Here is a 121,896-nt window from a genome sequence, read left to right as displayed (position 1 = left end):
TTTAAAAAAAAGAAATATTTTCTTCTCCCTCGAATAAATTGGAATTATCTCAAAAGTCTCCGAATTAAACATTGTCATAAGATTTTTTAATAAGACAAAAAAGCAAAGGTACAGCCGAAAGATTTTATCCCTGAACTCACTTTAAAAATATAAAGAAATCTGGTTAGTTGTTATGAAAAATGTTAAAAATTTTAATAAGTTTATTTTAAAAATAAAAGAAACACTTTAACCCCCTCCCAAAAAAAATCTTATTTTGTTTAAGAAAAATATAATTTAACAATAATTAAGCACAGAAATTTACTGTTAATTAAATCATAGCTGTATATATTATCTACTGTATGTAGAACATTTTCAAAGGCCTTTTCGTGTTAGTTTGTGCCTTTTTATGTCATTTATCTGGATTATTCGTTATTGCCATATCATCTAATTGTAATCTTAAGATTGCTGCATCAGTGTATAAAATGGGATTCACATAAAATGATTATACCATTTAAAATTTGCTTAGAATTAGACAAAAATATCATTTTATATTGAAAGTTAGTATTTAAAGGAAAAGGGCTATTAACTTTTAAAAAAAAATACATAATAAAAATTCTAAATGTTTTAACAGCATTCAATATAAAATATTATCATACATGATAATATTATAATTAACTTTAATATCACAATGATAAGGCCTAAAGGAATATTGTAAAACTCCAGTAAAGATTACATTCAAATAAGAGAAAATTATTTTTGAAGATTGTGAATCTATCAAAAATAATTTGGAGATAAGATTTTTTTAAACATACTTTCGTTAGAAGCAAAAAGATATCCATTAAAAATGATCGAAAATATCTGTGAAACAATGGAATGAACTGCATTCAATTGAAATAAAAAAAAAAAGTAATATTTCAAATAATATCACAGAATTATTTTTTTTAAATGTTTTAGAAAGATTAACAAAATAGGCGTCAATAAAAACATATTTATTTTTAGATCAGTATTCGGAAACTATAAAATATTTTGTCATGTATCGCAGAAGAAAAGCAAGAAATTTAAGAATATGATACTATAAAAAAGTTTAACTTTTTACAAGTGCGAAATTAATTTCATTTTTATTGCAAATAATATTTAAAAATTATTTCTAAAAATTAGGAAAAAATTTCAGGTCATTCAATTTTAGTTGCGTTGAAGAGATGGAATGTTCAAAATTTAAAATGAAGGAAAAATCATTTTTGTGCAATAATATGTTTTGAAGTAATTGGGAGAAAACATCAAAATTCATCTTAATTTCGAAAATCAAAATTCAATCACAATTTGAAAAAAATCAAAATTTGCAGTTTGAATTTTATTGCAAATAATATTTAAAAATTATTTTTTTAAATGTGAAAAATTTTCAGGTTATTAAATTTCAGTCCATTGAAAATAAAGAATGTTTAAAGTTTAAAATGAAGAAAAAGTATTTTTTTGAGCGAAATACTTTTAGGTAAAAAACACCAAAATTTGCCTCAATTTGTAAAATCAAAATTCAATCACAATTCGAAAAAATTGAATAATTAGTTTAAATTTTATTAAAAATAATATTTAAAAATTATTTCTAAAAATTTAAAAAATTTTCAGGTCATTAAATTTTTGTCGCATTGAAATGGAAGAATGTTAAAAATTTAAAATGAAGGAAAAAAAATTTTTGAATAATATTTTTTTTTGAAGTAATTGGGTGAAAACACCAAAATTTGCCTTAATTTAGAAAAATAAAAATTCATTCACATTTTTTAAAAATTCAAAAATTATGTTTAGAAAAAAATATTAAGCTATTTAATACTTTTCAGATAAGATAATTTAAAATTTAATAGCTCTTTCCTGATTGTTTACATCAGCGGTTCTTAACCTATGGGTCGCGACCCAAAATTGGGTCGCGAAGCATATTTCTTGGGTCGCGCTGAGTCGAACCAAAAAAGTTAGTAATACACCAAATTTCAGACATTTTAGAAATGACGACTTGAATAAATATCAACAATTGAAAATGAATGCGATTAACAACCGAAAAGCCAATAATTGTTAAAGAAGCCCTAAAAGTATTATTGCCCTTTGCAACAACTTATATGTGTGAGGTTGGTTTTTCGGCTCTGTGTGTAATCAAAAACACTTATTGGAACAAGTTAAATCCTGAAATAGATATAAGGTGCTCCTTGACAACCATTCAACCGAGGTTTTGAAGATCTTTCAAAATGTATTCAAGCACAAGGTTCTCATTAAAACTGTATGACTTGCATTTAAAATTTAAAAGACTTAAAGACTTAGATTGATTTTTTTTAGAAATAAGTTAAAATGTCAATTATTTTCAAAAAGTTATAAATATATTTTAATTTGGTCAATAAAAATTATTAAAAACACTTGATTATTAATTAAATTTTCCTTGGATCGAAAAGTACTTTTGTTTATCTTTATTATTAAAAAAATAAATAAAAAATTTGTAAGTTGAAAAAAATCATTATCGTAGGATTGAAGATTTTTTAAAAATACGATCTAAAATAAAGCAATGAAAAAATTTTGACTTTTTCTCAAATATTTCTCAAATTTGGGTCGCGGCTTAAAAAGGTTAAGAACCACTGGTTTACATTATAAAGTCATGAAATCGATATTTATACACATATATCAAGTTTTAGTATTAATAGATATTGCTTGTACATTATTTTGCACATTTTCCACCAAAATAGAGTAGGTAAATACTGTTCCAATAGTTGCCAACAAGAAACTTCGTTTTAAAGGAACTATTTTCCACACGGTTAAACATAACTCTTTCTCTACCATTCTTAAAAATTGTTCCTGGGCCTCTGTGTACTTCCTTCCATTAGTAATTTGCATATGAGCTTTATGCGATAAGCTTGAGTTTACTTCATAAACTAAAGATGCTGACAATGTCATACTAATAAATGCGACTGAACTTGTCACAAATAGGAATAGCACTGCGCACATGCTATATATAGAATGTTCCTCGGGGTGTAGCCACACAGCTACGCCCAAATACATTGTTGAGGCATTATAAAGTGAAGAAGTGAACATTAAAATTGATGTCTTTGAATCAGTTATCTCCACCAGCTGTCTGATGAGCAAGTATTGACTTAGCACAAGTTCTGCCTCATGCTTTAGTCCACTTTGGATGGATGCTGAAAAGCTGTCCATGATGCACTTCAGATTCAAGCAAAGACACACGTAGAATATCGCAAAGATATTCATAGGCAACAGAAGAAGCAATAAAAACAGCAAATACAGTGATATTAAAAGGATTATAACAAATTGCTGCATGGGCTTCTTCCCAAATAGAATTAAACTAGCTTCGCTGTCCTCCATTGATAGTAGCGATAACACGAAAAAGGGTAGAAACATAGAAAAGCTCAATAATCCAGAAAAATGTGCCCATTTCATGTATCTGTCTAATCCGGAAGTATTTAGTGCCTCAGACTGTGCAATGACTTTTTTTGAAAGCAAGACAAGATCATTCAGGCTTGTGCAAAGAATTAAGCGATGAATCACTGGAACAAGTCTCACGAAGAAGTTAGCCGTACCAAGAAACGCTTTTCCCTGGATCAGAATTGAAACGTTGAGAGACAAGTCACCAAAAATAATTATGAAATTAAGCAGCCAAAATACTACTTTTTTCCAATTGCGAAAATAGGCAAGCCTCCTCACAGGAAAAAGAGCACAAAGGCCAAACATCAAAAATATAGAATAATGGAAGCGATTTTTACTTGTTGACTTGTCCATTCTCACTAATCCAGTTTTGCACAGGTACATCTTTAAAAACTTCATATTTCAAAGCATAAAGTGAGAATGGACTAAAAGCTGATTTTTATTAAAAATATCTTAAATCGATTTAAGCAAACACACATTAGTTAAAAAATAATAGGACAATGTTTTTACCTTTATCTAATCAATTAATCATCCAACAGACTTGAAAGTTTGGAAAATATGTTGACAGCAATACAAAATTATACGTAAAAGATTACTTTTTTAAAATTGCATTAATAGATATTGTTTCACTAGAGAGAAAGATGACACAAACAAAATTTGAAAGATACAGAACATAGCAAATGCTTTTCCCATGTTTATCTGTCCAATCTTTCTAGTACCATTACGTTCATGCGCAGATTTTAAATCTTTATAATATATCAGATAAAATAACAAGATAATACTTTGCCAGAGATAATATACACTTTATTAAAGCCTTCTAATAAAAAATATTTCAAATCTATCAGAGTAAGCATAGATTTTGTTATGAGATGCAAGGATAAATATTAATAAGATCCATTATACAGTAAAATCGATTTACGTCGACAACATGCTGCATTCATTAAAAAGGAAATCATTTTAAAAGGTTGTCGTCGCTTAGAGTCAAAATATTGATCAGTAATTTCTTGAATGCCTTTATGATTTTTAATTTTTTTTTTCTTTTAGTTTATTTTAAAATAGTATTTATATCAATGACAAAGAGCAGAAAACGGTATTCAGTTAGGCCAATCAATCTATATAGTAATCTTTGATAAATTATTTCTATCATATCAAAAACAAAGTTTCATTTTAAACTATGCATGCACAATACTCACTGAAAAAATCGATATAGTGGTTATTGTTGAGGATCTCTGTTGCCATTTTTTCTTTTTGAAAATGTGTAGTGAAGTTGTGCTTTTAAAATTTCTCTTGAAAATGGAAAATGGTAAGGGTGGGCAGACGATTATTGATTCCATATCTAAAGATCAAGAGCTTTCAAATAAATTTAAAAAATTACAAATCGGTAATGGCTGTAGCTGGACAAATTACCCTTTGGGTTTTTTTTTTTCTTATTATTATTTTCAAATACATAGATTGTATCTGAGTGAATCAACTTGTATTTAATATTTGCACTTTTATTTAAGAAAAGGTACTTTCTTACAGATAGTTTTGGAATGTATATATAGATATATATGAGAAATAAAATATAACATGGCAAAAGAGTATTATATATATATATATTCTAACATATTTTTTACTGTATAAATATGATATATAAATAAACAATTACATTTCTGTACAAGTAATATGAGAAAATAAAGCTTTTAAAAATATATAGTAATTTTTTTCGTGAATTTTTCAATAACGATGTCTGAGACTAATTCGTTTTATATAAAAAAGAAAACATCCTTTAGCTGGAAATGGAAATGATTTTTCGGGAAAAGCATGCTTGATTTAATCAGTTGTTTCGTTTATCTTGTCTTTCTTTAATTTATCTTGTCTTGCATTATCATTCTTTTGGTTGAATGAATCCTTATTACATGTAATACTGATTAATCATTTGTTTATCAGTGTTTCTTATTTATTCTGTAAGCATGAAAGAATCCTAATTTCAAGGTGCTCGGCTGCCAATTTAAGCTTCAAAAATCGGACACGTAAATTCAATGAAAATACCTAACTCACGTCTTATTTAATAAAACAGAAATTCAATTGAACTTCAAATGGTTATGAGACGAAGTAATGGTATCATTTTTCTGATACACAAACAAATTACAGTTGCATTTGGAAGTGATACTTATTTGCATTTTAAAATGTGGTTCTTGATAATTTCTGTTGCATTTTAGTCCTACTCATTTAACTTTCTAAAATATCACTTTTTTTCTAATAACAATATGTTAAAAAAATTTTGGGAATAAGATTGATTTAAGAAAAGAAGTTTATTTGTACTATTAGATGTAATTCATTTAATTAATCACTTTTTAATCATTTATTCACTCCAAGACATTTCGTTATGATTTAATAAAGATAAGTTTTTTTTATTATTATTTTTTTCATCAAACAATTTATTGTTATGCCAGTCTTTTCACCATGGGACTTTAACCATTTCTAGGGCCGTGAGAAGTATGCTTCCCACCAAATTTATCAATCTTTGTATGAATTTATGTAGGTTGGCATCAGTTCTGACAAATTTTTTTAGAAAGACAGAAACTTAGATGCTTCAGTTCTTTATCTCAGACAAAATAATGTGTCTTGATTTGTTACTTAATTATTACTTAACCAAATTAATTAATTAATCAAATTAAATTTATCTAATAAGCTAAATGAATCCCTTTTCTTATTCTAATTTCAAGCCTAAAAATATTTCAACATAATATGACTAGAAAAAAATGGCCCTTTAAAGGGTTAATACATTTTGCATCTAAATAAAGTTTAGTTGATACTTTGGATTTTAAAGCCGAATATGTAATCAAAGTGTTTATTAACAAAATTTTGTTTCTGAAGTTGTGAATATACAATACCTCTAATAACCATGGATATTAAAAAAAGAGCGAAGAGTTTCATCACTTTTATGGAATCAGAAAGTGAAAAACAAACAATATTAATCCTTATTAAGGGCTAAGCGAAATCTCAAATAACCTCTTAAAATGAGGATACTGACTTTTAATTAGAAAAACCCCCCTCCCAACTTTTCATGCAATTAAAAAATATTATACATTATTAGATTCAGCTGACACCACGGTTTTTATTTTATTCCCTGTTGAAGATTCAAACATTTCAAATGAATTTTGTTTATATTTTTGAAATCATTACCAAAGTAATAAGTTATTAACTATATCAAGCAGAAAATTTTCTAATTTTGATTTGATCTCAAAAAGTATAAATATTGTTACCAATGCAAAACTCTTCACTGTTTGTTTGAAACAAGTGACAACGTTGAAGAGTCGATTTTTTTTTTTTGAGAAATTATGCATCTTTTTTATTTAATAGTCTTTATGTTTGAACAGAGTTCTTCATAAAACAGTTGGAATTTTATTTCTAAGGCTATTTTTTGGAGAAGTTTGACTGCTTTTTATATTTGCATTTACATGAGTTTTAATGCTATTTGTACCCTTAGATGCTATTTTCTCAAATTCTAATCTGTGTTACAATTTTCTGACGATAAACCTCATAAATTAAATTCTAATGCATATTTTTTTTTCAAATTTCGTATAATAATTTCCCAATATGTTGTGCAATTCCTGAACTTGAAAATAAGTGATCCATTTATTTCGAAATATTTTACGGTTGTTTTAGTCCTTCGTAATGTGAAAGAAATTGAAACTTTCATGTTATTTATCAATAGAACCCCAATATTTAAAGAATGGATAAAAAAACAGATTACTTTTTACTTCAAGGACTAGATAATATAATTTTTAAGCTATCTGTAATATTTTAAGCAAATGATTCGATAAATTTCTAAATTATAAGATTTTTGCTTTATACCTCTTTTGAGCTAAAGAAAATAGCTTTTTTTACCAATTTTTGAAAGGCATTTGCCACGTAACTGGTATATTTTTATTTCATAGATGTTTTTTTCAATCTTTTTGCGCAAATATTCAAAAATATAACTAGTTCCAAATTTTTTTCGAACAATTCATCCCGAATGTAATCACATACATTATATCTTTTTCTAATGTTTAATCTTCCTGAATACCCAATCAAAATAATCACTACGAAACGTGCAATGGTCCCAGAAATCCAAAAACAGACTCCCAGTAGAAAAATAATTTTAAATCTGGAAGCAACAATCTAATAATAATGAGATGTACGTTTTAACGTTTAATGTATTTTATTTTTAATAGAAATATAAAGAAAATCATTAAAGCTAATATTTGTTTGCCAATATCGTAGTGGACTTATTAAGTATTTTAGATGACTAATGGCTGGCAATGACCCCTTAAATGCAACTGATTCTCAGAAAAGTGAGATGCTATTGTTTATACCAAGCACTAAATATAATTACCCAATAATAAATTTTACTTCGTTTCAAAAGTTGAAAAAGTATATTTTTCATGATATTAATTTAATAGTGCAAAATTTCTCTTGAATTTTGATAATTTTTTAAAACCTTTTTTTTTATCTGATTTCTAACAATAGGTTAGATTGTTCCCTTGAATTTTCAACCGTTTTTCTTATTGCACCAAATATCTAATTGTAGAGTTTTCTTTTATTGAAAGCTAAGGATGAAGGATTCTTTTTAATATCTGTGTGAGTTCACAAGACAGATAAAAATGAGAAATTACAACAGCACGAAATTTAGATGAACTAGATAAGTTTTAATAGTCCTATGATGTAATGGTATTGCCTCCGTTAGAAAGGTTCATATACAAAATAAATAGAACTAAAGTAAGACATTTAAAATAATAAGACTTTGCCTGACAATGTGACGAAGGAATCATGAAGTTATATCTAAATGATTTAAATTAAATATAGCCAATATCCCCAGCGAAATAACATAAACTGAAATGAAATATAATCAATATAACCAGCAGGTTACAAAAGGCAATTAGTTTTGAATATATGTAAAACTCTGTAGGTGCAATTTTATGTTTTTATTGTGCATTTATGTCATGTAATGGTGTCTAATGAATTGCAAAATTATCTTCTGTATTTCATATTTTATTACCTTAAAATAAATACGCTTACATATAATTCTGAGTCTCTTCAATCATTTCTAAACGTTAATGTATCATCAAGAGGAATGTCTTGTTAAAGCCTTCGCATACAATGACGAATTTGACTTAGAGAACAAATTATTAAATTTTCAATTTTAAAACTTAAAGTGAAAAATATTAAGCAATTTAAAATGCAAAAATCACTCAAAATGCATCATTCTTAAAATGCCCTTGTATTGTTACAGGATAATAATTGCCACCTACAGGATATACCATCTAATTCGGAAGTTAAGTAAATTCATATTTCAAGAGGTTAAAGAACTTTTATTACTTAAGGGAGGTTAATAGTTATGTTTAAGTAACTTAACTATTTGGTGGTAACTTTAATATTTAATATATTTGAAATTCAATAACTAAGCAATAATCACCTAATCATACATAAACGAATAAATGGAATACAGCCAATTCAAAGACTTTGTATTGGAAGAAGGGAAATCAGAATTTAAAAATATTTAAGAACGAAAATTTTGAAATACTAGAAAAATTATTATTATAACTTAAATTTATATTCGATATAAAAAGTTATAATGATTAAAAAACCAATAAAAATATTAATAATTAAATTTTGGACATAGTTTGTAAATTTTAGATTTAAAGAAAATGAGATGAAGGCTTGATATCCACCAAGTCCCATGGACTCAAATACACTTTCTAAGAGACTTTAAAAAGTCTGTTAAGTTAATAACTTAAGACTTGGGGTTGGAAAATGGAAATGCTTTAGAAAAGATATCCATTTATTTTGTAGCAGCGATCAGAATTATTAGAGCGTTATACATTCTTCAGATTTCATAAGCTAGGAGATCTCTCGGAGAGGTTCATATTTGAAGATGTATTGCTTACAAATAAATATTCTACTAAGCCAATTCTTCATTTTAAGCTTTAATATATTTTCTTTTTGTAACTTATAATGCTTATACGTGAAACTTTCACACAGCAAAATACAATACACATTCATAAAAAGTCGTTTCATGCATTGCATATGATGAGTATGATTACATAAATAATGAGATGAAAACATATAGAGAATCCATTACTCAAAATGCTGGGACTGTGCAGGGGATTCGTTCTTTCTATTCGTTCTTTCATTTTGAGACAGAATCATTAATTTCTGCGTTCTGTTTGCTTCTTTTGTAATCCTTTGTCATAAAATCTGAAAAATACAAAGAAAAAAATATTAATGCTTCGCATAAGCTAAAGAAAATCACATTAGCAAAATATTAATGATAAATGCATATATTCTGCATTAACTTTATTTTATAATAAAGATAATGCAGCTGATAAGGCTAATTATCATCCAGCCGATTCCCATAAGTGAGGGAAGTAAGAATAAATAGAAAGTATTTCTTCTTCAAATAGAAAGTATTTTCTTCTATCACGTGACATTTTCCGAACAATCAGAGTGCATCTGCCAGAATGGACTGCAAGCCGGTAACGTGAGCAGCCATAATTGAAACTGAAATCAAAAACGAAATCTGAAACTTTAATTGCTAACTTTCATTTTTTTTTCCACCCTCCGATTTTCAATGATATGTACAGCCAAAATGTATGTCATTAGTTTCTAACATAATTTTTAATTCAAATGAGAAGCTTTATCGTTCTTTTAGTGGAATCATTATTATGACATTAATTTATTGAAATTAACCTTATAATAAAGCGAAGGTCTTGCTCTACGGAAAGACAAAATGTAGATCTATTTTGATATTTCCATTACTTGAATAAAATGCCCCCCCCCCAAAAAAACCAATCTAAATTCTTAACAATATCAGTTACTTTCGTAGATGCTTCCAAATGTGGCCGAGATACACAGGTGGGCACATGACGCCACAAAACATCAGATATGATTGCTGACTTTCTGGGTTAGTTTAGTTATATTAACGTCCCGTTTGAAGCAACACTAGGGCTATTTTGGGACGGACTTCGTCATTTTGAACCGCGATCAGATGACGAGGACGATACCTGAGATGGCACCCCCCTCTCCAGACCACACCACACCAGCGGGAGGACGTTTGGTCAGGACGGATTTAACGTGCAACAGACCCCCTTACACGACGGTTCTTCGGTGGAATAGGGTCTCGAACCGTAAATCCTCCTGTTCCGAGACCTTACCACCAGGCCACCGCAACCCCGCTGACATTCTGGGAGTTAGTGCGGTAATTATTGGAAGGTTGTTGATTTGAGTATCTAAAAATGTTTCAACGACTGGAAGTTGAGACTTCGGATTAATTATGAAAGAGATTCGAACCAAACATATGTTCAACCGGTATTCAGAATTGATAATTTCTATGTTTCAAATGCCTGATAAACTCATACTTGAGAACCCTCTAATTTTATGATAAAAAATATTTATTCTAGATTCAATATCTGAGATGTTCAATAACTTTCAGGTTACATCAGTACAATACAGTAACATTGGCTGGTCTAGGTACAGTCAGCATCTAACTCTCCGACCCGCCACAAAGGCACACGGATTTAAACCATAAAAACTGAATAACCAGACCGCCGCAACAGCAACATTGGCGTGAGCTGTGGTTTAGTCCTAAGGGCCATCACCGGCCACGGTACATCCCTCCCCGAAGGAAGTACGTCCCGTCATCGATGGGAGGAGTCAGATCCCCCACCTATTAGTGTACCCTCCAGGGTGGCGAGATCCAACCACCATGCCGGAAGCATCTCATCCTCAATTCGAGGTGCCCCCCTCCCGGGTCTAGGTATATGTAAAAGTCTAAATTTAAAAAAAGGAAGTTTTTTTTTTAATTCAAAAATTCGAAACATGATATTAACATGATTTAACTATTATCAATGCTTACAAGAAATCATCAGCTAAAACCCGCTAATTTTTAAAAATACATAAACGACTAACCAATACTTGGACTATAGTGGATGTTACGCCATAACCTCCCTATTCTTATTTCACGACCAAAATAAAAAATAAGTGAAGTGAAGAGACAAGAACAATTGCATAGGAGACGAGTGAAAAAAACTGGTGAAAGCATGTCTTTTTAAGAGCTCCAAAGGAAGCTTCGAAATATAGGTTTTAAATTTATATCCTAATTGTACATATATAAATAGACATTATATATTTCCTAAAATACAATAAAAATTTGCCAAGTAAATCATAACAAAAATTGTGGTCGCTGTTTTATCAAATAAAATTGTTCCACATAATAACTTTAGAAACATTAATTTAAATCAGTTAATCCATAAATAAGTTGAAATAAGTAGGTTAAATATACCATTACAGTATGAATATAGAGAATGAAATATGAGTATAGAAAAATGTAGCATTATAGTATCAATAAAGACTTATCTTACTTGCTAACACGCAGCACAAAAACAGTATTACTGTGAGTGCAGCATTTGATGAAAGAGGGCCTTCGCTCTCAAGAATATGGGACAGCATTTCAGTTAAAATAAGGCCAAAAAACTGAAAATAAAAAAAAAATTACGATGGAATTTGAAATTTTGATATCAAATATGATAAATTTTTTGGAGAGATGTTATTTGATTCAACATTAGAAAAATGTATATAATGTTTCAACATATAATAAGAAAAACATTGAATACCATGAAATTAATTATATTTTATCTAATACTAGCTAATATATTGTTTTTCTCGGAGCAAAATTATTTTATTTTTTTGTGCAACAAAACACTAATTATTTATTTATCGGTAAAACTTTCTTTTTTCCTTATGTGTGAGTGAAATTTCAAGAACGAATAACTTAACAAATAATTATAAATATTAATATAATTATTATTCATTATATTAATAAAAGTAGATCAGTTGTTGAAACTACATAATGTAAACATCACACCAGAAAAAGAAAAGTATATTAAATATTAGCTCTCGTCGGATTACTAAAGTCCCAGTAAAATAAATACTTTATAAATGAATATAACATTTTTAAGTGCAAAAAATTCTTTTATACAAAATCTTATGAAGATTCTTTATTTTTAAATTAAATGACTTGTACTAAATTAAATATATTGCACTGAAGAAATGGACTGTTAACTGTCCCAAATGATTTTTAAATGCCGAATAAAACTTTTTGAATAAATTACTAACAGTTTTTGAAAAAGGATGCAAAAGTTAATTGTACATCTTAATTGGCATCTTGAATACATGTTTATAACTTGGAATATGACGGTAACCAGTTATTTTCAATCTCCATTGACCATTAAACCATTTGAATCAATTTTTGAAACAGAAAAAGCTCGAATCAATTTTCAAGTTAGAAGTAATTTTTAATAAGAGAAAGTTTCAAAACTCTTTTTTAAATATTTCTTATTCCCATGTATTTGCTATTTTAAATTCAATTATTAAATGAATCTTGGGCATTGCCATGTTGTTTGTTTGGGAAACACTAAATCTGTATCAAAATTATATCCATCTAAATATTAACATTTTGTAGGCGCCATGTTCTGTACTCAGAGGTCAGACAGACAGAATTCCTCTAGATCGATATCATTCGACATTATTACAATACTTTTACAGTTCGACATTATTACAGCAATTACAGTACTTTTTATATATAATTACAGTATTTTTTTTCATATTATCTATTATATTGTCAGGAAAAATTAAGCTGTTGCAGTAAAAGATTACAAAATTCAGCAATCTGTATAGTTTTTCGATCCTGTTGGCCATATTTTATTAAATAATCATGACACTCTAAAATTTTAAGCAAAAACTAATTCTTTGTGAAACTTTGAATATTTCTATTTCAGACCAATCAAAAGAAGCCTCAAAAAATTGAAGTTCGTTAATTGTTGGATACTCTTTGAGAAAGATATAGAAATGGTCTAAAATATTACATATTTTTAAAATTTTAGTTAATTATTAAACTTATTTACACTAAATATTACTGAATGTTAACATTAAAAAATTCTGATGTCAATTAGAAAAAAATAACGAGTGAAATAATTCAATTCGAAATTTCACCTTTTTCTTTCCAGTAGTTCCAAAATATGCAACTAAATAGTAAAGCTCATCGGGGCCGCAGTAGTAAGGTTTAGGCTTCGGAACCGGAGGGTTTTAGGTTCGTGACCCGATTCAACCGAAGAACCGTCATGTAAGCGCGTTTGGTGCACGTTAAATTCGCCCGGGCTAATTATCCTTCCACTGGTGTGGTGTGGAGAGAGGGGTGCCAGCTCAGGTGTCGTCCGCGTCATCTGCCCGCGGTTCAAAATTACGATTTCCGTCCCTAATTAGCTCTAGTGTTGCTTTAAAACGGGACGTTAATATAACTAAACTAAACAAACTAAACTAAAGCTCATCGAATCCCGGTATTTTAAAAAAAAAAGTGGATACACATGATAGTAATTTTATCTAAAATGCAAGAGAAAATAAAAGCAAATATTTAAATATTTCTCTAGAGTAATATTTTAATATTGATATAATATATTTTTTTTATTTTGGAAACAATTGCAATGAAACAAGCAGAAAAAAAGCAAATAATCAATTCAGCAATTAAATTCGATCAGAAACGAAAATGTTTTTATGCGCGTTCAATCAACTGGGATTGCAAAAATTCTAGAAAATCCTTGATTTATAAAAAGATGATGAAAAAAAAATTCTTTGAAAAATTGTTAATGAAGTAAGATTCGATACAGTTATAAAAGTATGAGTATGAAAAAAAATATGAATTAAATAAAATTCAGATTCGAATGGTTCTAATATAAGAAATCGAATCTACTACTAATAAAAATGAATCTGCATATGTGTTCTTCTTCTACGGAATATATTATTTGTCCTAAAGCAATCACACTTGGCACATGACTATTTTTCTGAATAAAACTGTGCAATTAACTAAGCCTATTTTAAATTTAATTAAAATTTTAACTATTTAAAAATTAAACAAAATTTTAAATTTTTTTTAATGAATAACACCAGAAAATATTTTAGAGATCTCATGATTAAAAACATTTTTTTTTAATTATATCATTTTTGGCCATACAACTATTTTTCTACTTTTAATTAATTTTTAAAAAATATTTAAATATATTTTATAATATACTTCATTGCTGTAGTGAAATACAAATCGTTTTCACAGATGTTACTAATATTTCATCCCAGCATTTTCCCCCTTATTGATGAGAGGAATATGAATAAGTGGTTTATTTTTCCATGATGAATGAGACATGCTTTAAAAAATTTTTTTAATTTTGTCGGACTTACAATTAAGGATTAACTTCATAGTAGAGGGTGATGAAAAATCCATCTTTAAACACAATTTATTTCTCTCGTAATATAATTGAATGCATAACCACACTGGCTACTCCATCAGTCATATTTAATTAAAAGCATTCAAATTAAATATGACTGATCAGTCTGCCTTGGTAGCATTGGTAAGGACGAAAGTTGAGTCCTAAGGACCATCACCGGCCACAAAGCAACCCTTCCCGTGGGAAGCACGTCCCGTCATCGATAGGAGGTAGCCGACCCGTAATATTTATATACCCACCAGGGTGGAGAGAACCAACCAACATGCAGGAAGCTTCTCATCCTCATTTCTGTGGTGCCCCCTGGTGTAATAGAATGTTTAAAGATACCGGCAGAAAATTAAGGAAATAATAGCACAGTGTACAAAATGATGTAAAGCTTCTAAAATAGCTGAGTTATATGTCTACTGAAATTTGAAGTTGAAAATTTTGCTGATAAAGCTATTATAAACAAATTACACAAAATTTTTTATTGATATTTTTAGCAATCATCAATCCAATGAAGCAACTGAACAAATATGATTTATATGTTACTGATGTCAAAATGATTTACATAATTTTAAGGAGACACATTTAATACATCAACTAATATGTTTTGATTTAAATTATTATACACTGCGAGCAAATAAGAAGTAATCGTGTAATTTTTTGATAGACTGTTACGAATTAGTATCTATTAAGTGCTAGTACATTTAGTTTTCCATGAAATATGATATGAATTTGGTGTCATTTGATTTACAAGATGTGCAAATAGATAACTAAATTTGTAATTAAAATAGTTTCGTGAAAAATATTCAATATAAAAAAAAAAGAAACACAATATAAAGCAAAAACACAATCTGATATTTACCATTGTTGATGCATTGAGCAAGCATGCACAGATCGCTTCAGACTGTGGATAAGTCACCTCGATACCATATTCGAAACCGATGGGTAGAAAACTTGTTAAGAAAAACCTGAGAAAAAGTATGGAAAATATTAAAAATATTCAGAAGCGATTGTTTAGAATGACCATTTCATGCTTAACTAGAAAGAGAATATTAATAGTGATAACATTTTGATACGTCAATTCTTAATTTGAACCTTTACTATTTAATATATGAGAAATTATCAGCAAAGTTACAGTAAAGGATAGAAAAATTTATAAAATTTCTTCCAGAGCAAAATCGATTAGAGTGAACATTTACTTGATGTTATTAGAATTTTTCTAAATTAAAACAATTTATATTTTTTAAAACAAAAAATGATCTTAGCATACGGCTCGGCTTACATCATGATTTCTTCTTGAAATTCAACAAGAAATAAAAAGGATTGAATATTCTAAAAAAACACCAGAAAACGAAAGATTTAAAATTATTCAGAAATACTTCTGCATCAAAATTAGTAAATTTATCTTTACTTCAATTTGCTCACTGAAAAATAAAATTCAATATGCAGATCATGAACTGGGTAGCAATATATATTCTTTCTAAAAAATGTATTGTAATGTTTAAAAGTTTAGGAACTCTGGTCTATTCGATTATTTAGGTGGTCTTCTAGCGAATGTCGCTTAACTTGGCAATCTGAAAATTACAGCAACCCCTTTACCCTCCCTTCCGGTCTAGTCTTTCAGGGGTTCATTAGAACGTTGACCCGCATCGGGTTCCCAGCCCCCGCAGAAGCTGCAAACAACTTCAGTTTGTAAGATTTAACAAAGCCATCCGCAATCAGCCATGTATTATATAAACTACTCGCCGCAAAAGCAGTGTATATAGTGTAAATAAAGAAGTTTAAGCATAAGTACAGTCCACTGCTCACTTCACTTCAAATCACCGGATGGCGTCAACGTACTCGTATTTATTCATTGGCGGATTCTGAATCCTTGCTATATTTGATTAGTTAGGTAATTTCAAACTTACTCGAATTTATTCAGTGGTGAATTTTTGAATATACAAACTATGTACCTGCCTAAGGTGGTTGGTCTGAGGGTGGTTAGGCAAGTTGATTAAAAATGTTATAAGCCTTCTTTAACATTTTTGTTATTAAAATATTTATCACTTGTTATATTTTCACTTTGTTATTAAAATATTTATTAACGCCAAGATTTGCTTAAACAAAATTTGATACAAGCTAAAATGCAGAATAATGATAGTAAGTCATATCAAGGACTCTCCGACCCGCCCGAGGGCACACGGATAAATAATACTGAATGACCGGACAGCCGCAACAGCAACACTAGCGGGAACTGTGGTTGTCCTAAGGGCCATCACCGGCCACGGTACAAGCCTTCCCGAAGGAAGTACGTCCCGTCATCGATGGGAGGAGCTAGATCCCCCACCTTTTTGTGTCCCTCCAGGGTGGCGAGATTCAACCACCATACCGGAAGCATCTCATACTCTTTCCGAGGTGCCCCCCGGGGATTGAATAATGATAGTAAATGAATCATAATAAATAAATATTTAATAACACATATATTTTCATAATACTTAAAACATTATATAAAAATAATATGGAGTTTGTTTGCAAATGTATTGAAATGGGAAAATAAATTGACTGTTTTATTAAGAGATTAGTCTTATGATGCATACTTCCCAAGGCAATAAAATGTCTGAATCCACCTTAGTTATTTACAACAATTTCGTTATTTCTTCGCGCCTTGCTTTCAATTTAGTGTTTCTCCTCACACTGAAAGCGCACTCGACTGTCTGAGATCAAAAATTAGACATCTTCTTGCGAGAACAGGAGATTAACCTATTCAAAACAAAAACTCTTAATAAAATTTAAAAAAAATTGTGGAGGGGCGAGACTCTTTATAACTTCTTTATGAAACAGATGAAAATAATAGACGAGTTTCAGTTAGTCCCACAATTCCCAAGACAAAACAAAAACGAACACAAAAGTGCACGACACTCACTTAGAATGCGATCTAATAATGTCTCTCAAGAAGGATCATGGGAAATATACCTTAATGTTAATAAAGTAGCGTCATCTGTTGTATCAAAATTGAGAGTAGTAGAATTAGGTGACCTCTACAAGATATAATTAATATTCTTCGTTGTAAAACAAAAAAAATGAATATATCTGATCATCAGTCTGTTACAAGAATCCTTCTGAAACAGTCCATTAAATGTCCTTCTAGGCCCATTCCTACCCCAACTGTGCTACTTTAAACTTTTCTAAAATAATTATTTCGAAAGATATTTAATTAAGAAAGGGAAAGGGTTCAGACCATTTCTTTAGCACAAAATGTTTATCTTAAGCTAACTCAAAAAAAGTATACTGTTCGTCAACGGATTCTGAAACGACCACATTTCGACGACTCCATCTCATTAAGGGGTGAGACGGGGAAGGATGAGAGCATTTCCGGTATTCCCTTTGACCTTGGATTTCCCCTATTAGATACTAGTAAATGTAAACACCTCCTTTCATCTTTCCTTTCACCCCTATTTTGACGGATTAAACAAACCCTAACGCATGCGCAAAAGCGCGGAGGGTTTTGCAATCCGTTGCAGAACAGACCACATATTTGAATTTAAAACGTCTTTTCATGTTCTTTTTGCCGGGTATTACAAGCCGTGACAGGATGTAATACAGAAAATATTTATGTTTCCGGTGTCTTCCGTTGTATCCGTGTATTTGTATTTCCGGTTGGACGTCGAAACATCAGACAATAAGGAGATATACAGTGGCTCAAAAAATTGAGAGTACACTTTATTTTTACTTGATAAATCCGACTTTCGATATAAATAACACATTACGGGGAAGTGCAAACATGGTTTTATTCTTACCCATAACAAATGGTTTAATTTACAGTAAAAATTTAAAAAAAAAATCAACGAAAAACTTCTAAATTGAAAAGTTTCAGAAGCATTTCAAATAAACATACGCAGAATTTTGCCTCAAAAAATTGAGAATACACCAATGAAATTTTTTGTAATATCACGCATAGAAACAAAGTGTCACTATTAAGTTGCATGACTTTTGGCTCTTCTAATGGCCTCTAAACGTCATGGTACCGATTCGATCCATTTTTGGTGGTATCTTAAGATATTTTACCCCATTTTTCTTGCACCGCTTGTTTTAAATGGGTTTTGTTTTCTATTTTTGTGTTTTTGGACCACTGCTTTGAATGTTGCCCACATATATTCAATGGCATTGATGTCGGGGTACTGTGGTGGTGTGTGTAACAGCTGTTTACAATGAAAAAGACACCATATTTTGACGTTACGTGCATTCTGTTTGGAGTCGTTGTCCTGCTGTAAAATGGAATTTCCATTTAAACCCAAATTTTCAGCACTTTCCTTTAGATGCTGCGAAATATATCCAAGTAAACCAAATCGTTTATAATGCCATCTATAAAATTTAAATTTCCTACCCCGGATGAAGCCATGCAACCTCAAATCATGACGGAGTCACCATCATGTTTAACTGCAGGACGTACATTTTTTGGATCCAAAGCAGTATTAGGCTTACTCCATGCAATACGATGGTTGTCACTGCCAAAAATGTTGAGTTTTTTTCCATTACTAAATATAGCTTCTTCCAAAGGTTATTGGTCTTTAATTGATGGGTTTTTGCAAACTTCAAATGCTTTTTCTGAATTTGCAAGCTGATGAACGATTTCACTCTAACAGTGCGACTTTTATATCCAGCTTGCTTAATGGCAATTCGCACAGTTTCAGCACTTACACTTCTACCTATGATTTGAAAAGTTTCTGCAACAAGTTGGATGAACTATATGGTCACAGCAATCTAAAGAAAAGTGTTAAAAATTTGGGTTTAGAAGGAAATTCTATTTTCCAGCAGGACAACGACCCCAAACAGAATGCACGTAACGTCAAAATATTGTGTCTTTTTCATTTTAAACAGCAGTTGCACACACCACCATAGTACCCCGACATAAATACCATTGAATATTCGTGGGCCACACTCGAAATAGTGGTTCAAAAACACAAAATTGAAACAAAACCCATTTAAAACAAGTGTTGCAAGAAGAATGGTGTAAAATATCTTCAGATACCACCAAAAAGTGGTCGAATCGGTACCATGATGTTTAGAGGCCATTATAAGAGCCAAAAAATATGCAATTTAATAGTAACACTTTGTTTCTATGCGTGATATTACAAAAATTTCATTGGTGTATTCTCAATTTTTTGAGGCAAAATTCTGCGTATGTTTATTTAAAATACTTCTGAAACTTTTCAATTTAGAAATTTTACGTTGATTTTTTCTTTATTTTTACTCTAAATTAAACCATCTGTTATGTGTAAAAATAAAAACATGTTTGCACTTCCCGGTAATGTGTTAATTATACTGAAAGTCGGATTTATCAAGTAAAAGTAAGGTGTACTCTCAATTTTTTGAGCCACTGTACGTATTGCGGAATACGATAATAACGATGTCGTGTCCGCATTACAATAGAAAGAGGCATGCAGTAGCTTCTGAGGGCAAAGATCCCCGAGCACCCCAGGGCAGAAGTCTGACTTCTAGCTCATATGAAGACGACACTCACTTGCACAGCTCTTTCACACACCTCACAGATTGAGTACAGCATAGAGAACAACCTCACCCTAACCACAACTCGAACCCGCGACGTCCAGATCACGAGGAAGACTCGCTACTCCTAGGCCATGAACCCGTCGGAACAAGATAATGAAACAAAGATTTGAGAAATTTCAGAATATATGAATATAAAGAAGATGTGGTCTTCGATAAATTATTCATTAGAATAATAAAGATTAGGATTATGGTTTTCATACTAATATATCAGCATAGAATTCCGTATCAAAGAGCATAAATTAGATTTAAGTAATTGTAGACAAAACAGAATCTGGGACCTTTTGGGTATAGAAAAAAACTAGAATCTAAAAATGCTTATATAAAGAATAAATAATTTTGTAATGATTATAGAATGAACTAATAATATTCATTCAGTGAAATATCATAATATTCAATTTAAAAAATGACACATTAAATATACTAGGATTTTAAATAATTTTCTAATGCTCTAAAAATATTTGTTTTAGCGTTCAGATTAATTACAGCACAACACGTCATAAAGCAAAAAAAAAGTAGTTATGAAGACAAAATTCTGCAAAAGAAAAAAAAAATTGTAATTATGGGATTAAGAAAATTAATTATAGGAAAAGAAGAAAAATTTGAACTAAGCATAATAAAGGCTAGTACTACCATAAAGTAATATTTATATCACTTTTACCGTAAAAAATGTTGGTAGTTTTCTTTAATCATAGGATTAAGAAAATTAATTACAAAAAAGGAAGAATAATTTTAAATCTCACCAGACTAAGCCTAATAAAAGAAAAGATAGTAATACCATAAAATAATATCTATAGCAAAAATGCAAGTAGAATATATTTAAGTTGTTTTAAAAAATTCAGAGACAGCGCAAACCTTTCATTTAATTTGTAAAATTTCATAAGCCTTTTTATCACACACACACCCTAAAAAAACTCGATATCAACTTAACTATATTGTTATAGTGAAAACATTTTAAATAAAAATAAGGACAAAAACTCAATGCTTTAATATGAATAATAAAGGCAGAGTAAAGGAGAAAATATGTTAATTCTTTAAGAAAGTAAAAGTTTTTTTTGTATTAATTTATAAACAAAAATTGTCAAAAAAATCCGAGTCTTTTATTCAAATATAAAAAATACAAAAAAAAAGTCGATAAAAGTTGAATTTTTTTGACAAAATACAATAAAACTGCAGAAGTTGAAGAATGTTTTTACTGGTTTATGCTTCATCATAATACAGGCTTTACCACAGCATTACAGAAGTCACAATAAATAAATAGATAAAAATGGATGCCATATTAAAAATCAAATCTTACCCAAAAACGCCAATGGTGATAAATTGTATCCAAATTTGGTTCGCGTACAGGCATCCACTAAACACTATGAATGTAATTAAGCTGGCGAAGCATATACCGAAAGTTGTTTCCCTGCGAAAATAATAACAGACAATAAATGAAAATAATAACAGAAAATAAATGGAAGTAATAACAGAAAATAAATGAACAATTAAAGGCCAATTCAAATTTCTTGCTCTTATATGCTTTCATGACCTTTCTGTGAAATAGCCTTTCAAGTATTTTAAGTTTTAAAATTTTTATTTCCTCACATATAAGATATAAAAGCATAATAACATTGAAGTTTTTTAACGCCCGACCTCCACATTTCTTTATTAACCTTGATAATAAAGCATGTTTGAAACTATATATGTTTATTCTATTTACATTTAGAAAAGACTACCAAAATTAAAAAAAGAAACCAGCTAGACAAATGTTCTTCGAATAACTTTTAAATAAAATTTGTAGAATTTTAACAATTGTGAACAGAATTTGCCGATGAAGTATCTATCTTACTTCCGATAATACTGGGGCGAATTGGAGGTGCGAGGATAGAACCTAAGATCTTGCGGTTCGCAGGCCAGTAACATGACCACAACACGAAAGCAATTGCTCGTGTAGTGTAGCTGTTAACTGGCTTGTAAGCTTTCACCATAGACTCTCCCTCCAGCGAGTCGGAGGTGAGACGAACGATATGGCTGTTGAGTGGTGATGTATTAGTTGTTGATTCTAATGCGCCTGTACCCATTTGAGTAGCGCCAAGCGTTATGACGAGCGTGTTTGGGTGAGTTGTTGCTGCGTCAAGAGAGTCTGACGACTTTGGATTGCTGCGGCCTTTTTGTGTTGCCGCGTCAAGTGAATCTAACAAGTTTGTGTTGCTGCGTCAAGTGAATCTGGCGACTTTGTGTTGCTGCGTCAAGTGAATCTGGCGACTTTGTGTTGCTGCGTCAAGTGAATCTGGCGACTTTGTGTTGCTGCATCAAGTGAGTCTGACGACTTTGGTTGTGGGTAGATGACGCCATAACAGCTGTACGAAAGTTGGAAGCTCATCGTCCGAGGTCACCAATGTAGCGAATTATTAAGAGTGAGGATTGGATACAAAACGCGATAATACAAAAACACAATAATCTAGATGGTTGAAATTCAGTAACTAATCACCAGGTCAAAACCCTATTTCTGTGTCAAATTTTCAATCAAATCCAAAAAACGTGTTAGCATGCATAACCGTGTTTTGAGAACCCAATAACTCATAACTGAAAAAATTAAATGACTGAACATCGGATGTGATATTGATATCTGAGTAGTAGAAAGCTGTCTTTCTCATTATATATCTGTTTGTGAATAAGATTTAAGATAAACCATTACTATAACCAGTTATTCCGACCCACGCGAAGGCTCGCAGAAAAATCTGAATGACCTTACTGCCGCGACAACAACACCTAAGGGCCACTTGAGTCCTAAGGGCCAACACCGGCAACGGCATAATCCTTCCCGTGGGAAGTACGTTCCATCAACGATAGGAAGTACCACCCTCGGTCACTTCTGTGCCACCAGGGTAGCAAGAACCAATCACCATACCGACAGCTTCTCTTCCTCATTCCTGAGGTGTCGCCCGCCCCCGGTGGAAGAAACTATAAGATAAAATCAGAATAAGCTAAACAAATAAAATTTTATTTGCAGCCTTTAAATCTAAATTGCTAATTTCATTTAAATTTTTAGTAAAATTTGTCAATTGGAAACGCATATGTCTATCCGTCCATGCATACAGAAAAAACGCAATAACTTAGATGGATGATACTCATTAAAATATCCTCAAACAAAGAAAATGTAGCACCGTCAGATTTCGAAGATGAGAATATCTATCTCTGTAACACTTATTATTATACCATACCTCCGTTTCTAGAGCTCAAATGGCCTCTTTCCGATTTGGAATAGATGTAAGTGGATTTTATTTTTAAAAAAAATTACACAATGCAATAAATTGGAAAGAAACATAAAAATGACAAATAACGAAAATATATATAGTAAAAAAATGGTCAAAACTAAAATGAAAAATATCTACAGTATAATAAAGTTGGATAAATCAACATGATGGTGCACAGAATGAGTGAAAAAAATAAATCAATTATATAAAAAATATGGTACTAAAGGATGTAATGTAAATAGGATAATAATTCGTAATCGCAAAAACTAGATAATTGAAATTTGGTGTATGGTATTGACATCAGAATAGTAAAATTATATTAAAACGCCAAACCCAACCAGTCATAAGTAAAAGATTCAAAATTCATGCTCAATTATTTTCACTGTCCTGTGAAGATTATCTTAGAAAACATTATACAATGTAAGTTCACTAAAAATAAAATGAGAGAATGCTGGCGCTTTATTATACGTTGAGAGAATTTTTCATTTTAATTAAGGTTTAAGGAAGAGCGTTATAGAAAGTTATAAATGGATTACGAGAAAAAATAATAACGAGCGAAGGGTTCACTAGAAACTTTCTTGCATGCTTTTTAATAGAAATATTATCCTCCCTCCCCCACACACAAAAATTGTGGACTGAGAAACACCATGAATGCCACAAGTGTAAAATTTTTTATTTTTATAGTCCCACTCCCACACATGAACATATTGAGCATCGTAGTATTGTGTAGAAAACCTAGGATCGATTTTTAATTTTTATTTTGGACTCTCTGAAACGTCAGTTGACAAACAGCTACAATTTCAATTATCAGATCGCATACCAAATTCATGTTGTTTTTGAGTGATGGCGTTTACATGCATGCAAATGTGCGGACCGAGAAACGATCGATTCCTTGTTTGAAAATTCGACATAGATCCATAATTAAGATGATAAAATCTTCTGGTAAATTTCATTTATCTAGTTCTTCTTTTGTAATTATCGATTTTGTAGCGAATTGAGATGCGCGAGGATAGAACCTGGGACCTTATGGTTCGCACTTCAATAACATGACCACGATACAAAAGAAATTTCTCGGGTAGCGTAGCTGTTAACTGGCTTATAAGCTATTTACTATAGACTCTCCCTCCAGTGAGTCGGAGGTGAGACGAACGATACGGCCGTTGAGTGGTGATGTATTTAGCTGTTGATTCTAATGTGCCTGTACCCATTTGAGTAGCGTCAAGCGTTATGTCGAGTGCGTGAATTATTGATGTTGCTACGTCAAGAGAGTCTGACGACTTTGGGTTGCTGCGACCTTTATGTATTGCTGCGTCAAGTGAATCTGGTGACTTTGGGTTGCTGCATCAAGTGACGACTTTGGTTGCGGGTAGATGGCGCCACAACAGCTGTACGAAGGTTGAAGGTTCATCGCCTGAGATCACCAATGCAGCGAATTGATATGAGCGGGGATAGAACCTGGGACCTTATGGTTCGCAGTCCAGTAACATGGCCACGATACAAAAGCAATTTCTCGGGTAGCGTAGCTGTTAATTGGCTTATAAGCTATTCACTACAAGTTAATTCGGACTAGGACATAAATGTAGGCAAACTCCTTGGGACTTGATTTCGTTCAAAATGTAACATAAATCTACACATTCGGTGCAGAGGTCACATACCAGATTTCACCCTTCTAGCTCAAAACGTGGTTCATAGAGCGATATACAGATATAACTCCAAAAATGTGTTTTTCGGATGCAGCAGTATGCGAAATGAAGACATTCGTCAATCTCTCCTTTTCAAATGTTTTGACGATCAAAATATTTTCCTTTTATATATATTCCGTATGTAAGAAAGTAAAAAGAAACCACAGGGGCAGAAGGCATGGGAAGAGATATATTGAAAAATATAGTCTTTATTTTTCCTTACTTGAACTTGTGGGTGCGATCCAAAATGTAACCAGCGAACAATGATCCGACCAGACCACACACGATGAAAAGTAATCCCATCCATCCAATTGCAACTTCTTGATGCTGAAATCACACATAACAAAATATTAATTCACATTTGAATGCTTTGTTTACTTTTTTTTGTTACTTTACAGCTTATAACTGATTATTTAAAATTTTCTTTAGAATTCTTCAGAAGCGAACTCAATGAATATATTGAACAGATTAGTATATTTTGAATGCTTTCTTGGAGCCATTGTGGGGATATATTTTTATGAGTGAATAGTTTAAGCATATATTTTGCCGTTTTGTAGGAAATATATAAATTTCAAAATGTTTGAACAACTCGGACAATAATTCGGGGGGGGGTCATATATTTTCTTTCCAGCTGAAATTAAGGTTGAAAAAAATTCAATTTACCTAATTAAGTGAAATATTACACTTGGATTAAACTACTTTTTAGGTTAGAATACAAACCAAAATTATATAAAATCATTAAGGAGATATTTACTTTTTCTGAGTATTATTAAAAAAAATTCTGATTAAACTATTCGACTTGATTAAACTTGTTAAATGTGTGCATCTGAGCACCATTTACTAGGCAAAATCTTCCTTTTATTTTATTTCTAGATAGAAGAATGGAAGTTCTTGCTTAAAAGGAGGAAGTAACAGCTATACAATGACACTTTTTAATCTTATAACTAGTAAAAACTGTCTCAGAGAATAAAATCTGAAAGTAAAATTTCCTTTTATGATATCATATTTCATCCATAAAAAAAGGGTATTTGCTGTATGTTATTTTAATTTTCTCGATTATGTGACTGCAAAAAGTTTTTGAGAGATTATAAAAATATATCTCATTCATATCATATTGTTACAAAATTTTTCTCTACAAATACCGCCAATCAATCGTAATAACGCAGCGCATTTTACAGCTTGTTCAACAGCTTGCTTGATGTCTAATCCTCTCGTTCTGTTACCTGTCGGCGACTCCGACTACAATCCCACACGACTTCCCTGCAGCTTGAGAGTGCCTGTCTTTTATAGTACCGGGAGGCAGGGCTAGAATCTTCCAGACCAATCAAGGCGTATCTGGGTGTATCTCGGTTCCTACAGGAAGGATCGTGAAAATTCTCGAACTTTCCAGTTTTATCCATTTTGTCGCCAAATTCATCGCCAAGTCGCCAAATGGTCACCAAGCTCTGAGGTTATTGACGCGGCACCTGATCAGCAAGCACAGGACAGATCGTACAACGGTTTTTTTCCCCTCGATGACACTATTCGTGCCGGGAAGCAAAATCACAGGTTTGTAACAATATATTTTTCATATTTTGATACAATTACGAATTTATAATATTGCTTCCCTGTTCAATTAGTTTCTTGATAAGTAAGATAGTTTTACAGATACCTTATAGCCATTGACTGGATACCAGTTCAATGACCCCCTGGTCTTAGTGGTGACTTTGGATATAGAAATGAAGAAGCCAGACAATTCAAAAATAGCAGTAACAGCTCCATTGCGACTCAAGTTCAGATGTTATTTTTAGAAAATTTGATATTTTGTCAAGGAACTATAAAAAATGGAGGCGACTCAAGTCAGAAATAGTTATGTTGAACTCAAGCAAGTAATTAAATGAATCTTTTTTTTTTTTTTTTTTTTTTTTTTTTGAGAATCTCCAATGATTTCTCTCTAAGAAATTTGTGCTATCACTGTTATTAAATTATGAGTTGCTATTCATATAATGCTAATTTCTTCAAATGGTCTTCCTATGGACACTTCGTCTGTACTTTGCTACTATGTATTCTTGTTTTCTTGTAGAACAAAGCGTCCTTATCCGTTATTGAACTTGTTGGATTTTCCAACGCACACTCACATGACAGATATTTTTCGTAACAATATCAATTATCAAATCTATTTGTACAAAGCAGACTATCTGTTTTTGTAAATGCATGTGCGTTATTTATACAAAATAAAATTCTTAGCGAGATTTTAAACACATAATTTTTAAATCAAGAAGAAAATTCTCTGTTAATTAATTTTAAAAAAATAGAATTTATTTTAGTTCTAAAGGTTTATTTTTATCTTTACATATACCATTCTATTAATTTTACAGAATGTTCTACGTGAGAGAGATGAATATGCAATTCTTTAATCAGAAAACATGTTTTGTTACTGTGTCTGGAAGAAAATGCAAATTTTCCGTTCACAACTTATTTAATTACACTTATAATGAGGGTAAAAAAAAAGAAAATCATAGTAATAGACCAGTTTCTGTATACATTTTTACATGATCAAAATAAACATTTAATTATATGTTAAGAATAGATTACAGAAATAAAATATTTTTTGTGTTAAGTGAATTTATCTTACTGGAAAAAATTCAAGAATAAGTTCGTTTAACGTTGAACCAAGAGCAAAAAAGGATCCAACCATGAGACCTGAAAAAGAAAGGAAAAATATTTAAATAATATATATATATATATATATATAGAGAGAGAGAGAGAGAGCGATTAAAGATTAAATAGTAAAGTGATTAAATTAATTACAGATTATTTAAATGTAAGAGCAAAAGTAAATCCAAGTATCAATTCAGAAAGTCTGTGTTTATTGCGGAAATATAATTTAAAACAGGACATCTATTATATGTAATAATATATAGCTCATCAAAGTTGGTTGTCATTATTACATTAATGCTACTAATGTCTTGAGAAAAAAGCTGGTCGCCGAAGTCGGCAAATTATTGTTTAAATATTTTCATCAAAACTCTAAAAAAGGGGAAAATTCTTGAATAAGGCTAATTACTTTTTGGAAATTATTAAATAAAAAATATTAATAAAAATTTCGTTGTAGAGAAATTCAGTAAGTCTTTTAAAACTGAGAAATACTTACCATATATTATGAATATGAGGATGAAATCCGTGTTCTTCATCATACTGAGTACAATTTCCTTGTAAGAAACATTGGGATCCTTCTTTTTCTGGGCTTCGCCGACACTTGGAGGGAGTTTGGGGGCATTCTGAAAAGCTAAATTATTGATAAAACAATGAAATATGTCATGCATAAAAACTACAATTTTTTGAAATTTGAATAAAATTACTCATATGTGCTATTTAAAACAAGAAAAAATTCATTGAAAACTATTAAAAATCCAAAATAAATTAATCAAAAATTATACAAGTTTTTTTAACTGTTTCTTCCAAAAATGTTAACTCATAAAATAGATTTTTAAAATGTTTGTTAAATTGTTATTAGAAATTTTTATTTTTTTTTGTTAAAATTCCAAAAATTGCATTTTTTATAAATATTTTACATATTTTTTTTTTCTTATTTTTAATAATTCCTTCAAATTTAATTGATGAAAGTAACTAATTTAATAAATTATTTCATGAAATTAATCGAATTGATAAAATTAATTAATTTAAATTTAATTGATGATGAATGAAATTTAATTTACAATACTTCTTGTATTATTATGGCGAGAAAATTTAATTTTTCAATTTAACTATTCGATCGTATACTTTTCCAGTATTAAATTCAAATTAGGAAATTGATTTTTTTTGGACATTAAAAACAATATAAAACCTTCATTTCTACTTTTTATTTAGTAGTATGTATGCTTTTCAAATTAAAAGCGCAATAATTTGTTATAGACTGATTTAATTTATTTCATATTTTTAAGTCTTATTAATTAACAGTGTGAAATTTTAAATAAATGAATTCCATATTAATTAACAGCTAAGAAGTCAATTTTTCAGGCAAACTAGTTCCAAATCATATATGTGTTAAGCTTAGTTGCTCTAAAATAAAATTTCTAGTCTATAAAGAGCCAACAGTGCACATATTCATATTAATTATACATAGAGATGCAGAAACTGTTTGAATATAATATTAAAATACAAAACATTATTTAATCGCCCAGGAACATTTTTTAAATGAAAATGAAAATATGAATAAACCTAGTCTATTTTTAAAAACAATTCCTAACTAATTTACCCCATATGTTATTAATACTCTTTATTACATAAATACTTCACACTTGTTCACGAATATTGAAATGTATGGAAGATTTTAGCGAACATTTTGAATCAAATAATTAAACAATGAGCAAAAAAATTAGAATTTACTCCGTTGCAGTTTTTTAGCACGGTTCTTCGTAAGCTAAAACCATTTCTGTCATTGAACGTTTGTTTCATTTGTTGGCTAAATTTTACTTTCTTTGCCTTGTATTGGATTTGGGTGAAGGCTTGCGTTTTCATTTAGACATTGTTAATCGCTATACCAAATTTTTCGTTTCTCAGTTTTACACTCTTTACAATTACAATATTATTAATTACGATGTTGAATCTGCTGATAACGATTGCAAAAGATTTTAGGGGTTGTAAATTTTTAATCTATTTTTTTAACTTAGAATTTTTTTTTAAACAAAAAAAATTGTCAAAAATATTTTTAAAAATGAAATAAAATACCAAAAATAAAAGCAGAATAATTTAAAATTTCGTCGTTGCCTAGCAATAAAGTATCTGAAAATATCTTTATTTCAAAATCGTCTGCACTCTGTGTTGTAAATGTATCGGCTGTATTCAGTTATTTAATAAATGTAGAAAGAGAAATTACACAGAAATGAAATTGGTATTATGTAAAAAGTAACATTTCGAATTTGAATTTAAGATTTGCTGCAAAAACAATTCTTGTAAAATAATTTTTTTTCGAAGTTACTGCTGAAATGTAGCAAAAATTCGATAAAATTCTTATTAATTGAATATTTAATTAACTTTTGCAATTAAAAAAATCACAACATTATTTCTCTTATCTTAAAAAAAATAACTATACAAAGTTCTTGATCGCCCCGGTTACTTTAGGTACATAGTTACTTACATATCCACAATGACTTCTATTTATACTAAGATTTTTGGATGAAATTTTTCTTTATTTAATATTTTAAGCAGTTTCTAAAACACATTTATCTTTATTTTAAGCAGACGCTCATTTTATCTGTTATAACCGTTACAATAAAAACAATTTAAAATAAATGATTCAATGTAGAAAAACATATTTTAGAGGCACACAATAACAGAATATCATTAGAAAAAGGAATAATCCTCTTAAAAATATCATTATACAACTTTCAAAAGAAAAGAGTTTAGATATGACTTCTAAATCAAAAATTGAATCTATTGAACTTCAATGTCTAGTCATAAATAATTTATTTCAAGTCTAATGCTTAGCCATATAACAATACTTCAGACGATACACATTAAGATTTTATAGGAGCAATTTATATTTAAAATTCAATGAACAATTTAAAGAAGATGAAATAGAAAGATCAGTAGCTTAGTTACCTCACGTCTTTCGCATTTTAAATGGTCTCATTTATACAAATGTCACGTATTTTATATAAAGGAAAAATATATTACTTATTCGATGTTGTATTGCAAATTATATTTCTTAGTTAGAAAGTTTTATATAGTTTATGATGTTCAAACTCGTTTCAACATTTTTTCCTGGAAAAAGGATTCAAAATGGCTTTGTTAATGCGTCATTATGTCTTATTATATGATCATTTATTTATAAGCAACTGACTGCATGACTTTTTAAAAATTTATCTCAACGATTAAAATATTTAAAGCGTTGAAAAACCTATATAAAAAGAGCTATGTCACCATGTTTTTATTTAACTTAGTTTCTTTACTTTTAAGACTTGCAATTTTGCAATCAATTTGTTCTCTTTCTTTTCTGATACTCAAGAGTTTCGAAATTTTCTTCAGTTGTTTTGTTCCTGATGACAATGCAATACTTTAATACAAATTTCGAATACTTTAATTGAACAAAATTTCGAAACTCTTGTGTATCAGAAAAGAAAGGGAACAAATTGATTACAAAATTGCAAATCTTAAAAGTAAAGAAACTAACAACCATCTGATAGTGTAAATTGATTATAAGATTTCACAATATTTAAAAATTACGAATATGACATAGATTAAATACTAAAAAGAAGGTAATCACAAAAAAATAGGCAAGCTTTTATGAATTTACTTGAACATAGAAAATATTTTTTTATTCTAAATTATAGGAATAAAAAAATCGTAAAATCACTGAGCAGATATGAGTATAGAAAAAAAGAAATTTATGGCACATTTTTAAAAATTAGTAATAAATCAATAATGCGATTTAAATGCCGATTAATTTATTCTATCAACACGTAATGCATTTAGATCTTTGTTTTGACCTTGATATATTTCATTAAAAAACTGTTTTCTCTTTTTTTGGTGCCTAATTAAAGCCTACTGTTTTTATTTTTCTTATTTGTTACTACACTTACTTTCAATTAGAGGAATTAATATTAAATATTGATAGGAACGGCTTTTCATCGCAATTAACTTAAATAATAAATCAGTGAATATAATTGTAATATTTACTATGTTTTATATTATTTATAATGATATTTCTTTAGACAATAATATTTTGGAAAAGTGTATAAATTCTAATTTTATGGCAGAATTTTATTATTTAAAAAAGGATGTCAAATCCTCTGCTCGGAAATATCATAGCCTGATAATATTTTAAGCTTGATTCATCTTTAATTGCCTCAGCTCTAGCATTTCATGCTAAACAATTTTTAATTACTAGATTTACAGAGATATTACAGCTATGAAATATTAACATGATAAAAAATATAGTATACACTGTTTAGAAATATATTTCAATATATCTTAGTAATATACAGAAAAATCTAATATTTATATATCGTTAGAAGCCATAGAAAATAGTGCTTAACTGATTTTTAGTAAAATTAAAGGAAAAATTGTACAGATATGAATTCGGTAACACTGAAAATCCATTTTTCTTTTCTTTTTAAATTTTTGGTCATGTATTTTGCACAACAATATGCTCCGAAATTATTTAGAAAAAATGCTGAAATTTTAATTAAATTTTAATGAATTCAAAAAATAAAATGAAATGTTGAAATTATCTTTCTTGATGAGAACGAACTACTTAAGAAGTAACTGTGTGAAAAATTTGATAGTTCAAGATAGAAGGATCTGTACTGTAAAGCACTTTAATTACGATTTTTGCCCCACACAATTTACAAATCTATACTACTATTATAAATGCGAAAGTGTGGATGGATGGGTGGATGTTTGTTAGTCAATCACGCCAGATGGGCTGAACAGAATTGGATGAAATTTAGCTGAGAAATAGATTATAGTCTGGAATAGTACATAGGCTACTATTTATTGCGTTTAATTGAGCGGTTAATTGTTTATTAATTAAAAGCTAACTTTCCCGCCAAAAAGCGCCAAATGAGTAAAGCTTCAGGGTTGTTTTTTTCCCACGCCAATGAGATTAGGCTTAACATGATTTTGACTATTATTTCAAACGATTCTGTTTATTTTCTTAGTGTTCGATACATTTAAAATTAAACATTGTTAATGAATCGATCTTTCGGATTCATTCTGAAATACTTTTGAACTAAAATAAAACAGAATAAAGAAAATTAAAAATTTATAATCCATATTGCCTTACCCCAACTGGCGTAGAAAATTCATACATTTGTGTTGCACCAATTGGCGTTGAAAATTCACGCATGCGCAGGAGTAACAAAAGATAAAGCCATTGATGCTATAAATTAAAATCTATTTTCACGCGTACGAAGTCACGGGTAAAAGCTAATTGTAAATAAAACCGTATAATAAACAGTTTCATATGTAAAAAAAAATAGCTGAATATTCATTCATAAAGCCAAAGATGAATTGATTAAAGCCATTGTTGAATTGAGCAATAATAAACCGTGTAATAATCAGGCAATGTATTACAGAAATAAACTAGCTGGGGTGGTTTAAAGTTACTTTATTACAAACTTCTTAATAAAGGTATTTACTTCCACCTTATCTCGCATAAAAATGATGAGCCTTCAGAAAAGCTCGGACCTCATATTTTTATTTTCAAACTAAAATGAATGATCACTCGTAGTACAGTAAAGAGAACCGAGTATGCTTTTGCACGTTTTTTACTGATCCATTGAAACCAAAATTTGTCATCTAATTATGATTTTAGTAACAAGGCCAAATTTCATTTATCTAGATCTTTGAGTTTTTTTCATTCAAAAGTATAAATATGAAAAGACCTAAAGACAATCAACTGGTTATTGGATTTGGTTCAAAATTTGATATGATCTACACTTTAAATTAAAGAATAGTGTAACAATTTTATCAACTTAGCTTTTTCATCTTGTGATTATCATGTTTGAGCAAACAGGCAGATAAATTTTCTTGAATAGAAAAGTTTAAAATTTTGAATTTTGTGATGACTGCAATACTTTCTCTGTATATACTTCGTTTATGAGAAGGGTTAAAATGAGATTTCTACATTTATTATTGTAAACTCCCAATTAATTAAAAATTATTCAATTATTTGAATGATAAAATTTGTTTCATTTTGTTTTTGAAAGATTAAAAAAAAAAAAGAATAATACTCTCTTTGTAAATCTCATTTCGCTTTTTTATTAGAAACTTCCTATTCTCTTGAGATGGAATACTTAATATTTAAAGCAAGTAATGAATTAGATCAACCCTGTTTAATCATATTTGGATCAATAAGTGAACATGATACTTACTGAAAGTAATTAAAATGAAGATAACGATGTTGACAGCTGTTAAAATGTAGGCAACATTTCGCTTGCCAATAGTTATCAGGTCCTTACGAGAACATTCATTGGACACTGCTAAAGGAGACAGTACAAATCCGATAGCAATTCCTAACTGTAAAGACAAAAAGAAACAGTTGAAACTCATTTAAATTTATATATTTACTTAGATTTTTTAGAAATATTAATTAAATATTTTAATTTTTCGTAATACTTCAATTAAGTACCGTTTGTATGCCATTATCTATGGACTAGCTTATAGCAACATAAAAATAAAAACACGTACATTCGAAATATTAATAATCAATTTTCAAATAACAAATTTGGAGCTACTATTGAGAAGAAATAATTTTACAGATTTTAAGAAGGGTGCTAGTATGTCAATGTACACTATTGAAAATTATAAATAAGTTTTTAAAATGAACTTTCATCAATGATTTGAGAAAAAATTATATTGCTGATAAGAGAAAAAAAAAAGATTAAAAAAATGAAGAAACTGAAACTGTCATTGTAACCGTAAATTCACACTAGTTGCGCAAAAATGTGCGCAAACCCTTGGCTTGCTGTTATTTACCTAGACATAAAAAGGATAAAGCTGGAAAAATGTTATTCTTACCAGGATGGCTTCGTGCTTTGTTTGTGAAGTTGTTTTATGAAAACAAAGGAATTGCCAGCAGCTGCTCTTCGAGCGTTTCGACCACTTGAGAATTTATGCAATGGACCAGGAGGTACCAAAACATGCTCAAAATTTTTGCTGTGCCCCCCAAATACAACAGCACCAATGTCTTAATTCAGTTACCTTTCTGCAAGATGAAGCGGTTCCACACCATTGGACTCTAAGTACAGCAGTTTCTTCGGCAACATTTTACTAATGATAGTCATGCGTTTCCGGCAACCTAACCATCGATAAGGTCCTTACGATTGAATCTTTGATACTTTTGCGGATTGATATGTGCGAAGATAGAACCTGGGACCTTGTGATTTGCAGTCCAGTAACATGACCACGATACAAAAGCAAGTGCTCGTGCAGCGTAGCTGTTAACTGGCTTATAAGCTTTCACTACAGACCCTCCCTCCAGTGAGTCGGAGGTGAGACGAACGATATGGCTGTTGAGTGGTGATGTATTAGCTGTTGATTCTAATGCGCCTGTACCCATTTGAGTAGCGCCAAGCGTTATGGCGAGCGCGTGTGGGTGAGTGGTTGCTGCGTCAAGTGAGGCTGACGACTTTGTGTTGCTGCGTCAAGTGAATCTGACGACTGGTTTATTGTGGGTAGATGGCGCCACAACAGCTGTACGAAGGTTGAAGGCTCATCGTCCGAGGTCACCAATGTAGCGAACTTGGATCTGCGAGGATAGAACCAGGGACCTTGTGGTTCGCAGCCCACTAACATGACCACGATACAAAAGCAATTGCTCTGGTAGCGTAGTTGTTAACTGGATTATAAGCTTTCACTACAATACGTTCGAATAAAATGTGTTACAAATGTGTAGTTTAAGTCTTTCCAGCATATTTTTATTGTATAGCGCCATCTATCGGTGTTGCTGGAACAAATTTTTTTTCGCGCAATCCATCTCCCCATGTCTTGAATAGTATGTTCAACAATTTTGGAGCCTTTACACTGAGTAGTTCGCTATATAGAGAGCTCAGAGTAGGGGCGTTTTAATTTTGATCACCTTGTGTATATCTTGTATGATTTATGTTCTTAGATATAAGAGTTCAATAAAAAAAATCTTTAATCGTTCCCTGATGAGGAGATTGTTTATGAGTGTGAATAAACTAGTTGAATTTCATAAAAAATATCAAAATGTGAAAATGTACAACAGCGATTTTATTGGTTTAAATTTTGGGGGTTGTTATTTTAAGTAAGATTTTAAGTTTGCATTTCCATATGCAACTAGATAAAGGGGTGTGTGCAAGTTCAATGCCAATTTTTCTCGTTTAAAACCGTGTAGTTAAAAATTAACATAAATACTTTTCTGTCACTCAAAATTCGCGTACACAAACAAAAAATAATCCTTTCTAAAAGCGTTATAGCACGATTTCAAATTGTATAATGATCAATTTTCTAAAATAAAGGGAGAAAAATGAAGGTTGAAGTAACCACTTGAAACTACTAATGAGACGGTTGCAAGAATAATGTGAACAAGTATATAAAGAAATTAAAGTAAGAATGACTTGTGCTAAATAACGCAACGATAGACACAGCATTATGCAGTGCGCATTATAAGGTCACTCTTTTAAAAGACGGATTTATTTCATTTCATTCAATTTGTAATGTAATAATGGTGTATTTTAGATTAATATTTTTTTATTAAATGTGTGAGTACAGTTTTTTTTTATCCCTTAGGATTTCAGACTGCTCGGAATCCACGTTTATACACAATATTATTGAGGCAGATCTTTCGCTTTAACAAACATTTTAATAATCAAGTGAATGTAAAGAAATATAGAGAAAACTGACAGAGAGTGTATTTATCCTGATAGTTTATTATTCATATAACTTGTGTGTTTTTAAGAGATCGGTTTTTGACCCCTTCTCACCTAGTGGTCCTAAGTAGCTGCCTGATGTACCTAGTTGAAATTCCGCCACTCGATAGACCATTAATTGCGACCACTCTTACGAATCATCAGCTGTTCTTTTGCTCGGAAAAAGGAGTCACTATTTGTGAGCCAACGAATGAATTGTGGCCACAATGACGTATGAAAAGGGTGGGAAACTTAGTGTACTCAAAAGTGGATATTTTCATTTGTATACATTGCTCTTGTCAGTAGTGTCATTTCACAAATTTTAAATAGTCTTTTGGGGATGTAGAATATTTTGTAATCTTTCTCCTTCAAATACTTAATGACGACTCATTGTTTTAATTGGAGCCAATTAATTACCAGCAGGGGTTTATACTGGTAGAATTGCCATTTCCAGTTACTTTAAGTAGCCGTCTGGGAATGCCGTATATTTTACGCCCTTTTCTTGAACTACTTAATGACGACTCATCATTTTACTTGGAATTTATTAATTACCAACAAGATTTATAAAAAAAGAGTTCAACACTCGTAAACTTTAAGAGCATTTTGGTAATCCCATACAACCAGCGTCCTTTTTCTTTTAAATGCTTAATTCCACCTCATTATTTTATAAGTAACCAGCAAGGATTTAGAGAAGAAAAGTTAAATGGCCATATGCTTTAAGTAGCCTTTTAGGGATACTATAATCCTGTATTTTTTTTCTATAAATACTTAATGACTGCACATTTTTTCACACGGAACCAATCAGTTACTAGTAACAGTTTATAGATGAAGAGTTTTCATCTCTGTAAACTTTTACTAGCCTTCAGGTGGTGTTAGATATCTTACATCTTTTTTTTTATTCAAATGTTTAATAACGACTCATTGTTTTACTTGAAATCCATCAGTCATCTGAAAGGGCTTATACAGGAAGAATAACTCATAAATATATAGAATTTAAACTACACATGTCAATTCATTAAAATATTAAACAAGTTTTTATGTTACTTTTTGTATAACCCTCAGAATGAAAAAGTGTATTTGTTTTTTATACTTTTTTTACCTTGTTGGTGATGTTGATTTTTTCATGTCGGTTTTTTTTTAATGTTTTAAAGGTGTTTTTAATCTTACATGAGAACCTATTAAAAAATAAGGTTAGAATTAGAAAATATGATTCAATTTTATTTAAAATAGGTAAATACTTTGAAAAAAAATCGATTTTTTGCAAAAAAAAAAAAATCAAATATTTTGTTTTTCAATTTGATATTCTTAATTTCCAAACAGCCTTCTTTTTTTAAAAAAAACCGTTTGATAATTTGTTTTTGAACTTATACTTTTGTAAATTACATTGCATTATTTTTATATTTCAATAATGCATGTTTTAATGCTATTTTCCATCATTAAAGGCACTTTTCTCATATGCTATATTTTTAAAAAAATTTCTTACGAAAACCCTCATAAGTTAAAATCTAAAGCATTTTTCTTTCAGATATTATAGAATTGTTTTTCAATATGTTTTTCCCTTCTTGATCAAGAGAATAAGCAATCAGTTCATTTATAAATATTCTGTAGTTATTTTAATGCTTCACAAAGCGAAGGAAATTGAAAATTTCATGGTTTTTATCTGTCGAAACCCAAAATTTAACGATTCGATGGAAAGAGAGCTTCTGTTTTAGTTTAGGAACTGCGAAATATATTTTGTACAATTCAATCGATAAATTTTTAAATGAGAAGATTTTTGCTTTATACTTCTATTTAGCCAAAAAAAAAAAAAAAAAAAAAAAAAACATGTATTTTTTTTAATTTTTAAAAACATTTTTGATATTTAATTGGTATATTTTGGCTTTGTTGACGTTTTTAATTAAATTTATATACAATTTTTTTTAAAAAAAATATCACGATTTTAGAGCGTTTTTTAAAAATTTCATTCCGAACGAAGTTATGTACTTTAAAACATAAGTACTATTTTTTCAAAAAGTACAATTCAGATTTTTTTTTATTATTATATAGGGCAGTCATATGATGTCAGTGACTAGAAAAATAAAATTGATTTTTGTTTTTATTCCATAAGGCAGTCATATAATGTCGGTGACTAGAAAAATAAAATTGTTTTTTGTTTTTATTCTATATGGCAATCATATAATGTTAGAGACAAGAAAAATAAAATTGATTTTCATTTTACCTGATTTCCAAACACTCCCACAGCGCATGCTCGGTTCAGTTCGTGGCTGGGAAACCATTTCGCAGCCAGAAAAGGAGGAATGGCCAGTATGAAAAGGTTGGACAACGAAGCAACAAATGCACTCAGCATGACATAAGGAAACCCGCTGGGTTGCGTAGTAGCAAATTGAAGACCGGTAGCTGTAGAAGGCAGTCGAAAAAATATTAGGACAGAAAAAGGGCATCAAAATTCTTTTAAATATACAAACATTAATAGAAGGATATGCAATAAACTATTTTTTTGTACTTTTGAGAAAAAATACATTTAATGCCAATTATACTTTTTCAGATTAGTATACTTAATCAAACTTTCGTTTAATTACAGCTAGGAGCGGGCATCCTGGTGGCATAGGGGTAGTGTATCTTCCCCGTGATCTCGGCGTCCCGATTTGGGCATGGTTGTTCTTCCGTTGTTCTATCTGTGAGATGTGTGAATGTGCCCTCCTGTAAAAAGGGGTTGTGCAAGCGAATGAGTGATGCGTGAGTACAAAGTCGTACTCTTCGCCCTAGTTGGCACTACTATAAAAACAAGAGACGTTCCCCCTCCGGCTTAAATCGCTGTCTTCGCAACAGCTGCATGTCAGTGGTTAGTGCCATAAGAAACAACAACAAAAAAAATTATTCTGCAGTCAGTTGCAAAGAAACAAATAAATGACAAAATACGAATACATATAACTTAAACAAAAAATGATAAAAACTAGAATGAAAAATATTGGGAATATAAAAAAATCTGGATGAATGAAAATGATAATGCACAGTATGTGAAAAATAAAGCGATCATGAACATGAGGTATTAGAGGAAGGAGTATTAATTATGAATTAAGGATATACTATGAATAAAATGCTGATTGCACCACGTAACGTAACACATAATTTTATTGTTTTAGACATTATGTTCTTAATTAGCAAAATATTTATTAGTCTTGATATAGGAGGTGAATATTTGTTTGTCTCATGGTGGCTTGTCCGTGGCAAGTGCCATAAGAAACAACAACACAGTTAGGACAATGAGAATTAGACTTACAGTTGATAAAAAAAACCCCCAAAAATGAAATAAAGTAATAAAATATAAAATTAAATCAAAATATTATTTAAAAAATTAAAAATTAAGGGTAGCTGAAACACATTGACAACTGCTACAACCCCTACAATTATCTTACTTTTTTCTTTTTTATTTGCGATATTTATTCGATTTTTTTCTGATATAGACTCTAGTGATCATTTGAAATTAAAAATGCTAAATTTTTCATAGTTCATAAGATCTTTAAAAATTAAATATCAGAGATTTTTTCGAAACATGCTGTTTCTACAGTGAAAGAATTTGAATAATTAGCCATGCAATATTTTATTGTAAACAAAGCTTTTATTTTTTTTAAGTAGATGGTCATGTAGTGTGTTCAATGTATTATGTTGATTAAGTAGCTCAACTATCAGATCAGTTCACAATATTAAGCAACATTTTAAAATTATTATTAATATATATGTTTTGATGATTTGGTTTCAGTGGTGGCAACGATGATGGTTAGTCGTGAAACATTTCAATTCAGTAAAATTCAATTCTATAACCTAAATAATTGGAACTTATAATACGTAAAATCGAAAGATCTGCCAGACTTTGCTTATGGGAAAGATCGATAATAGACTCGATTATCCCTAAATGTAGAATGTGGAAAAGCCATTGCACAGCCTGAGAAATATTCGCTGGGGCACCACCTTGCATGATTATAAACATAGCCCGATACAATTGCAATTCTTGTATAAAGTTACATAGCTCTGAATGGCACCAATGACTCAAACAGTTTTTGTGGTCTCCTTAGTAGAAAGAAAAATGAATCGCTTAGGCAGTCACCGATGAAACTACTCTACAGTGTGATTTTAGAGTGCTAAACAATGCAATTATAATTCTTGTAATCACTTTTTTAAACTTTATATTCACATGAGGAACGTACAGTCAATTTAGCTATTTAAATTGAAAAAAAAATAGTATAATAAATTCATCTAATATCGACCAGAAATCATCGGGTTTTTTAAGAAAATTTTAAATTAAATTTTAAATACTCCAAATTCTAAAGTGGTTGATAAAATACAATTTCTAGTAGGTCCTTTGTAAAATCAAATATCTTTGGTGTTGCCATTAATATATTGTCGTTTGTTCTTTCCACAAAGCCATAAGACATCTCGCAATGTCGATTGATATTTTGGATACTGTACAGTATCATGAAGATATCGTGATAATGTTGTTGATTGTTTTGTGCTTATAAGGTCTGAATCATTTGGTTTAGTTATATAAAATTTTAACGAAATATTTCATTTACTAGCTTTAGTCATAAGATTATGAAAAAATTATATCAATGCCCTATTAGCTCTGAAAAAGAGGCCAATATTACAGAGAAATATTGCATTTGGATATCCACACAATATTCAAGAGGAATTATAAAGTATTTGGTGAGTACCATCTCTGAATGGAAAAGAAGAAAGCAATTGGCATTGTTATGAAGATAATATCACTATACGAACTTGGTAAATTCTTAAGAAATAAAGCATCCGATTTTGGAAATTTAATTCCTCCTAATAATAATATTTTTCCAAATAACGAAAACGCTTCTTTGGATTATTTAAATAATTTAGATCAACAAAACTGTAGCTTTAGGCAAGTTTTAAAGATGAACTCTGTTGTCTGATAAAAACATTCAATGTGCTTGCTATATGACAGATAAATACTCAGGAATTCTCTCTACAGCATTCAGATATACCTGTAGATAGATTTGGATAATTAACGATATTTTGTACTGTACAGTACTGATATAAATAGTGACAATTTGATAGTCAGATATGAAATTGAAAATACAGTTAAATTTAATTAAGGTCGCTTAAAATTTTAATTTAAAGAAGAAAGGAGAAAAATTTAAAATTTCAATAAAAATTCAGAGTTTAGGATTTCATAGAGAAGGGTTGATTTAATAAACAACAACAAACAATATTCCAAGAATTCTGATTCTTTTAAATGTTTGGACTAAAGGTTACATTCCTAAGCCTTGTCAAGATTCAAAGCAACCGCATTTCGACCACGTCTGTATTCTAGATATCGGAATTAAGATTAACTTCCAATCGTTCTCAAGTAAGTAATCGCAACTTTTTATTAAATACTGATCATTAAATAATGTTCGATGTCTGCGCATCAAAGATTCTTCTGAGGGGAATTGAACGACCTACTTCATTATGTCACTAGCTGTTCATTCGCCAAATCTCATCAGTTCACCTACTTCTTCTTTCGCCACAGAATATCCCCGAGTCAGTTCACCTACTACAAACTCAGCAAGACCTTGAACTAATTTGAGGAACTCAGCGTGATGAAAAATGAAAGGCCCAAGACGGAAATAAATAATCTAGCGCTTTTCCTTTTGGATAATAAAGACCTACTTTATCCAAGTTCAAGGTCAAAATAATTTCTTTACTGTCACTAAAATTCGGTGTACCTATATCAGGGTTTCGTCAATATTCCCAAACAAACCTATTCCTTGGAAACCGCTTGCAAATCAAATAATCCCGCGATCGAATCTGGTGTTAGATGACAAAAACGAACACAGAAATTTTGTTAAAAAATTATCAAAAGATGCATTAAAGAAATGGAATGCTTATTTTTATACTCAAATAGATAATTCTAATTTATTTTAAGAATATCTATAGCATTATGAACTAATTTAGGGAATACCGGGAAAACTATATTATACAATATTGGAATCCAATATTGATCAAAATTACAAAAATCTTGAACTTCTCACTTTTCAATATTGTTTTCCCGATTTTTACAATATTATATAATATTGCGGGATCCAGATACAGAAAACAGTTCATTCCTTTGTATATCGATCTCTTTAGCATTTACATCGAATTTCCTTTTCTGATTACTTGCACTCTGTTTTGTATAACTATATTGTAATGTAGCTTTTAACATGCCTTTTTTTCAATAAGCTTTCTACGTATACCGTTTAATATGCAGGGAACCCTAGAAACTGAAATTAAAAGAAAAGAAAGAAAGCAACAGAGATCTCACCTACAACATTAAAAAAGGCTGCGCCCATAACCGTCCACCGTAGATTCAGGTAATTATTCATAAGGTATGACATAGGAAAACTGAAAAAGAAATAAACTACCATCCAGATCATAGCAGTCCAATTAACTGCTTCCATGCTCACGTCGTAGAAGCAGCTGTTGATGTTGGCCATGACTACATATTGTGGGAAGGTCATGGCACTCATCATAGACGATATACTGAACAGGCCGAGGGTCCATAATCTCCTCTTGTATACCTTGATCTTGGGGATCTTTTGTGGGGAATTTTCTGCGACGGCGATTGTAGTTTCCATTCTGTTTGACGTAAATGTTTCAGTTTGCTCACTTAATACACTTCAGTATAGTCCATGTTTCTGAAAACAAAATTTGGAAATTTAACATGAGAGTGAGTTTATCGATAAGAAGATGATTTTTTTTATAAAACATTAATTAATAAGAAGATTAATATGAGTCTGAAATTCTTAACCCTGCAATGCATCGTGTAACCATTTAGTTACGAGTCTTTATTTTCATTTATAAATTACGCATGATTGTTCCTAGTTTAGTTTAGTTATATTAACGTCCCGTTTGAAGCAACACTAGGGCTATTTTGGGACGTACCTCGTAATTTTGAACCGCGGTCAGATGACGAGGATGACACCTGATCTGGCACCCCCCTCTCCACACCACACCACACCAGCGGGAGGACGTTTGGTCCATGATTGTTCCAAAAAAGAAAGGTTGAGTGTTTGGAAATCCTTTTTTAAAAGCTTTTTGATAAACATTTGTAGAAAAGACCGATATATGACAGCGGCGCTATAGAATTGGATTTAAACAGAAAAATTGGGAAAATGCCAAGATGGCTGTTGTATGAATAATTTAACCATCGAAACTACTATCAATTTTTTTTTTTTTACATTGTAAAAAATAAATTAGTAAAAATTCACTTTTATTTTTATTTGGCCGATTTTGATTTTTTTTTACAGGTCACAAAAAAAAAATTGTATTCTTTTAATAATTTTCCAAAATTATATATTTCTATACAAAGCACATATATTTTTTATTAAAAAAATAAGAAATCATGCATTCTAGAGTTAATATGCTAAATTATTCTGCTTCTAGTGTCTGCTTCTAGATTACAGGATCATAATTTTGAGATTTCGCACCACTAAATATTCCTTACATATATGGTCCAGAAGCATGTTAAATACATTGGAATTAAACATGATTTAGCAAATGTATGTGAACATTTGCTGATAAAACTGCTGACGTAAGTGATATCTTTTTTAATCTAAAAGCGATTTGATCTTCCGATCTCTACTTATAGCACATCTTCCTTCGGACAGCTTCAAAATGGGGCATTAGCTATGTAAACTAAACTCTTGTTCGAAAAATATATCTGAATATTAGTATGAATCTTTGGTTAAGAGAAACATCAAAAGAATCATTACTTAAATTGATTTTTTTTAATATTTTGATTCTTCTAGTCAGATTATTATTGCTATTTTAATATATAGATTGATCAAGAAATAATAGGAGGTGTTTGGAGCCCTGTAGCGTGTCATGTGCAGGACGAAATAGAGCAAAATTTGGCCACCATACACAATAAAGTATGCGATTTCGATTTATCAAGAAAATAAATTAGTACCATAAAACGCCGATAGGGGAAATCCTGGCTCTGGGATCGAAAATTTTATTATGTAATTTGCTTATAGAGTACTTTGTAACATGACATCGAAGATAAAAGGAAGGGCTGTGGGAATGTATGTCATTATGCAAAAATTCGCACGTCCATTGCGTTACTCACCATATTATTCAGGTTTTTTTTATCAGCGGGATGAAAATGCCAGTGCTGCTCTTCGTGAATACCGGCTGTTCAAACAGTTACGTAGAGGACCGATGACCATAACTAACTTACGAAGAATGGTTGAAAGATTTGAAACAACGGGAATTCTCGGTGCGCAACCAGACCTAGGACGTAAAGTTATCAAGCAGGGACAAGTTGAAGAAGTTGCAACTGCCGTTATGGATCAGGCGATAGCTAATAAGCAGATTATCAGCAGTGCATGTTTAGTATCACGACAAACAGATCCCCCTTTCTCGATGATGTAGAAGATATTGAGCAAGATCCTGAAATTTTATCCGTATAAGACAACACCTATTAACTGATGACATTGATCTGAATCTTGGCAATTTCTGGTTGTGAGGCGGTTCTGATTCACCTGAAAAGTGTTGTGTATCAAGGATATGTTCCTGACATTCCTACTTTAAAAGATCAAATAGCGTTACATGTCAGACTGCTACAATGCCGATATGCTGCGAGCCACTATCGAAAACCTCGTGTACCGCATGCAATTATTGGAACATCAAGTTGGTGGTCACCTTGAGCCAAATTTGTAAGCTGCTATAACAAACTTTTTTCATTGGTATTTGGTGTGTTGCTATTTACTGTTTCCATTGGCAGTTATGTATTTTTTTTTACACATTATGATCTTGCAGCGCCAGAATTTCCCCTATCGGCGTTTTTTGGTACTAATTTTTTTTTTTTTTTGATAAATCAAAACCGCATACTTTAATGTGTGTGGTGGTCAAATTTTGTTATATTTCGTCCGGTATATAACACGCTACAGGGCTTTCGACCACCTCCTGTTATTTCTTGATCACCCTGTACTTAACTTTAAAATGCAAAATTATACTAATTGTAAATAAAGGCTATATTCCAATTTTTCTCAAGAATCCGTTTGGTAAGTATTCCAATGATTCGCTAGTTTGAAGAAAATGCAATTTCTTAAGTGGACGCTACCAGAGAAAAAACATTAGGAAAAGGCGTGATTAAAAATATCTTTAAATAATATTGGATTAGTTTTATTAAGAATCTAGAAATCGAAACAAAAATAAGCAAAGCGTGAAAATCGTATAAAATTAGTCGGGGGCGGGGTCATCAGTTTTATCATATTTCTATTTTAATGTGAAAAAAATATTTAAGAATTTTCTGTTTTATAATCGTGATTTAAATTCCAAATTATATTATTTCTAAAGCCTCGTAGATTTGCAATTTTTGGTTCGAATACGGATTTTCACATTAAAAATAATAACAATTTCTTAATGCTCTTTTAAAATTTTGTTTTTGAAAAAAAAATCATATTATAATCAATATTATTTAATTTTCAGTCTTTAATTTATTTCAGAATCCCTTATTCTAATTATCAGGGATTGTTCCAATAAACTTTTCTCAGATTATGTACTTAATAGCGCCATCATATGAAGTCCAAAATTAATTAAAGAGTTACCTTCTATAATATACAAGAAAGCCTGTTTCAGGAAATTATTTTCTACTTTATAATGTGTAATCCATTTCCTTATTCGTTATTATATTTATTACTAGCCGCCTTTGGCGACCAGCCGATTCGCCAATCTTAATGCTCGTTAAAATTTTAATAATTAACGATTTTTTGTAATTCCTTCTTTAATAGTTTCTTCATTAAAATATTTTAAAACTTCAAATTTCAATTCACTTGAATATTATAAAGGCCTTCAGTCATAACGTAATCTGTATCTCTCCAATTTTCTGTTAGCACCCGTAGAATTTATGCTTTAAATTAAAGTGGAAATGATTAATCTGCAATTAATATAATAATATTTTTTACTGAAACAAAGCATATTTTTGTAATATGATTACTGAAAACAGAGTTACTGAGCATTTAAACCTTATGGGCACTAAAGAATATCTTCCTTAATTTATGTAATATCTCAATTTGTCAACAAAATTTTTTCAGATTCATCTTGAGCAGGTACATTAATTAACAATGTTTAATTTTAAATGCATCAAACATTAAGAAAATAAACAGAATCGTTTAAAATAATAGGTCGAAAACAGGTTAAAAAAATTACTTAAAAAACGATGAACTTAAACTAACATAAATACAATTTAATTACAAAAGCATACAACTAACCTAAAAATAATTTAAATCGAGTCCGCTTCTGTTGAAATGTAAACAATCAGAATACAATGCGCATGCGTGAATTTTCAACGCCAGTTACGGTAACGCAAATGCGTGAATTTTTCTACGCCAGTTAGGGTAACGCTATGTAGATTAGAAATTTTTAATTTCCTTTAATCTGTTTTATTTTAATTCAAAAGTACTTCAGAATGAATCTGAAACATGGATTAATTAACAATGTTTAATTTTAAATGCATAAAACATTAAGAAAATAAACAGAATCGTTTGAAATAATCGGCCGAAAAATGTTAGCCCTAGCCTCATTGCTTTTGGGAAAAAAAACTGAAGCCTTACTCATTTGGCGGTGGGGAAAATGAAAGGATTTTTTTGGCGGGAAAGTTAGTTTTTAATTAATAATTAAAATTCTAATTAAAATTTCAAAAAAGGGACCCCAGGTGCACATTCTCGACCTCCAAGGTATACAAGTACCAAATTTTGTAGCTGTAGGTCAAATGGTCTTTTCTGTAGAGCACCAACACACACACACACACACATTGAGCTTTATATATAAGTATAGATATAGGTGTAAATAAGTTCTTTTCATATTCAGCACCAGATGGCGCAACTCACATAAAGGTGAAATTCAGTAAATTAATCGATAATCTGATAGTTAATTTGAGAAAATATTAAAGTGATGTGCTATCATGAAGTAAAGAAAGCATAAATGTACAAAATTTCAAAATAAAAAATAATGATTGAAAATTTAATTACGAAATTCTGTCTTCAGAAAGGTATAGAAGTTGAATTGTATAACAGCATATAAAAATACGGAATGAACATAGTATATTTTAGTATTCTCTACAGAAATTCAATTTCACAACAATTAATTTTTAAAACTGTTTCTGATATCAAAAAATGACATAGAAAATATAGATGAAAACTAACTAAGCTCTGTAACATAAAAATTTTGCCGGTGTCCTGGCATAGGGGTAGCGCGTCTTCCCCGTGATCTGGGCGTCCCGGGTTCGAGTCCCGGTTTGAGCATGGTTGTTCTTCTGTTGTTCTATCTGTGAGATGTGTGAATGTGCCCTCCTGTAAAAAGGGGTTGTGCAAGCGAATGAATGATGCGTGAGTGGCAAAGTCGTACTCTTGGCCCTAGTTGGCGCTGCTATAAAAAATAAGAGACGTCCCCCTCAGGCTTAAATCGCTGTCTTCGTAACAGCGGGCTTGTCAGTGGCAAGTGCCATAAGAAACAAACAAACAACATAAAAATTTTAAGTCTCCAATAAAATTATTTTTATTATAATTTTTTTAATACTTTTGAAATAAAGAAATACATCCACACTGAGAGAACAATGGCAGAAAAACTGAAATAGTGAAACGATAAAAGATAACCCATGCTTGAATATAAAATGAAACTTGCCTAGTGACATTTTTTTCAACTAAGATAAAATCTAAAGACGAGTGTCACTTTATTTGTGGATCTATTTATAAAAAAGATATGACAAGGATTTATGTAATTTAATTCTCTTTTCTGAATTCATGACAGTTTATAGTCATTTTTTTTGCATCTTGTGAAAGGCAAAACAATAAATAAACATTTTTTTGAGACCTAAAATTATTTTTCCGCATAAAGAATACTAAACTATAAACTACTGCCTATCTGCATACATAAAATAATTTGCATTAAACTGTATTTTATATCAGTGCGCAAAGATAATACAAGTAAAATTTAAAATTTTAATTCTCTATTCAAAATTATTTCGTAAACGATCTACTGTATCTTTTAGTGAAAAAAGTCCACGAATTGGTGATTATCTCAAATATTTCCACAAAATGACACATTTAATAAGGGATGTCTTAAAATTAGCGCAAGATTTCAATTCATCACCATTCGTGCAGTAAAGTATTGACAACCCTATTAAAACATTATTTGACAGCTGATAGTTTAAGATTAGTAAAAATGGAGCGGCTACAGAATAGAACAACGTGTTTTCTTTGTTGATAATCATAATTTATGAGTCTATTACTTAATCATAATTTATGAATAAGTAACAACAAACACAACAAAAGAAATATTGAAAATCTCTTTGATTCAGTGAGACCTAATAAAAGGAGTGCAATACATAATAATAAATTCCGTAACATACATTTTCCATAATTCATTTATTTAGCCCACGAAATGAGTCTCAAAAATTATTTTGGAATAATCCTATTAACAAATATTTAAGTAGTTAATAAAATGTTAAAAATTTGGTTGAATCTTGTTAACAAAAAAAATGTATTTCATTTCTGTAATATAAATACAATTATTTTTCCGTGATGAGAATTCGATAAAAGTATTTTAAGCAGAGATATTAAAATCTCTTCTTATATCTGTTTTCTATAAAGCAATATTCATATTTTCTTCTATTTTTAGTAATACTTGCAAAGAGGTAAGCGTATTAAATACAAACTTATTCATGTAAAATATTGTACAAATAAATATAAAAACGATATATGAATGTTTTTAGAGAAATTCGGATATAATTATTGCAAAATTAATTATTTTTGAGAACTGTTAAATTTACAAATTTCCAAAATATTTGTCATGTTAGGAAATAAAAAGTTTAAAATTAAAAATTAAACAAAAAAGAAAAATTTTTCATTAAATGCTTTTTTTCTATAGTTTTAATATTTTCTAATGTAATTTTCCCAAAAAATTCTCAAAAAATATTTAATAAAACTAAGATTCCGGTTTTGGAAATCTGCATTAGTTTCTGAGGAAAAAATAGTTACTCAAAAGTGTGTTTATTTTGAAAATGTTAAATATTTTCACTTCCTTTATTTTTTAAATTTTTTATTATTATATTAATATCAATTTCTTATTCTATTAAACCTTTCAGAAGCATTTGAATATATTTTATGAAATTATTTCAAAAGGTTTGACATCTGACATATGAAATAAGAAATGTATTGAAAACAAAAACAAAAAATATTATTCCAATAAGGATGTTGGAGTTCGGAGTTTTGCGTAACTAACGCCCTTGTTGAACGTGAAACTGTTTAATTTTTGTAAGTGTTACTTCTGTTACAAAGTAATCCATCCAGTGACCATCTTAATCGTACTGTTTTTAAAATAAAAAATTTATCAAAATCAAATGATTTTATATATAATTTCATTCAAACTATTTATTATTATTATATTCAGGATACTCTTAGGATATTTTAGAATTGACGAAAATGTCGCGATGTCACGAAATGTCATTTTTCCTTATGTTTAAGATTATTTGAAAAAGGCATAGAAAAAAACTTGCAGAAATATGACTATAGGGTAATATCTGATGGCAAACAAACAAGCATCAAGCATTTGCTATAAATTTCTTGTGAAAAAAAAAAAGTTCTTCCTTGTATTTTTTGTACAACGGAATGCTAAATACCTATAACTCAGGAAGACTGCTGAGTGCCTGTGGAACACATGGTTCAGGTAAGTAAACAATGCTGTAAACGGTACTGTTTCATAAAAGACTATTTATGATACCTTTGTTAAAGATCGAAAAAAAACCCATGATAGTGGCAGATTACATATGGGCTAAAACTGGACAATAAACAGTGATAAGCCTAAAAATAGATAAATGAATCTCTAAATTTAGTTCTTTAGCACTTGCATAGACGGCATGACGTACTACGTTCTAAACAACAAATAAGCCTTTATTTTCAGAAAGTTTAGCTAATATTTTCGGAAAGAAACTAACATTCCTGATAATATTACGCTCATTTATGCAAAAATACAGAACAAAATTCAAGTAATTTAAATAAATTGTGCTTAACATTTTATAGCAGATACAAATTTGAAAAAATCACTCAGAAATACTAATAAATCGGATTAAAATATCAAATATAAAACTATCAATAAAAAGTACCTATTTTTAGCTAGTCTTTTCACAATAGCAATTTAAGATATACAAATTGAGAAATAATAATTTATTAAATGTCAGAATTGTAAGAATTAGTAATAAAACTAATCATGTTTAACAATAGTAAAGAATATTTTTAAAGTATTAAGGAATTAATTCGTTAAATCTTTATAATTAAAATATTTAAGAACTTTTTCTTAATTGTATTCAATATATGGTTAATGTAAAAATAAGTTTTTAACATTTGAAAAAATATAAATAAAACTAATTATATCTAAATGCATAAAATAGATATTTTACGTCAGAATTCCGTAGTCCGTTTTCTAGACAGAATTATTCTTATTAGAAAAACATATTTAAAAATATTAGTGCAAAACTTTCAAATGCAAATTACTAATTTCAGTTTTCAAAGTTGCTCAATTCATACGAGTATATACTGATTATTATTTACAGTATCATTAATTTCAGTTTAAAATCTATTCTCTCTTAATTTTGATGAGAGATAAGACAATCATAAATCTGAAATCATTTCATTTGGAGCATTCTATATCTTCCACTTCTCAAAGAACATTATATTATTGATTTATATTTAGAAGATTACATTTAGAAATAAGACGATCATAAATCTGAGATCATTTCTTTTGGAGCATTCGATATCTTCCACTTCTTAAAGAATATTATATTATCCATTTATATTTAGAACATTACATTTAGAAATAAGACGATCATAAATCTGAAATCATTCCATTTGGAGCATTCGATATCTTCCACTTCTTAAAGAACATTATGTTATTCATTTATATTTAGAACATTACGTTTAGAAATAAGACGATCATATATGCGAAATCATTCCATTTGGAGCATTCGATATCTTCCACTTCTTAAAGAGCATTATAAAATAATACATCTTTCGGTTAATTCTGATATTTACAATTCTTCAAAAATTAATGTAAAAGCAAATTAGAAGAAATATAGGAAATATAAACAAACTTAGAAGAAATATTTTCAGGAGGATTCGAAATAGATGGAATTATATTAAATCAAAAACTTTAAATATATTAAAGGCAAGCAATAGTTTCCAGAAAAATATTTTGCTTTATTTAAATGTAAAAAATTAGATGGCATGGGAATTTAAATATAAAGTAAATAATGGAAAGAAGAGTAGCTCGATATATAGGTAATATCACTTCACATCTCGCTAAATATTTGTTTTATTAATATAAATTCAGAAAATTTAGCAGAATATTCCTGGATAATTTTGGACTCAAAATTAAAAATTCTTGCTCTCTCCAATTGTACGGAATCGAATCCCCTTAAAAGCGTATTTCAAACATTCATGCATTCATAACATATGATGCTTATATGCAAATCTTTGTATTCCAAATACATGCATATATATTTATAATTTTGTCAGAAATTATATAGGCTATATCTACCTCTGGAAATTATCATAAATATTGCTTGCATTTGCTTTGAGAAGCTTTGAAACATTGCAAAAGATGTTTTAATTTAGAAAAAAAAATATTGCATATAAGGCATAGATATAAAAATTTATAAGAGCTTAAAAACAAAAAGAAATAATTTATCTGCACTAGATGTTGGTTCTATAAAATTTACATTTGACTACAAGATTGGCACTCTTATGTTTCTGAAATTATATATTAATATATCATGAAAATGTGTGACATTTTGTTTTTTAGCCTACAAATTTTGAAATTAAAGAAGATGTGTTAAATTGATGGACATTTTAAAATGTTTTAGTTTTAATAATTAAAATCACTTTTAAAAATACAGTTTTCTACTTTTTTTTATGCAATAATAAATTTTCGTAATACAAAACAAAGATGGGAAGATTTAGTTTGGGACGAGTTCAGTTATATTAACGTCCCTTTTTTAAAGCAACACAAGAGCTATTTTGAGATGGGCGTCGTAATTTTGAACCGCGATCAGATGACGAAGATGATACCTGAGATGGCATCCTTTCTCCAAACTTTCACACCACCTAGCGGAATGACGTTTGCCCCAACGGATTTAACGCGTACAAGGCCTGCTTACACGATGGTTCTTCGGTGGGATCGGGTTTTGAGCGTGAAACCCACCGCTTTCGAAGCCGAGACCTTACCAACAAGCCACCGCAATCCAGTTTGGGACGAGAATTTGTTTTTGAAAAGAAAAAATTGTAGGGCGACAGACAGCTACTTAGTGATAGCAAACAGGAAACGTCTCCTCACTGGGGTAATCGGATTCCCGCGTGTATGAATGAAGAAAGAGAAATTGGGTCACTTTTTTCAGACACCTGTTGTGTGTAGGATATTTTTTTAAACGACAAACTGTCAGATAGATCTAAATTACAGAGAACCGATGCTCAGAAAAATAGCCGCTCAAAGCAGTAAGAGGTTGAGCTTCAATTTTCACATATATATGCATACAAAAATAGACATGGAATCAAGGTGCACATTTTTCATGATGTAACCATATGCTTAATAGCATTCATCAGAAATTAGCTAGTTTTTTTTTTCTTTTGGGAGGGGGGAGGGAGGGTTTCAGCATTCACAGGCACATAAAAAGACAGAGCTACAGACAGTTAATCTGCAAATATACCCGATTTGTCTAAATTTTGCTGATAAACCATAAACCAAATTCTAACTATATAGTTATAGTATTTATGAATTATAATATTTTCATGCATGTGAGCCGACAGATATCTTGTTGATGGATTCTCGATCACTTTCAAGATTTGAAACAAATCTAATTTTTGTTCAAAAAGAGCCATACACGTATTTTCACTTATCTAACTCATTCTGTTTTTCAATTACTGCGTTCACTGAAAAAATTCCGGTCTTGTATCTTTGATTTCTAATATGTTTCAAATATGGAGATGTATGAAATTTCGAGATAGAATTTTTTGACATTTATCTCATTTTTGCAATGCAAATATCGAATTCTAAAATTAGTAAATGGATAGATTTTTTTTTAGGACGATACATTACATTGTACGAAGACCGTTTTAGAAGAATCAGTTCACATTAAGTGTAATTATATGGCAAATATAATTATCAGGCGCATACCATTTTTTTTTCTGTTACAATGTTCGCAATAGATTCCTAAATTAAACTGGCGCTTATATATGACATGAAAAACTTGAACGTGAATTGACTTAATCCTCTCTCCCTTTATGGTTAAAATATGTTATATAAAAGTAGGAAAACATTTACAGATAAAGAAACTTTTAAATGCTTATATTTAAATATGAGAATTTGTTTGTATATCTATTATATAAAAATCCATCGCTTTCATTCGATTTTGATACAATTTGGCACACTTTCTTATTTAAGATGAAAATGAAATTACTGTCAATTTCTCAAAGTGCCATAATTAATTTTTAAAAACACTGAGCTAGTTTTGAATGTTCTTAAGTTAAATATTACAGAAATATAATATAATTAAATAATTTCTACACTGTATTAAATCTCAAATTATTTCAATCTGAATTTACCTTTTATTTAACTACTTTTGCTGTGAAATGGGAGAAAATATTTCGGATAATTTTCCTACTATTGATATAGTAAACTTCTAACATTAAATTGCTGTTGTTTCACCATACAGAAAAAAATCCAGTAAAAGTTAGCAAATATTATTAAATATCACTATGATACAAATGATACACCCAGTTTATTTCATTCGATGTCCAGCATCAAATTGAAAAAAATATATATAAAGTTAGTAACATTTCTATTTAACTCTTTGTTAAGTTCTAAATCGTTTTATCCCCACTATGAAATGTAAACATATTTTAGCAATTGCATGGTCGAATAGAAGAAACCTTTGGAATTTTAAAACTTTGATTCATTTCACCACGGGAAACAAATTTTACGTACAAAGAATAAATAAGAGATAAGAAATATACCAGTCTACATCGCGGCACAAGAGCAGGCGAGGTCAAAATTTTTCTCTTCAGTGGTTTACCATGGGATTTTGATAGAAATTTCTTTGACTGAATAGAGTATGATTTAGGAAAGGGAAATTTTGGTATCTTAAAAAAAATATCGTAAACGTTATATATATATACATACATATATACTAATAACTACTAACATACGTGGCATAGAAATTGCTCTTATTACTCAGTCAGAAGAAAGAAGATATAAAAGAAATTAAGATTATTAAAATAGTCTTTAAACAAAACTTATAGAACATGAAAACAAGTTTAATAGTCTCCAGATGGATAATCGTTATGACTTTACTGTGGAAGCCGGTGTTCATGTCTACCAAAAGTATTATTTCATAGAAACGGGTTTTACATAATATAAAAATTCAAAACATTATTTTTTACTGATAACCACATTTCCTTACAATTTTTCTTTATTTTTAATATTTTCATTTAAATTTACTTTGGTTTCAACCTAAAACAATATTATGATGAAATACAAATTATTCCATCAAAACACTCAATCGCATGCTATTGCCAGCTTTAAAATAGATTTAAAAAAATGATTGTCTTCCTTAGAAATAACCTATGAACTAGGATTTTCATTTTCGCTCTTATCCGTAGTATAAGCAATTCTTAATTCTCACCACAATATTTTATAGTAAATTGATTCAATTAAATTTATGTCTTATTAAATAGCACATTGAAACTTAAAAATGAATAAATAAGTTCTATATTAATCGTTTCATTGCATAAAAAGTGAATAATCTGAACTAACAAGCTGGTCGCCAAAGGAGTCTAGCATAAATTATTTTATTGAAGGGCACTGGAATAGATTGATTTATTTAAATTCACGTCTTTCGTTCTTAGTAAATAGCACGTTGGAATTTTTTTTAAAAATTCCACATTAATAAGTAAATAATAATTATTCTATAATAAGTAAATAATCTGAGATAACAAGCTGGTCACCAAAGGCGGCTAGTATACATTATTTTATTGATTTTCTTCCTTCATTCTTACTAAATAGCACATAATTAAAAAAATAAATTCCATGTTCATCGCTTCACTCCATAAAAAGTAAATAATCTGAGCTAACAAGCTGGTCACCAAAGGCGGCTAGTATAAATTATTTTGGATAACTATTTAAAACTATGAAAATACATATTGTATCAATGTATAAAAGTTTATCTACCTTAGAAACGGTGGTAAGCACAAACAGATCATTTCAAATGGTACTTACAATATTTCAAGAGTGTATCAATAACAACCAGCACGCTTTGTGCAACATGTTATGTGACAAATTCATAAGTGTGACCGTCTCTACGATCCTGAGTATCTTCTGCCATGTAACGGTTTCCTTTACAACTAATACTCAAAACAATGTGTGTGAAGAAAGGTATTTGATTTATTCGGCATTCATTTTACAGTCAGGCGGCACGACGATTCGATTTCTTTTTCCTCCAAGACAATGGAGAAAGAAGTATTAAACTTTCCCTCAACGCCTTTAAAATGCTTTGAGCAGCGTGGCATAACTCGTTACAGACGGCTTTGGAACAGGTGGTTTTGCAGTCACGTGGAAGAGAGTTATTCTTTTATTTACCACTTGATACAGATAATTAGCACATAGTGATGTGTCATCTTATTAAATTAATAAATAGTCATTTTATGTAACGAGACGGTGTTTTGTCCTTCTGAGGGAGTATAATTCTTTTATCATGTACATGAAAATAAAATGGAATGATATCATTTTAAGAGAGATGTTATGTAGATTGATCGACAAAAGATCCATGTTAGTCCAAAAATACTTTTTTATAAATTTATTTCTACCTGGTGATACAATATTTTTGAACCATAGCCAGTGATGTGACTCAGTATTCCATCTACATATATGATAAAACTATATGAAATAATGATATTTTATAATCAATTAAAATAATGATATTTTATAATCAATTAAAATAATGATATTTTATAATCAATTAAAATAATGATATTTTATAATCAATTAAAATAATGATATTTTATAATCAATTAAAATAATGATATTTTATAATCAATTAAAATAATGATATTTTATAATCAATTAATATAATGATATTTTATAATCAATTAAAATAATGATATTTTATAATCAATTAAAATAATGATATTTTATAATCAATTAATATAATGATATTTTATAATCAATTAAAATAATGATATTTTATAATCAATTAATATAATGATATTTTATAATCAATTAATATAATGATATTTTATAATCAATTAAAATAATGATATTTTATAATCAATTAAAATAATGATATTTTATAATCAATTAATATAATGATATTTTATAATCAATTAAAATAATGATATTTTATAATCAATTAATATAATGATATTTTATAATCAATTAAAATAATGATATTTTATAATCAATTAAAATAATGATATTTTATAATCAATTAAAATAATGATATTTTATAATCAATTAATATAATGATATTTTATAATCAATTAAAATAATGATATTTTATAATCAATTAATATAATGATATTTTATAATCAATTAATATAATGATATTTTATAATCAATTAATATAATGATATTTTATAATCAATTAATATAATGATATTTTATAATCAATTAAAATAATGATATTTTATAATCAATTAATATAATGATATTTTATAATCAATTAATATAATGATATTTTATAATCAATTAAAATAATGATATTTTATAATCAATTAATATAATGATATTTTATAATCAATTAAAATAATGATATTTTATAATCAATTAATATAATGATATTTTATAATCAATTAATATAATGATATTTTATAATCAATTAATATAATGATATTTTATAATCAATTAATATAATGATATTTTATAATCAATTAATATAATGATATTTTATAATCAATTAATATAATGATATTTTATAATCAATTAAAATAATGATATTTTATAATCAATTAATATAATGATATTTTATAATCAATTAAAATAATGATATTTTATAATCAATTAATATAATGATATTTTATAATCAATTAAAATAATGATATTTTATAATCAATTAATATAATGATATTTTATAATCAATTAAAATAATGATATTTTATAATCAATTAATATAATGATATTTTATAATCAATTAATATAATGATATTTTATAATCAATTAATATAATGATATTTTATAATCAATTAATATAATGATATTTTATAATCAATTAAAATAATGATATTTTATAATCAATTAATATAATGATATTTTATAATCAATTAATATAATGATATTTTATAATCAATTAATATAATGATATTTTATAATCAATTAATATAATGATATTTTATAATCAATTAATATAATGATATTTTATAATCAATTAAAATAATGATATTTTATAATCAATTAATATAATGATATTTTATAATCAATTAATATAATGATATTTTATAATCAATTAAAATAATGATATTTTATAATCAATTAATATAATGATATTTTATAATCAATTAATATAATGATATTTTATAATCAATTAAAATAATGATATTTTATAATCAATTAATATAATGATATTTTATAATCAATTAATATAATGATATTTTATAATCAATTAATATAATGATATTTTATAATCAATTAAAATAATGATATTTTATAATCAATTAAAATAATGATATTTTATAATCAATTAATATAATGATATTTTATAATCAATTAATATAATGATATTTTATAATCAATTAATATAATGATATTTTATAATCAATTAAAATAATGATATTTTATAATCAATTAATATAATGATATTTTATAATCAATTAATATAATGATATTTTATAATCAATTAATATAATGATATTTTATAATCAATTAAAATAATGATATTTTATAATCAATTAATATAATGATATTTTATAACCAATTAATATAATGATATTTTATAATCAATTAATATAATGATATTTTATAATCAATTAATATAATGATATTTTATAATCAATTAAAATAATGATATTTTATAATCAATTAAAATAATGATATTTTATAATCAATTAAAATAATGATATTTTATAATCATTTAAAATAATGATATTTTATAATCAATTAATATAATGATATTTTATAATCAATTAATATAATGATATTTTATAATCAATTAAAATAATGATATTTTATAATCAATTAATATAATGATATTTTATAATCAATTAAAATAATGATATTTTATAATCAATTAATATAATGATATTTTATAATCAATTAATATAATGATATTTTATAATCAATTAATATAATGATATTTTATAATCAATTAATATAATGATATATTATAATCAATTAAAATAATGATATTTTATAATCAATTAATATAATGATATTTTATAATCAATTAAAATAATGATATTTTATAATCAATTAATATAATGATATTTTATAATCAATTAATATAATGATATTTTATAATCAATTAATATAATGATATTTTATAATCAATTAAAATAATGATATTTTATAATCAATTAATATAATGATATTTTATAATCAATTAATATAATGATATTTTATAATCAATTAAAATAATGATATTTTATAATCAATTAATATAATGATATTTTATAATCAATTAATATAATGATATTTTATAATCAATTAAAATAATGATATTTTATAATCAATTAATATAATGATATTTTATAATCAATTAATATAATGATATTTTATAATCAATTAATATAATGATATTTTATAATCAATTAAAATAATGATATTTTATAATCAATTAAAATAATGATATTTTATAATCAATTAATATAATGATATTTTATAATCAATTAATATAATGATATTTTATAATCAATTAAAATAATGATATTTTATAATCAATTAATATAATGATATTTTATAATCAATTAATATAATGATATTTTATAATCAATTAATATAATGATATTTTATAATCAATTAAAATAATGATATTTTATAATCAATTAATATAATGATATTTTATAATCAATTAATATAATGATATTTTATAATCAATTAAAATAATGATATTTTATAATCAATTAAAATAATGATATTTTATAATCAATTAAAATAATGATATTTTATAATCAATTAAAATAATGATATTTTATAATCAATTAAAATAATGATATTTTATAATCAATTAAAATAATGATATTTTATAATCAATTAATATAATGATATTTTATAATCAATTAATATAATGATATTTTATAATCAATTAAAATAATGATATTTTATAATCAATTAATATAATGATATTTTATAATCAATTAATATAATGATATTTTATAATCAATTAAAATAATGATATTTTATAATCAATTAAAATAATGATATTTTATAATCAATTAAAATAATGATATTTTATAATCAATTAATATAATGATATTTTATAATCAATTAATATAATGATATTTTATAATCAATTAATATAATGATATTTTATAATCAATTAAAATAATGATATTTTATAATCAATTAAAATAATGATATTTTATAATCAATTATTTTAAATTAAAATTATAATGTTTTGTAATAATTTAATTTCAATTCAAATATTGATGCTTTGTAATCAATTAATTTCAATTAAAATAATGGCATTTTATAATCAATTAATTTCAATTAAAATATTGATATTTGTAATCAATTAATTTCAATTAAAATAATGGCATTTTATAATCAATTAATTTCAATTAAAATATTGATATTTGTAATCAATTAATTTCAATTAAAATAATGGCATTTTATAATCAATTAATTTCAATTAAAATATTGATATTTGTAATCAATTAATTTCAATTAAAATAATGGCATTTTATAATCAATTAATTTCAATTAAAATATTGATATTTGTAATCAATTAATTTCAATTAAAATAATGGCATTTTATAATCAATTAATTTCAATTAAAATATTGATATTTGTAATCAATTAATTTCAATTAAAATAATGGCATTTTATAATCAATTAATTTCAATTAAAATATTGATATTTGTAATCAATTAATTTCAATTAAAATAATGGCATTTTATAATCAATTAATTTCAATTAAAATATTGATATTTGTAATCAATTAATTTCAATTAAAATAATGGCATTTTATAATCAATTAATTTCAATTAAAATATTGATATTTGTAATCAATTAATTTCAATTAAAATAATGGCATTTTATAAGCAATTAATTTCAATTAAAATATTGATATTTGTAATCAATTAATTTCAATTAAAATAATGGCATTTTATAATCAATTAATTTCAATTAAAATATTGATATTTTGGAATTAATTAATTTCAATTAAAATTATAATGTTTTGTAATCAATTAATTTCAATTAAAATAATAATATTTTATACTTAATTAATTTCAATTAAAATAATAATATTTTGTAATCAATTAATTTCAATTAAAATAATAATATTTTATACTTAATTAATTTCAATTAAAATAATAATATTTTATAATCAACAAATTTCAATTAAAATATTGATGCTTTGTAATCAATTTCAATTAAAATAGTAATGCTTTGTAATGAATTAATTTCAGTTAAAATATTGATGCTTTGTAATCAATTAATTTCAATTAAAATATTGATGCTTTATAATCAATTAAATTCAATTAAAATTATAATGTTTTGTAATCAATTAATTTCAATTAAAATATTGATACTTTGTAATCAATTAGTTTCAATTAAAATAATGGCATTTTATAATCAATTAATTTCAATTAAAATTATAATGTTTTAATCAATTAATTTCAATTAAAATAATGATATTTTATAATGAATTAATTTCAATTAAAATTGAAAATAATTATGGAATAGATAATTATACCTATGATCGACACAGGACCACTAAATATGATCGACACAGGACCACTAAATTCCCAAATTGAGTCATAATTTATTTAAATGCAATTAAAACAAATGTATTTTTTAAATTCTAAAATTCGCATCAGCTGACGTTATATGAACCCTCATGGCATTTTATGTATTGCATCATCCGTCTTTTTTATCGACTCTTCCTTCTTTGTTTCCGTAAGTATGATGTAAGCTTCGGAAACAATGGAGAGTTGGAACTTAGGAAACAAAGCTTCGTCGAGTGAATCACGCAGACTTTGGTATCTTTTTATTGTCTTTTTCCCTGTTTCCACTTTTTGAGAATTCTTAGCGATCATAACTGTTTACTGAACCATTTGTATCGTTCAAAAATAAAGGTATTAAGTCCCCTTGAAGTAAGAAATCCAATTTAGGCAACTGTTTTAAGGTCCAATCTAGCCAACTTTTAATAAGAACCAAATTTCTCTTAACGTTATGTTTAAATTATTTTAATAACTTAGTTATAAACAATTATGACCATACGAGTTTTCTTTGTGAGCATTAAATAGCATGCTTTACTATTTATTTTTTTTTAAAAAAACCATAAAAACTATTAACATTTTCTTAAAATATTTCATTGATGCATAAATATTCATTAAGCATTTTCTTAAAGTATTTATTCTAAACATAAACACTTGTTCTCTAACTGCAACGGCGGCAATTTCTCTGGAAAATGATTGCAAAAACATCATTTACATCGCTGCACCAACAAATGTCTATTTTGTGCCAATATTTAATATATTTCTAACCGATGTGATGGTTCAAATTCAGCAATTCCCCCTTACATTATCATTTAAGGATAATGATTATTATTGGTGGCGGTGATAATAGTGACGAAATGAATAAATTGGGATTTTTAGCACCGAATGCTGCCATTCCCTAATGCCAGCTAATAAATATCAAAAAATTTCAATGGAAGAAAAAACATTTGTAGAAAGCGCTTATGAAAAATAGTTTAAGAGACGAAATTTCTTGATGAGTGAGCTAGCTCCAAAAGTTTATTATTTGAGTTGAATATTTCAAATAGTGCAGGAGAAAAACTTCAGTGTTCTTTTTTGTTGTTGTTACAGGAGACACAGTCGGTGTTATTAAAACATCCAAATTGATTCAGTAAATAGTAGATTAGATATCATCTAGGTGACAACATCCAGTACCTATTTATTTTTACACACACACCCAGATTGATTTACTTTGCCTGTCGCCAAATTTCATTACACATAAGATAAAGATATTTTGCTAAGATTATCGCATTGGCAAACTTACTTAGCGATTTTTAGATGATTCACTATGTTCCATTATACATAAGACGCCAGGATGGTTTCATTAACGGATTGACCTATAGATTTTCAGATTACGCCATAATCGTACAGATACTTACTTAGCGATTTTCACGTAATGTCTAGATCGCCAATACCAAGATGCCAATCGCCAAATTGGAGCGGGTTTACATTTTCTTGTCGATTTACCACGGATGAGTAGGAATAAACAATTATCCTCTAAATTTTACTACTGCATCAAAATCTCGTCTAATGAACCATAGCATCAGGGACTTATAGTAGAGTTCTAGTTTCGATACTAGGTAACATGAGTCCCTGTTTCACTTTAGATTTAGAGCGTATGGGAGCCTATCTTATAAAAATCTGTGAGAATCAAGCGCCAACTCGGTGCTGCGGAGGATTGGGAAAATGGCTGTCGCCTACGATACCATTTTACATTATTTGATCAAGATTCAGAAATTACGATATTCTCCCAAAGTAGTCATCCTGATAATGATACTTTAGTCTAATTAGATTAAACTCACAGGTTGTAAGCAACATTTCCATTAATGGAGTCTAAATAGTACAAAAGAATTGTAATTAATTAAACTGCAATGTGTCAATTGCAATTCAATTTAGAATTGTAAGGATTCATGTCTCGAATTTTGATTAACTTTTCCACTGATTAATCCATCTATAAAATAAATTTTATTTGAAAATTAAAATTACTATTTTTAAATGTCGAATCTCATCCCGAATGTTGTCAATGCAGTATTTCACGTAATAGAGTCAATCTATATTAATGGGCCGCATGCACCATGTTGACTGATTTAGGAATCAATTTATTGGTCATCACGTAGTAGGAAAAGATTGTGTTGTCACAGCATAGTAAAAAATGACTTGAATATGATGTATTATGATGTTCAATGCTTTGAAAAAAATTAGGTTTACCACTTGGGCAGTAATGTCATTTGAATAAATTCCATTGCTAGGTGAAGTCCAGTGCTAGTAAGATTTATCATGAAGTCATAGCACAGCATAAAACAACTGGCATTTAGATGCTAGAAGTGATATGGAGTCCAGTTGATCATGCTATCACGATATCACTTGAATTCTTTCAAATTATATTCATATGAAGTATGTCGAATGCGGCAAATCAATTAAATATTTGAATTTAAAATTCCTTTTTAAAAGATATACGGTATTATATGTTTTATTTGATCTGTCATTATATTGACTCTTTGCACTCGAAAAAGTAATTCGATGCATAATTATTTACCTAATTCAAAGACTTCTTTATTGCTTCGAAAAATAAATATATATATAATTGTTTTAAGTTGAATTCTCCCATTTAATTAATTTGTATCTTCTTACTACTCTTCAGGTAATTTTAACAATCGAAATTAAATAAATAAAAAGTCAAAATGATGCACCGTCTTGAATGGTGAATAAGAGTCACCATCCGAGTGTAAAGGGTTAAATGTGTGCATTTTATGCTAATTAAATTCATTGCCGTTTTAAATTTAAGTTTCAACATAAGTTTGTCACCCATTGTAAATTTCAGCATAGTAAATGCACGCTTTGAACTCTGATGTGCTTCCCTATCGTTCCTTGATTGGCCTCAATTGGTGCTGACGCCATAGTACAGTAGAAAAAACATTAGATGACATACGTAAGCAGCTTGTCACGTGACCATGACTGTGAATTATTCAAATTATGTTCACCTATATTGTGATACATCATTTAAATATTGGAACCAATTATGAGTTTTTCAGAAGATGGCTGTGACGTCACAGCTAGATGCTCAGTTAGGTGGCATGCAAAATTAGGTTTTACATGTACTTTTTGAAATTTGACTGTGTTACCATGACAATCTAGGCGACAGTTTACATGTGTCATTTATGCATTCCGTTTCCATCTTTCTGACTGCATTCTAAGCTTGAAATTAATTTATAATTATTATTATTTCGTACGATTTAAACTCAAAATCATTTCCCACGCAAAAGTTACATTTCATCCTCAATTAAACCCAATTATTCCTTTTAAAATAGTTTTCAGTCGTCATGAGAGTAAAAAAATGGATATTTTGAATAAAGTTTCATTTTAGAACATAACACGAACTTGGGTTTAAGTCATCAAGTAAATGTAATATTTAAAAAAAAAAATACGAAGTATGATTTATCAAATATTTCACAATACATGCATCACCTTGAATTGCTGAGTCCTAATCATACGCTTGGCGCATTCTCTTATTACAATCTTTAACGACAATGACCTTCGTTTGGTCACGAAAGGAATACAGACGCTTTAACTCTCTCAGGTATTACATTGAAAATTCAAATACATAACTTGACAATTGTAAATTATTCAGTAGTTAGTGATGTAATGTGAAGAATGAAACGAAATGATACTCATGAAAAATTCCAGACATGCTATCGTTTAGTATTAGTCAAAACTTGTATAGAAATGTAAAAGGAACAGCGCGTTTTATTCTTTTGTGATAACAGTAAACTATTTCAGCCTTTCTGTAAATATTAATAGAATTTTTTTTTATTTCTCTAAGTCACAAAAGAGCGTAGAATTTTCATAAATATATTTAGTTCTCAATTTAAACTATTCCGAAAACAAATAAATCAAGGACAATTTAAATTGATAGTACATAGAAAAGTGAAGAAATGTATTAGTGCACCTAATTATATAATCCCCTACATGATTATTTATTTAGTTAAAATCAATTGATATACTGAGTGATCCATTTAAAACAAGAAATGCTTAGGCATTTATTGTGAAACAGGACACAAAATTTTGTATACGTACTTTCGAGGTAAAAGTATTTATAGTTTTTAGAGAAAAAATAATGAATAGAAAAGTAAAAAATTGAAATCTGCTATCGAAAATGTCAATTTATCATGTGAGAATAATATTATTTTAAGTCACGTAGTATCAATCAGACAGAAAAACATCATGTTCTTATAATACTCATCTTTTGCAATCACCAACATTTAGAAAAACGATGAATTTTTTTTACCATCTCAAAATCAATTGAGTTCTAAAATTTTTTTCCTCAAGGCCCGAACTTTTTTTATGCGAAAAGCAAGTTTAAACTGCTTTTTAACAAACACATGACTATCGGATTATGCAAGCGTCAATATATAGAAAATAGTGTATAATGAAAACTTTTTTACCAGCTAGAAAAATTGAAAATTATATATATATATATATATATATATATATATATATATATATATATATATATATATATATATATATATATATATATATATATATATATATATATATAAATTGAAAATTTATAGTTTTGTTTTATTTGTCTGTCAAAGTTTTGTCTTAAATTAAATTAGCTCATATTAACTTCATTCTAAAATATTCTTTTTATTTCCTGATCCCATTCCACTTTTTTATTTAATTAATTCAACAGAAGCTTTGTAAAATGCTTTAGTTAGCGGTTCCCTAGCTCCGATAAAAATTGCTGATCTAAACAAATTCTTTTTAAAAAATCCCTGTGTTTCCCTTGTCTAAATCGGCGCGTGTAGAGAAATCCCTATCAGGATCTTAATGGTATATAAGATCAGGGGTAAATTATTTTTCTCTCTTTTACCTTCTGCCGCTTTTGTGCCGCGATGTGAGCGGACGGGCCTTATCCGTGCTGCTTGTGTCTCCCAGGATGGAAATAAAACGAAGTTAAAAATTTAAAGTACCTCTTTCTCTCTCTTCGAAACTGCCTCCTGCTTTCAAAAAATTATGTTTACATTAATTAGTCGACAGCATTTATCTGTGCCAAAATTGTCAAATTAATTAAAAGAATTAAAATTAAATCCGCCGGTCAGGCTTCGACGTTGCATTGTGCCTCCGCAGCTCGCCGTGCTCCGAAAAGGGTTCCGTACTGGCTCGGCCGCTTGCTCCGGTCTTGGTCCGCCTTCCTCCTCCGGCCATGGCATTCCATGCCAGCCAATGCCTTGTCCTCTGCCGTCTGTACTCCAGGGTTCTGTCCAGTTCTCGTTGAATTACTCTTCTGCTCATCACTACCTTCCGTAACCTGTGACCTCATCCGACACTCATGTTCTGCTGCTCAATATCCTTGTGTACGCGCTGCTTTTCCAAAAAATCCATGCCTCCCGGGATGCAATAAAGCGAACTTAATAATTAAAAGTCTCCTTCTTTGTCTTCGGCCACGACTCTGCTTCAAAAAATGCACAAACACACACATACATACACACACATACACACACACACACACACACATACACACACACACACACACACACACACACACACACACATATATATATATATATATATATATACATAGAGAGAGAGAGAGAGAGAAAGAGAGAGAGAGAGATAACTTTTGATACTACCCCTCGCTGCTTCACGTTCATTCCCATTTTCTTCTCTGTGCTTCTTCGGGTGATACCTTCTTACGAACCTGCTCTTCATTGGCTGAACATCGGATACATGTCGAATACAAGTAGTAAGTAGCGCGAATGACAACCTTCTTTATCGAATTACTGTAAAAACGAAAAATTGATGTCTCAAAAGTGATAAATCGCTAATTTTCTACTCGTGCATTTTGTGGATTCGAAAACTCCAAACCAAAAATACATCATGTAAATAAGGAGCACCAGGAGGGAAATAGCAATTGTTACAAATGAGTTGTCCATTAATTATAGGAAGTGTAGGAACTGTAATGCTTAAAAATCCGACATCAAGAGTTTGGTTAATATCTCCGCTTCAGATCTAACTAACCTACTCGAAAAAGCTATTTTTGGAAATATATTTGTCCGTCAACACGATAACTCAAAACTCTCCGAGGTAGAAGAGTGAAATCTGGTATATGTTCTTCACACCAGATTTGTAAACTCTTATTAATTGTTTAATGAATTCGGGAGAAGTCATTATTCTTGGCTGACTTGCTTTAAAAGAATACAATAACAGCAAAAGATAATGAGCTAGATGGCCAAATTTGGCACATATTTTAAAATCTCAAGTTCAGATTTGTATTATATTTTAAACGAAATTCGACCAGTCGGACTGTACTTTTCCATGCATGTTAATACGTTAACTAAATCAAAGGAAGGGGTCTCCCCAAAATTTTCTCGCACAAACTCTAATAAAAGTGTTATCCTAAAGAACGCCTTGCATGGCATTCATCATAGCATCATCACCTTCATGGCATGTAAAATGTGGTCACCTTCATGGCATTACGAAATAAGAACCTTTGGCGCGAAATTATATTTTTATTGAATCTGTCGAGTCATCTTTGGCGGCGAGTTTCTTTGTCGAATTATTTCCATTATGTGGCTAATATTATCCGACAATCGAATTTGTGATTTAAATACATTTTTCCCAGCCAATAGAAACAAAAATTTGACACACAAACTACACTTGTAGTGACAAAATAAAAATAAGAAATTTGATATATTTCAGTCATCGTGTTTATGTGTTCATGAAAATAGAGACCGACGACGGTCAACTCCTTGTCGAATTTGATAAGTGTCGATACTAGTGACACTAAATCCGTGTACCATATTTCATCTATTTAACTCTCTTCGTTTTATAGTTATAGAATTATATTTGAACAACCCGGCAGACAGATTTCTTCTGAACGGATTGGACACAAATCTACAAATTTGGTATGAAGACTAAATACCAAATATAATCCCTCTCAGCGTTTCTGAATTACCTTTGTCACAGACAGACTGACATTTTCCAAAAATAGGTGTCTCGAGCTCAGGGAGGGCTGAAAAGTGGAGATTCGTCAAAATCTTGAGTTCAAATTTTTTGATGATTACTATACTACGTATGCGAGTGGCTGCGCCCTGGCATAGGGGTAGCGCGTCTTCCCCGTGATCGGGGAGTCCCGGTTCAGGCATGGCTGTTCTTCTATGTTCTATCTGTGAGGTGTGTGAATGCCCCCCCCCCCCTGTAAAAAGTGGGTTGTGCAAGCGAATGTAACGCATTAAGTAGCTAAATCGTACTCCTGGGCATAGATGGCGCAATTGAAAAAACAAGAGACACTCACTCGGCTTTAATTGCTGACAGATAACTGTCGGTGGGCTTATAAAGTGCCATAAATCACAACACCAAAATATACGAAAAAGTAAAAAACGCAACTATTTAAATAAATGAAATTGAATTTGCAATTTATTCGATAAAATTATATAGCTCTGTACCTAATTTTAGTATTAATTGGTCAAAATTAAGCTATTTAAAATACCCACTCGTGCGTGTGTGTATGTCAGTCTACTTAAACGCACAAAACTTTCATATGCGGTATTTCAAAATCAAAATCTGAACTACAGCCTTATCCAATGTCCACGATTTCTATACGAGGTTTAGGAAAGAAAACATTTTTATTATGGAATAAATGAGGGAGGAGGGGGATTATGGGTGACTAGCGTTTGATAAAGTACCTATAACAACTTTTCTTTTACGAGAAAATGAGAATTTAACTGCAGATACACTTACTGCGCTTCAATTACATATGTTACTGTTTTTTCAACATCTATAGACCGAATATCTCTCATAATTTCATTTAAATTAAAGTTCCCATCCAGAAATTATGCAGAAATCCCAATTTTCTTAACCATCATTCACCGATGTGTTACAATAACAAAATTCCTAAACACGAAAATTTTACCAGTCAAAGTGCCTTGTGCAACAGAAGCACTGTTATTTCTCTAAAAAAAGAGTTGAATGAAAAATGATTGATTCGAAAAAATTATTTTCATAAGCATTGAAAAATTTTGTTTCGTGAAAAATTGCTTCCTGTAATCATTATAAAGGACACGACCTTCAAGTTTTTTTTTTTTCAATACCTTGGCATCATAGCTGTCAGGAGAATTTCATCATAGCTGTCAGAAGAATTTCAATATTTTCATGTAAGAGAACTGCAGCGTCATTTTAAATTCAACATCCAACAACAAACAACTGTCTGAATTTAAACATTTTGCGGCATAGGCAAGAGTTCATTAAAACTTTATGATGACGACTAACAGGAACTTAAAGGAACAATTGTAAAAAATCACTAAAAATAAAAGAACAGTCGCAGAAAATACTAAATTAGAAAATATTTTAAATAAAAAAAATTATATAAAAATTTATTAAAAAAACTTTTATCATCGTAATAAAAAAATGAATTTTTATCAGACATTTAAGGATAAAAAAAAATTGTAAAATCGTGAAGTGATGTAAATAGAAAACAATAGGAGAATATAAAGTGACAATGACGCAAAAAAAATCCTAAATATTCACTACATAAAAATTAAAATATTAATGTGATCACCATTACAATCTATTTAGAACATTTCCAACGGAGCATCAGGCTTTCGCGACATTTGCTTCGATCTAAAGAATGATTTTTTTTATGAATTTTTCTTCTTTTTAATACAATAACAAAAGCATTAATTTATAAAGTTTTCACCTTCTCGTATGCATAGTATAGAAAAAGTATGGTAAAGGTCAAAAAATTCGATCTCGAGATTCTGACGAATCTCGTCGTTTCAGACTTCCCTGGGTTCGAATAAAGACCTATTTTGGAAAATGTCCGTCTGTGACAAAAGTAACTCAAAAACTCTTCAGGCTAGATGGTTGAAATTTTGTATATCGGTCTTCACACAGAATTTGCAAGTTTCTGTCACATTTTGTGTAAAATCGGTTCAGGGGAAAACCATCTGTCTGGCTTTTGAAATATAAGTTACTAGGATAACTACAAAACAGTTAGCAAAATAAAATTCAGCACACGGATTTAACACCTACAGTGTGGACACCTCCCAAATTTTGAGAGCAATCTAACAAGTGGTTGATCGTCAGTCGGTCTGTACTTTCAGAAACATGCAAATGTAATAACTCAAAACCGTAATGAATTACAAATACTAAATTTGGTACGATATTTTGTGACGACAAGTGTAATATTGTGTGTAATTTTTGTTTCAATCGTTTGTCAAAAATGAGCCTAAAATGTAAATTCTATTTTCAGATACTATTAAAAGCATGCCAGGGATTAATCGCCAAATAATTCGCCATGGATGGCATGACAGAGTCATTAAAAATCACGCCAATGGTCAATATTTTATAACTAAAGGACGACAATGCCATGTAAGGCATAACTCCTTTATTAGATTGTGGCGAATTGTTAGGAGTGAGAATAGAACCTGGGACCTTGTGGTTCGCAGCCCAGTAACATGACCACGATACAAAAGCAATTGCTCGGGTACCGTAGCTATTACTGGCTTATAAGCTTTCACCACAAGAATATGCGAGAAAAGTTTGAGGAGACCAATCCCGCCAGTTTATTTTACATGCTATCCAACAAAATGTATTCATCTATAATAAATATTCTTACAAAGAATCTAATAATGGTGCTTTTCCGTTATTCGTAATTTCATAATGCACATTTATTTCAAAATACCATTGATAACCATATTCATAAAGCTAATAAGCTATTTACTACACTCTGATTCATGCTGTCATATTGCAATAGGAGGAAATTTCAAATACCGAAAAACAATAAATGCGCTTAGTTTTTATTCGATAGAACAATGTCTTAAAGATAATCAGTATCAAATATTTGATATTAAGGCTTTTGTATTTTTAAACATTTCGTATTAATTTTTATACTATATTTTTAAGAAGTGTAGACTGTTTTCAATCAGATGGCACATGTTAAACTAAATTATCGATCGTAACGTATACAGGCTTGTAATCACTATCACATACCAGCGCTTTGAATTGCTATAAAAGAAATCATTATTTTTTAGAAGAAACTTTAACGCTTTGTAACGTTAAGGCTCTGATTCCTCCTTTTATACAACTCAAAATCAAACCCTAAAGGAAATTAGCAAAAGTGGTCGCCCCAAAACTTTCTCGCATGCTCTCTAATAAATTTGTTATACCAGAGAATACCTTACAAGGCAATGGCGCACTTTTGTCATGGATCTAGCATTTTTACTAAATCTAGTCGTGTCGTCTTTGGCGATGAATCCCTGGCATGTGATTACTAGTATCCGAAAATCGAAATTGTGTTTTAGGCACACTTTTCTCAAGCGATTGGAACAAAAATTTGACGCAAAACAGCATTTGTAATCACAAACTTCCAAACCATATTTGGTATATTTAACTTATTCCGTTTTTATGTTTCTGAAAGTACAAACCCATAGGATCAATCCGGAGTTGGAATTGGTTCAAAATTTGATAGGTGTATACACTATAAATGTTAAATCTGTTTACCAAATTTTATATATCTAGCTCACTTCTTTTTGTATTGATCATAATTACTTATATCCGAACAGCCGGACATTCCCTGAACAGATTTTACTCAAAATTTGATTGAAATACACAAATTTAGTGTAAAGACCGTATACCAAATTTCAGTACCTCAATGCTTGTTTGAGTTATTTTTGTACCAGTCAAACAAAAAGACAGCAGGATGTTTTCCTAAAATGTATTTATCGAATTCAGGGAGATCTAAAATGTAAAGTTCTGTCAATATCTCTAGTTCTATTTTTTTTTTTTTTTAATCTTTTTCCTTACTACGTATATGAGAAAATAAAATAAGCTTAATTTAAACAGTTAAAATTGTTCGTCACTCTTGAAAATATGCAAATATATAAAATCAAAATGGATTGTTTACGAAAAAATAAAAGCAGTTTTGAATTTTACTGTATAGATTTTGCTAATAAAACCGACAAAGGAACTACAAAATGCGAAAGTAAATGTCACTCTCTTAACGTAGATTGTTACCAGTTTTTAACTATAAATATTATACTTCAAACGAATATACTTGAAGAAATCGGGTGAGTGCGCAAGAAGTTCGGAGTAATCTTTCCTTCCTAAATATTTGACCAATAGAATGTTACGAAGATAAATTCTAACACAGCAATAGAATACAACGAAGATAAATTCTAACACAGCGATACAAAAACAAAGATGCTACAGCTTGCTGGAAGTAACATAGTATATCCTCAAATATATTTTGACTGTTTTACATAGTAGATGCTTTTTTTAAACTCAGGTAATTATTATCAGTCAATGATTTGCTCAAAGAAAAAAGGTTAGAAAAATTTATTACAAAATTAACATCTGACAAGTCATATGATGTTTTTCAATCAAAGAGAAATAGTTGTAATTATAATTATTGATTCAGACACTATTTATTAAAAAGTGAATTTTAATGGTAAAAATTTGTTCAAAGAGAAATTACTATATGGATTAATTTGAATCTTGAAATTTTTGGTAGACAGCAAGATTTTGTAAAAAATATTTACTATCTTAAATTCTAAAAAATGAGTGTATTAATATTAGTTATTTATAAAAGAATCTCTCAAAGTATGTATAAATTAGGTAAATGATTTTTATTTAATTAATTATATTAATCAGAGTTTAGACAGATATATCATTTTATTCAAAATAATTACGATATTAATAAATTAGAAATATTATACTTTCAATAGCTGAAAGATTCTATAGTAATATTAATGAAGTTGGGTTACGCTATTTATATAATAATTATTCAAAGAATATCTACATTATATAAATCAATTTTGTTAGATGAACTAGAATTAATTAGATTAATTGGAATTTAAATATGATAAATTATTTTGAGGTTCTAATTTTCGGAATTATATTAGTTTGTTGGCACCATAAATTTCCTGTTATCTAATGAGAGATTTTACTTGAACATTCATAAATTTAAATTACGATATTTGAGTGTGCGTTAGCAACTGTATATTATATAATAATCAACCAAAGTAAGTAAATATTTTATTTCAAATTATAATCAAATATATAGTTTCTATAGCATATGAATTAAGTACTTATTTTCCATATTTTAAAACTAACTCTTACTGTCGACGAATTGGTTCAGTACTTATTTTCTATATTTTAAACCTAACTGTTATTGTCGACGAATTGGTTCAGTACTTATTTTGAATATTTTAAAACTAATTGTTATTGTCGACGAATCGGTTCGCAAAGATTAATAATCACTAAAAACTTCAATGAAATATTTATGAATTTAGTATTAATAGTTTCTTTGGCGAAATGTAACTAAATTTCTTTTTCGATAGACATAAAATTTTAATAAATGTAGACTTCTAAACATTACAAAATTTTAGAACTTAAATAAATACTTGCATTTAACAAAGACTTACGTAACATGGAAAAGTAAATCACATTCATTACTTATATAAACTACAGAAAGAAAAATTCCAAATAAAATATTTGAAGAAACAATAAAAACCATTCGAGATTCATTTCAAAATGAAATATATTAAAAATATTTTTAAAAATTCATTAAAAATAGACAAAACTGTAGAAACACATTGATATTATTAAAAAGATAATTTTTTTGAATTTTAAAACAATGTAAAAAATACTTTCGAGTTGTAATCTAAATACATAAAATGCTCACATACGGGGCACAGAAATCGCTCTGATGACATATGAAATTCGTACGTACGTCGAATGGCAATCGTCAAATGCGAACACATCACTATACGAATGTTTAAGAATATTTCATCGAACATTTTTACAGCTGGACTTAATTCATCGCTTCGCCAGTAAGACACAGAAAAATATTATTAGAAATATTCCGAATAAGGCTCACCGAATATTCTATTTATTCAAAAGAAGGAAGAAATCAAGAAATAGGCTCAAGCAAAATCGGACATGAAAATAGGTTTAAACATCGCCAAATGGGTAACCATGCCAATGAAAATTGATGACCATATCTTCTAAAATTATTAACCACACAAAAATGGCATTTGTATTAAAATAAAAAAACACCTTTTTAATGTTATCTATTTCATTTTTGTACAATCATTTCTTTCTTTATTATTCTTTTAAAAATACGATACATAATTTGTAACAATTTTTAATGCTATGAAATTCAAACTTATCTGTCAAAACATTCAATCGCATTAAAACAAATTTTCAAAAAATGCTTCCGTTGGATTTTAATTTTGAGGTAAGATTTTCACTTATGTTTTTATTTCGTAGTATATCTTTCTTAGCAACTGTTTAATTTGCATGCGTTAAAAATTGATTTAACGCATCTTGATTTAATTGAACTTATTGATTTAATTTTTTTTCTCTTATCATATAGAAAGGTGATTTTAAAAAAATATGCAATCAAGTTGGTCGCCAAAGGCAGCTAATATTTATGAATATTTTGATGAAAACCAACAAAATTTCATTGGTTTTTAATTAATTAAAATACAAACTATTTTTTTAAAAGCACTCCGAGGTGCACATACATTTTTTCTAAAATATAACTAAGCCAAATCTAACAATTTTATGTTTAACAATCTATTTGCAGAGTGCAAAGATACATTTTGCGTACATACATAGACATTTATCTTTACTGTTAGTAGAAATTGAAACTACTAAAAAAATTAAAGTAAAGCAAAGTAAATAAATTTTAAAAAATAAACCATAATGAAAAATGTAAAATAAACGTATAGATTGACTAATTATTTATCTTATTAATTAAAACAGAACAAACATTTTTATATATAATATTACCTGCAAAATTGTTTTCAGTGTAAAAAGAAATTCCAACCGTTTCTTAAAACAACCATTCTTTCTACTATGCAAAAATGGAACTCGGTGAATTACATATAATTCCGAGCCACGATGTTCATATAATTGAGTCATTAGCGTAATTTTCCACTAAAAATTACGAAAAATTCATCGAAATTTTTCAAGACAAAAAAAAAATTCTTAATGATCAACATCAAATGTAATGATAAATGTGATTGTTGATCAGTGCATTGTGTGATCAAACGTCGTTCCAAGAAGGAAATGTTTAATCAATCACACGCAAATAAAATCGTCTGCGCGGAACGCTAAAAATATCGTCTGCAATTATCTAAATAACGTTTTAATTATGTTGCATTTTTTCCAATCCTTTGAAGCCGGAAATACAGAATTAAAAAAAAGTTAAAATAGAAATTAAAGTGTAAAAAAGAAATGGGCAAAAGAAATAGTGCGCGCAACGATACAAATTTCAAATAAACCTCTTTAATTTCGAAATGATTTATCTTGTGGGAATATGATTGATAGTATGATGTAATAAACTATGAAAAACAATTTGTGCTAACAATAATATTTTTTTGTCTTTTTAATAAAATTTAATCAATAACATTAATTTAATAAAATTTAGAAACCATTATTATCCAAGGTGCACATGAACAAGGAGGTATGTCCCGTCATCAGAGCGAAGGTAACATGCCACAAGCAGTTACTTTAAACACCAGGGAAGCGAGAACCACTTGCAAACTGGAAACGTCTTTCGCATTTTTGATTTTTTATTACTAATAAGAAAAAACAGTAAGTTCAATCAAAACAGAAATAACCTAAGTCCATTAGACCATGTATGGGATGGAATTTTCCGTCAATTTGAAAATTATTTTTCAATTAGAAAAAAATGCAGACAATGAAAAAAGAACCCTCCAAGATACTGAAAATGTAGCAGCTGTGCAAAAATGGCTAAAAAAATTTAAAGTGACCATTAAAACTGCGAAACTAAAAAATTTTAATTAATGGTAGTAATTTTGTAACTTTATTATTATTGCAAGAAAATATTTTGGCCGCGGCTATGGGATCTTACACTCTTTTATATTATGTTCCCTTATTAAATAAAATTTATGGATTCAATTTTTCAGCCGCTTTTGTTTTTTAAGTTGCTTTTGTTTTTTAAATATAAAATTTGTTCATGAAATAATTGAATTTCTAACTCTTTAATCAATTCTACTCTTTAATCAATTCTCTTCTCACCAATTATATTGTTTTACTAATTTTAAAATTAACCGAAAAATTCGTATTCAATTGAATAAATCTAAATCAAAAAAAATTTAACAGTAAATGAAATGTTTGAAATCTTGTAAATATTTTATTCTTAAAATTTAAAGAAATTATACATATCAGTGTAACTTATTTCCTTTTGAATTGAAAATATGTTCTGTTTGATATGGAAAAACCGAAAACATAATTTCAACCTCTTAGATGGTACACAGAATCGAAAGCATCGAATAGTTTGAAATATTTTGTTTTAAAATGTCGTATTACCATTCTAGAGAAAGTTAATAACTTTGATCAAGTTTTAAAACAAATATGGGAGATAACAGCATTTAATAACACAGATTTCAATAATGTAGTATAGGATATGCAAAAATAACCCCAGTTAATGCTCCATTTCCAAATACGAATTCAAAATTCTAAAAGAACCTTTTTTGAGTAGTTATTTTGTAGACGCACATATAAAGTCTCTAAAAAAACAGAACAATGTCTAGACGTCTAAAAAACAGAACAACATAAAAAAAAGAACAATGTCTAACAATCTAAAAGCATAAAAAAAGATACAACTTAGGCTTTCTTCTTTTTTTAACTTTATTTATTAAGTTTCCAACTAAAACTGGCCAAAAGAAAAAAATTTCCTCACGCAGATGTTATTATTAATGTTGTTAATGACATCACCAAGTCCCTAGTAGAGGAAATATTATATTTAAAAAAATATTCTGAATAACAACAAACATTACGTATATTTATAGGTCAAAATTATAAACAAATATCATTTTTTTTAATTTAATCTATACGACAAAAAAAATCTCCAGCAAAAGTTTACTTGCCAAATGGTTAGAAAAAAAACAACATATTTTCTGATAAGAGAATACCGAACAAAGTTAAAGAGTTAATTTTTGAAAATATCTGACTCTTACAAAAGCCATATAATTTGTTTTTATCACTAAATCGTCTGATATAAACTAATTTAAACAAAACGAATCAGAAATCAAGAATTATAACACGCACACACATATATAAATATATGCAAGATAAAATTTAGCTCCACCAGATGGCAGTGTTCCTAATAAGAATGATGTCACAGACATCGCCGCCTTTATTTCCAAAGCTCGCCAGACGAAGAATTAGCAGTGAGAGATAATGATGATTGACTTGATGATGATGATAATTAATTATCTGAAGTCAATAATTAAATTTGTGTAAAAAGCAGCCAGACTTCTTAATCCGTTTCTTATTTCATTTTAATAGTTTGTATCCGTTTTAAATATCCAGTGTACATTCCCCAAATATTAATTAAAATATTTTAAAGACTAACTCCTTTGTTCTCCACCGTTTTAGAGACACACATTCAAATCCACTTAAATTGATTCAAATAAAGAAATATAAAATGTTTTTGTATAAATCAAATACTTCACTTCATTCCTTGTCATCTTCATAAATAGTAAATAAAAAACCCATTATAAATGAATACAAATAAAAATAAATTTAAAAGAACAAGAATAAGGAACATACCTTTGAGTTCTTGCCTGCACAATCATTCATGAAAATAATCCATCCTATATTTATATTTTTAAATTTATATTTTCACTCGTAAAAACCGAATTTGTTATAAAGGAATTAATTTTATCTTGACTCAAATTTTTTACACAGACATTTCACATTTCTGGGCCTTTATTCTAATTTTATCGCTTTTGAGCGTAGAATTTAATGTGGATGTTATATCAAAATGGAACACAGATAAAAAAAAATGAAAGATTGGCCTAGAATCTACGAACAAATACCAAAAGTAGAATAATGATCTTAGAACATTCCATCACATTGTACAGTTGCATTTAAAAATCTCCAAAAAAAAGTCTGTAATCGATAAATATGTTCTAGAATCATTAATAGCGGAACACACATAACAGATCTTTTTTTTTTTTTTAATTTATATTATAATTGAAACAGAGCAACTGCTTGTACATTACAAATGTAACTTAAAAAGTACGTTTGATAATTCAACAGTGCATTAATAAAACTTTTCAAAATAAATGGAAAAAAGAAATAAAAGTTAATCAAGAAAAATAATGAAAACAAACAAGTTCATAGGAAAGTATAAGTGAAAAAAGAATGAGAATAAATTTAATGAACAAAGTTATTGAAACACTTCATTAGTGTGTTAAAAAAATAAAAATATTTCATTTTAATTATTTTCCTAATTATTCTAATTTCCTAACTCTCCAATTTATAATAATTAATTATTATAAATCTTATAGATTCTATAGTATAGAATCCAGAAATCCTTTTTATCAAATTTACTATCAGTAACTCCACTACAAATAAAGAATCGAAATTCAATTTAATCAAAAATTAAATTGAATAAGATTAAATTAATAGCTGAAAATACTTTTTAATAATATATATAAATAAAGTAGCGTATAATCATCAAGAATATCCGATTATGCTACAGTTATTTAATTTTACACATATAGAAAATGAAAATTTGCACTCGGGTGCAAATTTTTTATGAAATTTTAAATAGAATTTTTATTAATTAAAAATAAGTAAAATTTTGACCTTTTTTCGAGATAATTTCCTAAAATATTACATAACAAAAATTAATTCTACTTTATCATAAAATTACAAATATTTTTAGTAATATCTATTATTTTGCCTTTTAAATATGTTTTCGAATTTTAATTTTTTTTTTAATTTAAATAATTTTTCAAACAATCTGTTTTATATAAAATAAAAATAGACCTGCACAAACACATTAAGCTCATTTAAAACTAAGCCCAGAAAATTATAATTTTCAGCACATATTTGCGGGAGATAAAATAAATCTGAAATTTATTTTCAAAAAAAATTATGGAAGAAAAATTTTTCGATGACTTTTTAAAATATTTATTAAGTTAATTCAATAATTTTATGTTATTTAAAGCAGTTTAATAAATAGAGTAATCCATTTTTATTAGGATCCAACAACTAATTTCTAAACCAATATTAACAGTCATTAGTTATATACATCTAATAAATAAATATGATCTAAATGAAGTAAGGAATTATATTTTATGTAGTTTTAGTCAATAAACATTCTGATGCATTAAGAATTTTAAATTTTTATACAGCCTTATGAGTCATGTTTTTCAGACATTTTTTTTTAAATGCTCTAATGTTTTGCGTCTAAAGCTAATTGAGTTATGAAAATTTGATAATCATTTTATAGAAACGTGCAATATTAAACAACTCCATTGACCATCTTAAATAAAATGCACCAATCAGCGCTCAGAGTTCCCTCAAAGGTAATTGGCATAAAATGAAGAATAGTTGATTGTCCATGTTAAACGTTTCATAACTCGGTCACATTTGGTTTGCATTTTCTGAAAGGAATAAATATACCTATCTCAAACATTTTAGAAATTAGCTATATGAATTTTCAGATGATGTAAAAATATTTTTATGATGTAATATTTTTAATAATTATAGTAAAAAAGACGAAAAAATTCAGCTTAATATTTAATTAAATAAAATATTAAAAAAATAGCCACCAAAGTATATATAGGTGCCAAGGTTAGTAATTTTAGTTTAAACAATCCAGAGCATCAGCATTTGCAGATAACACAAGGAACACGTGCGTCTTGATTATTAGAATTGAATATGTTGGTGCATTGCAGATGAAGCCGTTAGAATTAAAGCTGCCATATTTGACAGAGGTAAATCTCGGAACAAGGAAATGTGTATACTGTTAAGATAACTTTTTTTGAAATTTTAATCAAATTTAATAAAAAATTAGTGGAATTTTAGTGCTTTTTCACTTGTAATTTTCGAAATTATAACATCGCATAATTTTTATATCATCTTACAATTCATCTTTTCAATTATCCTTTTTAAATAAAGTTCAAACTTTTTTATATATTTCTAATCAAATAAAAAATATTTTAAGCCTATTTATTACTTATTATTAAGCCTAACAATTTATTTTATTATGGCAAAGAAACTCAAATCTTTTTCATTGTTGCTACAGATATTTCGTTCCTGATTTTTCTTCTATTGATGAAGATGTTAATATTATAAAAAGGCACTTTTTTTCTTTTTTTTTCATAATAAATATGTTTCTATTTATTGTGTGCTTCTAACATACTTTTTAAAATTTTGTTACACTGACAACTAAAATTTAACTTCAGAAATAAAGCAAAGAAGAAAAATTTTGAAAGAGAGTTCATTTTTAATGATTGCAGTTACATTTCTTGTAATACAACAGGATGTATAAAAATATATTATCATTCTTATAATTTGTAAATTGCTTTTTTGTGCTAATTGAGATATTTACATTCCTTAGTGAAGAAGTTTAAATAAAATCAACTTACCTTTAGCAACGTTAAATCAGAATTTCCTGACAATTATGGCAAAAACCCAAGCATAATTTCATTTTTAACTTCTACAAAGATTACTCAAAAAAGATTGATCTCAGCTTTAATTCATTAAATATTGAAAATAGACAAATACGTTATTGGACATATTTTTTTTAAATCTAAAGAGATATTTCATTTCAAAAAATCCAATATTGATTCAGTATAAAAGAGTGAAGTCCAACAAGGGGATTGGGGATGCAGGGTCTGCTGAACAGAGAGAAAAGGACCTATTATAAGGAGGAGGAGTGTAATAATGATAACCCTCTCAACTTTTGGCTGATTTATTTAGTTCTCTTCTAACTCAATAGCCTTTAGCATGTTTTAAGCATGAAAATGTTGTCGACATATGGAGTGAAATTCTTTTTCTAGAGAGAGTAATTTTGTTTTCTTAATTAAAATTATTTTAAATTTAACTCATTTTGAAACAAAACACATTAATAAGATCTGATAATCAAATCATAAATCTTTAGCTTTAATTACAACAGCAAGCATTATTTGTAAATATTAATAGCTTTTTTAAACGTCTTTTTTTTTATTACATTCATTCAAAAATATAAGAGCATAATCAATATATTTAATGAAAGAAAGACAATTAATTCAAATATTTAAATATATATAATACAATACTGTACCTATTTCTAAGCACCAAAATAGATTTCAGATTTACAAAAAAATATTAATTTTAAATTATAATAAATAGATATCTGGCAAGGCCAGCATAAGCACAAACGGGTACATTTTCCATATGTTTTATTGGAAAATGTGATGAAACAACTCATAGTAATAAGAGATCTTGATAAAATAAGTGCAAATGAAATTTTTTTTTGATACAATTATCCAATTTTTCTATTATAAAATGAAAATCTAATTTTCTTCACCTACTGCAATGCAATCCAAAAGAGCATGAAGCTTTGAAGCCTATTTTGAATCACGACAGCATGCATATAATGTCAGACTATTTACAATGTATTGAAAGTTATCTCAATGTAAATTCACAATGTAAAGAAGCACAAGTTGTAACTGACAGAGAGCACGCAATTTTTATGAATTGATTCTTTTTGAAAAATGTATCAGCAACTAGATAAAAATATTGTTGAAGATGTTATAATGTTTTCAATTTAAATATATCTTGTTTCCTAACAAAAGCATTACATATATTCAACAGTTTGATTTTTAAATCATGTCATTTATTGCAATACAGTTGACAAAAGTCAAGATATTTCCTGTCTTCAAAAGTGCTAACAACTAGAATATCATGCTTTTTATGTTAAATAGCAGCTAAAACTTGGTGAACCATATCTATACAATAAATCCTGTAATGTCCCTAATGAAATTAAAAAAAAAAAGTTGCCATAGTAAAGCTGTTGTAAACTTTTAAAAAATTAATTTTTTAAATTTATTTTAAAGAGGAAAAAATTTCAATAGTGCGGAATGAAGGAAGGGAGTATACAGGATCCCTGATAGCAAGACATTGCCAACAACAATAATGTGAAACAGAGTATCTTTATGATAACTGCTAAATCTTATGATTTTATTATGATTAATAACTAAAATTAATAAATGAAAGTGAATTTTCTAATTTGACATATAATAAATATAAATAATAATTAATGATACTGCAACTGCAAAAATAATAATTTAATGTACATATAACTGGATGTGCTAAATTTAAAATTGCACACAAAAAAATCCACATGAAATAAAAATTTTATTAAATTAATGAGTAATAACAGAGGGTTATATTTTTATAAATGAAAACTTTAAACTTTTATAAGGCTTCCTACAGACAAATTTTAACAAATGAAATATTATCCATATGCGAATAATGTATAAAATTTTACCATTATTTCAATATGTGTGTGTGTGTGTTCCAGAACTAAATCTAATCAGAAATGTTAAGGAATTAACCAAATATTTAAAGATAAACACTTTCAATAATAATAGAATTTGCAAAACACATAAATGCAAATAATATCTGTTCCTAATATTCGTTTTATTAACAATACTTTCAAAAACAAGTTTCTCAATAAAAATTTAAATATTGATTGATTGGATTGTAATTGCTGTTTAGATTTGCTTATAAATCAATATTGAGATTGAGCAATTCTTTATATTCAGAAATCAAAGATCTTTCTTTCATTAAAAATAATGAAGAACAAATTTGATTGAGTGCATAAAAATACTGATAAATAAATGATGTGTGAATAAAATGGATACATAAATAAATGGAACACTATTTATCAAAATATGCACTTTTAATACACTTGCCATACACTTTACTCAGAATCAACATCCTAATAATATATTGGACAAGCTCTTCTGAACTATTTGATTGATACTATAGATGAAAAATTTCACTGTTTTAGTTCATACAAAAATAATGTTACACTGGAGTAAGCGATGTAAAACATCAGATTTACAACCAATAAAAAAAATTAAGAAAAAAAGTTACAAAACTAGAATATGTTCAAATATTTTTAGATATTCAAATTATCATTTTTTAATTGTGGTAAAAGTAATTTAAATTAATAAAAAAATCAAAACTATATATGGACAAACTTACTATTATTCTATTCTCAAAATTTAAAAGACTATATATTTATTAGTACTAAAAAATAATTAAAGAAACATTAATGAGAATCCAAAAACACAAATGCATAATAATAATGATTAATTTCAGTTGAAAGAATTTTATTTAAACATAAATACAGACAAAAATTTGGCCATTAATATTCGTAACAATCAATTTCATTGATATCAGAATAAAAATTTCAACTAATTCGAAGCAGTCACATGGGCTAACTTAATATGAATAGCGGAATTCTTCCTACTTTCAGCTCGATAATCTCCCGATGAAAAATGATGATCATCAATTAAATCAACAGTTGATGTTGTAGCTTCTAATGTAACTGTATCCGAATAAAATGTTTTCAATTGTAATGCAAGATTAACAGCTGTATTAACAGCAGCTCCAAGTCCATGGATTATTATTTCTTTTTCGTTATTTAGTAGAGATTTACATTTATTAAATTGCCCCATGAATGGCGTTTTTTGATTTACGTAAACATCATTTTTACGCTTTGGTAATCTTGGTGTTGGTCTTCTTTCAATTCTGTAGTCTGAGTCAAAACTATCTGCTCTATTAGAACGAGAAGTTCTATTTTCTCCCTCATTATTTGGTTTTGGAGATTTTCTAATTTTCTTTGTACCTTCCATAATCCTAATAACAAGAGAATTTGGAATGCAATGAAATGCAAGAAATTTTTTTAAACGTTGAGATTTCTGAAAGTCAATTCAAAAATATTGAAGATAATGTTTTTATTGATTGATGCTACAATTCAAACAAGTAACACGAAACGAAATTCCTAAATATAAACAATCAGTTTTTTCACTTCCGTTTAAATTTGAAATGATGATTAATTTGAAACAATCAAATTTAAGCAGGAATAAAATTATAAAGAGATATTAAATTACTCGATTTTATAATTGTGATTTCATATTTTTCTTTATTGTTCTCCTTCTTTATAGTTAGAATCAATCGTCTACTAAAAAAATGTTGTTCTAAGCAGCAATCATATTTATTAATTACAATTCATTGCTCATTTTTTTGGTGAATGAATTTTATTATTACATACAACAGTTTTAGAAATTTTGATTATTTCAATTTTACCATATAATCTGTATTTTTTAAATTAACTCTTATAATTACTATACTGGCTTCAGATCCTTTTAGAAAAGGATGTTAAAAAAAAATATCTAACTAGAGCCAATGCCAATGCAGTGCTGCGCTCTACCGGGCATATTTGTAAATTATTTTTCGATTTTCGGGCAGAATACAATAATGAATTGATAGAATAATAAAATAAAATCTGTGAGCAAAGAATGAAACTAAAGTTTTCAATATAATGCAGTTTTTATTTTTTCATTGTTAGAAATTCCGGGAAGAGATTTTTACCTCAATTTCACATTAATAAATATACATTTTAGTTATCACGTATTATAAATTCTTCTTGATAACTACTGGATTTGACAAAAGTATTTTTGGAAAATCTTTTCTTCATTCATCAGCCTAGAAGTAATTTGACTGTCATGGGAACTGTAAATTAACCCTTTTTCCCAAATATAATCAGTTTATCGTTACTAATGAATTTTATTTACCGATAGTGCTTTCTTAAAATTTCTGAGAGATCATGCGTACATTAAAAAAATGTTCTACCTGTAATTTTACCTTCTGTATTGTTACTCAATCCTATGATATAATTTGCATTTCTTCCACATTTTTTTGTTTTAAATTTAAATTCTTTAAAAACAACTAGAGAATTCACTGAAAAAAATAATTACTACATTTCTTCATGTGCAGGTAGCATTAAATACAAGTAATTGATATATATATATTTTTAATTAAAATCTTTTATGTACCGATATTTATCAGAAAATTTTATTTATAATTATTTATTTGAAGCTGTATTTATTTTACAGTTTGAAGAAACTTATGCATAATTATTTTATCTAAAAAAATACTCATAAAATTTTATGTAGTAAAATAATAAAATCAATAGTACTTATATTCTAGATTCTCTCTTATTTTTCTAGATTATATATGATAATATAGTCTAATTATTTATCATTAAATATTATTATCATTAAATATTTTTTGAAATGAATATTTAAAATATTTTATTTATTCATTTTATTCTGATACACTTAGAATTATTTATTATTATTATTATTGATATATGTTTTGTGTAAACGATGATATTTACTCACTTTTTTTCCTATAAAATTAAATTTCTGGCCAACAACTATCCCCTAAATGATTCTATTTTCCCTATCGAATTATATTACCTAAAAAAATGCAAACATTATAGTTATTAAAGACGAAATAGAATAGCAAACTCTCTTAGCATAAAATACCCAATAATATCACGATATCTTATGATATTCAACAGCATTGCGAAGGGCGAACAAAAACAGGGAACTATCGTGCAAAGTGTTGCATTAATAGGGTTATATACCATACATCTTACCTTCCATGGGATTCGAAAAGAAAGAAAAAAATGTTTTCATGTGTCTTCTTTTGAAACAATAGTTTATTTTTCTTTTCGCTAACAATCTTACATTTAAAAATTCTTCCTAGCAATTGAAAATTTTAAATAGCTTCAAAGACAAATCTAATTGAATTTGAATTAATTCAAAAAATATATTAAAATATTTTCTGAAATATATAAAATATAAAATATAGAAAATATATAAAATATTCAGAAAATATTTTAAATTCATAAAATATTATAATATGTAAATTTATACCTTAGAATGAAACGTCATATTATAGAACAATTTTTAACAGGTTTTGTTTTCAGAATCAGATAAAACCTACATAGGTATACTCTACTCAGCCAGAAATTCAGATAAATCTGATTAGAACACTGCGACAGTATTTCCCGGAAAATATGGTTGGCTTCTAAAAGCCATCACTGGTATAGCTCTTCTACTGGACAGGTCCTTTCATCGGTAGGTGATAGCTAGTCCTACACCATTTCTGCTCCCATAAAGGTAACGAAAACCAACCACCATATTGGAAGCTTCTTAGTCCCATGTTTGAGATCACCATTTTGCCCTTGGGGGGGGGGAGAGAATTAGATATAAGAAAGTCAATTACAGTACATTAAATGCATAATGCTGTAAATTTTGTACTCTTTCAGCTGGACCGGATAAAGTTTCAGTAAAGCAAATTTTACGGTCTATTTTATTCTCCAAACTTTCAAAACCAAATTTTTTATTGATTATATTTTGTCATTATCTTAACAATTTTAAGCTGTAAATTTTTGTAAAAATGCTTACTTACAGATTACTTTCTTATATTTGTATTCGATAAATTCAAACATTCATTAATGAATTCATTTCATTTCTTTTATGCGTTCCCAAACTTTTTTTTACCACTGAAATATTTACATTTTAATGTTGAGTTTATTTCATCAAATATTACTGCACATTATTTGAGTTAATGAAAGAATTTGATTTAATATAATTAAGATTTTTATTGATAGTGAAGAGGATATTTATTAGCTTTAATATTTATTATCAAGAAGTTATTAAAGACTATAGAAAAAATATATAATAACATTAGTTTAGTTTAGTTATTTTAACGTCCCGTTGTAAAGCAACACTAGGGCTATTTTGGGACGGACCTCGTAATTTTGAACCGCGGTCAGATGACGAGGACGACACTTGAGCTGGCACCTCTCTCTCCACACAATATATAACAACATTAGAAGAATTTTTTCCTAGCAAATGGAATATTCTCTATCCATAACATTCACAAACACTCAAATCAAAACTTATCACTAAAGCCGGATTAAAACAAATAATGGTCCATTAAGAAAAAAAAAATGCAATGCCAAATACAAAATAAAAAAAATGCCGAAAAAAATATGAGCAATAATTTTCAAATTATTTTATGAAGATATAATATAATGAATAATTTATTTTTATTCATGTTTAGCTTTATACACACGCCAATGAATATTAGAAAAAAAAAAATCTGTTTCAGTTGCTAGACTCCAAAACAGAAATCAGTATATCGCATCTGATAATGATACAGAACGGAAGGATAGGGTATCTTTAATTCCAACTTCCATTACAGATGGCGATGGATAATTATATTTACTGATAAATTTGTTTCATGTAAAAGCATGTATCATCCTTACCAGAGCCTGACTAAGGCAGGGGCATACGGGGCAGTTGTCACGTATTCGCCCACATCAGAGGAGAGGCCCCAAATCGAAAAGAAAGATTATTTTACGTTTCTTTCTTTAATGAACTTTTTTTGCTTTATAGCTATTTTAGGTTCTAGTCAATTTTCTTGTTATATATCCGTAATAAATAAAAATTTAAATACATCCATAAAGTTTGATTCTTCATTACCAAAGTAGTGAAGCATAGGGGACCTCCCAAAGAAGTTTTTGCCCCGGGTCCCAATTAGGCTAAGTCGGGCCTGATCCTTACGTTAACATATTCGTTGAGGCGTGCCCAAGTAATAATTAATGTCAAAAGTTGGCAACATCCGCATAGGCTATAGAGAAATAATCTTCAAATATTTAAATCCTTTCATTGTTGAATTATTGCGTTTACACGTTTCTGAAAATACAGACCGGCAGCTGGTCAACCCCTGGCTGGATTTGGCTCAAAATTTGACTGATACCTACACTATAGATGTTAAATCTGTGAACCGAATTTTATCTATTTGATTCTTTTCGTTTTGTAGTTATTGTATTAACTTATATTTGAACAGCCGCACAGACAGACTTCCTCTTTAGCTCAAAAGTTGATAGAAATCTACAGATTTGGTGCAAACATCGTATACCAAATTTCATCTGTCCAGCTGGAAGCGTTTTTGAGTTATGTTTGTCACAGACAGACGGACAGTTTTCAAAAATGTCTTTTTTTTTTAATGCAGGAAGGTCTAAAAAATGGAGATTCAAAAATGTCTTTTTTTTTTTTTTTTTTTTTCTTTCTTTTGACGATTACTATATTTTCTTTATGCCACATATAAGAGAAAGTAAAAATGCAAAATTATTTACTACATCTCTCCTACTTGGAAAGGGGGGCTTAAATAATATAAAGTACATTCATAGCAATTGAATGTACTTTATATTGTATTTAGCATCTTATAACTCCAATTTTCCTCTGATTTCTGAGGAAAATTCTGGATTATATTATTACAAATAATTTGTTTGACATTTCAGCTCGGGGGAAAATGGATATATGTGTGTGGGATACAGCTTCTAACGATATATTTCATACTGCTAATCACTTCTTCAGTATTTTGTATTGTTAATGACTTGTTCGAAATAAACCGGCCATGCACACTGAGCCTTTGGGAAAAAATTATTTTTGCTTATGGTTGCCGTCAGTAATGGTTTTACGCACTTAGTTGCTCAAGGAATTGCATAGTATGAAAACCTGCTTTCATATTTCAGCATATTCTTAACATGTTAATGATTTATATAAGATGATATTTTTTTATTTTATTTTATTAATTATTTTCTCGTGCAAGTAGAAATGAGAAATTATAATAATCGTCACAAAAAAATCGTACTTGAGATTTTGACGAATCTCCATGTTTTAGATCTCCCAGAGTTCGTTCTGAAAATGTCCGTCTGTCTGTTTATCTGTGACGAAGACAATTCAAAAACGCTTTGAGCTAGACGGATGAAATTCGGTATGTGGTCTTTGAATCAAAGTTTTAGATTTCCATTACATTTTTAGGTAAATCTGTTAAGAGAATACCTCTTTATCCAGCTGTTCTAATATAATTTAATTTAATAACCAAAAAACGAGAAAAGCTAGATGGGTAAAATTCAATACAAAAAATTCACAATTGTAGACTATCACTTATCAAATTTTGAGCAAAATACAATATCATCTGTTTTATGGCTCACCATCTCGGGTTGACAGTCTGTTGGTCTCAGTTTAAGAAACACGAAAAAGAAAAACTCAGTGACTTAAATGTATCAAATTTTGGCATGAGATTTTGCGATTACAAGTGTAATTGTGTGACAAATTTTTGTTTCAGTCGGTTGGGAAAAAGGAGTCTAAAACACAAATTTGATTTTGGAATTTTATCAATCGCATGCCAGGGATGACTCGCCTGGGATGACACGATAGATTCAATGCAAATACTAAATGTACACCAATGGTTAATACATCGTAACTATCGTAATCAAGCTTTCTTTGCAATAACAGCTTCGTTAGAGAGTATGCGAGAAAGTTTTGGGAGACCACTTCCACTGGTTTTTCTATCATCATGACTCCAGACTGCCCGTCATCCAGGTTTCTATATAATCTTATTGAAGCAGGTATTCAGTTTTATGAGTATTCTAACAACTAAGGGAACATAACGAAACATATAGGAACCTGTTCTAGTATACTTGACAAAGAATTAATGTTATCCTAATATTTTATTTCAAAGAAATTTGTTTATTTAACGACTAAGAAAATAAAGTTTTTGAATCGACTGTTGGACCTTTCCGCCAAGCTTCCTTGGCATTTGTTTATTGTACCAAGTTGAAAATCATCCACTGGTTGGCACATAATTCTATCTAATAGATGTTTTAATCCTTCGAAATATTTATCATAGAAAGCGGCAATATAATGTACTCTTTCCGACCACTGGATGTAAAAACATTTATTAAGCTAAATTATTTATAAATGTATTTTTTTGGATTTTGGTGTAGTTTAGTTATATTTACATTTAGTTTTAAAACAATTTGGGACGGACCTTGCAATTTTTAACCACGATTAGATCACGAGGACGACATCTGAGCTAGCATCTCTCTTTCCACACCGCAACAGCGGGAGGACATTTGGCCCTGAGGGATTTAACGCACCAAATCCACTTACATGACAGTTGTTCAGCGGAATCGGGTCTCGAATCTGGAACCCTCGGTCCCGAAGACGAGACCTTCCCACCAGGCCACCGCAGCCAGATTTGGATTCAGGGAAAAATAAATAGATTTATTAAAATATCACTATTTGAATTTTTAACAATAACAGATTGTGTGTGTGTGTGTGTGTGTGTGTGTGTGTGTGTGTGTGTGTGTGTGTGTGTGTGTGTGTGTGTGTGTGTGTGTGTGTGTGTGTGAAAAGAGAGAGAGTGAGAGAATAAGGGTTTCATTGAAACACGTTGTATAAAATCTCAAAGAAAGATCACGGAATCAAATGACTTAAAACTGCTTTTAACACGATAACTACACTTAAAAATACGAAAAAAAATAAGAATCTAAAAAAAAACAAAAAAAAAAACCTTATTCAATTGGTATAAAGAAAATAAATCCCCCCCCCCCCCCCTCTCTTCCCTTCTTTCCATCAACGGAAACAGAAAAATCACAATTCCATCACATGAAGCAAAATGCGTAAGTCGAGCTGAGTAGTGTTGCCTCAAGACCAATTGCTAAATCTTCTGTCAACTCACTGATAACAAGCATGCGTCACTGCAAACGATTTTGGATGTTTGCGGATAAAATGTATTCACCGGAGATTCAAGGATTGTGAGATTCTGTTTCGAAATCGGCGATAATTTACACTACTTTCCCTACCCGTGCCGGAATTGATCCATTCATAATGTAGACTTTTCGAGTTGTGTCGTAACAGCTGGTGATGCCGCGGTTTTGCGGTTAAGTTCTACGCGACGTCAGGAATAGAACACTTCGCTAAGCAGATTTGGTTGAGACGTGTTATTCGAAGAACTTATAAATAGCTTCTTTCATTTTAATAGTGTTAACGAAAAGTTTTTCGTTTCTTTTTTGTAGATTAAGATGTTAAATGTAAAATATCTAATAGTTTTATACTTTTTCTGTTGATTTCTATTTCTTTCGATAGATTTTTCCATTTTTTTTTAACATCGTTAACATATTTTATCCACAAGAAGCACGCATTATTTATAAGCAGGAGCGACGAATGCACACACAACACAAAACAACTTAAAGCGAAAAGAGAAAAATGAAGGCCAACTGAACATTTTATCCCTGACCTTATATAACATGAGATTTCTGACACGTGTCGATTATGGTTGGAATTTCTCGCACGTGGCTACCTAGACAAGAGAAGCAGAGGGATTCCTTCACTCGGCACATGTAACAAATAACGCAGTCATTTTTACAAAGCTTCAGTTGTATTAATTAGAAAGAAAAAGTGGAATGGGATCAGGAAATAAGAGAATATTTTAGAATGACTTTGACATGGGCTGAATTAGGATAAAATAATTAGGAAATTAATTAGGATTAAATTAAATTTTAAAATATCATTACACACACACACACACACATATATATATGTAATGATATTTTAACTCTAATTTCAATTTAATTAATTTTGAAGATTTTATCTTAATTTAGTCCATAGTAACTTCATTCTAAAATATTCTCTTATTTCGTGATCCAATTCCACTGTCTCTACTTAATTAATTCAAGAGAAGCTTTGCTAAATTGTTGAATCAGCTAAAATCTAACTTTCCCACACTACGCGTGAAGAGATAAAATACCGCTGATCATGCAAATTCTTTTTTAAAATCTCCCTCTGTTTCCCCTACCATGTCCACCCGTATAACGAAAATCCCTATCGAAATCTCATAATACATTAGCACTGTAAAGAAGTATTTTCCCTATCAAAATCATAGGTTATATAAGACCAGGGATAAAATGTCCAAGAGCTTTTTCCCTCATTCCGTTTCTGTGTCGCTCTGCGTGCTCATCGCTTGTACATATGCTTGCTTCTTCGAAATGAAATAAAACGACGTCACAAAATTAAAAGTATCTCCATTGTCTTCAAACTGCATCATGCTTCACAACAAATAATATTATATATATATATATAAACAGAGTAATCAAGTCTAAAACATTATCATTTCGAATAGAAGGGTTCGAAATCTCTTTTAAATTTTGTAGTCTTTATTCTATTTCACTTTTAATTAATTAAATTTTAAACCTTTTCAGTCAACCTCTTTTGAATGATGTGCTTTCGATAATCCCACATAGAACTTTTCAGTACACTATTTTCGATTTTTCATTGACTGATTGCGCCAAAAATTCGTTTCTTTTTCAAATTAATGGCTTCAAGTTGGCTCGAACTCTTACATTGTCTTTTTATAACAAGCAATTGCATTTCTCAATTGTCACTGATAAATTCCTGGAAACCATTTATTCAGATAACTTCAGTCAGTTCTGGAACTCAATTATGTGCGTTTTGCTGTTGACTTTTTTTGGTGTCTGTTTTCGGAAATTGCCATTTCTATTTCATCATCAAGGATTTCCTGGTGATTATATCTTATCCTATTGTTCTCCAAAATCGTTTAAAGGTTCATTGATTTCCCGAAACACTTTGGTGGAACAACTAGTTATATGTGTTAGGGTGCAAGTGAATTTATAAAGGAAAAGAAAAAAGAAGGGTTTGGTGTCGATTTACACTCATTAGTAAACAATTAATTAAAAGCGGGAAAAAATGATCACAGTTTTTAAAATATGACAACAAACTGTGTGAGATATCAAAATAAGGTAGAGTTAATTTGTAGCTAAACTGTGGAACAAATTCATAAGTCACCCTTTTCTTTCTAAAACTTTACATAGCCACCGGGAGTGGTTTCTCTAGAAATTTCTAGCATATTCTTTACTAAAGGTGTTTTCCCAGAAAACGTCTAGCGTGGCATTGGCTTAAAATAATTATGAAATGCTAACTTTTGGCATGAATTTAGTATTTTTACTGAATCTATCGAGTCGTCCTTGGTTAATTTTTTGCTATTAATCCCTGTTGTGTTGTGACTGTGACGGATTGTGATGAGCGAGGATAGAACATGGGACTTTGTGGTTCGCAGCCCAGTAACATGACCACGATACAAAAGCAATTGCTCGGGTAGCGTAGCTGTTAACTGGCTTATAAGCTTTCAGTACAGATTCTCCCTCCAGTGAGTCGGAGGTGAGACGAACGATATGGCTGTTGAGTGGTTGAGTATTAGCTGTTGAGTCTAATGCGCCAGTACCCATTTGAGTAGCGATAAGCTTTGTGGCGAGCGTGTGTGGGTGAGTCGTTGCTGTTGCGTCAAGTGAGTCTGACGACTTTGTGTTGCTGCGTCGAGTCTGACGACTTTGGGTTGTTGTGGGTATATGGCGCCAAAACAGCTGTACGTAGGTTGAAATTATCACGTCCGGGTCACCAATGTGGCGGATTTTGATGAGCGAGGATAGAACCAGGGACCTTGTGGTTTGCAGCCCAGTAACATGACCACGATACAAAAGCAATTACTCGTGTAGCGTAGCTGTTAACTGGCTTATAAGCTTTCACTACATGACTTCTGGCACTTTACAAGCCCCTGTCAGTGATTTAAGTCGAGTGAGTGTCTCTTGTTTATTCAATAGTGCCAACTAGGATCAAGAGTACGACTTAGCTACTACATGCGTCACATTCGCTTGCACAACCCCTTTTTATAGGGGAGGGGAAATTCACTCGCCTCGCAGATAGAATACAGAAGAAGAAAAACCATGCTCGAACCGGGACGCCCAGATCACGGGGAAGACACGTTACCCTTATGCCAAGATGCCGACCTATTAATCCCTGACATTCGTTAATAGTACCTAAAATTCAAATTTGTGTTTTAGGCACGTTTTTCTAAAATGGTGGAAGCAAATATTTTGACATCAAAGTGCACTTGTAGTGACAAAAATATTTAATACCAAATTTCATACAATTAAGTCACTGCATTTCAGAATTATGTCAGTTACATGTATCTGAAATTATATACCCACAGGTCGTCAATTGTTTGTTTGATTTAGTTCAAAATTTTATAGACGTCTACACTATAGATGTTAAATCTTTGTACCAAATTTTATCTGTCTAACTCTCCTCGTTTTGTAGTTAATCGTATCAACTTGTATTTGGACAGTCGGAGAGACAGACTTCCTCCCTTTAGATTTTGCTCAAAATTTCATAGAAATCTATAACTTTGGAGGGAAGACGATATCTCAAATTTCATTCTTCTAGCTCAAAGCGTTTTTGAGTTATCTTTGTCACAGACAGACCGGCGAACATTTTCCAAAAATGTATTTTTCGAACTGTGGGAGGTACAAAAAAAAAGGAAATTCGTTAAAATTTCGAGCTTTAATTTTTTGACGATTACAATGCTTCGTATACGAGAAAGAAAAAATAAATTACATAGTTTTCAAAATTTCAGCAAATTTGTATATTTATAAATACTGGAAATTAACCTTATTAATAAAAACATTTGTTCGGTAAATATTATAATATAGATCTGTTAATTGACATTTAGCAGACGATTCCTTTTCAGACATTTTATTACTGCTACTATTTTTATTTCTGTTAAAATATTATTAAAAAGTAAAAGCAAACGATTTTTTTCTTTGATAAACATATTTTGTTAATATTATTTCGATTATTTTTTGTATAATAGCTGATGATCCATTGTAAACCTTCTGGAATCTGGCAATGTTTGTAAGATACGCTGTTAAATTGAAAGAATAAACAAGCCGATGGAATTCTATTATGCTTGGAGTATTATTTTTATTTTAAGAATTTAAGATGCTCTGCGAGCTATAGTTTGAAGCTTAAGAAAACGGGTAGTTTTCTAGAAAGCATGCAAAAACATTAATGCAAGACTTTTTTAATTTGCTGTCATTGTTTGTTATTACATATAATTTAATGCGTAACTGAAATTTCAATTAATCGCTTAACTTTTTGAATAATTAAGTTTAATTGTAGTGACCTGCCTGTAAAGTATTTATTACGAAGAGTTCTAAGTTCGAAACCTGATTTCTCTAAAGAAATGCTGAAAAGCGGGTCTAGTACACACCAAAACCGTCAATGCCAGCAACCGTCAACACCTGAATAAAGAGCGCTGCGCCCCCTTCATCATCATCCCATCAAGGTTCAAATTAAGAATTACGTTCCAAAATAACCCTAATATTGCCTGAAATGGGAAATTAATAAAACTAAATACTGTCTGTCCACGACAAGAATACTGCTAGACATTCGTCTATGTTTACGGCGGGCGTTATAGAAACAGGTTACTGTAGGAAGAGTTCATTTCGCAGAGGTAGAAATTCATTCAAGTTTCTTACATTGGCACGTTTAGCGCCAAAGTGGCGATATTTGGTATTATTACATTTAATTCTTGAAAACAAATTTAAAAAAATAATTCACTCAGCTGAAAATCATTTGCATACTCGGAATATTGAAAATATCCGGCATTCCTGTCATATGTATACAAAGAACAAAACAAATCAAATAGAAAAACTGAATAAATATTTGTATGTCTAACGACTACACAAGAAGAAAAAAAAAATTAAGAAGTAAAATCATGCATGACAAAAAATTAATCGTCTTCATTTCATTTGCTCTAAATTTATATAAGTTATTAATATCAAATTCTCCGCAGCAAACGCGAGGCAATCTAATTTCACATAATTAATCGTAATTTAACATAATTAATCGTACTTATTTCATAAATTTTATAAAAGTGCTTTTATTTTGTTTTAAAGTAAAATGCTCATTGTTAAATAGGTTTGAAACCTTTCCAAATTTATATTTATTTTTCTGATGTATATACTATTTCCCGAAACACAAAATTAACGATTACCACACTATCAATTTTCAGATTTTTAAAAATCAAACTGTGATTTGTAACTTATTTTCAATATGCACAAGCTTTTTACAGCATAATTAATTTCGCAAAGTTTATATGTAAAAGTATTCTGAATTTGAAGATAATTCAAGTGTTCATTCATGCACGTGCCAGATGTCCCAGATTTAAAGGAACCCAACTAAATAAGCCCAATATCGCTTTACATTATTCTACGAAAAACGCGGTAAAAGTTTGTTTTTGTATTCCAGATTACCATTTATTCATTTCCCCCGGCTTGAAAAAGAAATACAATTATTTCAAAGAAAAAATTTTCTCACGAGCTGTCAATTCAAATAAGAGTGATAAATGAGCTTTTCCTTTCAATGTATCCTCGAAGCAATAAAGGATCCAAATTCCTGCATGCATTTTATCGTTTCGGGGTTGAAAATTCTTCACTCCTAATGTTCTTCACATTTCTATTCAAAGCCTATCAATACCGTTTGAGAATACATATCTGCTACCGTTTTACTATCACAATCAGTGCACCTGAGTAGAAAGGAATCTCGTTAAATACTTTAATCCTTCTAACTCACATTAACGTGCATACAATTTTTAGATTCTTGGAATCCTAGTTAAGAAGGAAAGCTATTGAAACTACAGAGAGGCGAGACAACAAGTCTCAATAAATGACTATTTTTCTTTATTTTATTGAAAAAAAAGTAATGCGCTACCTATAATATAATATTTTTTCATATCATTATATAGTTGAACTAGCCGCCTTTGGCGACCAGCCGGTTAGCCCATCTTAATGTTCGTTAAAATTTTAATAATTAAATATTTTATGCAATTCCTACTTTAATAACTTCTTTATCAAAATATTTTAAAACTTCAAATTTTGATATATAATTCACTCATAATATTATAAACGCCTTCAGTCACAACGTAATATGTATCTCTCTAATTTTCTGTTAGTTCCCGTAGAATTTATACTATAAATTAAAGTGGAAAGGATTAATCTGCAATTAATATAATAATATTTTTTACTGAAACAAAGTATTTTTTTGTAATATGATTACTGAAAAAAGTCACTGAGCGTTTAAACTTTATGGGCACTAAAGAATATCTTTCCTAATTTATGTAATATTTCAAGAATTTGTCAACAAAATATTCTCAGATTCATCATGACCAGAACGATTCATTAACAATGTTTCATTTTAAATGCATGAAACATTAAGAAAATAAATAGAATCGTTTAAAATAATCGGTTGAAAACAGGTTAAAAAAAACTACTTAAAAAACGATGTACTTAAAACTATAAGCGTATACAAAAAATATATAACTAACTTAAATACAATTTAATTACAAAAACATGCAACGAACCTAAAAATAATTTAAATCGAGTCCGCTTCCGTTGAAATGTAAACAATCATAATACAATGCGCATGCGTGAATTTTCAACGCCAGTTACGGAACGCAAATGCGTGATTTTTTCTACGCCAGTTGGGGTAACGCTATGCAGATTAGAAATTTTTAATTTTCTTTATTCTGTTTTATTTTAATTCAAAAGTACTTAAGAATGAATCTGAAAGATCGATTCATTAACAATGTTTCATTTTAAATGCATAAAACATTAAGAAAATAAATAGAATCGTTTCAAATAATCAGCCGAAAAATCTTAAGCGTAGCCTCATGACTGTTGGGGAAAAAAATTGAAGCCGTACTCATTTGGCGATTTGAAGATTTTTTTGGCGGGAAAGTTAGTTTTTAATTAATAATTAAAATTCTATTTAAAAATTCAAAAAAAGGGCTACCCTATCTTTTAAGTTAGATCAAACTGCACACGGTGTGCAAATTTGATTAAAATCGGTTAAGTAGTTTAGGAGTCCATCGCGGACAAACAACGTGACACGTAATTTATATATATTAAGATAATATTTAGCGATAAAAATTTAATAGAATTACTTCTTAATAATTGCATATACTCATTCAATTCCAGAAAAGAAATTAAATCGTTTTAATCTCTAAATATTTTCATATAGCATAATAGAATCACTATTTTGAATTTCAAAGTAATTCTTTTTTTTTTAAACTATAAATACAATTTCTCATAATTATTATTTAACACTAAGAGCAAAAGGTTAAAACAACGGGTTTTTTTTCCCCTCCTCATTTTTTTTTATCTTGACAATGATTGTGATAGTAGATAACTAAATTAATTATACCTGTAGATTTAAGGAAATTACTCAATAATTTCGATGAAAATAAAATACTGAATTGTGAAATATACTTGTTTAAAAAATAATGGAATTCAAAGTTCCCTGCAAGAACTTTTTTTTAATAAATTTTCAATACACTTTTCAAATAAAAAATTCAAAATGAATGATCAATTAATTTTACTTATACAAACAGCTGAGTATAATTTGCTTTAAAAGTTTGAACTGTGCATTTTTTTTATAAATATAATCTGAAATGGATTTCTATATTTTCCAGTTCCATATATCGATCAATTCAAAAGGCGATCTTATTTATGCTAAAAAGTTAAATTCTAATTTACGATAATTATTTTATTAAATTTCAGTTTATAACATTAAATAAAAGTTTTTGATCCAGAAAAAGTTATAAAAGTATATATATAATGATATTTTAAACTCTAATTTCAATTTAATTAATTTCCAAGGTTTTATCTTAATTTAGCACATAGTAACTTCATGCTAAAATATTCTATTATTTCCTGATAAATATTAGAATCTATTGTTTCTTTCTTCGTTTCACTTTCTACAATTTAAAGTATTATCATAACAATTATAAAAATTAATTAATCAGCAATTAACTAACTAAATTTCATGCTTTAAATTTAGTAAAATCTGCAAAATAAATAAATAAAACAGACCTTAAAAAATAAGGACAATCAAAACTATGTTAAACTGAAACTTTTGATTATTAACACAAACATGAATGGTAGAAATCAAGAACACATTAATGAAAAAAATAGAAAATAATAACAATGTATCAGAAACAAAATGTATTAGACTAAATACAATTCCATTCTGCTATAATCTATAATTGAATAATCGAAAAGAAATAAAAAAGCAATTTTAAAACTCACTTTTTATTTATAAAATATATTAATTATGATTAAAAGAATGCAAAACTATATTATTTTAAAATGACAAAACTAGCAGAGATCGAGTGACAGTTGTGTAGTTTCTTAAAAAAATTCTGAATCACTGTCACATGATTCCGTTTCTTCTGAATCGGAATCCGATTCAGTACTTCCAATTTGAACTACCAGTTCGTCTACTACTTCCTCTAAAATTCCATCTTTTTCCCAATAAGAATTTTCAAGTTTTTCCACATGACGGCAATGAGCCTCCCATTCCTTGGAAGACACTCCGCCCAAAGCATCGCACAACAGATTCTGTAAGTTTTCTAAACTTAAGTCTCCTGTTATATTTCTCTCTTTGATGAGTCTTTTGACTGAAGACCAAACGTATTCAATCGCATTTAAATCGCAATGGTAGGGGGGAAGTCGCAAGACATAATGCCCATTTTCTTTTATTATGCTGTCAATTTTATATATGATTTCTTTAGGGCGATTCCTATCAATTAGCGAATACAGTTCCGCTTTCCTCATTTTCATATCGCATTCTATTCCGTTATTAATCAGCCAATCGGTCATTTCTTTCTTCGTACTGTATTTGGTAGGTGTCGGATTTGCAACTTTTGTGTGATATGGAGCATTGTCCATGCACACGACACTTTTTGGGCGCAAATTTGGAATGAGTTTTTCCAACACCCATTTCTCAAAATTTTCATAATTCATTTGGCCATGATAATCACCAGTTTTAGTTGACGCTTTGTAAATTAATTGAGCGCCAGGAATAAATCCCGTGGACGAGCCAGCATGCACAATGATCAATCGATTTTTGGAATTTACATTTATTTCGGCTCCTGAAATTGTATCACTTTGCCAGCATTTTCTAAATGTTAGATTACTGTCGACCCACGTTTCATCAATGAAAACTATCTGGCATTTACTTTTTCTGTACTGCCTCATTTTTCGCAAGTAGTTGTTTCTCCAAAACACAATATCAGGTCTTTCGATGAGAAATTTTCTTTTATTCGCGCATTTCTTCCAGCGAAAATTCATTGAATGCAAAACTTTCCTCAATGATTCCTTATTCCAATGAAAATTCAACTTCTCTCTCAATACGGGAAGTAATTTTCTTAAAGAAGGCACTTTCTTTTGCTGGACGTAAAAATCTTGAACTGTTTGATGAATAACACATTTGTCGAAGTCGTCAATTTCACAATTTCGGTCAATAGGCCTTTTACGGTGCTTTCCAGGAGTACTCAAAACTTCCGTTTTGTCCAGTGTCGAAACTTCATTTTTAATTTTCCTAATAGTGCCTTCCGACACTCCAGTCGCCTGAGCAGCTCTTTTCAAGGCTTGTGGAAGAGGAACCTTCAAAGATTTTGCTGCAGCTTCTTCGGAGCAGAACTCTGCAACATTATGCACAATTTTACGTGCTTGTGATTTTAAAGTCTCTCCTTTCTTAAATCGAAAAGGCATTTTAAAGGATGTCAAAATTTACGAGACAAAAAAAAATATTAAATAATAAAATGCAGTTAATATTAACCAAAGAAAAGATTAATAAAATATAAAAGAAATAAGTTAAGCGAATATAAAGATACGTGCAACTGCGATTAAAGCGAGAAGACGAATGAGCAATAGATTTTCTGTTATCGCTTCACATTGACGTCAAGAAAAAGAATACCCCCCCAGACTTCTTTCCGATTCCACCCATTGAAAATGGATCATCCCTACCGCAACCTGTTTCTATAGCGCCCGCCGTAAACATAGACGAATGTCTAGCAGTATTCTTGTCGTGGACAGGCAGTAGAAAGGTCCAGATCCTAAACTCCAATAGGATCTTTATGCAAGTTGTGTTAATCAGCTTCTACGTGAAGAAGAATATATTTTTTAAACGACTCTTCTATAAAAATGATTGTAAGTATAAATCGAAAGAAACGTCGTGTTATAAATATCATATTTTGACATAATCTTTAATTAGTATATCTATAAACAATAAGCGAAATTGAATTATTTGCCCTTAAAAATGCAAGTAACTTTGCTTTTCTAAAGTTTTTTTAAATCAAATTTCTGTAGTGCCAATAAATTTTTTATTTACGTCTGATACAAAAAAAAAAAAAAATGCAAGATAAAAATTGTCCATTTATATAAAAAAAATATCAGATTAAAATTATGTTTGAAATTAAAAAGATATTTTTGAATGATCAATATAAAAATAAACATTTCGAGCATATTAATTATAAATAACTTTAGAAATGAAAACAATTATCTAAATTCTCCTTTAATTTTATAACTATTTGGATTTAAATTATCTTTTTTTTATGTAAATATTTTTCATTTAAAGTAACCTAATTGACGAATCGCAAATGAGATAGATACGAAGAGAGAAAAAATAACAACGCTAGAGTATCAAAACAATTAATATTGTTCTCTGTTCTTCTTCCACTGCAAGTAGAATAATCACGATATACAATCAGATGTACGAACAAGTTAACTTTTGTTCCATTTCATTCTGTTCGTGCTCATGTTCGACAATGGAAACAATAATAATATATTTGTTCTTAATAAACGTCAGTGAACATTTAATTATGAGATCGTTCGGGTGTTTTTTATTTCGTTTTGTTACCTTTGTACTGATATTTCAGAGAATTCTAGGTATTTGGGACAAATTTATAGGCAGACGATTTCATCATAATGTTCTTTGCCAGACTTCCGTATGCTAGCAGATGTCGAATAAAATCGTTGTTATTTTTTTTTTATCACGATGATATCAACTATGGTCGAAGTTTATTGTTCAACGCGTTTTATTGAGGTCGATTTGCTTTTTCAAGGTTTACATTGTTTTGATCATATTCATTTCGTACTTTTGTTTTTTAATAAAGAAATTTGACTAATTTTTGTATTTTTGAGAGAAAAAATTAATTTCTTAAGTATAGTAATTTGTTTTATATAAAAAAAAGACTAGATATATCACTTTTAATTTCTTTGGTTATAATTTCTTTTAGAATATATTAGTTTGATAATGCTTATAGGCTAAAAGCAAAATTCATTTGAAACGATCTACACTTCAAATCGTTGAACCTTCAGCAACAAAGTTTGATGTGTACGACTTTTTGCGGAATATATTAAATGTTTTACAAAATATTAATTAGATTCTAGATTGTTAACAAAATAATTAGAATTTAAAATTATTGCCTCGATCAATTGTATATTATCACAAAAAAAAAACTATTTTTACGTCGTACTGAAATTTTTTTTTAATTCATATTACATTAATATCAGCGCTTCCTTACAATCTCTTGGCATATGAAAAAACCATCACCAAGCCATAAGCAGGAATGGCTGAAAAGAGTCGCCAGCAATTTCCTTTCCAGGCAAAAAATCCACAGTATAATCAAATTTATAAGTGAAAATAGAGACCTATTCTTGCCTCCATAGCTCTCAACATCAAGTCTCATACCAAAAAAGACTAAGGGAAAAAACAAGAACCGCAGTCTCCTGCCACAGATTTCAATCAATCAGAAATTGTCTTCATTTCCATTTCTCAAATTATTTTCCATCTGATTTTTTTTAACTGCATCCTGATCTACTATATCATAAAAAATAAGTAAACACAGATTATATGTATATTTTTACGCATTTTATCTCTCAGCCTTATACTTCTAAGTTTATTACTACAAATTATATTTTTAAGTTGAAAAATTATGTAAACGGTCTCATCTTAATATAATTTCTTATATAATTGTAAATTCTGTAAATAGTTATTTTTATTTCGTTTTTCTGCTGTAAATATTTTGTTAATTAAATAAAATTCCCGTAACATGCCCACCAAACTGTTCAGTGACCAGAATGGTCACGGATACGGGCCTATGAGACTGCGTTCTGTTCTGTATGTGATTTTTTAACATTTTAATATATTTTTTTCAAAATTAGTTTTAAACAAAATTTTGTAAGAATGCTATTCCTTCATATATTCCCATGCAAAAAAATAGTACGATTGCGAAGAGCCTGAATATTAGTATTTTTAAAGTTTTCTTGCGACTAAGCAGAGAATAAATATTAGATTTTACAATTTATTGTTGGCTAGTGCTTTAACATATTACAATCAGAAAACAAACGAAGTGAGCACACGCAACTGAACAATGTGGCATTATGACGTCAGCTTATTCTGTGAGTTGCTATCTTTTGAGATTAAAATCCTATCCCACATCCATTTATTTATTCCATTATTATAATTATATAATATTATTATATATATAATATAATTATATTATATAATTCATTTATTATTTTACAACAACAACAACATTTATTTAATAATTGACTATGTACCAAAGAACCAATCATCGGGCTTTCAACTGTTCATGTGAATTCTTCACTTTTAAATTCATATGAAAATCTATGGCTTCTATATATGTCATCATCGTTCACTCCCACCCCCTCATTTTCGTGTGAAATCTCAAAAATATGCATTACGTAAACTTTCTGAGGCGAAAAAAACTAGTCTCCCAGATACAGTTACATTTCCGCTTCTTATTTCCCTTGAAAGATTATAAATTCTATATAAGTCATTATGGTGATTTGTCCCTCTCCAAATCCTCCATTTCTTAGAGACTCGCAAAATAAAAACATGGCATAGCCCCTACACCTAAAGAACTGGACTGATTTCGCCAATTAACCTCGCCATTTTGTAATCATAGATTTAAAAAAAACCAAAATGCTGTGTGTTCATTAGAAATTGTAATCTAAAATAGAACTTTCATACGGTGAAATAAATTGGTTAACAATACTAAATTATTGGTTGTCAGAAGTAGCTAATTAATTTTATAACAAGTAAAATAGTTTTGAAAAAAATGATGAGATTCTAACCATCAAATTTGTAATTTTTGTGACGCCTTTTATCAAACAAACAACATTTTAAAGCAGACAACTGTAAAAACAAACTCGTGTACTTCGTTCGATAGCCGCATTGTTTAAAATTTCTGCAAAAAAAGCGTAGGATTTTTTTCCTTCATCAAAAATGCGTATCCCCAACAATTGTTTTCTTCACTTCCCAAGCCAAGTTTTCCTTCTAACGATTCTTCTGGGTAATGAATATTTTATTGCTTAACTGCAACCGTCCCTGTCTTTCGTGGCTTCCAACAGAAATCTCAGGCGATGATATATTCGACTTTTCCGGTTTTCTTGCAACTAAAATTACTTTAAATATCCGCCTAAGACTTATTTGTCACGATTTCTAAAGCTGCTTTCATGGCTTTAATGAAACCACCCGCTTTCTGTCTTGATCCACTTTGTTCGCTGCACGTTTAAAAGCGCTTTCACACTGATTTCGTTTTTGGAAATAAAAAATAAAGCGAATTACAATTGTCAGTTGCAAGGCATAGAACAGGGAGAAGAAAAAATTTATAATTCCGAAAATACGTGACTGTAGAATAGCTCTTTGTTGGTCTTAAAATGGAATAAATATCTTTATTTAGTAAAAAACATAGATAAATGAAGTGAAGGGGATTATTTTTTCGTCGTTGTTTTTATGTTTATTCAAAATGGCATCGATTGTTGCTTAGCTTCGAATTATAGTGAGAAAAATCGAATATGCAATTTAGAAGTGTTTCTTTAAAGTAGTGGCGGATTTACATATTTTATCGCCTGAGACAGTGAACGTTATGATGTCATTGTCAGTTTAATTTCACATTTTAATGCAGTTTTAACTTAATCAAATGCTAATTATTTACTTTAATTAATTTTTATTAATTACTAGATAGAATGCCAGCTTTGCTCTGAATGAAATTTTCTTATTTTTTAAAATTAATTAAATGCTTACAATTAAATTAATTTCATGATAACTTCATTTATATATTCACCATTTGACAGCGAAATTTTGATTATGCTTTGCTTGCGAAAAAGTAAGTATTTATTTAATATAGCTCGACAAAATCCCAAGGAGTTCGTAAACAAATGTTGTTCATTAATTTAATGTTTTTTTAAAAAATTTTAAGGCAACAGTTCATTTTATATAAAGCTTTTCCATCTTTTATCGTCTGCAAATGTGTCTCTTTTTTTATTGTTAATAAATCCATCTATCGTCTGTAATTTTATTTTTGATTAATAAGATTCTTTTAAAACCAATAAAATCCTTTAAAATATTATTAAAAAAACAGAAATATGAAAAAATAAAGATATAAATAGGAAATAAATTCAAAAGTGTTTCGTTCGATCAAAGCTAGTTCTTCAACCAGGAGATTTATCAAAATCTCGAGATTAAATTTCTTAGCAATTACAATTTTTTTCTATGTATTCTTTATATATATTATTCTTTATATATACAAAGAGAATTTTGAATAAGAAAAGAATGAGTGAAACATTAACTTGATTATAACTGAAGCGCCAGTTGAAATTAATTATGTAGAAGAAAAAATTATTTCAAGATTCACTATCCCTTAACATGACAGTAGCAATAACACAATATTACTCATTATAGTCCTAACGTATTAACAGGACGTCTAAAAAATATTGTGGCAAATTTAAAACGAAATAACAAGGCATCTGAGGTACTGCTTTATGCTACTCTTTAGGGTATTAACATCTCATTTACAATTAACATTGTGATTAGATGCAAAATAGGCAGATGGTTGCTAAGCCTACTTGATAGAGATGCTTTAAAAGAGTTCTAATTTATTCGTGAGTCATTCCATTGAAATGTTTAAACATACAGAGCGAAGACAAAGCAAAATTAAAATATGCAATGAACCAGTTAGACGTTAAAGTGCATAAATATTTTGAAACCGAAAAGTTACATAATAAAATTGATGTATGATAATATGACTTAGCGATTTGAATATTATTACTTTCATATAAGTTGATATCTCATTGAAAATGATTGCTCTAGTATTCACACTCGCTACAGAAATAAAAAAAATGGAGTTTTTTTTTTGTTTCTTTTTTTTTAGCAATCTTCATTAGGTTGAAATAAAATGCCATTTAAAATTGGTGGCATTTTTCCTATTCAAAAACTGTTAATAGGCAGAAAATTTTTTGAAATTCCAATGACAATATTTTTGAAATGCCCATCATTTCCAGCAACATTATATAAGTGAAGAACATTTCCGAATTCTGCTTTGATGATAAATGAATTATTATCCTTTGTAGTTGCGATAAGAGCATAGAAATCATTTTTCCAAGACATTTTAATATATTACATGCAAAGAACAGCAGCTCGGAGCTCTTTTCAACTCATTTGAGATTTCACCGAATGATAAGCTTCTTCTATAGAAATTTATTTGTTGTAGGGTATGATTAATAAATGTTTTTTTTAATATTTTACATAATATCTCTTATAAGAAATCGGAAAGGTTTCTAAAATATAAATTATATTAATCTGCTATCGCACATTTCAAGTTACTTCATGAGAATATTTTTATTTTGTTATATAAATTTTGACTACCTGGAACTGTATTTTTAAACCATATCTGATCTCACAAAATTCATGAATAAATTGAACCATCCAAAATGTTTTCATAAAAAGTATAGATTGAGCTTCATACTTCAATCCTGCTGTAAAAGTATTTTTTTTTAATAATGTAATCAGAAATTTAAAAAAATAGTGAAATTTAGCATCTAAACTCGAGTATTATGAATATGTAATTTCTTTAATATTTCATGTTGTTGAAAATTCGGATTTAAATTTAATTCCCATAATCAATAATCTTTGATAATCAATGGTATTTATATTCATATCTAACGAATTATTTTGGAGCCATAAATCTTATTTTTAAACAACATCATATTCTTATATGATAAAAATTACATAGACGCTTTAATCAAGGCATCATTATCATTCAATTATGTTTCAGTATCATAATATGGCATGTCAGCGAGTCTTGCATGGTTTCAAAAACTGACTCAAAGCTGACAGCTGGAATCGAGGTTTTAATGCACAAAAAATTAAACAAACGGGAAGAACAGAATAACATTTAATTAAAACATATTTTTTGTTTAATCTAATGGAATTCGATAAGAATAAACTGAATGCAAATAACATGAATTATATTTCTTAGATTTTAATCTGAGGGTCGGGATAGTCTGGTTGGTAGGGCGTTGCATTAGCATCCCTTGAGTTATGAGTTCGAACCCGCCAGCCGAGAAACTCTTCATGTATGGTAGTGGCTGGAGCACGCATAAATCTGTAGTGGTCACAAAGTCTTCCAAAGTAGCGAATTATACTACTCGGGGTACTGGTTCAGATGTTATCGTTCTCTGGTTCAGGTCTAAATTACGATCTGTGGTTGAAGTAATGAAATGCATGAATGTAGTTCGCCCCTTAAAAAGGGTTCTGACTCGTTAGTAGTTAATTGCTGTACACTTGTCCCAAGTTGGTCTAGAACAAGAGAGGCAAAAATTTCAGCTTAAATTCGCTAACTTAGCAACCGGTCTTGTCTATGAAAAGTACCATCAAAAACAACAACAGATTCTAATATAAATGTTAGATAACCATTTATTAATATTGATGATTATTTCATTTGCTATGAAAATATGAATTTAGTTAATGGGAAACAAAATCTGATAATAGAAACGGAAGAAAAAAAATGCCTCTATAGAATTAATTTATTTAAAATATAATAAATATTTTATAAGCTACAGTTAGTGCAATATTATAATGTATCAGCGATTTTAATTATACACTAAAATTCTGAATTTAACGTAATTAAAATTTATGAAAGTCATGAATTTTCTATAAAAAAAAATCTGAAAAATTGTCGGCCCAAGTTAATTCAAGTTGAAGAAATTTACTGTTATTCGATTAATTGAATACATAAAAAAAATTTACATTTATATATATACTAGCCGCCTTTGGCGACCAGCCTGTTCGCCAATCTTAATGTTCGTTAAAATTTTATAATTAAATATTTTATGCAATTCCAACTTTAATAGATTCTTCAGCAAAATATTTTAAAACTTCAAATTTTGATAGTCATATAATTCACTCATAATATTATAAAGGCCTTCAGTCATAACGTGATATGTATCTCTCTCATTTTCTGTTACCCCTCGTAAAATTTATGCTTTAAATTAAAGTGTAAATGATTAATCTGCAATTAATATAATAATATTTTTTACTGAAACAAAGCATTTTTTTAATAATATGATTACTGGTAATAGAGTCACTGAGCGTTTAAACTTTATGGGCAGTAAAGAATATCTTTCTTAATTTATATAATATCTCAAGAATTCGTTAACAAAATTTTCTCAGATTCATCATGAACAGATCGATTCATTAACAATGTTTAATTTTAAATGCATCAAACACTAAGAAAATAAAATGAATCGTTTAAAATAATCGGTCTAAAACAGGTTTAAAAAAACTACTTAAAAAATGATGTACTTAAAACTATAAGCATATACAAAAAAATATATAACTAATTTAATTACAAAAGCATGCAACTAACCTAAAAATAATTTAAATCATTAAAAACAGGTTAAAAAACTACTTAAAAAACGATGTACTTAAAACTATAAGCATATACAAAAAATATATAACTAACATAAATAAAATTTACTTACAAAAGCATGCAACTAACCGAAAAATAATTTAAATCATCCGTTGAGAATGGTTGTCATGACAACAATCAGAATACAATACGCATGCGTGAATTTTCTTCGCCAGTTATGCTAACGCAAATGCGTGAATTTTTCTACGCCAGTTGGGGTAACGCTATGCAGATTATACATTTTTAATTTCCTTTATTCTGTGTTATTTTAATTAAAAAGTACTTCAGAATGAATCTGAAACACGGATTAATTAACAATGTTTAATTTTAAATGCATAAAACATTAAGAAAATAAACAGAATCGTTTGAAATAATCCGCCGAAAAATGTTAACCCTAGCCTCATTACTGTTGGGAGAAAAAAGAAACTGAAGCCTTACTCATTTGGCGGTGGGAAAAAGGGAAGATTATTTTGGCGGAAAAGTTGGCGGTGGGGAAAATGGAAGATTTTTTTGGCGGGAAAGTTAGTTTTTAATTAATAATTAAAATTTCAAAAAAAGGGACCCCGGTGCACATTCCCGATCTCTAAGGTATACATGTACCAAATTTGGTAGCTGTAAGTTGAATGGTCTGGCCTGTAGAGCGCCAACACACACACACACACATTGAGTTTTATTATAAGTATATATATATATATATATATATATATATATATATATATATATATATATATATATATATATATATATATATATCTATATATATATATATATATATATATATATATATCTATATATATATATATATATATATATATATATATATATATATATATATATATATATATATATATATATATATATATTATTTCGGGCATAGTATACTATTTCGTATATGAATGTCTTCAATGTAGCAAAGTATTTAATTATTTCACGAAGTCGAATTACAGAGTTAGTCTTGCATCGTCATTCAAAGAAATATCTAAACGCTTCTATTTATTCAGGAGTTAGATCACTGGCATCAAAACCAAAATTTTTTATGGCCTTAAAAAAATAATCTTTTTAAATATATATATTCTGTGTTTATGTAGATGGTTCGTGTCCGGATTAAAATTTTTGTTAATGCAGTTTTTGTCAAGAAATACACCCAATTTAATTTTTCATATTAAATTAGCTTGAATAAACACACAAAAAATTTTCCATTTTCCAGAAACGGCTTCTGGATTATGAATAGTTAAAAATAAGTCTCTGAGTGCTAAATGGAGAATGCTTTTTCTAGACATAAGAAATCCATTACAATAATTCCATTAAACTAATACTTATAACCAATAAAAATCGTGCATTTAATCTAAATTAAAGTCAGAATTTATAATTTTGATAAGTTCTTTAATTTATATCTTAAAACATATTGAATAGAAACATAAAAATTCTGATATTAATTGAAAACTCAGCAACAGAAACTGTACTATTCAAAATTTCAGCTATTTCCGTTTCGTAGTACTGAAGATGCAAGACAGGTGGCACTAATGGAAGATGTAATTAAATAATTCGATTACCGCCATTTTCACTGTTTTCACAATGTCATTACAAATTTAATAACAAAAATTTTTAAATAAAATAGCGGCGAAAAAAATGCAAGAGAAAACAAAGTAAACCCTGGATTCTAATTTGAATTAATAATTAGGCTTTTATACAATTAATTAATACATTCATTTTAAAATAATTATCGCACAAAAAGCTAAAAGCTAAAAGGCAATCAGCAATAAAATCTCATTCACTCAGACATGAATAATGTTCTTTTGGCGCAGAATTTAATGGAAAGGATAATTATAAGAAAGGATTTGTTTTATAAAGAAAGTGGTGGCAGAAAGTTTTGAAAATTCATTTACAAAAGTCATTGATAAAATAATAATAATAACAGATGGGAATGTTTGAGAAGCAAAAATAAGTATAAAACAATTCTATGAAAGGATTTAATGCTACCATTAGATTTTCATATAGGGCCATTTGTAAAAAGGTAATAAAACTTTTAAGCTGTAAAAGCCGATCTTCTTGATGAACTTTTTGATACTTTTTATTAAGTACTAATCTATCTATCTATACTTAAAATAAAGCTCAATGTGTGTGTGTGTGTGTGTGTGTGTGTGTGTGTGTGTGTGTGTGTGTGTGTGTGTGTTGGCGCTCTACAGGCCAGGTCATTTGACATAAAGCTACCAAATTTGGTACATGTATACCTTAGAGGTCGGGAATGTGCACCTTGGGTCCCTTTTTTTGAAATTTTAATTAGAATTTTAATTATTAATTAAAAACTAACTTTCCCGCCAAAAAAATCTTCCATTTTCCCCACCGCCAACTTTTCCGCCAAAATAATCTTCCATTTTCCCCAACGCCAAATGATTTAAGCTTTAGTTCTTTTTTTCTCCTAACAGTAATGAGGCTAGGGTTAAGATTTTTCGGCGGATTATTTCAAACGATTCTGTTTATTTTCTTAATGTTTTATGCATTTAAAATTAAACATTGTTAATTAATCCATGTTTCAGATTCATTCTCAAGTACTTTTGAATTAAAATAGCACAGAATAAGGGAAATTAAAAATGTCTAATCTGCATAGCGTTACCCCAACTGGCGTAGAAAAATTCACGCATTTGCGTTACCGTAAAAGGCGAAGAAAATTCACGCATGCGCACTGTGTTCTGATTGTTGGCATGGCAACCATTATCAACGGACGATTTAAATTACTTTTAGGTTAGTTGTATGCTTTTGTAAGTAAATTGTATTTATGTTAGTTATATATATATTTTTATATATGCTTATAGTTTTAAGTACATCGTTTTTTAAGTAGTTTTTTTAAACCTGTTTTCGACCGATTATTTTAAACGATTCATTTTATTTTCTTAGTGTTTGATGCATTTAAAATTAAACATTGTTAATGAATCGATCCATTCATGATGAATCTGAGAAAATTTTGTTGACAAATTCTCGAGATATTACATAAATTAAGAAAGATATTCTTTAGTGCCCATAAAGTTTAAACGCTCAGTGACTCTATTATCAGTAATCATATTATTAAAAAAAAAATGCTTTGTTTCAGTAAAAAATTATTATATTAATTGCAGATTAATCCTTTACACTTTAATTTAAAGCATAAATTCTATGAGGGGTAACAGAAAATTAGAGAGATACATATCACGTTATGACTGAAAGCCTTTATAATATTATGAGTAAATTATATGACTATCAAAATTTGAAGTTTTAAAATATTTTGCTGAAGAATCTATTAAAGTTGGAATTGCATAAAATATTTAATTATTAAAATTTTAACGAACATTAAGATTGGCGAACCGGCTGGTCGCCAAAGGCGGCTAGTTTAATATAAATGCCACATCAAAAATTTTCTGTTAATATTAATTTTGATTTTGTGAAAATTTCCTCATACTACTCTAAACAGGATTCTGATAAAATATTTTTTTATTTCATATCAAAGGGTTTACTTTTTTGAAGGATATTGATTATTTAATTATATCTTTTATACTAATAACATGAGACATAATAACTCTAAAAACATAACATAAAGAAAGATACCAGAAATATGGAATCACATGGTTTCATAGTTTCGTTTTATATACTGAGAATAAAAAAGTGCGTTTCTGGCAGATATATTCAGGGTATAGCTATAGATAAATAGAAATAAAGAATTTTTTAATATTAATTTATAGTTTTTTTTATTTTCTTTCCATATTTTATAAAATACAAATTTGAAAAAATTACATAAAAAAATGTTGGACTATATTTTTTAATTCTAACTACTATCTTTTTAAGAAGAAGTATATTATCAGAGTTAAATAATCGAATCAAATGATAAAATATAAAAAAATGAAATAAAAAGAATAAGAAAAATCTGTTTCCTACATTTGAAACAGCTTCTTAGATAATTTTTCTAATATATCTTCAATTATTTTCAGTTAAATTGCATAAAAAGTTCATATTTCCTCGTGAGAAATCGTTTAAAAAATTTAATGATGAAAAATTAAAGTTTTCTTCGAAAAATTGAGACCGATATGAAAATAAAAATGAAAATGACTCCATTTGCAAATAAGATTTTACCTTCTAAATTAAATATTTTTTTCTTGATTTTAACGTTAGTATATTACGAGCCATAAAAGATTTGCGATTATTTTTATAAATATATTTCCGTTTAGCAGCGATAATAATAATTTGCATTTACATTTTATATTCAAATATTTGAGCAAGCAAATCGAATAAAAATGTATACATTTTCAAAAATTTTTTTAATGAATTCAATGGTTTTTCTTTAAATTTAAATATTCTTTATAATCAACCGTGTGAAAAAAAAGGACTTCAAAAGTATTATGGCAATTTTATGCATAATTATTAAAATTACTAAAAAAATTAGTATTGAAATGCTGTAAAAAAATTATTCCTTTTCTTGAAATGTTCTAAATTAGATAAAATGTCATTTCTTTGTCTAAGATAAAGCATTCCTTTCTTTTAATTATTCTGAAAGATAAAAGAATTCAGACTCAACACAGTGAAGCTGGGAAAAAAATCGTTTGCACAAGTTAAAAAAAAAAAAAGGAAAAGAAATACTGAAACCGGAAGCCCGCCATTCTTTTTGAAAAAAAAAATATCTATCGGAAAGAGTTTTCCATAATGAAAGAAAAAAGGGAAGCAAATCTATATAGGAATCGATCGTTTATTCCAATTATATGCCTTCATTAATATATAATGGGCCGTTTCCCTTTCCGGTATCAATGCGTCTCCCGTGAAGGGAGAATCGATCATTTTCGATTTGTCCCAGAATTACCCTGCGTTAAGGAATGCAGATGAGTTTCTCTTTTCAGCATGAAATATATTCTAAAGATATATCACAAATCTAAATGGGAGATAAGTATGAAAAGATTACAAACTTTATTACATAGTTACTATGATTGCTATTACATAAAAAAAAATTGCGCAGACGATCGATATTATTTATTTTTTGGGATTGTTTATTCGTTACTCAATGGAATATAAAGTAAGATAGGTGAAAGCAAACTTTTCATAAAATAAATGAAAGATTTTGATGTACTTCAGCGCCATTTATGTTATATGCAAAAAACTGGATTTGTAAAAAAGAGCACATGTGGTAAAATGGAATATTATAAGAAAGTCAAATAGCAAGAAGTTCTGTCAAATTTTACTTAATATGAAAAAATGTATATAACAGCAATGTCATTGGTTTAAATTGTTGAGTTGGCTATTGAAAACAGGCCTTTAAGATTGCAACCGGATACGTTCCGAAAAAGGGTTGGGCGAGAGAAGGTTTCATTTTTAAATAAAAAGATAAAATTAATTTCTAAAGTTAAAAAAATTTAATTAAATAGAAAATTAAATAAGTTTAAGTTAAAATTAATTTAACTTTAAATTTCGAGAATTAAAAAGACATAATAAATTTCCGAAAATTATGATAGTTTAATAAGGTGTAAAATTTTTAAAAACATTAAAAAATCTGGAAAAATGTTTTTAATTTTTCATTTAATTTGAATGAAATTGTAGAAACTCCACTGTATGTTATACAGAAAAAAAATTGGCAAAATTTTCATATTTTTAAATAAAAAGATAAAATTAATTTCTAAAGCTAAAAAAATTAAATTAAATAGAAAATTAAAAAATGTTTAAGGTAAAATTAATTTAGCTTTAAATTTCGAGAATTAAAAAGACATAATAAATTTCCGAAAATTATAATAGTTTAATAATGTGTTAAATTTTTAAAAACAATAAAAATCTGGAAAAATATTTTAATTTTTCATTTAATTTGAATTAAATTTTAGAAAGTCCACTGTATGTTATACAGAAGAAAAAAAACTGGCAAACTTTTCATATTCATATTTTCACTAGTTTTTAAAAGATTCGACTTTGTTGATTAAATACCTGTACTGTTCTTTCCATCAGAATACGTGAACTGACAAAAAAAATTCTTATTTTAGAAGTGATTTAGCATTTTAAATGCCTTCATAATAATATACTTTTACGAAAAAAAAAGTGATGAAGATTTTATTTGCAAAGAAAAATCTTACTTTACAGCGGTTAATTAATAATGAGATAAAATGAGATAATGAGATAAAGCGTTAATTCAAATTTTATTTTCATCGTTTTTTTAAATCGACTACTAGAATAACAATTTGAAATCGTTAAATCTGCTTTGATAATTGGATTTTTTTTCGATCCGCGAAACCTTATGGATGGAAGATTATTTATAAGTATTTTTCGACTAAGGTAAATTTCTTAAAATCTAATGCAAATAACAATTTGAAGTTTTTACCTTCTATATAATACCATTTAAGATGAATTTTTTTTAGAAAAAACATGTTTGTAACAAATTTCTACTTTTTAAAAATTTTCTCCTGATCTAATAAAATTGTTGCAATTTTTAACAGCTCATTTTATAAATCTTGTTAATGGTTACAACTTTTTATTTTCTCATATATGTAGACCAGAGAAACTACTGTATCGTCATAAAATTTGAATTCGAAATTTTGACTCATTTTCACGTCTTAGACCTCCTCGGTTACGAGAAACACATTTTTGGCATTTTAGATCTCGGTCTGATATAAAGATAATTCAAAAACGCTTTCAACGAGTCAAATAAAATTTGTTAAATGGTCTTTACACCAAATTTGTAGATTTCTGTCAAATTTTGAGCAAAATCCATTCAGAGGAAGTCTGTCTATCTAACTCTGTGATTATAAATTAATATAATGTAGTGAATAGCTTATAAGCCAGTTAACAGCTACACTACCCGAGAAATTGCTTTTGTATCGTGGTCATGTTACTCGGCTGCGAACCATAAGGTTCCAGGTTCTATCCTCGCGCATTCCAATTCGCCACATTGGTGACATCGGACGATGAACCTTCAGTCTTCGTATAGCTGTTGTGGCGCCATCTGCCCACAGCAAACCAAAGTCGTCAGATTCACTTGACGCAGCAAAAGTATCAGCAACCACTCACCCACACACGCTCGCCATTACGCTTGGCGCTACTCAAATGGATACAGGCGCATTAGAATCAACTGCTAATACATCACCACTCAACAGCAATATCGTTCTCCTCACGCCCGACTCACTGGAGGGAGAGTCTGTAGTGAATAGCTTATAAGCCAGTTAACAGCTAAGCTACACGCGCAATTGCTTTTGTATCGTGGTCATGTTACTCGGCTAAGAACCATAAGGTCCCAGGTTCTATCCTCGCTCATTCCAACTCGCCACATTGGTGACATCGGACGATGAACCTTCAGCCTTCGTAGAGCTGTCGTGGCGCCATCTGCCCACAGCAAACCAAAGTCGTCAGATTCACTTGACGCAGCAATAGTATCAGCAACCACTCACCCACACACGCTCGCCATTACGCTTGGCGCTACTCAAATGGATACAGGCGCATTAGAATCAACTGCTAATACATCACCACTCAACAGCAATATCGTTCTTCTCACGCCCGACTCACTGGAGGGAGAGTCTGTAGTGAATAGCTTATAAGCCAGTTAACAGCTAAGCTACACGCGCAATTGCTTTTGTATCGTGGTCATGTTACTCGGCTAAGAACCATAAGGTCCCAGGTTCTATCCTCGCTCATCGCCAATTTGCCACAATAACTACAAAACAATGAAAGCCAAATAGATGAAATTCGATATACAGATTTAACATCTATAGTGTTGACATCTGTCAGATTCTCAGTCAAATACAGCAATTAGTTGATCATCTATCGATTTATATTTTCAGCAACATGTAAACGCTGTAATTAAAAAAGGCATTGAAATATATAAAATTTTGTGACCTTAAGCATAGTTCTGTTTCAAACTTTTGTTTCAATAGATTGGGAAAATGCGTCTAAAATACAAATTCGATTTTGGTATAGTGTTAACTGCATTCTAGGGATGAATCGTCAACTAACTTGCCAAGGATCACACGACAGATTCAATAAAAATGCTAAATTCTAGCCCAAGGTTTATATTTCATAACTATTATGCATTAGTATCTTGCAAAGTACTCTCTGCCTTACCGAAGGCTCACAGTCTTTTTGTGGAGAATGACACCTTTAGTAAACCCAGTTCCAATGGCCCGTGTGCATCTTGAGACAGGCACATTTTGCCCTCATTCCCCTCATTTGTTCTTTTTCGGAGCTCTTTGATGTCTGTTTATTTTACCGTCAATTTGCGGGCAGCTCGTGATCGACTTCCACAAGAGCGGGTGGTCCTACTGTGGGTCAGATGACATATTTATGACTATATCCAATTAAACTTTTGATTAATCTTTTTCTCTCGGATTAATAATTTTTTAATTAAACATGAAAAACCAAAGTTTCAATTTCCACTTTCTTGTCTTCCATATCCAACTACAATATCGGGTGCAAACTTAGAAACCTGCTTTGGACAGACAACTCAATAACTATAACGAATAAAATTGCTGTCATATGTTTTACTACATTATGATACTTTTCATAACAGTTCGACTGGATTAAATATTATAAGCTTAAGTGTAGAGAAAATAAAAAGTGTAAAATGTTCAGGATAACTCAAAATTGTTATTCTACGTCGTATTATATTTTGGTAAGCCTTTTTTTTTATCATGTGAGAACATGTTATTTTGGTTTGAGGTTTTTGAAACATCTAAAATGCGTAAGCAACAAACTGTTGAAGTCTCAAAATGCGTAGGCAACAAATTGGCGATTTATAGCTTTTGAGGCATTAATTTTTCGCTTTGTTATTCGAAAATAATACAGAAGGTTGTCACATTTGGTGATTTATAGCCAACAAAGTTAAAAGATTTCCAACTTATTCATTCTCTGAATTCTTACGAATTATCTTAATTAATTTAACTCATTAACCAGTTTAAACCAGTTTGAAACAATCACGAGACTATCAGATTACGCATGCGTCGATATTTAGAAAAAAGTTGACTTTTTTTCATCTCAAAATCGGTCGAGCTCCAAAACTTTGTTTTCCAACTAGAAAAATTGAAAATGAAAGTTTTAAAAAATTATCATTATATATATATATATATATATATATATATATATGTGTGTGTGTGTGTGTGTGTGTGTGTGTGTGTGTGTGTGTGTGTGTGTGTGTGTTTGTGTGTGTGTAATGATATTTTAATTCTAATTTCAATTAATTTCCAAGATTTTATATTAATTTAGCCCATAGTAACTTCATTCTAAAAATATTCTGTTATTTCGTGATCCAATTCCACTTTCTCTACTTAATTAATTCCTCTGTAAAACTAATGTTCCATCAGTAATAAAAGTATCAAATCAACGGAAGTATCAAATGAAAGTGATACTTCCGTTGCCCTTGTCCAAAGGTCAACATATATATTCCATCTGCGCGTGGCCGGAAATTCCATCTTATATAAGACTAGTGATCATTTGTTTCAGCCCTTTTTCCCTTTTTTCTTACTTCTGCTTTGTCTTCTACTGTGCCTTGTCCGCGTCTCTGCTTGTAAATAATTATGCTTTCACGAAATGGATATTAAAATTAATTTTAAAATATGAAATGTCTCATCAATGCTTCAAACCTGCCTTCTGTTCCAAACAAAATCATGTTACATATTATTTAGCCGACAGGATTCGAAATCCATTATATATATATATATATATATATATATATATATATATATATATATATATATATATATATATATATATATATATATATATATATATACACTCATGTCCAAAATTAAGATCACAAACATAAAATCTGCGAAAAATGAAAAACTATTCACTGTGCTGCCACGAAATTTGGCACAGAGGTACATTACAATGGAAGAAAGAACAAAGACACATAACAACACGGAAAAGATTTTAATTGGAAATTAAGAAACAGGGATATATCAAAAAGTGTTACGTTATGAATCGGAGATAAAGCATTTATCTCTGGAAAATCCTGTCTAATATGGAATGTGACCACCATGCACTGCTATACAGGCTTCACAACGAGCTTTCATACTGTTTATGAAGGTGTCAATATATGCTTGGAGTAACAAAGCCCATTCTTCCAAAAGCGCGGCTTTTAACTCTTGGAGGGTATTAGGAGAGGGGTTACGCTGTGCAATAGCTCTTCCGAGACCCTCCCAAACATGTTCAATAGGATTGTGATCCGGAGTCCTCAAGGGCCAGTCCATACGTCGAATATCTTCTTCCTCAAGAAAATCATCAACGATCTGTGCTCTGTGTGGAAGCGCGTTTTTATCCATAAACATGAAGTCTGGGCCAAAAGCACCCCGGAACAACCTCACATAGGCTTCAAGGATCTCATCCCTAGAGCAATGTGCATTGACAGTACCCGCATCGAAGACATGCAGTGGTGTACGACTGCCTAACATTATACCACCCCAGAAAAGGATTCCTCTGCCACCAAATCTGTCGATTTCTTTTACGTAGGAGGGATGATAGCGATCTCCTCGCTCTCTCCAGATGAAGATTCGACGAATGTCACTCTGTGTGGTAAATCTCGACTCATCACTGAAAAGAACACGCCCCCATTCTTGATGTGCCCAAGACTGATATGTTAGGCACCACAACAGCCGGGCTTTTCTGTTGGATGCAGTCAAAGGGACGCACTCAACTAGTCGCCGAGCATAAAGTGCCCTCTCTGCTAGACGTCTGTATACGTTTTGTCTGGAAATTCTTATTCCAGACGCAGTAGCAAGGCCATGAGCAAGTTGAGGAGCCGTTGCCAGCCTATGCCGTTGTGCGAATGCTAAATAGCGATCCTGTGCAGGCGTTGTTGCTCTGTGACGGCCTTGGCCGGCCTTCCTGGTTACAGTACCACTTGTTTGGAATTGATTCCACAACCTGGATACCACTTTCGGGGCCACTTGTAACCATCGAGCTACCTCCGCTTGAGACTGCCCAGCTTCAAGCCTGCCAACGGTTCTCCATCTCAAAGCATCGTCTAAACGATTATGAGAACTCATTCTCATTGGAAACAGGTTAAATTTTTTCTTTTAATGCAATATTCACAAAATTGCAAGCAAATATCCCAGATGCCTAAACGGTCTAATTTCAGTAGTTCCCCAAAAACTAATGCTAAACAACATTTTTTCCCACAACAAAGGTTAATATCGTGTTAGCGGTCCTTCATAATATATAAAATATAATTTGTTTAAATTTTACTGGTAGCCATTTAGAAATACTTTGAAAAACCTTTTTGTGACCTTAATTTTGGACATGAGTGTACATATATACAAAGGGAGAGGGGAGAGGAAGGGATAGAGACTGATAGAGAAATCTCGCCATTGTTTCAAACCGGTTTAAAATGGTTAATGACTTAAATTAATTAAGACAAATAATGACTTAAAAATAATAATGTTCTCACATAATAACTTGAAATTTGCCATCTTAGATTTCATTTTTTAATTTTTATTTATTTCATTTTTGACATTCTGATTTAAAGACATTGAATTTTCGTAGGCCTACATACAAATTATATTCCTTTTTACGAAATGTCATCACAAATAACAATTGAACATTGTATAGCTTTATTCTTAAAATTTTCTTATAAAATAAAAGGCGAAAACGGATCATAACTTGTAGAAGTCTTATTTTAAACGAAATTTCGATCGATAATAACATTCATGTAATCGTTTACAACTATTTATTTAAAGATATTTGTAAAATCTTAATGATATATGAGTTCTAAGAGAAAATTAATGATTAACTACAGTAATTACAAGAATATCTATAAAATAATTAGTGAAATTCTTTTAAATTGGCTACATTCGAGCTAAATGCTATAGTTCATCTTTAAATTAAAATGCTGCAAGACTTGGATCTCATTAAATGGAAAATACATCATGCATTTCGTTTGTAATGTGTTCCACTGAGATTTTTAAATTTTTACTTCTTTCTGTCTAATTAATAGCACAAAGCTCAGTTTTAATATGAATAGTTTTTAATGACTGCTGTTTCAGCAGTCTGCTAGTAACTGTAATGAATGCGTTCTGAAAAATCTTATGAACGAATTTCTTTAAAAGAAGATTTACTTTCATCATTTAATTTTTTATAAAAATATTTTTCATTTTTAAAAATTATCTCAAAGTTTATTTATTCATTTATTTTCTTTTAAAAAAATACACATAGAATTTTTTGAAATTCCACTTTTCTGACTTTACCCCTATTCGTGTTGGAAGAAAAGTTTTTGGACATTATAAGTGTATAATGATATAACTTTATCTAATTTAAATCCTGATTATTTTCCTAAATTTTATCTTAATTTAACCCATGTTAAATTCACTCTAAAATGTTCGCTTATTTCCTGACCCATTTTTCACTTTTTTATTTAATTAATTCTACACGCGCTCTATAAAACTGCTGAATTCAGCATGTTCTCACGCAATGAGCGAAGACATGATAAAAATCCCTAATATATACAACATTCGTTTAAAGATCCCTAAAATTCTCTTTCGCAAATCTACACGTGGCAAAGAAATCCCTATCAGAATCCCATAATAAAATCACTGAAGGGGGGAATTTCTTTAGCTTTTGTTCTTGTGTCACGATGTAGACTGACTGTATCGCGTTTTCTCTGTACAAAACATGACTCCCGTGGTGAAATAAATAGAAGTTAAAGTTTTCAAAAGTTTCTTCTCGGCCGCGCATCTGCTAAAATATGTTTACATGTATACCTTCTTATCTACTTGAGCAGAATATTCAGAAAGATTTTGTAAATTTTAAAGTGAGACCAGACTTGGAAAATAAATCATTTTACAATAAAATAATTGATTAGAAATACAAAGTGCGTATCTGTGCAGGAAGGGGTAATACACTAGAGTTACATCCACCCCGCCGAAACTTCCGAGAGTTGATAAAATTGTTGACTCTATTCTGACAGCAATGAGGCGGAAACTGTAGTTCACTTCTAACGGTCATCATCGCCCACTATATAGTCCTTATCTTAGGGAGTATGTCGCATCAACGGAGTGAAGGTAGTTCGATCAAATACCATAACTGTACCTATAAGAGAAGAGAGAACCTAACACCATAGAAAATTTTTCAAAAATGCCCATAACTTTTGGAATAGTACTCGGAAGGAGTAGAGAGGGAAATATAGTGCAAAAATGGAATATACAACATATCTTATTGTCAATTACAACACATATTTAATGTCAATTCACAATGGCACAAATTATCCGTAGAATATTAACACAAATTCAAATTTAAGACAGCCAAAATTGTGTAAA

General features: G+C 29.0%; 2 protein-coding genes across 3 annotated transcripts; both read right to left on the bottom strand.

Annotated features, from left to right (window-relative positions):
* Positions 1 to 8,435: 8,435 nt before the first annotated feature.
* Positions 8,436 to 75,373, bottom strand: LOC129968130 (feline leukemia virus subgroup C receptor-related protein 2-like). Of its 2 annotated transcripts, none has more exons than XM_056081959.1 (11): positions 75,287 to 75,373; positions 42,811 to 43,183; positions 38,719 to 38,897; positions 34,002 to 34,146; positions 28,277 to 28,411; positions 27,758 to 27,825; positions 25,367 to 25,470; positions 21,520 to 21,630; positions 15,538 to 15,643; positions 11,778 to 11,889; positions 8,436 to 9,615 (listed from the first exon to the last, which is right to left on the bottom strand). In XM_056081959.1, exons 2-11 carry the CDS (start codon positions 43,121 to 43,123, stop codon positions 9,548 to 9,550), a joined length of 1,341 nt encoding a protein of 446 aa, XP_055937934.1. In that variant the 5' UTR covers positions 43,124 to 43,183; positions 75,287 to 75,373; the 3' UTR covers positions 8,436 to 9,547. The 2 variants fall into 2 exon arrangements, with proteins under 2 accessions (XP_055937934.1, XP_055937927.1); XM_056081952.1 differs by lacking the exon at positions 75,287 to 75,373 and adding an exon at positions 55,815 to 56,113.
* An 8,269-nt stretch (positions 75,374 to 83,642) lies between these two features.
* On the bottom strand, positions 83,643 to 84,325 carry LOC129971739 (ribonuclease P protein subunit p20-like). The gene has a single exon (XM_056085717.1). It carries the CDS (start codon positions 84,169 to 84,171, stop codon positions 83,731 to 83,733), a length of 441 nt encoding a protein of 146 aa, XP_055941692.1. The 5' UTR covers positions 84,172 to 84,325; the 3' UTR covers positions 83,643 to 83,730.
* Positions 84,326 to 121,896: the final 37,571 nt, after the last annotated feature.

The sequence above is a fragment of the Argiope bruennichi genome, chromosome 1, assembly GCF_947563725.1.
Source record: "Argiope bruennichi chromosome 1, qqArgBrue1.1, whole genome shotgun sequence".
NCBI lineage: Eukaryota > Metazoa > Arthropoda > Arachnida > Araneae > Araneidae > Argiope > Argiope bruennichi.
Note: the sequence above shows the minus strand (reverse complement) of the source record. Positions and strands in the feature narration are given on the sequence as shown.

What these genes read in the sequence shown, in the direction of transcription:
- LOC129968130 (XM_056081959.1), bottom strand. Translation starts at nt 43,123, where the DNA reads ATGGAAACTACAATCGCCGTCGCAGAAAATTCCCCACAAAAGATCCCC. An exon ending in AGCCTTTTTTAATGTTGTAG is followed by an intron (nt 38,898 to 42,810) that starts GTGAGATCTCTG and finishes TGCCTTCTACAG; the next exon opens with CTACCGGTCTTCAATTTGCT. An exon ending in CTTCATTTTAATTACTTTCA is followed by an intron (nt 28,412 to 34,001) that starts GTAAGTATCATG and finishes TCAATAATTTAG; the next exon opens with CTTTTCAGAATGCCCCCAAA.
- LOC129971739 (XM_056085717.1), bottom strand. Translation starts at nt 84,171, where the DNA reads ATGGAAGGTACAAAGAAAATTAGAAAATCTCCAAAACCAAATAATGAG.